The sequence below is a fragment of the Centroberyx gerrardi genome, chromosome 4 (assembly GCF_048128805.1).
Source record: "Centroberyx gerrardi isolate f3 chromosome 4, fCenGer3.hap1.cur.20231027, whole genome shotgun sequence".
NCBI classification, from domain to species: Eukaryota; Metazoa; Chordata; class Actinopteri; order Beryciformes; family Berycidae; genus Centroberyx; species Centroberyx gerrardi.
The window spans coordinates 15,724,117-15,861,353 of NC_136000.1; the positions used below are offsets into that span (position 1 = coordinate 15,724,117).

Here is a 137,237-nt window from a genome sequence, read left to right on the forward strand (position 1 = left end):
TAAAGTGCTTTAAATGTAGAACAGACAGTAGCGTGCTATTCTTAGACGCGCCACAATCACAAAAAGTGCTTCCTGACATTTTTAGTAACTCCCGTTGAAGCTGCAAATGCCATTTGACTGTCCTTCGAAAAATCATGCAGCATTTATGTGCCCCGGAGAACTCTGGGAGAAGAAAATTGAGTTTGAGACGTAGCTTCACTTTTGGTCACTCCATGTAATTGCAAGCAAATGGAGTGTGGCATTAGATATTGGTAGGCAAATCTGTGCTGTGTGAGTCTGACCCTTCATTACCCTTCCTCTTGTCAGTATTGTAACAAATGATGAATGAAAACTCTGACCCCTTATTGAGAGAAGCAAAAAACACAATCACAGCCAGTTATGTTATAAAGCATTAGCGCTAATGAAGCCATCTAACAATGCAGCTCACTAAATCAAACCAAACCCACTTAACACAGATGACTCTTAATTAGATGGCCAACAAAAGTAGTATCTTAAAATATGTCTGAATTAGTCTCTTAATTGTTTTACTTGGCACATGAACTGACAGAGTATTTCTTAAGTTGTAACTGTATATACTAAAGCCATTGCTTATCTTACATGCAGGGTTATGAATGCATTTTAATTATCCGACGGAGACATTGCGGGAAGTTGGATAGGTGGAATATTTCCTGGGGGTTTTCCACTGAAAGCTTTCTCTAATGTCAGAGAGTTTGGCTGCTCTGTGTGAGCGCTGTTATTCTGAGAGGCCGCTCCCTCCAGGTGAAATTCCAGCTCAGCAATGGAGCGCCTGGTGATGTAGCGCCCCGGGCCAGATTGGCCAAGGCATCGGTCTGAAGGAGACAGCTCCGAGCCAAGAAGCCAAGAATGAAGGAGGAAGCTGTCACTGCCTGAACTTGCGATGGAATTCACGGAGAACTGGTTTCGATCTGAGGCCACGTCCCTTAAGACAAATCATACACGGCTCTCCTGTGTTTTTGTTTATGGCAAAACGAAAGTAAGAGTCAGTCATTTCAGTCATTTGATCTTAGAATTATAGGGTCTCAAAAGTTAAGTTGAGGTAAAAGTTGAGTTAAAAAACAGTTGAAGGTCTGGACTCATGGAATATTTTTGCAAGTTTTAATGAATCATTCAGGGGAAGTGACTAGACAAACTTCATCTGTGTCAGTGGTTATAGGGCCAAAATGGTTGTCTAGTCTCTTTCCCTGAATGACTCATTAAAACGTGTAAAAATATTCCATGAGTGCAGACCTTCAACTGTTTTGTTCTTTTTTATTTTCAGTTTTTTGGTCAACGCACCACTTCTGAGCACAGGTGGCTCAGTTATCTAAATTGAGTTCTCCACATATTCATGATCTTTGATTGTTACTTCATGCTTGTGCGGTGCTATTACCTAAAAAAGAACCTTTTGGGGTAAAATATTTTAAAAGATAGAAGTACATAACAGTTTTGTCAAATCTTTAATGCTCAGTATCTCAGAACTGCACTCCACTCAGACAGAAAGTTATAATTCCAAGCTCACAATTTATTTTAAGATTACTGAATACTGACAATATTGATCAAGTGTTAGGGTTAGGGTGTTGCCCTGTTGTATTTCCATTCTGAGAACATGATATAATGAGTGTTTCTTTACTCCATACATTATTAGAAATTCTGACAACTTCATACTTACTTTCATACTTTTATACATTCTTATTGTAAGGTTGGGGAACGCTCACTAGGTAATATTATGTAAATTCTGACAACTTCATATCTATTTTCTGTGTGTTGAGGAGCGATAATATTATCGAGGGCTTGGAGCCCTCGAGTGCGTTATAGTAGATTTTACAGGAGAGCCTAAACTAATTTTGATCAAACTTGGATCAGCTGCCGTTACCACATACTGAGCACAATATTTTAACTTTTTGTGTTATCAGATTGAGCATTACTATAAAAACAATACTGCTACAGTTTAAGTTGAATTATATTTGTTAACTTTTTTAAAAATGGCAAAAGAGTGAAATACGCCTTTTTGGCACAAACATTGTCCCAATACAGCCATGCAGAATATGGGCGTGTGTAAGTAAACAATTGTAAAACACATTCATTTTAATACAAATCTAGCAATTACACTTCAATCAACACTGAAATATAAAACAAGATCAGAATGAATATCTTTATCTTGAAGTAATGCTCAGCAACTTTCACCAAGGCCTTTAAAATTGTAGGTTACATGGAACATATCAAATTGATGGATACATTTTTTCTGTTAAAAACTTTTAATAAACCTTTTTAATAAACCTCTATAGATGTAAGAAACTACTTTTGATTCTAAACTACTACTTTTTTTTTCTTTTGCTAGTATAATACATTTTTGTATGTGTCCCAGGACTCATCACTGATGTGTCCTGGGACATTCAAAGACCTGTAAAACTCCTCATAACACTGAGGGAGAACTTCAGCTACCAGCAGTCTTACTATCAGAGCTCATCTTGACCAGTTCACACTCCTAACATTATAAAATAACATTTTGAATCTATAGGCCTAAGTATTTCATGGGAATATTAACATATTTACATTCATCTAATATTGACCTAGAATATTAATTAGGATATGAATAGGACACTAAAAATGATGTGATCATGCTGCCATGCTAGCATTATTTACGTCAGCATGCATTTTGAGTTGACCTAAGTGCTGTTAGAACCCTCTACCCACAATGCTTGTTCAGTGTCAAAAGTGGGGTTTTGCTTGGTGTCAAAAGGGCATTAGTGCAGTTACGCCCTTTTGGCAGCAAACAAAACCCTACTTTTACTGTTACGGCTTTCAGTTTTTGTTTAATTAACACTTATGGGTCATGATTTCAGTTGTGTCCTTTTGGCACTGAAAAGATCTCACTGAGACCTTTCAATTGATATATAATACTCATATTCGCCCAAAATCGCACTTACGCCCCTTTGGCCCCAAGCCCTCGTTACATCACCATAAACTAACAGTGTTGTGATTGTGGAAGTTGTTCAACAGTCGCTGACATTGTCCACACCTATACACAACTGTCCTAGTCAAATTAATCCACACAGTAAAACTTATTTCTGATTTATTTTCTTTACCAACAGTATGTTTGTTTTCTTACATACTTGCAGAATGGAAAGAACCTTAAAACCTCAAAACCACGGCCACAGCAAACCGACAGTGTCTCAGGTTCTGCACGGTTCACTGCACTTGTGGTCCCACAGGGGGTTTCAGCCCAAGCAGTCTCTCCTTGTCTTGTCTGTCTCTACCTGCAGCTGTCAAACACATGCTTGTCTCCGTGCCACCATGGTAACCTCAAACACAAATTCAAATCTGACCTGCACATGGCGAACATCTGCGGCGCTCTGTCTCCGGCTGATTATTCTGCTCAATGCTAATTTAGTCTGCAAAGCCACTCGAGGTCTTCCAGCCATATAGAGCTGCGTATGCATTTTGACAGTAAGGTTTTTACAGTCAAATGGATGTTTAATCCTCATCTCATCTGTCATAAGATCTCAGCATCCACCCGAAAATCTTCAGCCCTGCTCTTACGCCATAGCAGTTGCCATGGAAACAGTTCTGGGAGGGTATGGGCAGTAGCACAGTACAGAGGGACTTTCTGCTTTTCTTGTGGACTTGCTGACAGACTAAATTGGAAATGAGATTTTGTGGTAAATGAGATTCTGTGGGAACCCTAAAAACATGATGGTTAACTGATGATGCTATAAAGAGGCCACCAGGTGTTTGATAACCAGGCCAACTGCCCACTGAGAAAGTTCTCTTTTGGTTGTTGCAATGATAACTTTCATTTTCATATTTATTTTGGGACCCCCATGAGCAAGTCCCACACCAAAAATCATAGTCTTGCACCTCTGGGTGAAGCACTGTTGCCCACTCCTGGCTTTGTTTATACATTGAATCATTGGACTGAGGGCAATAGACTTAGAATAGACTTGTAGTTTGCATTATGATGGGTTATAAAAGTTGAGGGAAAAAAACATCTTCCATATAAGTCAGACTCAATATGCCTAAAATTAATAAGTTCTGTATTGGTGCTTTAATGCTCAATGCCATATTTTACAGAAATGTACTGTATACTGTATACGTTCGCTTGAGGCTACTTGCACCTCTGTCTGATGAACGGTGAGATTATCCAGGCTGTCAGAAGTTACCCCCATCCTTGCCTCATTTTGTCTATTTTTGCCCAAACTATATGTTCTTGCTTGCTATGAGCTCTAGAAATATGTGGAAAAATATGGAACAGATCCAGGACCTTAATACTTGGAAAGCAGTTAAAAGAAGACCATGCACTGACATGTCAGTGAGGGAAATCTACGAAGACAATCTCTCTGATATTTGGTTTTACATTTTTAAAATAACCGCAATGGAGAGGTTTGATTCCAAAATGCAATATCCATTTTCTTAGTATTGACAAAACTATTTATGTTCATTGCTCAGGGTTTTACATATACATTGTCATTTATTCTATATTATATATAGGGTTACATCCTCTAAATTGTTACTGTTTAATACGCTTAGGTCTTCAGACTTAAGAAAGAGAAATTTATTTCAAAAATGTACATAGTGAGCTTTACTTTTGATTTCAACAATCATTTTGTAAGAGTGGGTGTCAAATATTTAAAATTGATGTCTCATGTTAGAACGTAATACTTCATTTATACATCACCAGGCACATATTAGTATTCATAATCAGCATTTAGAGGTTATTTTGCCCATTTAAAATGGAAAGTTTGAACATTTTGGACATCAAAATGAAGCAAAATCAGTCTGTAACTTCACTGCCTACTGAATGCTCAATATCTGCACTGTTACTGCTCTCACATCGTGGTGTACAAGCTCAAGCACACTTCTTGAACATTTCATTTTTTATTTTTTTTTCTAGAAATGCTACTCAACAAAAGGCAACGGGTACATTCAGTCTTCTCTGTCATGAAGGGAAGTCTGTGTGACAGATGCACTCTAGGACACTCAATGTTGTTGTGAAACTCCAAGATATTACAAATGTTTTGGTACCAGATTTAAGCATATTAATTAACTAGATACAGGTTGAATCACAATAAAGTTGAAGTATGATATGATTCCCAGATTTTCTTTGATCAAGAGCCATAAGAGCATAACTGTCAGCATAACTGCTCCCTGATGGGCTACCTACCTACATTACATAATAAAAGTTAAAATGTAAGAACGTTTCTTTATTAGTAGTAGTAGTAGATGTTAATGTAGTTGTAGTTCTAGAAAAGGTATACTGAAATGATTAAAGTAAACATTTTTTTTGGGGGGGGGAATGCGTTTTGGACATTTGTTTGCTTTTAAGATTTTTCCGTCTTCATCACAGAGTTGCTATTTTGCCCATGACTCATCAAGAGGTTTTCCATTTTTTGGATTGGTGAACACTGTGAAATAACAGGTAGTAGAGGCATTTTTAACTCAAAAGTGTCACAGTTAGTTTAATATTACTGTAGGTCTACAGCATTGTTTGTATTCCCACTTATTCCTCCACCTTTTCCCATTTCCAAATGTCTGCCAGCAGAAGGGCAGGGCTTCTCTTCCGCAGTCCACCCTTTTCCAAATCCTATAAATAACAGCTATTTCAGAGGGCAGAACAATACTCTGCAGCTTTTTCCATTCATACATTCCTGGCACCGGTCCGACCCATCTCCGCCCACTGTCTTTTACAACCTGACTCATGTCCCGGCAAGTCTACAGTATGTAAACAGTAGTACACACACATTGACGCAGACACACACACTTTTGTGATCAAACATACAGATCACAGACACACAACCGGACAGACATGTACACATACATACTCACACACACACACACACACACACACACACCTCTTCATCATGTTTTCAGTCATGTTATTCTTGTTAACTAACTAACTCATTCATTCAATCTTTCACAGCAAAAGAGATTATCTGAATCTGATAAAGTATAAGATTATTGGTAAGATTCTGACTTCATTATAATAATGAAAGGATTATATAGATGTTTTTCTATTGATTATTGACAGATGTAGTCCGTATACACAGTTGGCAAACACTGACCTTCAAACTTGTTTTAAATAAGCCATTGATATACAGAGAATACACAATCTGTCAATTTTGAGACTGAATCTATTGCATTAGACTGGGTTAATCATCTTCATCTTTGTTTTGCTATGAAACACTCTGTTTGCAGACTCTGTGTCTTCAACACATTCAAAACAGATTTGAATTAACTGACGGTAAATTGCCCTGTCTGTACGTACAGCTACAGTCATTAGCCATGGGCAGGAACAAATTACTTATTTCTTTTCCCCTCAATTATGCTATTAACAATGTAGATGGAGGGAGAGAGAGAGAGAGAGAGAGAGAGAGAGAGAGAGAGAGAGAGATGAATAAATACAATTTATAACCTTTGTTGACTGCTGTCCAAAGGTTAGAGAATTATTATTCAGGAATGGAATTCAGTGAAGCATTGGAGTTACTGCTACAGAATAATAACCACTATGTCCAGTAAATGCACTGCACACACACACACACACACACAGGCTGCAACTGCAACTGTATAGGTTATTGCTGCTTTGAACCATTTATCTTTGCTTGGTTTCAAACAACCCTTTTGAAACTAACATTTGTGTATCACACTCTATCTTAGATTTACATTTCTCATAACATCATCCTTTTTAGGTTTAAATATTTACATAGTTTTTTCAGTTTTGGCACATAGATGCTTGCTGTCTTGGGATGTTAAAAGTGTAATAGAGCTTGTAGACAAACCAAACTGTTTGTAACAGTTTGTCTGATTCAAGCGTCTATAATGAGAATCTACATCTTTCTTTTCCAAGCAGGCTGAATCTAGGAAGTGAACATGCATAAGAGTAGGAAGTATTTTCGTGTGGGGGCGCTGGCTGTGAGGGAGTGGGTGTCTACATTTAATGATCATTTTGCTTTGGGCACCTGCCAATACGCAGTTTGAAAATAAGGAGGGAGCCCTGAATCATAGCCTAGTGTTAAATCATGCAGTGATAATTTATAGTTTTCACTTTGGTTTGATTTAATCTTTTGAACGCTGATATCTTCCATTCTGAGGAAGTGATACAGAGATGGTTTCAGGCTTTCTGCATTTACGCTACAAGCTATAGTCTTATTAACTCTGTGTGTGCTATTTTACAAATGAACCTTGTTGTATTCCCACTCAGTGTCTCCGTTAAGTCAAAACATGAGAGAAAACCAAGAAACGGTTAATTATCAGGCAATAATAGTCTAGGCTCTACGAATAAATCCATTAATAAACCTAAAAAAAAGATGTTTACACCAGTTTTTAAATGTTGTTTCAAAGCATGGCATAGTTCATCAATTACCAGCTCATCTCCTTGACCTTTACTTGGCCTACTGCTGCTGGCTGTATCCAACCCAAAGTGCAAACCGCTGTGAACCCAAACCCAGCGCAGAATGTGGAAGGAACTACAAGAAATGAGGTAAAACAAGGGAGGAAAACCTAACTCATATAAAAATTGTTTGTTTAAGCATGTTTGTTTGTCATCCTGGTTAGCACAACCCCATCATCATCACATTATGTGGTTACATTACATTATAGCCTCTCCATTAGCTCATCTTAGGCCACTGGCAGCCCTTACAAAACATCACCATGGTAATCCCATGATACATTTTAGAGGAATACTGTAAAAATATCACAGTCCCTATAGGAATATTACCAAAGGAAATAAAAAAAAAAAATACAATAAAGTGCAATGAAGTCACTATAAAATCCCCATTGTGTACCACAGAGGCACAATAACCCCCAATAGGAATATCACAGGGACATTATAGTGACAACAAAGGAGATTAAAAAAATACCACAAAGCACAATAAAGTCGCTTTAAACTCACTGTTCAGTACCGCACACGCATACAATAAGCCCCCCCCCCCCCCCCCCCCCCCCCCCATAGGACTACTGTAGTGATTTTTCCAGTAAGTGGAAGTCAAAGGCAAGTTGAGCAGACTTGTGATGCATGCTGCACAGCGCCACTAGGGCTGAGCATGTGCGTACAGAGGAGGATCTGAGTCAGAAGTAGTAGAGAGAGAGGTGGGAGCGCAGACAGCCGCCAGTGTGCGTCTACCAAGGACCATGACAGTTCGGAGCGGCAGTCGCTCCGTGGCAAGGAGCCTCTCCTCGGACTAACCCAGACCCTTTCTACCTGCGGCAAACCCCCCCCCAAAAAAAATCTACGGAGGGAAGGGGCCGGGCGGTGAAAACATGCGATTTGACAGAAAACTGCGCGCTCGCGGTTCACTTGTGCCTTTGCAAACATCGTCAGGGAGTTCACATGTCCCTGCGCGTCGACGGGGAGGCAATGTTTAGGTGCTGCCGCAGACAACGAACAGCCCCGTGGAGTTTGGATGTGTGTTTTACGGCCATAGTTTGTCAGATGTAAGAGGACGGAAAGAGGAGGGGGGAAAAAAGAGACAGTGCGACAGGGGCGCCGAATGTAGTCTTCAGGGGGGGAAAGGAAAACACTGTACCTAGCAGTGTCTTCTATGTTTATCTCCGGGCCAGCCGGTCATCCTCTGTCTTTGGTTTCTCGCACTGCTGTAGTAAAGTAGAAAGGATGCAGGTGAAAAAACACCGGGACTCGGACAGGAGCGGCGGGGACATTCTTCAGCGAGACGGCCTCCGTAAAAACTCATCATGCTTCTCAAATATCAAGATATTCTTGATATCGGAATGCGCCCTTATGTTGGCACAAGGCACTGTCGGAGCATACCTGGTGAGTGCAACAACTAGAGCCGCATGTAGGACAACTGCCCCGAGACATCTGTGTTTACACCGTGCAACCTTGTACTCCCCGGGTCTGGGCTTTGAATGTTTTGGGGGTTTTCTGCTACAGTAAACTAAAGCTCTGCACGCCACTAAACCAAGCAGGCTACCATGAAACGTGCAGTAGAGCTGTGACTTAACGAGATAAGTAACCGTCTTAGGTGAGCTTGCCTTGCCTTTGCCTCCCTCGATGGTGTTTCTCTCTCTGCCAGGTAAAATGTAGCCTGCAGGAGAGGTTTCATGCTGTCGGGTAGTTCATTGTATCGTGCATTATTGTGGGAAGCGAGAGTAGCCTGTGTACCATTTGTGTCTAATGTATTTTTAATGCAGCACAACTCCAACTCAGCCAATTTGTAATCAACCAGTGATCTAAGTGCGACCTGCACGCTCTGGTTGCAATAGTGGTTGGATTAACAATAATTGGCCTATTAGGTTTTGGAAGGCAGCAATTGGCTGATTTTCCTCGTAAGGTTCCTCAAGGTCAAGGACTCACTTCCAACATTTCATTACATCTTTTTCACTTTTGCTATTACTCATGGCAATTACTGATAATGAAACAGATTTAGTTATAAACATGACTTCCCTTCTTATTGACCCTTAATACAATTATGTTTTTATACTAACAGGTGCCCAAATACAGTCATACAGTCATCACAATTATGCAATTGCAGTAAAAATATCAAAACGCTGAAAAATGCATACTTTGAAAGCATGCAGAGACTTCAGTGCACATTTTATGGGACAATCCACCAGGATAAGTTCCCCAAAGTACTCCAAAATATTCTCCAAAGCTGCCCAAAGGAGCTTCCCAGAACCCCGCCAGCCAGGGAGAAACCCAAAGTACCTTTTAATTTGTACATTCACTGTGTTTATTCTCCAAGAACCACATTTAGCATTTCCTCAGCTCTGTTGCAAGCAAATAGACTAAACTGAAATGCCTTGGCCATATTTGGAGTGGAACATCTTATCTGCTCTGTAGTGGACCTACTACAGAGAGAGCATCTACAGTCCTGCAGCGCACAGCAGCGATGGGGCATAGTGGTTTCATTTCATCAGAAATGAGGCAGGGGCGTCCTGGTGGATCGGTGGTCTAAGACGCAAAACATGCAACCACAACGTCCTGGGTTCAGATCCGGCCTGGGACCTTTGTCGCATGTCACCCCCTCCTCTCTCAACCCCAGTCTTTCCTGTCTCTCTTGGCTACAGACTATCTAATAAAACCAAAAATGCCAAAGAAAATAATCTAAAAGAAAAATTGAAATGAGTCAGAATATTTTCCTAATGAAAATTATTTTCTATCATTTAGGCTACTTCTCAGTCATGAAGTCATAGGGTGTGACTGTAGCTCTGTTTCTCACAGTTCATTATTTTGGACACCTGGTTCAGACGTGTCAATTTGAAAAATAAACCCAGAGCCCCAGGTGAGGTTTGCAAATGATGGCCCTGCGTCTGAGAGGAGTGATTTACTTAGACAAACACATGCGGCTCTTTAGCCTGCTTTATGTCCGTCAACACAACAGCACTAACTTAGTTACATGGAGCTTTATTCGCGTGGACAGGACATTAGGCACCTGGTTCAGTGACAAGCTGCCGACCTAGTGGTGACCTACATGAGCTATTGTTGTATCTGTGATTGGATGATGGGACTTAGAGTGTGGGCTGGCAGTAAAGGGCCCAAACCCAAGTATCATGGGCCCCATTCTTTCTGCGAACTGCTTACAGTACAAGGCACTTATCTGAGCAGCACTCTTGGTCTCCTTATTTAGAAGTGTCTGTCAACGCATACCTGCTTATACAGATACCACAGATCTACAGTTTTTGAGTATGAGATTGTTGTGTCCTGCTTTATTTTCTGATATTCTTTTTTTAGTTTTTAGTTTCTGCCAGGTGTCAGAAATTCACTTCTCTCTTGTTACTCTTTCTCAAACGTTGTGTAAGTGGCAGGAGTGAACTAATTTCCTCTTGCGTTTTCCATCGCAAATTCACTTTTGAAATAAATAGCTTCATGAACTACAGTATTCTTTACAGCAGTTGTTGAATTTGTCTCATAAATGGAGATTGTACCTTGTAATAATGAAAAATATAAGATGAGAATGTGAAAAATCAATGAAGACAGATTTTTTTTTTCTTACTTTGGTCACCCTTGTCACTCGAAGTAAATTTGTGGTCAGTTTTTTGGTCCAAGTTTTGTAGTTGTGTGACTTACTATCAGCCTGTTGTCCATTTTAAAAAGTGTTGATCCAAGTATTACACAATTTACAGTCATTCATGCTGCCTATTATTACCCTATTAAAAAACAACCACAGGAGTAAGTACAGTTGGCACCTGTACGCATTTTGTGTAGCAGTTCTGCATTTTGACATCAAAGTACACTGGTATGAGTTGTTATAATTTGCCCAAAGAGGCCAGTTTATAGCCAAGGCATGAAGCTGGGATGACTGACAATCATTTTCCCAGCCAACTAGCGCTCTTCACTTTATGATCTCTCCCCCCTCTGTCCCTCCTCACATTCAAACCCTCTCTCTCTTTCTGTCTCTAGTGGTGCATGACTTCCAACTTTCTGCAGTCAGTTCCGACTCTGACTCTAATTGTGTGAGTCACTGGAATTGACTCCTCAGCTCCTATAGATGAAGCTGATTTTGAGACTGTGTATGCTGCACCCAAAACAAGCCTGCGCCGTGGTAACTCTTTAGTGAGAAAATAGCCTAAAGCTAATCACGCAAATTAAGAAATCTGAATAATGCTGCAAGAGCAATAATAATTTTGCACTAATTCACCTTAAATGCTTGATTTGATCTTTTCACACTCCATTTCTTCCATACAATTCTAACCCATGCTCAGCTCAATATCATCTTAAAATGTACAAAAAGTATAGAAAATCACCACTCTGTGGAGGTAATTATAGTATACACTGTGAGCACTAGACTACACACGCAATGCCCGCTCCCTTAAGAAAGGGAAGCTAAAGGGAGACATCCCGCCTTCATGTTAAAGCAGCTGAACGATTGGTCAAGTGGTATGGCGATCTTGACCAGTTACCTGTCAATCATCAATTATTTGCATAACATTAGCGCATGTTATGAAGCTATTCTTATTCTGAAAAGATGATGTTATCTTGAGGCTGCACAATGTCAATGAAAACAGCAGGACAAGTTTGTTTTGTAGCCATGAAACAAATTAAGTATTTCCATTGTTTAGTTCTGGGTTTGAGTTGATATCTGTACTGAACTTGACTGTAACCACTGACCAATGTGGAATGTACATTCTCCTTATATAACATATTTTACTCTGTTATTGAGCATTGTGGAATGCTGCCATTTAAAGTCGTCGTGGAAGTGTACAGACATGTTGAACCTGGGGACGGGGGCTTAGCTCACCCACAGTCTTTCCACTGCTGAGCCAAGAGCAGAAGCTGTCAGTCACACTGCTAGCTGAGACCTGCGATAATGGGATGGGATTGGATTGGATTGGATTGGATGATAGCTCCGATCCCTCTGCTGTACTTTGGTGCACCTTGCACCACTCAGTGTTAGTGTCTGCTTAGAGCTCAAGCTATAGCGTCAATGGGCTTGGCGTGGGTTCTAAGGACAGGAGGATACAACATTGTGATCGGATCTCAGCCGGAGTCAGCCAGGTGTAAAAGTAATCTGCGCAGTGTGTTCGCATTTGGGAGAAAGTACGGGCCCAGGGGGTAGAAACGTCATGACTCATTCTGAAGTTTGCCATCCACTCAGCTTCACCGAAGGAGTCCAGGCACAATCCGCTCCCACCAGTCATCGCTCCTTTCCCTGATCCATAGTGAAGGAGTCACTTCAGCGACAAAAACAACTTCTTGTTGTGTCTGCCTCCTATGTAAGAGTCGTAAAAGACGACCTTCTCTGCCTCAAATGAAAAGTAAATGCAGGCTGTACAGTATCCCGTCTAATGACCCTACAGCTGCTTTGAATAGTTCGTGCAAAAAATTAGATCTGATTACAATGCGGATAGAATGCAGACAACGAGAATGCATATAAATACCAGGTGTAAATGCAAAGGGCGTGATCGGGTTGATCGTTATCTGGATAACATATGGATACAGATCGCATTTTAATACCAGCTGGAAATGCGGCCTGAGGGTTACTTTTCTAGTTCACAACAGATGGTACTGTAGAATACAAAAACTAAAAACGTGCTGTGTTGCTCCGCAGCATCGTTCTTCTGTTCATTTTCGACTGAGCAACTCCAGACTTTATGTCTTGATGACAATTTATTTCTAGAGACTGGCTGAAAAGTGAGGGTGTAAACTGTATGGTGTATGCCCCAACCCACTGACCCACCCAGAGACACCATGCTCATACCCTTGTTTCAACAAGTCCTCCTCCAATTCAAAACAATTATGTGGCTTTAAATTGGCTCAATTCAGCATTTATTGTAACGGGGAAAATTTCCAACCACAGCACCACAAGTTGATCCATCCTATAATAAAGTCACTTTGAGAAGCGTTTCAGAAAAGGTTGTTTTTGTTGGCAGGAATCTTTTCTCAGGGCAGTAATCAAAATGTTTTTAAGCCAGTTGGGCATCACCAGGGAAATGGAAAATTATTATGCCCTTTCAAGGACAGTTTGGGACAGATCTGAAAATAGTATGATAATTGTTCAGATGTGACATTGAGGTTCACATGGCGCAGATCGTTCCCAGATAACACGTGAGCAACCACATCTTAACTGTAGATTCATTATGCCAGATTTATTAAAGTCGAGATGAAACGGCATTTCGAGAGTATCTAACTTCCGTATCGTGACGTATTTCCGAGTGAAACAGGAAAGACAGGCGGGACATAACGTTGGGAGGAATTTGATTTGAACGTTGAAAAGTGGGTGTGTCATAACACCCGAAGACACACCGAAGTACCATGCTGTTGCTAGCTAGCTAACTAATGAATCTTAGCCTCTTAGCTCTGTGCGCTAAAAGTTGAAGATTGATTGATGGGTGGATGTCATGATATTATTGGTTGAAATTAGTTACGGGCATGCTTACGTAAGCACACGGCATATTTTGTTTTACAGGAAGAAAACATGATTGAATTTTGATATAAGAATACAATGAAATTGATTTTTGGTATTTTTTTTGGCATATATTGTTAAATAGGTGCACAGTATGACCGGGGATGTGATCTAAAAGGGTTAAAAAGGCATTTTTCATTTCATCTCGTCTTTAAGGTCTTCGTGTTGAAACATCATGAGATAAATGATGAAATACAAGTGTCTAAACAAAGCTGGATATATATACTCATTGTCTGTTTTTTAAGATTTTTAAGTCTATACTGCCACTTTTTATTGATAATAAATATTGTCTTACAGGTTTTGATTACTGCTTATCATGTCTGACAAACTGGATTACATCTAATAGTGCTTTACTCCACTTTACAGAATAAACTGGGCTGAGACAATCATTTGCTGTCTTTGCTGCAGTTGGAGCTTAATGTTACATCTGAGCTCTTATGTATAAAAAAAGAGCAGGGAAAAGAGGGAGGCTTGTGGTAAGCTATTCTCACCAAAGCCATTGAAGTAAATGTTGCTGTATCCAGCTAATCAGAAACAGAGGCATGGCTCTTGAAGGGGAATGCCTCTTGGCAGGGAGATTTTACCTCAGCTTCAATATGGAACATCTGAACGGGCTGTTAGTCAGTATATTCCACAGGAAAGGCGTAGTTTAAAAGGGCGTGACTGTCACTGATGAAAAAACTCACAATTCCCTAACTTGCATGTCTAAAAAAAGAAATCAAATATAGAATTGAAATACTTATGATTATAGCAGATTTTCTCTTTTAGTTGTTAATATTAGATTATCACATCATAGGTTTTGTATTTATTTTGCATGTTTGCTGTTTTCAGCATCCCATGATCCTTGTTTTGAATTTGTGTGGTGTTGTTGTTTGCAGGTGAGTGTCCTGACCACCCTGGAGCGGCGGTTCAACCTCCAAAGTGCTGACGTGGGGGTGATAGCCAGCAGCTTCGAGATTGGCAACCTGGCTCTGATCCTGTTTGTCAGCTACTTCGGGGCCAAAGCCCATCGGCCCCGGCTGATTGGCTGTGGGGGCATCGTCATGGCGCTTGGCGCCCTTCTCTCAGCTCTGCCTGAGTTTCTAACAAATCAGTATGAGATAGGGGAAACGTGGAGGACTGACGTTGGTCGGGATGCCTGCTCCAACAGCAGCAGGGCGCAGCAGGGCGAGGATGAAGTGTGTGCCAACAAGGCCAACACCAACATGATGTACCTGCTGCTGATTGGAGCCCAGGTCCTGCTGGGTATAGGAGCCACCCCAGTGCAGCCCTTGGGTGTGTCCTATATTGATGATCACGTGAAGAAGAAAGACTCCTCACTCTATATAGGTGAGCCATATATTAATGTGTCACATGAACAGTTAATTAGAAAATGCAGATTTCACATAATTCTGATGGGACAAAAACAGAAAATGAAGGTAAAAGTCAAAGACAAACTGTCAAAGGCCACTGCAAAAGGAAGGTTTGAGAAGCTTTGGCTAAATGAAATTACTGTATCACAATAAAGCATAGGCAATATTCAAAGGAAATAGATGATTATCACACTGGCATTTGAAAATCTATTTGCTCCAGCAGCACATTGATTTCCCAAGGCAACTAAAACTGGTACAGCTGAAAGAAAACCTTGGATGTGTTTGTTCCCCGCCGTCAGCTGCAGTGTGTGCATAGCCTTTGAGTCAATACAGTATGTATTTGTGCGCTCTGTTGTACTCCATCTCCTTTTGTTCCCCACCACAAGTCTGTCCACGTGACTGCCAGGTGAGCAGATCCAGGAGCTTTTTAATCTCCATTACACTGGTTATGAACTTGCCAAGTGGCAAACAGGCCAGAAAGGGGTTAAACGTCTCTGCTCCTCCCAATCCTCTCTCAAAGGCAAGATGCTGCTGATGTGGCTGTTCGAGGTTTAAAGGTGCATTCAGAGTGCTTTCTGTGCAATTTCTAAATGCACAATGGCTGTTTAGGGATATGTCTTAGCTTTGGCTGAGTACCTGGTGTTATGATGCCATTTTGATGTAGCTAGCTTCACCGGTTCACTCGCTGAGCTTCTGTGGCTTTTCCCTAGCTTTGCCCATGAATGCAGTTTCTGATTATTCAGGTATTTTACTCCAACGCCCACCCAGTGAGATAATTTACTGTGATGTTAAACATACAGTATATTGTGCATATAGAAGTTTGCTTTGAAGATCAACAGTTGTCAAGGTGACAGAGGCGCATTTTAACTGGTTCCTGCATGTGAAATCTTTCTTCTTTAATTTTGCTGGTAATAAGCGCATTATTATCTGGGAAGCCGCAGCCATAAATCCATATAACAGCCAGTGTGTTTCCTTGTTTTGACGGGGACCTGCCTGTAATGTGTTGTCCAAGCTAGCACATCGGCCTTTGATGGAGTAGATGAGATGTGTCTGCATAGTGTGCTGTTTGTTATCTGTGGAGCACAGAGACAATGAGAGGCTGAATAGAGGATGGGTTCAGACTGGCACACACCCTTTTTGATAAATTCACACAGCAGCATGCTATGTGGCTGCCTTTTGTCAGTCAAATACAGATGTGACCTGTGAACAAAGGCAGCAGTGTGCTCTCTTATCTCAGGCCCAAAGCTGATTTTCTTAATTGCCAATCCTTGTGTTTATTTCTCCTGAAAACGAGCTGTTTCACAAAGCACTTTAAGCTTTGTCTGAAACAAACAGGACACAGAAAAATGCCACAAAGGGCTTTGATATTTGGCACCACCATGGTGGCTTGTTAACAGCGTACAGTGGGAAGTGGACTCCTATTGATTGAAGTTTGGCAGGCGTAGGGGGGAGATTTGGTTCTGTCCTCCTCTGATAAGCTGCAAGGAGAGTTGGAGGAAAAACAAGCAGTGAGCAGCGAAGAACAATGTGGTATTGAGTTGTGCTCAGCTGATCGTCCTAATCCTCATGCTGCAGGCATGTCATGTGCTCATAGCAGCATGAATGGAGGAGATTGTCTGAATTTCTGTAAGATTTCCTTTCACATACTGATAATGCATTCGGATTATTCGTCCATTTACACCAACAAGTTCACATTGTTACAGCAGTGCGGAAAAGTTGGATTTTAAGATACTTTGTCATCGCCAAATATTTGTTTATTTCCTACAAGTTTTGCACAAGGCCTCGTTTTCTCTTCAGTCTGCCTCAGATTTCCTTTTCTTATTCACTATAAACACACTTGGGAATAAGTGCCATAATATTGTTATGTCAACACCACAGTATAATCTAACTTAAGATAAGATAAATGCAGCATTGTTATGTGATTTTCAAAAGGCCCAAAATAGGAAAGTAAATATCATCCATCCGTCTTCTTTCTTTTCATGCTCTGTACGGCTCCTGTTATTCCCCCTCTGAGCATCAGTCAGAGGTTTATAGGAGGCTTGACAGGGAAAAGCAGAGAGAGAGAGAGACAGTCGGAGAGAAATTAGAGAGGAAAAGTCCTGTGGAAACTGAGAGCAGAAATTTTAACATAACACATGGCTCTCGTAAAAGCCGAGGACAGATGTGCTCGGGGAACACGTTAAAGAAAGCTTCCTCTGCTCTCGCTACGCTCTCTCACTTCGACACTGCCAGATTACAACTGCGTATCGACGCGCCGTGTGGCATGTATACTCTTTCACAGCTTAGAGTGACACCTTTGCAGCACGCGGCGTCTGCGAGACCTGGCTTTGCGGCGAGGTAGCACTTGATTTATTTTAATTATGATACCGATCCCGGGCGTAATTGATATCGCCTTTTACCCCGCGCCGTATCTGCCGCCCGCTGCCGATGTCGAGGCACATTCCCCCCGGGGGGGTGTTATTGTTAAAATTAGAGTGTGAGCTAAACGGCCAGGTAATAAGAGTATGACCTCAGCAGCGGCAGGTCCCACCCTGTTAGAGTATGGAGCGGGGAGAGCAGAGAGCCCTGGAGAAGAGCCATAATTACAGAGCGAGGCAGGAATGCCAACCAGCCAGCCATGAGGTGGGTCGGAGCGGCCCGAGCGCACATGCATACCACACGGCCCTGTGAAAAACAACTCCTCCAGAGGCGCAGGGCCGTGCAGTGGGGCTGTGGCTGGCTGCGTTACTCTGCAGACTCCACCAGACGCGGCCTACTGCTGTTTAAACAACAGTAAAACACATTCAAGCAACGTCTGCTCTGTTATGACTCTGCCTTTTAGAAGTATCTATTTTTCCTACTGTATCGTGTCCTACTGTTTAAGAGACATTTCTGGTTAGCGTGTGTTTATTGCTGCACACATTGTTTTGACTTATAAGGAGTTTGTATTGTTTAGCGGTGGATATTCCTCCTAGCCAAACCGAGTGCTTGCGCTCCAGAAATCGGTCTGAATGTCGCCGTCAGCGCCGCACATTAAAAGCAGGGCCAAAGATAAACACAGTATTTCATGAGATTATCTTGTTTTAGTTTTGTTTTCCCATGTCTAGACGTAGGTGCTCATTTCAGGCCAAAGGAAACAAATATGATTGGACAGATTGCGTCAACAGGATCTCCATTCCCACTGCTCTCTGACCTTTCACTATCCACTGCTAATTCTGGCTCTTCCCACAGGGCCCCGGGCTGCAAAAATATACTATACAGGACATGCATGTACAGAGAGGGGCTTAGCACTGACGCTGTATGTTATACGGCAGAAACCCCACCCAGCTGCCTCTCCGAGTTTCAGTAGCTTTTATGGAGCCTGGGAACTCTGCTTTAAACTTCACTGTGGAGCCTGCAGCAGATATGGAGGAGACAGAGAGGATCACATGAATGAATTCATCATCAATACAGTAGTCATGCTTCTAACGGGCCTTTTTGTGTCAGATATGAAGCTGTTGACATGTGGGCTGCTATATTGCTTGTTGGATAAGAAAAAGATAAGTATGGTATGAGATTAAGTGTCAGATTCAAAACCACGGGTGGAGAGGAAGCTTGAAGTATAATGTGTTTTTTTTTTTTCCAAAGCATTTCTATTTATTTGAGGGTCATGCAGTGTATTGGCACAAGTGACACAGTCTTGTTGAAGTTGTTTTGAGGAAGTTTAGGCCTTAATGCGCCAATGACAGCAGTCTCGGCGCAGCAGCCAGGCTGAAGAATACAGTGTCTGTTTGTGTAGAGTATGAAATGCCTCAGAGTTTTACTGGCCAACACAAGCCTGTCAGAGCAGTGGCTGTGGCAGACACTCTCTCTCTCTCTCTCTCTCTCTCTCTCTCTCTCTCTCTCTCTCTCTCTCTCTCTCTCTCTCTCTCTCTCTCTCTCTCTCTCACACACTCACACACACACACACACACACACACACACACACACACACACACTATTAGAAAGTGTAGAGCCAAACTAGGAATGACAGACTAGCTGTGGGGAAACACAAAGGTCCTTTTTTTTCCCATTGTGGACTGAGACAAGATAAGTGCCCATACCTGGAGAGTGAAAGTCTCAAATATGCCTTTCATACCTCTGGATTTTACTGCCAACAATTGGCTGGCAACAGAGCGGAATATTATGTCACAGTAAAATAAATAATTCAGACATACCACAAGATATAGCTTCTGCAGGACAATTTTGCTCTTTTCCAGGCCTTAGCATTGAATTATACCCCAGCTACTGTCTAAAGGTTTGAGCAATTTTTTTTGATGACATATTCTGTCACACTGTGTTCACTTCAGCTCTTGCTGGAATGAATTTCAGGTTTGTTAGGAAAACTGATGGCAGTAGCTGCAGTGGCAAAGGTCTCAGAGGGATCCTCGAGAGACTTGTCAACATTCCTGCTAAAATGCTCTGACTCCAAACAGTCGCTGCAGTAGGGCGTGTTTATATAAGCTACTTAAACTCAGCGCATGTTAATGTCATCTTGAAGGATTAGATTCTAAATGGGTTTTTCCGTCCCTGCCATAAGCTGCATGCCGAGTTTGCCTAGCAACACCAGTTTGTTTTATCTCAAGATGATAAACGGCATCGCAATAAACGCTCATCAACCAGCCGCTGCTCCTCCAGTACATCACTGTAATGAACTGTGTGGGCTTGTCTTTCCACCATGTGGGACGGGGCGCCTGTGCTCAACAGTCTGCTATGCTGCTAGCTGAATGACCCAGAGGCACTTTACATTACGGGCTGCGACTCAGCGGCTGCACCCAGATACACAGCCTCCAGCGTGTCGTAAAGCTGTAGCTGGTCCTAGAGGGTAGAGAGGGCGGTGAACACCAGATTATCTTGTTTCTAACTGGTCAACAACATACTGCTGCTGTCTCAAAGCTAATCACTAATTATCCCTGAATGCTCTGAGTATCAAATCAGGCAGAGGAATCAGAAAGAAACTGATCCGACGTAATGCTGAGCTGAGGGAGGCTGCACACTTGCAGAGCACCCACTTTGCATTTCACAGTGCGCCCACTTTGGTAAATGGTAAGTCATAGTGATTGATTAGTGACAGCCCCAAGTGAAGGTTTCATTAAATTTGGGCGGAGAGAGTTATTAGATTTGGGTCTGCTGTCCTTCCTTGAATCTAATAAGGTCATCTATCAGTCCTGTCTGCCGATGAGGCAAAACATCCACGGCAAATTTTCCATTGTTAATAAGATAAGTTGATTTTTCAGTGACGACTATTTGGAGTTGACAAGTGTTGACTGGGGTGTTGTTTGTCCACTCATAGAGCTGATGTGGCTCTGAGGCGGCTGTTCAGATCTATCTAAAAGTGTTAAATTAATTTTCTGATGGGTGTGGACTTGTACAAACGCTGGCACAGAGTTGATTTTTACACTAAATAATGATTTTGCTGTGTGCCATGCCATGTAGTAGCCTCATAAGGAGTCATCATCTGGCCACTAGTCTTCACATTGGCTAAGTGAATCACCTCCCCCAGTCAATCTGCTGTTTTTGTGGGAATTGTATAGTATGGCAGTGACACCATGATTATGTCAGTGCTTGTTTTGCTGCGGAGTGATTACAGTTGTCCAGGTCGGTCTGCAGGACGTCTGGCTGGCCAGATCAGAGGTAAACATCACAGAGTTTCACTAAATCCCCACTGTGTTTTGTTGTTGACAGCCTGAACACAACACTGGAGGCAGAGTGGAACGGAAGAAAGCACCTGAACTTGTTTGAACCTTAGTTAAGCCCTTGTTGCTACGGTGTGGAGAGGGCTAGGGTTAGGGTTGGTGCAGTGTGGGTGATGATGATGACATTTGGGATGACATGGCATTTATGTAGGACATTTTACATTCCATTATATTTTACTTTTGTGTAGGACTTTTATATAATTTTCGTCTGTGTCTCTGAAAAACATGTCATTATAGGAATTTAGTGATTGTAGTAGGGCTGGGCAATAATTCAATATTATATTATATTATATATATAATATTACATATTATATTATAGTCTTTCAAAGGAATCATATCGTGAAGAAATAATTATATTGAGTTATCATGATACACACTTGTGTTGTCTAAACTGATAAAAAGCAAATACTAATTAAAGTCTATCAAAAACTGAGATCTGAGACAATTTTCAAAATTTTAGTTGTATCATTTACATTACCATGCAATTCAATGCAATGAACTTCACTTTGATTATTTAACATGTAATTTTGCATATGTTGGCAGATAATTTCTTAGGATTATCGTGACATAAATTTTGTTCATATCAGCCAACCCTAGATTGTACTACAGATATAGAAAATAAATTCCTGGTGTATGACTGTGAAACATTGATGAAACTACTACTACCACTTGTACTCTTTACATTAGTGAATGAAGTCATACAGTTAGGTGTGCTATGGTTAACTGAGCAGAGTGGAGCTGGTGGTAACGTGGCAGGCAGAGGGCCTGTGGCCAGTAGCCCTGTGCATTGATCCATATGAGCTGAGAGTGCTCGGTAGTTACAGCAGGTCAAAGAGCAGCGTAGCTTTAATCATGCTGCTCCCTGTGTGCCCAGCTCCGTACCTCTGGAGGGTTTGACCCTTAAAAGATCATTTTAAAGCTCCAGTGATGCTGGTGGCCGCCGGTCCGGCCTGATGACCCTTTCGTCCCGTAGCTGGACCCATCAGTGAACTGTGAAAGTTGAGTTTGGAAGCCAGTAAATGGGTCAGACCTGTATGAAATGGGTCAGTGTTGGATAACAGACGTGGCTACGAGCCCCACAGGCCCTCTCACCAGCGCATGCAGAGCCGTATGTTGAAGCTTCTGGCTATTGCCATCAGCATGTTTTCCCAGCTCACCATCTGCAGCGGCCTGAACCTTACTCCGCACTGTGACCTGCTGCATCCTCTGGCCTTCCAGGCTGCCCCTCCCACATCACTCTGAGTCATGCCATCGTGACAGTTTGGCCCGTATTTCATCTGAGCCCTGAGCTGACGCGTGGAAGGTGGGACGGATGTATAGTGGAATGAGCGTGGTGGTTATAGCCCCATTATCTCCCTCTCCATCACCAGTCCTCAGTAAACCCCAGCCACCACGCGGCCTTCTCAAGGCAATCTGGGTCAGGCCCTGTCGCTGCTGATTAAAAAGGGGATTTTTTTTTTGCTGTCCAGTGGGGGAGGGGGAGGAGCATGGAGATAAGAGGGGGGAGGAGGCAGATCATAAACACAGCAACACCAACAAGCCGTTGCCACAGAAATGCCCGGTTGTTAGGCTGTTTTTTTACTATTGGATTGAGATGCTCAGTCCCTCCACTGGCCCTGCGCCTGCCGTGGAGGATGCAGCTGTCACTGTGCTGGGCTCCATCGCAGAACCACACAGAGCCGGGGGCACAGCACAGCGGGACGGGGAAGACACTTTCAAAATCACTGGCAAAAGCCCTTTAGAAGGGCCGGAGACGCAGGCTTCTGGTCAACTCAGGTCTTAGATATGCCATATTTAACTGCTCATTTTTCTGATTTAAGCTGACCTTGTGCAAGGACTTTGCTCTACAGATTCACGCTGCCCTCATGGCTTTACCGCAAATCCCAAGCCTCATTGATTGAGTGGTGTGTAAGTGGTTGCTCTGTGGGCTCCTAGGATTACTCAGAAGCATGTTCAGCACTTTATCCCCATATCAATGATGGCGTAGAGTGGAGGATCACATTGCCTAATTAAATGGACTCAGATCAATAGGTGGCCAGTAATTATTATAAACAATGTTTGATTCAATCAACTTTTATTTACTCAGTGGGCAAACATAAGTGGCCTCAATCCTATCACATTGTATTTGAAGGATTTTCTCCTGCTACAATGCAGTTTGTTCTATATTGATATAGACGCATCACCTAACTTGATTTTTCTATATAAATCAAACTGTATTCATTCGATATGAATGCTCAGTTTTTGATTGAATGCTCTGAACATCCCAGTCAACTTTTCCTTCCCCCCAAAACCTTCCACATTTGGCCCGCCCCATCAGTTCTCCTCTTCCTCAGGATGCAGCACAATTAGGGCTCCATTGTAATTGGTGGCAGACATAGTGTTGTACAACTGGCTTTATTAGCTGCGCCTGCCTCTCTCATGTTCATGGAGGAAAGGGGAAACGGGCTGTTGGCATCTCTATCCTGGTAATTAGGCCAAGCCACCTGCTGAAGAAGCTGTTACCAGCTGCAGTCAATGAGTCCCAAACCTCTCTGTGCTCCTCTTCTTCAATGGGGCAGCTGGCTCTCCAGCAGAGTGCTGTGTATGTCCTGGTCTTGTGCCCTCTCTCCTCCATGCCTTCATCCTACCACCCAAATGCCCAACAATGAATACTGTGTGTAACTCTGTCTAGGCCCCAGGAAAACATCTGAAGCAGGATTACAAACAGATCACTGTACCAGGGCACAATGACAGGGCTTTACTCTGTTGCATTAACTCCTACCCCCCATCTCTCCGTCTTTCTTTCCCTCTCTTCCTCCCTGTGTCTCTCTCTCCCTTGCTGACCTGGTGGCGACAGAGTTGGCAGTCTGGTGAGGATCCAGTGGCACATCAATGCCCTGTTTGAACACATGCCCAGTCTGTTTATGTAATCTTATGGCACAGAAAGACTATCATTGTTATTGTTACTGGAGTTGAAGCTAGCATTACTGTAATATTTGAAAATCACTAGCTTTGCAGAGGAAAAGGTCTTAATTTGCCAGCAGGGACGAGCTCTGGCAGCATTGTTTCACAAACACCATGAATTAAAAAGTCTATAATTGTAATGAGATGCATGCAGTTCACTGCCTGGTTACTTAAAATGAAGATCATTTCACTATTTAGGAGAGTAAATTTAAAGAAGGAGGACATAAAGGATCTGATCATATAGTGACCGAAATGAAAACACAGGAACCTCAGTCAGACCAAACTAATGCAGATGCCATTTAGGTTAATGAGGGCTTTCACTCCTTCCTGGAATAGTATGAGTGTGATTATGAAGGATAATTGGACTCAAAGATTATGTTACTATACATCAGGGTTAAGTAGCCTAATGCCATTGACCTGCTGGGCGGAAATAGAAGTTGAGTACAGCTAGGCAAAACACCACACAAATGGAGACAAAAAACTTGGCACAACATGCACAATTGCTGCGATATGTAGCCAGGCAACTTAGTCCCATCATGGTCAGAAATGTGCAGTAAGCTGCTCTTATCTATACTAAATCTATTTGATGAACAACGTACGACTGGCTTTATGGTTACCAGGTGTGGGACTGTCAAAATTTTAGGCAGATGGCATTTATTGGGCCATAAAAGGTGGCTGTTTGAGGATTAACACACCGTATGACATATGACACCTTAAAAACTGATCGCTGTGTGTGTGTGTGTGTGTGTGTGTGTGTGTGTGTTATTTGTCTGGGTAGTAATTAGACTGCCAAATAGTCTCTCTTTGCTGTGGAAAGGTTGTAAACCAAACGGCCAGGTGAGCCGTACTATTGAGCAACAGAAACATCAAGAGTCACTTCTACACCAAACGGCATCAGGCTCTGCCACTTGAAAAAAGAAATGCTGTGAAGCGGTTCCCTGCAAGCTTTTATTCAGAATCATGCTCTCATCTAAACAAATGGTTAAAGTGGCATCAAGTAATCTATGACTTTTATTGACCTGTATCGGTGACCAAGTCTTTGGCACAGTTTACGGATGCCTATAATTGGTAGAAATAAAAAAAAAAAGCCACATTTTCAGTAATCTAGCTAATTAGAGCAGAGATCCAACAGAAAAGTCTAGTGAAGAGGTAATATATCACTATGCAAAATACTACTGACATACTACATACTGAGATGAGCAAAAAATCTCATCTCAGGTAATCGTAGAGTCACTGATATTGATCAAAAACTGTATCAAACCCCAGCAGATATAATACGGTCATTTTGTGCTAATGGAGAGTAAAAATTGTACTTATTGCACCTTTAAAGCTGTTAAACTTTTAAAGCTTTTAAAAAGTGTTGAGCTTTCCATGATGTACAGCAGAGGTGTAGGTATGGGGTTAGATGGGGGAGACTAATCCCCCTCAGGTACATGAACCTCTTTTTCCATGTCACATTGACGGCCTTGGTAGAGACCTAAATGCAATGGAAACTGAGTACACATTTATTTCCATGTTTAGTTTTTACTTGTGCTGTTGAGTTGGTGTCTTGGCCTTGTCACTGCACATATTATCATGTTCTGTTATCTTCTAATATTCATCCCGAATATTTCCAATTTTCATCTAAGGAGGGCATCATACTGAGTGTGTCAGTATCACAATGTGATGGCTTCACCTTGTCTTATATAATGTCGGAGGGCAGGAACTTTTTTTAGATTGAAAGAGCATTTATTTTCCATGACAACAGTTCTCTGCTCCAGCTCAGCCATGTGTCCCGCTCGATAAAACCTTTTTCTTTTCCCCATCCTGCTGTAGAGTGTCTTACTTAAGTGATTTTCCTCCTTATTGTCATCCAAAGAGTCATGGGACGTGGCAGCTCGGCTGTCGCAGCCCCTGAATTATGAAATAGGACAGAGATCTTTTCTGCGGCTGGTTTGACGGCTCACAGCAGATCTCCAGCCGTGAGTTACTGTTCTTGACCTCTAAATATCAAAAACTAGGTATGAATATGAACACATTTTTTAAGCATTTGTGGATATATTTGTAAATATTACATATTTCATATACATTGGCTCTCACCTCTGCTTTTACATAAACGTTCAGTAAATATACACAAGATTTCAAATAAGTTGACATTTTCACACCAACTCTTGTCATCTAAAAACATGTTTTTGTGACATTTACTTTGTTTGAAAGTAAAATATTTGACTATATCAACTGTCTGAAAAGACAGATATAAGTGAGTATAATTTGTAAATCCAAATATTTTTGACCCAGCTCTGCATTAAATGTGAAATCAAGTGGTATTTGCCAAATGATATTTATGGTAATGACAAACCTCATGTAGCCGACATTAGGAAGTGAAAACAGTGGAGACGCAGGTGTCTAAACCATTGGTTTGTTTTGTGTTGAATTACACAAGATGATGTAGTATAATACACACTGTGTCGTGATTGTGCATAGGCCCAGTGAAAGTTGCCTGGTTGCTCTGCAAATCGCTGTGCTGCTGCATAAAATATGAGATTACAATAGCTGGTGATTTGGACTGTTGATATGAGGCACTGAAGCCTTCAGCAAGGCCTGACATTGACCTCCCATTTAGGGTTGTGACCTCTTGGAGGCTTAGATTCAGCCAGCACCCAGCTTAACATGACAGGGTGTCGAGGGGAAGCGAGTCTGCAGCCGCGGCCCGGCGAAAGCTCAGCAGTAACTCCCACTGCTCATCCTTGGGGTCAAAATGCTAATAGTTTTAAACATGTCGTTAAGCTGTACTTTTTATATAGCAACCATATGGCATCAATGAAACCATTTTAACACTCATTTCTTCCACTGCAAGTTAAAAGTCAGCCTCAACTAGATGAGAATAAGTGGTTTTGATAACAGAACGCGGCTCGGTGTGTGCAGTAGGCCGGTTTGAAATTTTAGATGATTTGACGTAAGCGGAAGTTAAAGTAGGATGATCCTGATGTAATGGCATTTGAATGTGAGTTGAGAGCCTACTTTAAGCTTTGGCTTGTTATTTAGGTCATGGTTGTGAAGAGCCAACAGGGTTACTATAGGGTAGAGCTATCCAACAAACCATCTCAGTGTGCAAAAGTGTATTTCCTTCCACTCAAAGGTTAAACTCAACCACTTATGTTACCTGAAAGCGATATAGGACCTTTGCACACTCTAAACCTGCAACTGAAATTTAACGTCTTAATCCCTGAATTTTACAAAATGGTACTTTTGCTTTGTAACAGTCTTCAGGTATTTTTGAAATGTTAATATCCAGATATTAGTAAGAGTTAATAGTGTGAATAGTGTATTTATTGACAGCTGATGTTGATACTGAGAGCCGTTCTGGTGGGTTAAGGCTTCAACTCCTGGGGTGAAGGCCTCTGTCTAATGCTGTTAGGAGTCTCTTGTGGATCACTGAAGATTTGGCAGGCCCTAATCCCCTCTGTACCTCATCAAAATAGACTTCACCTTAAAGACCGCTTTGTATGACTTTACCTGTTTGTTATTTATCCTGTCAGCACGATGGGAGCCGTCTGAGTTTACACAACAGCTCTGACACCTTACTCCGATCATGCCTACTATTTGAATTTTGTGTCGCACAATCCAAATATTTACAGAATTTAAAGTCAATCTAATGTAATCTCAGTAAGGGCATTAAACCCTTAGAAGTAGCTTGTTTCTTGTGTGTATCGTTTTTTTTTTTTTTTCTTTTCACAGGCTCACATTGTGGGTGTGAACTCACTCAGTGTCAAGAAGTCACTGAGCAAAGAAAATGAAAGACTACAGAATTAGACTTCTAGTACTGTGGTTCAGACATAGAAAAAGGAAGTTGTATTTCTGATGTTGAATGAGAAATATAAGATGAGCATCTTGTCAGTTCCCCTTACGGCGCCTAGAAGAAAAAATGAATGTCAGAAGGAAAGAAACAAAACTACATCAACTGGACAAGCAGATAAGAGACTATGTGGCCTTTGCAAACGGTTTCCTCCAATGGAAGAATTTCTAGTTTCACTTTTTGTCCTGTGAAATCATCTTTCATCAACATTTACACAAATGTTAATGATAAATGATAACCGATAACTAATGATAACTATCATAATTCCTAAAAGACGTGTAGGTAATTCCTTTAAATATGTAGGCATGCTGGTTCAGCAGACTCTGGATGTTAGTAGCACATTATGTAGCCATAACCTCTAGTTATCACTCGGTAAGCAGAGGTTATGTCATGGCATGCTCAAGTACCTTCTTATTTATGAATGACCATCTCAGGAATTATTGAATGTAGTGCTATTAAGACCTGACATCTAAAATAGAAAATGTATTTTCTAATAAAAGCTTGGTGCAAATCAGCATAGTGTGAATTACGTAATATGGGTGCTGAGATGCTTTTTGACACCTTATCTTTTGATGGTCAGGAGTCCTTTAGCAGGAAACTGGAAGGAATTATTGGCCCATTAAAATAGGAATCAGAAAACTAAACGGCATTAACGGTTCAAGAATGAAAGAGAAATTTCTTGTGAAAAGCAGAAATCTGCGAGCAGTTTGGCAGTTTGAGAAGGATGTGAAGGTCACGTAACATTTTTTCGCTTCAGTCTGTGGCTTTAATCAGGAAACTGAACTTTCTCTGAACATTTAAAAAAAATAAAAAATACTGCTTATGTGTCATTTCAGGACACGGCTATAAAGACTCTATGAGCCTGACTGCTGCATCACTTTGAGTTTATCTCAGTTGGTAAAGCACAGGTTCGCCACATCAGGGATCCTGGGTTGGCCAGTGTTCACTGGACACGTTTTTGTAGACGTGTGTGTGTGTGTGTGTGTGTGTGTGCGTGTGTGTGTGTGTCGGAGCCGGACGGGGGCTGCACAGCATTTTCTGCTGTTCTTTTTTGTCTGTGTTTTTTACACAATTTTGACTTGTAGATATATCTATACACAATAAAGATACCCATTCATTATAAACTCAATATAAAGTACCATAGACATTGCCTTATAAGTCCTTATAATCCTTATAATAGTCCTTCTAATAATACTATAGGAGTGTTTTGTGAATTTTCGCTCTGTGTTTCGCTCTTTTTAGTCTGTATTTTAGCCTACCTTTTTTTCTCTGGGTTCGACTCATTGATAACATTGTTATCTGTCTTGTCAGCTCTGTGCCTATAAATGAATATATAGCCTAAAGTAACCTTTTAATTGTGCCAGTTTCCTGATTGAAACCACGGACTGAATTGACAAAATGTGTCATCACCACCACACCTTCTCAAAGCGCCAAACTCGCAGCTTTTCACAAATGACGTGCTTGATTTGATTTTTGCATACACGTCAGGTGATAGGTCCACTTTTTCAACCTATTAGACCCAGCATATCACATTGCAACAATATATTTAATAAATGTACGATACTGACGTTCTTTGACAAACCAGAAAGGAGACGCTGTCTGATTTTTTTTGTGTAACTGTCAATGTGAGTGATGCTGCATGTCGGTTTGCTCCGCTGGACATGCAGGGAATGGCCTGTGCTGACATCTCTCGCCTGTTTGGACGTTTTCTCTTGAGTCTCTTCAGTCTCAACAATGTGAGAATCTCCGAGATCCACCGGAGAGAGGATGTTATGACCTGACGCACGGCAGAAGGGAAAGGGAAGGCTTTTGTTTGAAAGCTGTTTCAATTCATAGTTTACGGCTTTTTATAGTCAGTTTTAATGTAACCTTGAAACCCTGTGCATGCACATGTCTGTCCCAAGACTCTACTTCCCTGTTTTTTTTCCTGCTCGGGGCTCGGGGCTTTTCACATAAACTCATGTCTGAGCCGCAGAGGTGGAGATCTGAAACGCTGGCTCTTGGCCTCGGCTTTAGTAGTGATCTCGCTCATTCTCAGTCTCGATCTTGACCTTGTGAAAGTGGCACGAGCCGTCGCTGCACTGTCCCTACGCTCTTATTTAGCTCAGGGGATTACTGGGCAAACTTGAGCGGGATTAATGAAGGAGAAGAAGGGATTCCCTTTGTGCAGCGAGACCGGGAAATGCACCGAGGATGGTGCAGGCGTGGTGCGTCTGACGTTCAATTACCTTGAGCTTTTTACCTCATACTACTCTATGTTGGCTTGTAATCTCAACCCCTTGGCTATAGGATGGTCTGAAGAAACGTAAACATCCATTAGCTCTGTGTAGCAGCTTGTATCTGCGTTGGACAGAGTATCTCCACATCGGTCTCTCATGAAGTTTCACCTGGCTCCACACAGTAATCTCCAGAGTGATCTTATGAAGAGTACGGACCAGCCGGCCATGACACTTTGTCATGGTGTGTGTTGTGGTTTCATCTTTGCGTTGCGTGTTGGTGGGACCATTATGAGAGTCTCTATAAAATGGAGTTGCCTGTGAGCGGTCCCAGGCTTATACCTGAATGAAATGCAATGCCTGTGTGAAGATTAATGGTGAGCAGTCCCCCTTTATTATTGCTAAACCAATACTGCTGCACTTTATAAGAAATCAAGAGTTGCCCCCTTTGCACAAGATGAAAATAGTAGGCATTTATGTTCTTTGAAGGGTTATGTGTTGGCATTTCTGTATTTAGCATTTATTTAATTCCGTTGAACAGACAAAAAAAATGTTAAGTCCCACTGACAAATGTGTTGCAGAGGTTATGGGATGCGTCTGTGGGTTAATTAATATCCGGAAAGGACACGCCTTTTGGACAGTAGCTTGCCCGGCCTATTCTATTGGTCTCTAAACAGATTAGAGGGAGACAAAAACACTAGAGTTATTGAATTACATCTGACATGCTCCCCTGAGAGTATAATTCACAGGATACTAAAAGGCTTGGGCAAACTACAGCATGAACAAATTAGTTTGTTTTGTACTTATCTCGTAACGGGACCGCTGGAAGGGAAAGGGGATTTTAGAGGCAGTTAGGAAAAGAAGTGTATTACAAATGATTACCCATGGCTCTGGTCATGTTTTGTCCTTCATGGAGATTTAATGTGCTTAAGCAAGGTTTTCTTTTTTATTTTTGGCTTAATCCTGTCATGAAAACACATGAAATATGTCCCTTACAGCCAGTGCAGACTCAGTGGTCTTTTTATCTTCGACCAAAGAGTGAAGGTCTACTATCACAGGCAGAGTCAGGTGTATTTCAAATGAGATTAATAATAAAAACTTTGAATAATGCTGCACCATTGAGGTGGATGGGGAATAGAAATTTGTAATAAAGGTAACCGTGCTTGTCAGTGGCGCCCGAGGGAATGTTCCACATGAAGCGGACCAAATCACCTCTTATTTACGGCCGCATGCCATTCATCACCTCAGAGAAACAACGCTGTGCTGCACTTCTACCTGTGCATTGAAAGAAACAAATGGAGTCAAACTTGGACTATATTTAAACAGACACTTTTTGTTATCTGACACTGAAGGAGAATTGGGCATGGGAAGCCATTCGCCTGTCTGGAAAGCACCACTGAGCTATATAAAGAACCTTTCTTTCCCAGATTGGTGTAGCAGCTCCCAAAAAAGAAAAGATTTTAGTCTTGGAGCATCTCACATTAAGTAGATTAGACTCCATTTGGTGGACAGAGGAGACAGCTGAACGAAAAACCTCGGAGGGAAGAAAGGAGGGAAACTGGATTGAAGCATTATTGGATTTATGATACTCTGCTTATGTTTTGACTACGATGGGAGTGCCAGTTAACTTTTATGCCAGCTTAATGTCGTTGTGAGAGAGTTGACTTTGCTGCCGTGGAAAGGCTAAATCCCCGCGTGTTCTTCCTCTACTGGGAGAACATTTTCTGTCTGTTATTTCTGTCTTAAGGTCAGAACCTTGAGACAGAAATAAAAAATGCCGAAATATTTAAATTCATTCCTTCATGAGAACGTTTATCGCCAGCTCCGAAATCAAATGCCCCTCCTCTCTTGCACAGAAGCAGCAGATTGATGAAGAGGCATGGTCCCTCACAGATTAGAGATCTTTTCCACATGCAAGGCTCGCAGTATAGTACAATGTTATCACCAAGGAGACAGTGTTTCTTAAAGCAGCCGGGGGTAGAGGCAGAGCTTGGTGGAAACATTTATCCTCTCAGTGGTTGTGGACTCGGGCTAGCCGTCATCTCTTAGAAGGTGATTTCACTAACTGAATTTCCTCTTTGAGGTTTCCTGTGGTGAAAGCAATTGTGATGTTGTTGCTACGAGGAGACAACACCCACAGTTTCTAAGGAAACACTTGAAACAGAGACTGCACAGTCCTAATTTGCAACACCACAGGCGAATTAGCTAGTCAGATGGAAACTGCAGCAACTGCTCACGAAAGTGCTGTTAAACTGTACAAGTTTACTGGTATCCTGTAAGAAACCCAACCATACTTTTGTTTTTGTGTGTGTGTGTGTAGGTCTGGGTCCGTCTGTCTATGTATGTAGGTTTGGACATGGTGGAGTGCTGTTATTTTGTGCTTACTTTTGTCATTTGTTCCCATGTTTTCTCAAGTCTCGTACTCGGCAGGTTACAGTGTTGCCGAGTTGCTCTGTTTTCATAGATGTGCCACATTCTTGAAATGACTGTCAACAGAGCAAAATGACAGACAGTGCTGTAAATTAGCGGTGGCCTAGTCAGTGCCTTCTTGTTATTATTACAAAACCTCCACAGCGAGCAGAAGGAAGAGGTAAAAACCTGTTACAGACTGATGCTTCAAGGACACGTCTGTCTCCGTGCTGCTCTGACTGTCAATCACTAAAACGCTTGTACGGCCAAGAAAAAAAAAAAGCAATATGTTCCCATCCCAACATCTTTTATTTCAGTGTTCATGTTGTCTAAATCACTTGGTTTACCCCACATTATAAGTAGTAAGCAAGCAGCACCTGGCGAACTAGTGGGCCATTTCCTTTATTCGAGGAATTAACTATAATGTGAATGAGGCAACAACTACGTGGATGTGTTGACTCCCTTCCCCCCCCCCCCCCCCCCCCCCCCCCCCCCCCCCGTACCTTACCATGTGGGTGGTCAGGTCAGGAAGCAGACTGTGCATACTTCTCAGCGCTAACAGAAATGTGTAGAATAGCTTTGTACTGAGCCAGTGTGGTTCAGCGCATAGTGAAACTTAGTCACAGTTTCCATGCATGCTCATTAAGTGGCTGCTCCCGGCGTTTGAATAACACCTTTGACGTTTACTGGAGACCCCTTGTTGTTAGATGGGGAGTTCGGGCCGACCTGCAGGCAGTAAGGGGACGCTGTTGGGGAGGCTGTCGGCCGCTGTCGGCTCCTGCTGTCTCCACTGCACTCCATCCTGACCGCTAATGCTGCACAACTACAAGAGGAGGTGGAATAGCACAGAGATCGTGCTGCCGTCCATGATTTCACAGTTATGTTTGAGTGGTGATTGGGGGATGGGACAATATGCTTATCTCACGATACGATTTGATACGCGATATGGTTCACGATTCAATACAACCACGAAAATAAAAGTTCAGTGACAAAAAAGTCTGACTGTGCGGAATGGTGTTATATATTTCTGAGCCACAAATCTTTCTAGCAATGGCATTGGCTTGCTAGAATGTAAACAACAATTTAAAGATGTCGTTACAAAGTGCCAATAATATAATTTGGATGGAGAGCTTGTGAAATTGTGATTGTCTCATTTGTGATTACTACAGCACAAAAAATGGAGCTAATATCACGATTCACTTTTCTGCCCCACAATACGTATTGTCACATTTTTTGTATTCCGATATATAAAATTTCGATATATCGTCCCATCCCAAGTGGTGATTTGAAGCCAGTATTTACCAATTTGCCATTCTTGTGAACAGTGCTGGTCAAACCTCGAACAAGATCTGGTTTGTCGCTATTTGCCAGAAACGGTCCTACACTGCACTTCATACTTAGTCCGTAATACCAGAAATCACAGGATATTCAGTCGTCAGGGAGAGATTTGTTTCCCAAATAGAGCTTTGAGTCTTCATTATCTGTGTGTGTGCCTGCGGTCTGAGTCACTGTGCCAGGCTCTCACCCCCTGACAGCACTTTAATGAGGATTTGGGATCAAGCTACACATTTTAACTCCAGCTGCCCACTGGAGCAGATTGGGACAAAACAACCGGTCCTGTTGTCTCATTCACGTTGTGTGTGTGTGTGTTTGTGTGTGCGTGTGTATCTGTTTACACAATTAGTTACCATGCCAATGAACTTAACCCACTGAAGATAGGTGAGCCACAGTACGCACTAGTACAATCCTTGTGTGGGAGTTTCCACCACTGCTGTGTTTGCCTTGTGGTTTAAATGGCATGCTTTGATCTTCCATGTTGGCCAAGATGGAAATGTTCCTCTGTTTGCCTTGCTGCTTCTTTCTGAATTCTCACAGCACCTTCTGGAAAAAGCCACATGAAGCGAGCAAGACTTGCCTCCCAGTGGTGGAGTTAGGAATGTGCATCACAACCAAAACTTCACAGCTGCTTCCTTGCTGCCTAAAATTTTTGCCAGTCTGACCTGTTGCTTCGTGTTCGTTATGCAATTGATCAGTGTTTTTGATCAGTCATGCATAAGTTCAGTGACGCTGTTTTAGACTAAAGGGCTACACTGGACTTTAATTTGACATCCTGGATCATTATAAAAGCTCTTGAGTATGGTGTTTTAGAAATTGCCAAATAAACTAAAGTAAACTGTTTGTTTTTTCTGTGCAGGAATCCTTTTTTCTACTCTGGTGTTTGGGCCTGCCTGTGGCTTCATCCTGGGATCCCTCTGCACCAAGTTCTATGTGGATGCTATCTTCATTGACACCAGTGAGTTATTATATCTAAGGTGTGGCATTATTTTACACTGCTGTCTGTGTGTTTGCGGTTTAGTGACCTTTGTGTCTGCCCCTCCGCAGGTAAGCTGGGCATCACGCCGGACGACCCCCGATGGATCGGGGCCTGGTGGGCGGGCTTCCTTCTGTGTGGTGCCTTACTCTTTTTCTCGGCCCTCCTAATGTTCGGCTTCCCTCAGTCCCTGGCGCCCCGGGAGGGGGAGGGTGGGGCGGACAGCGAGCAGGCCATGCTTCCTCCCACTCTAAACGCAGACTATGAGACTCCCAAGCCCAGCAATGGGGTGGTGCGCAACCACGAGCCTGCCAACAGCCCCACCTGCTGTCAGCAGCTCAGAGGTGAGAGAGCAGCTGTGACGTCGCTGTGTTTCAGTGCAGATTTACATCGTTTGACAATAAAAACATCACAAGCTCATTAGCGTGAAAAAAATACATGACAGGCACTCAAAAATATTGATATTGTTTTGTTGTATTCTACCAATCTATCAATAGTGAATGACACTGTGAGGATGATAATGATAGTAGTGAGAAAGGTGCTGCTGTAATTAGTTTGGAATAGTTCTAAGTTATTTTAAGTCCTACTGGCAGTGGATTATAAAATTATTTAAGTATTTAACATAATACAAATTTGCATTGTGCATTTGTGTAGTATCAGGCACTGTATACCACTCCATGAATGATAACAGTAGTTTTCAGCTGGTGTGCTATGGAACTGTTTTGCATAAATTTGCACAAATGTTTGTGAACAACTGATAATGTGTGTTGGTGCTTTTGGACCTCCATGCTTTGCATAAATAAAATGTAATTAATAATTCATCAGTGGAGTTACTGATTGATGGAACAAATTTATGAACATTAATTAGTGTGTCTTGCTTATTTTTGAGGTGCCAAAAACATAAAAGCAACAAGAAAGTCTTATGTTCTCTATCTATCCAGCTTGAGATTAAATATTGAACAAGCTGCCCAGCATGCCAGCCTGATGATTAAGTTAACTCCTTAAATAACTCCATTCTCCCTGATTCTCCCGTCTACCAGTGATCCCCAAGGTGACCAAGCACCTCCTCTCCAACCCGGTTTTCACCTGCATCATCCTGGCTGCCTGTATGGAGATCGGTGTTGTGGCTGGCTTTGCCGCCTTTCTGGGGAAATACCTAGAGCAGCAGTTCAACCTGACCACCACCTCGGCAAATCAGCTCTTAGGTTTGTATTTAGCTCACACACACACACACACACATTCCCCTCTCTTCCCCCCTTCCCCTCACACATCCTATACACATTTGTATTCCAGTATGATAAACAGGCCTTGGCCCACTCTCTGAAGGTATGACGGCCATTCCCTGTGCGTGCCTGGGGATCTTCATGGGCGGCCTGCTGGTGAAGAAGCTGAACCTGTCGGCGCTGGGAGCCATCCGCATGGCCATGCTGGTCAACTTGATTTCCACCGCCTGCTACGTCTCCTTCCTGTTCCTGGGTTGTGACACGGGCCCCGTCGCTGGAGTGACCGTCACATATGGCAACGAGTAAGAGCGCGCTGAACTTATCGCAGTCATTTGCATTCACTGCTGACCAGGAAGACTATTGCCCTGGTTATGGGCCTGATGTAAATAGTTGTGGTGACTTTATGACACCTTTCAAACTCTGTCCCTGACACTTACAGGGACTGAAACTTACTTTATCTACAGTAAATATGCATAGCAGTGTTTGACCGTTGGTGTCCTATAACAGTGTCGAAGGTAAAGGCTTGTATTTCTTTAGGAGAGTACTTTACCTAGCTTCTCCCACTCTGTTTGTTCCTTATTCACACACAGTTGGTATTTTTAGTGAGAATGGATGTTCAAATTCCCCCGTCTCTGTCTGTTCAGGACACTGCGGGTGGGCCAGAAACCAGACGCTCAGTGCATCAGTCACTGCAACTGCTTCACCTCCTCCATCAGTCCCGTGTGCGGCTCCAACGGCGTCACCTACCTGTCCGCCTGCTTCGCCGGCTGCAGCAGATCCGCCAGAACAGGGGCCTCGTCAACCGTCTCTCAGGTCTTCACCCTGCCACATTACCCTTCAAAGGTCTTTTTCATAGTTGGAGACAGTTCCCTCACATCAGCAAAAATGAAAATAGAATCTCTGGGGTGGATACAGTCATCCACCTGATGAGCAGCGATTGGTCAAACGCCACATAATGCCTCAGACAGGGTTTTTCTATTGCCTGATTAAAATGTTCCATATACTGCGGCTTTTTAAGCCAGCCTAGTTCAAAGTTAAGACTTCAAAGTTAACCCTGACTCTCAGTATTTCACAGTTCTGTCGTCAGTTATCACATGCTGGGTAATCAAGTGGTGCCGTGGCTCTTTGAGACCTGATGCTGACTGCGGATTAATGTCTTCTTTATTCAAATCACATGCAGAGAGAATTGCTCTCAGCTCGGTAGCGTAAAATATCACTATTACTGCTGTCTAACTGCTGCAGTCAGAGCAGTGTTTTTTTATTTGAAGTTCAGATATATTCATCACTTAGTTACACTGTGTTGTTACCAAGTTTTTCCTCCAGTATCTGTCGAAATATGAAAAAAGTATGGAATAAATGGGCAATAGCATGTTTTCCCTGTAATTCGTACGGCTTATTTTTGCATTGTGTAAATCTTTCTTCCATGTGTTGCTGTTCACAGAACCTGACGGGATGCACGTGTATATCCAGTGACAGTGCATTGGCCACAGCGGTTCCAGGGAAATGCCCGACCCCCGGCTGCCAGGAGGCTTTCCTGATCTTCCTGTGCGTGATCTGTGCCTGCAGCCTGATCGGAGCCATGGCCCAGACGCCCTCCGTTATCATCCTAATCAGGTGCGATTGTGTGTGAGCGTCTGTGTGTGGTATGTACATTCATGTGGGTGCATTCCTTTTGTGTACAGTATGTGATTAGGTGTGCACATGCATGAAATACATTTGGAAAATAAAGTAAAAAGCAGAGGTATTAATTTTCTCTCTCATACCTGCCTCTCTTGAAGGACTGTGAGCCCCGAGCTAAAATCCTACGCCCTCGGAGTGCTGTTTCTCCTGCTCCGACTCCTGGGTAAGAAGCACTGTATCTGAACTTTATATGAGGCTATATATGATTATAAAATATTCAATTGCTATAGCTGTGCCAAAAACAGTGCTGCGTATCTGCAGCTGTTGTTCCATGCTCCATGTACGTTCCAGTTCCCATTAGAAGATGTTTTTATATGTAATTGTATAGGAGTAACTGTTATGGAGCAATCACCGTAGCCATACCATACTGTTCACAATTACAGCTCAATTTAAGCTCAATGCTACCTGAAGAGAGGAAATGTAGAAAATAACTTCCTATTTTTAGACAAAATGCCATCTCAGGTTTAAATATATCACACAATAGAATCAGCAAATAAAGGGGATAAGCATGGCATTGACCCAGAATAAAGAAAGAAGTTATTTTTCTTATCTTTCTTATGTTTTTCTTATCTATGTTTTTCTTATCTATCTGAAGCTTTTTGTGGCGAAATAGAGATTAACCAGACGGTGAAGAGTTCTTGGGTCCAATTAATCGTTTCTCTGTTTTACAGGATTTATCCCCCCTCCTCTGATCTTTGGTGCTGGGATCGACTCTACATGCCTTTTCTGGAGTTCAGAGTGTGGTGATAAGGGAGCTTGCTTGCTGTATGACAATGTAGCTTACAGGCACCTGTATGTGAGCCTTGCCATTATTCTCAAGGGCATCGCCTTCCTTCTGTACACCACCACCTGGTATTGCTTGCGCAGGAACTACAAGAAGTACATCAAGAGTCACGAGGGCCACATGACGGCAACCGAGTTTTACCCCTCTCTCACGGACATGGATGGTCCCAAACTAGCCGACAGGACGAAGTTTATATATAACCTAGAGGACCACGAGTTTTGTGAGAATATGGAGTCAGTTTTATAGTGTGTAAAGCAAGAGAAGGACAATGTAGAATATTGAAATTCTCTCAAAAGGAATATCTTATGATTTTATTCCTCTTTTCTTGAAAGGATTAAAAAAAAAAAGTTTTGATAAAGGTGATCTATTTAACGGCCCCGTTCAGGTCACAGGAGACCGCCACTGCTCTCTGCTCCACATCCTTGGTCACTGTTGAAAGGGTCCATTTTAGTCGTTATCTTATCAGCGAGGTGTTGTCCAGTGCCAGTGAATTCCTGTGTTGATTTGGTGGTAGAAGACAACTACAGTACTGTCTGGCTCAGTCCTAAAGTCCTAGTTGAGTATTAGTGGGTTGGACACGATGCTACAACTATAGTTGCCATATTCTTTTAGGTCTGTCATGATTCCAGTGATCTGTGTTGAAAATGACAGTTTCCTTTCAGTCAGTGCACTGTGTGTCCTGTCTGTCATTCTTCTCTCAGAAATGAGATTGTTATTAAAAAAAACAACAAAAAAAACACGTTTGGGTGGTTCTTCATTTATTCATATTTAAAAGTTGCCAAGTGTTTACAAACATAGTTCATTCTTTAATGCATTTTATTTCCGTGACGCAGAAAGGTTTCTTATGAACTGTAAAAGAGAACAGAATCACTCTCAATGGGTTATTACAATGGCCTGTTAGACGCTTTTAATTGTCAGAAAATCAAGTCTAGTAATAGTAGATCAGGTGGTGTTTTATGTCATCATACACTGTTCAAATTCTTGTTCTCTTGCTGGATCATAGACACTGTTTTTGATACTGCTTAGACTAGACTGTGAAGTCTGTCTTTTATAGGTGCAAACGTTGTGCAATTCATATCTAATACTTACATCTTTATCATTAGTCTTGTGTCAGACTGCAGGTTTGTTTTTCATTATAGCAGTTTGTTGCATTTCCATGTTTGTTTGTTTTTTTCATCTGCAGAGTTTATTCAGCCTAATATGTCTTAATGAGGGATTATCCAAATAAGAATGTTATTTATATTTTCTTTTGACTTTTACACCTAGTGGAAGAGCAAAGAAAACAATCAAGAAGAATATTTTTATGTTTTGACATTCAAGTAAAACAGATTAGGAGTAATATATTTGTTTCATTAGGCTCAGAATGTGTTATTAGATTGTATTTGAAAGGACAGTATCAAAATATATAATCTAATTGTATGAATATGTGTGTGACTGATATCACAGAAGATTTGGGACAATTCATAGCAGTTGAAGTAGTATGTTGCATTATCGGGGCGAGGAAAAACAAACTAGGCCTGTAATATCTGGAATGGAAGTTACAAAATGCTACAGGAGGATGTGTGTACGATGTCAGACAAGATAAACGATATGAAGAACACACTGAATTTATTCCTGTGTATGTATTTGACGAACTCTTTAACGCTACTCGGCACATATGACTTATTATGTTACTGATCTCTCTACAGTTACAGTTTTGGCATTGTCCCTTTTCTTACACTTTTTGTATGGCAACATATCATTTATTTTACTCTGGAAATAAATTATTTTTCAGAAAATAAACTATTTGAAGTGTTACAGTTTTCATTTTGGAGACGATGTCATTTCAGAAACCACTATATACAGTATATAGTATGTGAGTATAATATGTAAACGATGCATCATTAAATTTTGTATTCTTGAATTCCCTTACCCTGCGATGTGAAAATCTCATGACACAGCAGCTCCGCATAGGCTTTGAAACACAATATATTTCATATAATTACATTATTTATTTTCCTTAAAATACCCCACTAAAGCTTTGATCATGCTTCCTCAAAAGTTCTCAAACTGTTGGGGGATCAGAAAGCTAAAAGCTTGCAGATTCCAACTGTCGTTTTCTATTTATAGCTCATCAAAATATCCACAAAACTGACACAGCCCCGCCAACTGCTAACACAATATGATGTGCAAAATTGGCCAGAGAAATTAATGAGCTACATAAGTACTGCAGATCTCATATTTTGATTTGCACAGCAGACTAAGAGCTTCACATCTGATTATGGTATTCACTATTGGCAAGTATAAGGGAGCCATCGAGAATTTGAGAAGCCAAACCCAAATGAGATGCTGGATATCATTTTAAATCCAAATACCTTTCAAGTAAATGTTAATGCAGATGGTTTTCAACAAGCAAAGTCGAACATGGATTCCCATCATTCGCCATTCCACTGTTTTGGGGTTTTGATGCTTCCCTAGAGTACCACTGTGTGTGTGTGCCGCTTCGTACTCGATGTTTAGTGTCTTTTGAAAAGCTTGAGCCAACAACCGCACAGAACTTTCATCTTGCCTGCTTGCAAAGTAGATTAGGATGGTTATTGATGTGGCTTAGATTCTCTGCTCAGCCACGACAAATGAACAGACCCAACACTGCTGAGGGAGAGAGGGAGGACACAAGGTTTCAGGAGACCTATAGAGTTCATCTTCACTTACATCAGCAGTGTGTTTGGACCATATTCTAGGCAGAATCTTTCATATTTCACAGACTTTGAGGTGGCTCAAAATAAAGATATGGAAAGATGTATGTATGTACAGTATGGATTTACATGGATTTACAAAGCTGCCAAGATGCAGCCAAATATTGTCTCATGTTTGACGGTAATGGGTAACAACAAGAACCTCTAAAATGTTAGGTGGATCCAAAGGGAAAAAATGGCTAGTTCTGAGAAAAGGATTCTGATTTAATTTTAACCTTTACCTTGATAAATGCTTAAAGTTCAAGTTTTGACTGTGAAATGTCGGCCATATGTGAGCGAATACTTGCATTCGTTAAGTGAATAGCGAGAAATAAGTAATGATGTTTCTCTCTAGTCACCAATCACATTTCCTCTGATAGAATATTTTAAAAGGGCATCCTCCCGGTTTCAGTTAGGACACGTTCATCCTAGACTTGCGCACAGCAGGTGGGCTTGGTTTGTCCCGCCAGGCTGCCACTGTAATGCATGAACCAAATTAAAGGGCCACAGAAGCCCGTGTAGAATTACCGGAAAACCTTGACGGCTTAGTTTTAGAACTAGCCCAGTGAAAATAATGTGGAAAATTGTATGTCATTTTACACTACTTCATTTCAGCTATTTTGCTCAGCTTCTACTCATAACAATACTTACAATACACCTTTTGATGATCCATCAGCTGCCAAGTTGTTGTATCACACTGCACATAATTAATATGAAGACTGATTAAAGAAGCTAATTTCTCCAGAGGCCTCCACTTGTGTACACAACATTTTAAAGGAATCAAAATAGTGCCTTTGTACTGTAACACAAGTCCCTCCTCAGATCTAATCTACTGAGCCAAGGCCAAGCGTTTTTAGTGCTGCTTACCAACTACCAACAAAGCTGCTTTTCATCTTCAAACATTGTCAAATACAACACAAGTACAATCTGCTTTATTGGAATGAATTACACATTTTCATTAAATTATGCATCTCACTTTGCTAAAGACAATAAATAATGCATAATTATATTCAAAATTGTAAAGTTTTGTTCATATACTGTAGCAGCCACAGAAATATCCTCTGTTTGTACTCCTGTGAAAACAATATGGCATAATTACTACCATTTCTAAGTGCTCAAACAAATGAAATAATGGAGTGTGTGTGTGTGTGTGTGTGTGTGTGTGTGTGTGTGTGTGTGTGAGTGTGTGTGTGTGTGTGGGGGGGGGGGGGGGGGGGGGGGCGTCTGAGGGTTGTCTGATGGATGGAAGTCTATTAATAGCACAATGAGGCTCTTCAACAAAAGAAATAAGCTCATGCATGACAATAGCTAGTCTCAGTAGTATTGGCCTCAATTAACAACACTTTGACATGCACCTCACTCACGATGCTTGTCACACCAAAACCCCACAAATGCAATTATCACTCATTGGACAAGTGTCCTTGTAGAAAGTCAAACATGAGAAAAGCCACCAACCTTGAAATAGAACACACTGCAGGCAGGAGTTTGTTCCTTTTATCAAGGGATGCCAATTAGCTTAATGGGTGCATTACCAAGAACTAAACACCAACTATTACATGACAACTCTAGCAGAAAAATATTAAACCAATAAATCCTTGGTGGAGAGCTTCGCCTTATTCTCTCATACACTCGAGGGCAGAAATTTCAATGAATACTAATCTACTGGACTGACTGGGTTCAGCTTGCTGACATTTAGATATTTACAGCTGGATCCCTTTTCCCAACAATAAGGTCACACACTGGATAAGACGGATGCGGATGCAAATGTGAGATGTGAGTCGCAAATAAAACCGTTTTACATTTACATGTTTAATGTCATCTCTTTGCATTACTTTGCTTCTTTTTTTTAAATCACTGTGGTGCATATAAAGTGCAGAGTGTCTTAATAATGTATGGTATAATATTAGACATTTTTGTATACATAGGAATCACAATAGTGACTTGGCAGTGCAGTATTCTTGGTAACACTTCACATTAGGGTTGACTAATTAATGCTTAATTAACCAGCGATTAAGCATTAACTAACTGCAAACATGTTTGTTAGTAAGTATGCCTCATGGTCAGCTATGAACATTAACTAATACATTATGATTAATGATAAGTGAAGTGAGGATGTTCTCCAAATTACTTACAGGGACACAAAGAGTGGTAAATAATGGTATGTTTTCAATAATTTCCGCTTAATTACAGTATGTAGATTATAAAGACAAGTGTAAATTCTTATGAAAAACACTGGACATCTGCTCTTGAGGGAGGAAGACTGAAGATGATCAGGTAGACAAAGGAAATGTCCTGCCAGAGAGGCGTCATACAGTTATAATAAACATCTATAAACAAACATAAGAATAATTTATTACTAAAGACATTATTTACTGGTTTGTTCATTACGTGCTTGCCAATTTTAGTTATTCTTGATACAGCAAGTACTGACACTTGCCACTGATATGTTCCCTTATTAGTTAGTATTTTATTTTTTGACTTGTGCCTACATATTACAATAATCATTAGCAGTATACTTTATACATTATACATTATACTTATTTGTGGCTGCTGCAGAGTTAATGAAAAACTAATATTACCAAATAATGAATTAAACTGGTTGTTACCACTGTAGTTATCAATTAATTATTAAGTACGTATACATTAATCAGCATATAAGTTGACTGTGACTGAAGCACACTTGTTAACATGTGGTTTGTTTAATCACGTGTTAATTAAGCATTAATTAGTGAACCATGATGTAATTTGTTACTGTCCAGGTTGTATTTTAATGGAAGTAAACGAGGGTTTTGCTGTGAATACACATTTAAAACTTTCACATTTTAGCTTACAGATGATAACTGTATTTGCCGAAAACAAACAAAAAAACACTATTACATTCCTCAGGGGGAGAGACACTGAGTATGTTTACATGCAACACCAATCAGCTTAAGGCAATATTTTGACTGTTGAGTTGTTTGTGTGAACTGAACTGGTTAAGTGAAACCTGCACAGTGGGAGAGGATGGTTGTACTGGGCAGCTCCCAGTGTGTGTAGCAGGTGCAGCAGGTGTTTCAGCAGGGAGTTGCTGGAAAAGAGTAAATATGCTCAGTTGGCTTTCCCTGGATAAATATAGGCTTAAAAAATATTCACTGAAAAATACAGACACAGCAGAGCCAGTGACAGTTACAGTGTAATGCAAAACTATTTGGTCTAAGGACCTGTTCCATTTCCTTTTCCAAGATCAGCAGTCAGCATCCTGCCATTTTCTACATCTGACAAACTAAATTTTCACTGACAGTGCAAGAGAAATGAGAAATGTAACCCTCACAGACCGCTGAAAGGTTTCGATATAGTTTCTGGCAGTGCCCAAGACTGATGGAATAGGACAGGTGTTCCCAAAATGCTTCACGTTAAAGGAATACGTCACCCAAAAATGAAATGTCATCGAAACTCTATTCAGCTTCATAGGACCACCAAACACACAATGAGTTATATCCCCCATAGTTCAATCTCAGCCTTCTCCCAAGCTGCTGAAGTTAACAGAGGCTTCTTTCTACAGCTCCAAAAAAGCACAAAATGTCCATCCAATTTCTCCAAACAGCCCGTGCAGCATAATGCAAGTGTGTTGTAGCCAAACAATTACACTGTGTGTCCAAAAGTGTAATATGTGCATCATTATCTTGTATATTTTCAGTGCTTCAGTGGTCGCCCTACAGCACTCTGATGGGATATTCTGCTTGCTTTTTAGCTGTGGGCTAAAAAGAAGGGCTTGAGGGTGTGAGAAGGGGGGGAGAGGGAAAAGGAACTCCATCTGAGAAGAGTTTTGTCATTAGATGATATTACTAGGTACAAATATCTGTCTCATATAGCTGTCCATACTGTAGGTGGGTGAAACCTCTAAGCAAAAAAGTCATCCATATGCATTCTCTCACCATGCAAAACATCTAGAGCAGTGATTCTCAACCTTTTTCATATCAAGGGCCCCTAATTTAGTGTACATTACAGCCACAGAGATTTTGCCTCTCTGACCCAAATCTGAGAATATTTTTATTGTTAGATAAGATTTTGTCCAGAATTCCACGACTATCTGTATTGTAGGTAGAGAGATAACAGTGAAACTATGACCAAAATAGTCATTTTTCTACATTCTCTAATTGCATTAACTTCTTGTAAATGAAGTAATGGGAAAGTTTTAAAAAAAAATTCTGGAACCCTGGAACCCCCTCAAGGACCCCTGGTGGTCCCCGGACCCCACGTTGAGAACCGCTGATCTAGAGAGTAAGAATGCATAATAGACCCACAATATCACAATATCACAATATCATATTCTTCTTGACATACTGTATAAAGTGCAAAAGTGCAAACGTCTCGGCCTAATCTTCAGCGCAACACCCACTCACACCAAAACAACTGACGCACTGAACATCTAGGGAGTGAAACAGCGGTGGAAATCAAACTTGCTCGTTTTGGCTGGAGCCCTACCGGGAGGACGGGGAACATGATGGACGCTGAGCTCGCTCCTGTACCTTTAAGACTGTGGTCTTCAATACCGCTGCTCTCATGGCAATCTCTAGGTACACGCTTTCAAAGTTTGACTGGGGAATAGAGGTAATGCTGAGACCAGCAGCGTCGCCCCATTACGGGAACCAGAAACAAGGCAATCTTCTGGGGAGGAGAAAAAAAAAAAAGGGCGACAGCTTGCCGGTGTCCGACTCGTCCGCGTTATGAACAATGGTGATGACTGAGCGGATTTTCGGTTTATAACTGGAAAAAGAAGAAGGTTAATGTAACACAGTGTGTTGAAAGGAGGCACTCTGGCTGCAGCCTCCTCCTGTAACCATGCCGCTGGTTTTTCGCACAGTGTTGTTCGGCATTGTCACACTCCTGGTTGTGTTTTTGATTATTGCTGATATTGCTGAAGTGGAAGAAGAAACTGCGTAAGTAGGCTATTGTACAATCCGTTTAATCCTACCATTGTGTGTGTGTGTGTGTGTGTAGTATTTTTATTCTCCATCACCAGCAATATTTCCTACATTGATGACTTACAGCCTCATGCCATCTCAGATGATTTTATCTATAAAGTACAATTATTGAGTAATGAATGGAATAATTTAGTTCATGAGTTTAAGTTTGCTGGTGAATATGGAATATGTGTAGTTTGTTTCCACGTTTGTAACACATGGGAGCAGCAGGAGCAGCTGTTCCGACAGCAGCCTGCCTGGGTCTCTTGGGATTATTTGTCTTGCAGTGCAGCCTGCATGCAGGACAGGATACATTTACACTATAATAGGACGTGTGTGTACGCGTGTGTGTGTGTGGGTGTGTGTGTGTGTGAGAGAGAGAGAGAGAGAGAGAGAGAGAGAGAGAGAGAACACAACAGATTGTAGACAAAAAGGGGTTTGCTCTTGTTTTTGCCTTTTTAGACTTTCAGTTGCAGCAGAAGTCACACACATGCCCCACTTGCATCTGGCATGCAAGAAAATGCATTGTTTAGCTAATTTCGAAGCTAAATGAACTGTGGTCAATTTGGCATAAAAAGACTCCTCACTGACACATTTTCACCCAGCCAGACGTTCACTGTACAATATCCAGAAACAGTTTTTCAATCAAATAATCATCATTGCCATGAAGATGCTTTGCTGCATAAATAGCAATTTGACTTTTGCTGAAGCTTTTTGGAATTTCCCTCTCAGCAAGAACATTTTGTTTTGAATGCAATTACCCGGCTGTGGCTCATTTTGTAATGAGGTCATATTGGTTTGTGATTTGCCGTGGGAGAAGAACCAGTACCAATTCCACTTCTGCATGAAAAAGCCTGCAGCATAACAAAATTTGTAACAAAATATTTGAAGCTGCCAAAGTCTGTAAAAGGGTCACGAGAATCCACTGCACACAACAATGGCAGCACCTGCCTCTCAGAGGAATACTCTTCTTCTTCAGCTCTGTTACTTTGTCATTTGAAGTTCAAGTTAATTTAAGTTTGTTTATTTCTATAGACCCTCATCACAAGCATGTCTTAAAAGATGTTACAGAGAATGAGCCTGTAATTAGATCTAACTCATCAACAATTTGGGCATTTAGACTGTTGTTGTGCAGCTGGTCACGACATCAGATATGACTAAGGTTCTGGTTGCAGAAAAAACTATGCTCAAAATTTAAATCCAGTGCTTACTGAAGTTGCCTCCTAACTGACATAATCAACACTACTGTGAAAAGATACTCTTCTTTCTGAATAGTACAGCTAGCCTCAAGGCCACATTTCCCATCATTACATCACCGAATGGTCCCACAGTGTAATGCGCTAAAAATACCTTGATACATGCCTTCGTCCTTCATGTTATCTTGATAGAAGGACATATGCCATGTATCCTATACAGTAGGTACACTATTGCTTAAGTTATGTATGGTTATGGGAAGTATATCAAGCATCTGTCCGTGAAGTCGTCTATAATTTGATCTGCCTAAAAACACAGACTGCAGTACATGATTTTTGATTCCTTTGTCTAGGAATACTGGACATTCAAGAAAAATGAACTTGCACAGGTTCATCCCTAAGCCCCACAGGTCTGACAATCCAATTACTTTGCATGTCTTTTATACACACACACACACACACACACATATATATACATATATATATATATATATATATATATATATATATCCTAACCTCTAGACCACCAGTAGGGAGTTAATTGGCACTTCTAGGTCCTTTTCAGTAGCCCTAATTGGTTTGTTTTTTAAATTATTTCAGTCTTTCGCAACATTAATGATGATGTGACTTTTATTCATGAGTGTCTCATCACTCTGTGTTTGAGTTATACAGTAAAGAAGGTTGTTATAAATCCCCATAAAGGTGCTGGGTTCCACGAAACAGTGAAAACAACATTATTAATAACAATAATAATAATGCAATAACAACAATAACAAAATGATTCCATTGTATTTCAAATTGTTTTATTATATTTCATTGAAATTGTTCATAGGCTAATTCACACAATTAGAAAAACAAGGCTCTATTGTTTCACATATAAGTGATCATAGTATGTTAATTAGATGAATCTCAAGGTGTGCATATTCTCATTCAGAAAGGCTGCAGTGAAGTTGGATCCTACTCCTTTGGCGAGCTCAGGTAAAGATGTCAGCCATCATCTTCCACACTTCAACAGCACCGCCAAACTCTCTTCAGATAACTGGACCTTCAACAAGACCCTGTCCAATCTCATCAGGTAGAGTCCTAATTCTCCACAAAGATCTCATCATGATTTTATACTTGACTGAGCATGAGCATCTTTCCTAACAAATGTATTTTTCCCGTTATGTAGGAAGAACATTTTGAGATTCCTTGATCCGGAGCGGGACATCTCTATCCTGAAAGGCACTTTGAAAGCAGGAGATGTGGTCCACTATGTGTTTGACCGCCAGAGCACCACAAACATCTCAGAAAACCTGTACCGTCTTCTGCCAACTGCGTCCCCCATGAAGAACCAGCATCACAGGCGTTGCGCCATCGTGGGCAACTCTGGGATCCTGCTGAACAGCAGCTGCGGACCGGAGATTGACTCTCACGACTTTGTCATTAGGTATTTTTCCACAGCAGCTGACAAACAGCAGAGCAGCATGAGTGATTTTAATGTTGCACGTCTTCAACTTGAAACACAACACAAACAAACAAACATTTAAAGTGGATTATAATTGAAATGGATTAGCAAATTTGTTTTGGTTTTAATTGTATGTCTTAGTACAATTCACATGGCAACGATAATCATTTTTCAAGTCGTCAGTTTAATTCAGGTTGAGTCTGTGCTCACACAGCTGAAAACATATTAATTACACTTTTGAAAAAGCTGTCAAAGCTTTTTAATGATTAAAAGTTGGGAATGAACAGCCAGACTTAGCAATTAAATGCATGATTATACATCAAATTGACATTTTGAAAAGCTTTAGCTATCCACCAGGAATACAATGAGCTTTTTAGAGCAGTGCTGGCGCTCAGGGGTCAAACTCTCATTTACTGGAGAATTCTGTCTCTGAAACCATCAGTCAGTTCTATTTTGTGCTCGAGTGTCAGTAAAGGGGTTGCTGAGTGGTTTATTTACCACTTTTCACACCTCTGCCTCTCACTGGAAGAAAGTGCATTGATATTGCAATGGGAGACGCAAAGAATATTTTGGTGGGCAATCCATGTGCAGTGTACTACCTAGGTAGGACCAGCAAAGCACGTAGAAGCAGAGGTATCTATAATGAAAAGTATCTTCTCTTATAAATCAAAGAGCTTAAAATTTGTGGTATAAATTAAACAGAAAGTAGTTTTAATCTCTAAGGCAGTCCCTCACTGCGCTGATTATGCCTGAAATCCCAGCATGTCTCAGTTATTCTAAAAACTCTATTTTATTGATATCTTGTCTTTTGGATGTGCTGAGATGTTCTGCTGTTGAGGAGTGGTCAAAATTTCCGGACTCCTACAACATGAGAATAAGGGCCGGGCCGGGCTGCAAGGGTTGGCAGGGAATGTGGCATTTTAAGGAGCTGAGGAATTTGCTTTGGCATTCAGATTTCAGATAGGGAGATAATGTCTCAGCTAAATATAGTGCTGTGCCCACACACTTGGGTCCCACAAAGTATGTTTATAACACAAAGAGCATGGGCCTTACACACCAGCTGTGTGGGGCACTTGGCTGGTTTTAGATTATTTTAGCCCAGTTTTATGAGACCTTTATGGGGTATGTTGGTGTAGTGCAGTGACTTACTGGAAGTTGACAAACAAGATATGGCAGTTGATGGTACACACTTGTCAGGTTTTTAGTTACCATGCAACCTTTGAGCCAACTGTTCTTAGTATGAGTGTTATTACCTGGCATGGTACATGGACAGCAACTGTGACCAAGCATAAAGCTGCAAAATGGAATACAATTTGATTAGTACAGACAATCGCCAAAATAAAGGAAACACCTGAGTAAATTAGAATACAACAAAGTATACTGAAAGAAGTCATGGTGTATTTTCCTGACATGCTTTAGAGAATAGAATATGTAGAGAATAGAAATGCTTCACCATGAAGGTGATCACTGGCCTTGTATTTTCTGGCATTTACTTAGAGGATAAGGTTAACAGCAATAAATATAAAGCCTTTTTGAGTAGTAAAAGTATTTCAATCCTGATGGAAATGTCTGCAGGTCACTAAATGGTTTGAATAGCATGAAATCAAAGCTATATGCCGTGGCTTTATAGGGTCCCAGCTCAAATGGACTTGTTTTCCACCACAGCCAACACAACACCATATGAATGAACTTGCCATGGAAAAAGGGTGTTGCCGCCTTCCAATAAACTTTCTTATACTTGTAAAATTTAAGCCAAGATGCATTGAAGCTGTTCTGGCTGCTCTTCATTGCCTTACAATACCTTATTAAGACACTTTTTGTTGCCATTTCTATTAGTTACCTGTCGTTAATTTAACTTGCTCTCAGTTGTGTATGGTCAGAGAGCTTTAGTGTTAGGTGAAAAGACAGATAAGCCAGACAATAAAGGGATATTTAGGGCAGCTGAAATGTAAATTGAGTGAGCTGTGCCTGCCTGTCCTCAGGTGTAACCTGGCACCAGTGGAGGAATACTCAGGGGACGTGGGCTGGCGGACCAACTTGGTGACCATGAACCCTTCAGTGGTGCAGCGGGCGTTCCAGGACCTGGCCAACGACGAGTGGAGGGAGCGCTTCCTGCGGCGGCTCCAAAGCCTCAGCGGCAGTGTGCTGTGGATCCCGGCCTTCATGGCCAAGGGTGGGGAGGAACGCGTGGAGTGGGCCGTCCGGCTCATTCTACAGCATACTGTGGACGTGCGCACCGCCTTCCCCTCACTGCGCCTTCTCCACGCTGTCAGAGGGTAAGATGCGGCTCAGGCGCGCGGGGGATCACATTTGGCGAGTTGCGTCTTACAATACCTGTGAGCAGCATAATCTAGGGGTTGGAAAACTCTAATCTGCAGCGCTGATGGCTATTTTTAAACAGAGAATTAAAGCTGATCACCAGAGGCAGTCGGTGGAAGAAAGCTACTCTGTCCCTCTTCACTCGTCCCGTACCTCAAGTCCATCTCACCAAATTTCTGCCTTGATTAACTGTGAAATGTGTGTCTCCGTGTCTTACATTCTGAAGTGGATGTTCAAGGATAGTTCAAGTATTCATGTCAGTTCAGTTTGAGTTATTTGTGGTTAAGGATCAATACACAGTGTTAACACTGATGACACAACACAGTGTTAACATTGATGGAAATCCTTCTCCAAGGAAAATATGGACTTAATGTAAGTAAGTAAGTAAGTAAAAGTTTATTTAGTATAGCACTTTTCACAGAGCAAGGTCACAAAGTGCTTCACAAGAGTAAAATTGTTAAAAATAAAAATAAGACCATAAATACAGTAAAAAGAAACGAACAATAAAACATAACACACAAAATACAAACACTAGACAGCACGAGACGAGACAAAGGCCAGTTTGAATAAATGAGCCTTCAGCTGCTTTTTAAAGGCATCAACAGAGACCTCAGATCGTATGTCTATAGGAAGAGCGTTCCACAGTGTCGGAGCCGCCACTTCAAAGGCACGATCACCTTTTGTTTTCAGTCGGGTGTGAGGGACAGCCAGTAAGCCCTGGTCAGAGGACCTAAGTGACCTACTGGTGATATAAGGATGGAGCAGGTCAGAAATGTACACAGGTGCCTGACCATGCAGGGCTCTATATGTGAAAACAAGAACCTTAAAATGAATCCTGAACTTGATGGGAAGCCAATGTAATGAAACTAAGATGGGTGTGATGTGAGTCATCCTGCTGGACCTGGTCAACAGCCTTGCAGCAGCATTCTGGACCATTTGTAGACGGTCCAGAGACGACTTGCTGAGGCAGGTGAAAAGGGAATTGCAGTAGTCTAGCCGGGATGATATAAAAGCGTTAATGATCATCTCTAGCTCAGGTTGTGATACAACTGACCTGAGTTTGGCAATGTTTCTTAAATGGAAGAAGCATGTACGGGTCAATGATTTGATATGCTGATCAAAGTACACAGACTGATCAAATATAACACCGAGATTTCTAAGATTGGACTGTACAGCTGAAGAAAGGGACCCAATACACTGAGCAACCTTGGAAGCTATGCTATCTGAAGCAATGATAAGGACCTCAGTCTTATCTGCGTTCAGCTGTAAAAAGTTGTTCGCCATCCAGTCCTTAATTGCAGTCAGACAATCGTGCAAAACAGTCAGTTTGTCAGTCTCATCAGGCTTAAAAGAGACATACAGCTGGATATCATCAGCGTAACAGCGATATGAGATACCTTTAAATTTGCTGATAATATGACCTAAGGGAAGCATATACAAAGCAAATAATATAGGACCCAAGACAGAACCCTGAGGCACACCACAGGAAAGAGCAGCAGTTTCAGACGTGTAGGGACCAAGAAAAACTCCTATCAGAGAGATAGGAGGAGAACCAGTCCAGGGCGCTGCCAGAGACACCCACCCACTGCCTAAGCCTTTCAGTCAGGATGCTGTGATCTAAAGTGTCAAAAGCTGCGCTAAGATCCAGCAGCATCAAAACATTCACCCACATCAGAGGACATCATTATATCATTGGAGACTCTGAGAAGAGCTGTTTCAGTGGAATGCTTCTGACGGAAACCAGATTGGAATTTATCTGGAATGTTGTGTGCATTCAACACAGCAGTGAGTTGTTGGGCAACAACTTTCTCTAAAATTTTTGAGATAAAAGGCAATTTCGATATAGGCCTATAGTTTTTGGGAAGGGATGGATCAAGATTAGATTTCTTCAGGAGAGGCTGAACAACTGCATGTTTAAAATAAGCTGGGACACAACCAGATTGCAGGGAGCCATCTATACTAGCGACCAGACATGGACCAATAGACCCAATGTAGAGATTGATTACTGTAGCTTTTTTAAATGTTGTAAAGAATTGATTTAGTTGCTACTTTCCAGGCTGCCTGGTTATTTGGTTTCTATTCCTTTTGTGAGCAATGCTGTTTATCTGTGGTGACAGGACTTGTATAATCTTTATATTTTGTTAATCCTTCTCATTTGTGCTGATTCATTTATTTTAGGTCTGGTCAGGGATCTTTTTTTGAGGGATGGTTCTTGTGCAGGCTGTCTTGTAAATAAAGTCTGCACTGCCTTCAGGCTTTTATAAAAAATCCCTCCCTGGAACTTTTTGCTGCCCTCGCCTCTTTCTCACCACAGGCAGGCAGACGGCTCTGAACCTTCCCTGACTAGTTCAAAGCCTCCCAAACACCATTAGTCAGTGACCAAAGTAGTTCATGTTGCATGCCCACACTAATACTAGATATTGCAAAAGGAGGGGCATTAGTTGTATAGTGTTTAACAGACAGTAAGCTCAGTGTTTTACAAGAGGAAATAATTCACCTGGAATGTCAGTGGAGATGCAATCCACGCCTTTGACCTTTTTGTAGTGTTGTCTGATAAAAGCTCCGCATACCAGTCTGACTCACCCTGGCCCTGTCCTTCCCTGAGTACAGGCTGCTCTTTAAATCAGAGAGTCTCTGTATAGAGGTCAGAGTGTCTGCAGGTTTTCGTTCCGAACCAAAGACGACACCAGCTGATTTCGCTGATTAGTTCCTCCTCTCTGGTTGAAGGTGTGCTAATCAGTGAAATCGGCTGCTGTGGGTCTTCGGTTGGAATGAACACCTGCAGCCCCTCGGCCCTCCGTGGCACGCGGTTTGAGCACGCTGCTTTAAATAGCACAACCTCGGCCTCCCAACACGACCTTACCGCTAACCACAGAGAGAGCACAGTGAGATCAGAGACAGCGACAGCCTAAAGGTTAAAGAAGTGGGCTATTGACCGGAAAGTCATGGGTTTGGATGCCTGGTGGTTAGGAAAATTGATTCAGGGGCAGTGAATGTGTAATGCTCTTCCCCGTCTGAACAACCACCTCTGAAGTCGCCCCCCCGAGGACGGCTCTCTACATCCCGCTGCTACGAGCTCCCGGGTCGCCTACGGTAGAAGAATGTGGTAGTACTGAGCAGCTGCAGGGTGTGACTGTGTAACTGTGCAAGTAGTGTTGCTGAAAGAGAGCATATGTGCTCAGCAAACATTCCCTGAGTAAACAAAAGGTTAAGAAAAGATCACTTATTGAGCATCTCTGGGCAGACAGAGTGCCAGTTTGGAGGCCTGCAACTGGGAAACAGATTAGGCTGACACTAAATCCTGACTTACAGCTATTCAGGATTCATCTCTCCTCTCTATGCTCCCAGCAGATATCTTGCATAATAACAAAAATCAAGAAGATAAATTACTTAAGGATGAGTAGATTGCCATCGCTTTCTAATGAATATTCAGTTGTCAAAGTCAAAGTCAAAGTCAACTTTATTGTCAATTCTGCCATATGTACAGGACATACAGAGGATCAAAATGCCGTTCCTCTCAGACCACGGTGCAGGCAAATACAAGTACAAAACAAAGCAACAAGGGTATAAAAATACTAGGATAAAAAAATACTAAAAAAGTACTAAGAATTTAAATAATTATAAGTTAAACTGGGGTCAGGGGGGACAATAACAAGGCACAGGTATTGGCTTTAGTGTGTTTTCCTTGGGCGAACTGGAGAGGAACACTGGAGACTTTGGACAGGATATGTATAGGATACTATGTGATGCAGGATTTTACATTATCACAATTATATTTTACAATATGTAAAATGAGTTATTGGTTGTCTTTGATTTATTTCTCCTTTTGTTTTGTGGTGGTTCGGGTTGTAATCTAGGCAGTTGTTTTTGAGGGAATGCAGCTAACATACAATCACTTATTTCTTTGTCAATAGATACTGGCTGACCAACAATGTCCACATCAAGCGGCCGACCACCGGGCTCCTGATGTACACTATGGCCACTCGCTTCTGTGAAGAGATCCATCTATACGGCTTCTGGCCCTTTCCACTCGACCCGCAAGGCAAACCGGTCAGTTACCACTACTACGACAATCTAAAATATGAGTACACCTCCAGTTCCAGCCCACACACCATGCCTCTGGAGTTTAGGACCCTGAGCAGACTGCACAGACAGGGGGCGCTGCGGCTCCACACTGGGACTTGTGATGCAGAGAAGCCGCCGCAGAAGGAGCTCCGAGGCAAATAGCAGCAAGGGAACTATCTCCATGGAAACGCCCGCTGCACTCTGGGAAATACCACTTTCTTGACTGAGCATACACTGTAGCAGTTTGCAGAGAAAATACTAATTGTGTGAAACATTGTACTTTTGTGAAACTTTAATGAATTTAACTTATTTTAAATTATTGGGATGAACTTTTTCTATTGTGAGCTCTCTTTGTTAGATATATTTCCACTGATGAGTTGTGATTTGCCCGTATTGAGATCTCTATGGTAACCTTCAAAATGGTAAGACACTGTTTGCTTAGCTTATTGCTGCTGGTGCAACCCCAGTGTCAGGTTGCCTCTTTTTGTCATTAAACAGCCAAGCTAAAACTGTAGTCACAGTCTATCAAGGATCCCAATATTCCAATATTTGTATTTTGAAAATGCCATAAATTTAAATTCCCAACTTATGATACAGCCACATTAAGCATGTGTTGAAATCTTAGCCAGGATATCAAAGGCATAAAGAGCTGCCGAATTTACATCTTGTGCGTCTCTTGTGGGCCACAAGATGGAAGCACTTAATTATCAGGGAAATGAGGATGAAAATAGAAAATCTTAGTGTACCGTTTACTATTGGTTAAAGGGAGTTTCAATCTGATGATCCCCTTCGATCTGGGATTTCAAAGAAAGGATTGATGTAATATTCATCTTGTGATAAAAACAGATTCTAATGTGATGTTTTATGCTGTTTTAAAGGTTTCTGATAAATTATGATTGGCTTTAAATGTTGTGTTGACATTAAAGTAGGAAATTCATGAGACTTTGAAAAGTTACAAACAGGTTTCAGAATTATTGATACTTTTCATTGATGAATAAAACCAGCATACACATCTCATGCAACATGGACAGGCTGGAGGTCAAATCGAAATGCTGTAAACCAGTTGGAAATTCTACACCCATCAATCTCCAGTCAAGAAGAGCAGATATTTGATATTGCTGGTTTACTTACTGAGAGCCGAAGGAGGCGGTGGAACTGTGTTGAATTGTGTCCGACTTCCCTAAGAAGATTAAGGATAAGGAGGATACCAGCTGTTCACACAAGACCGTTTACACAGACCCAGCCAACAGCAAACTCACTTTGCAAACTTTTCTCCAGGAACATCAGCCTGGGTCTGCACTGGACGTTTTAGTGGTGAGGTCAGCCTGGAATTGTTTAGTGGTAATCAGAAGACCTTGCATTTTTTTTTTTTTTTAATGAATGTATTGATATTCTTCCTAATGCTAAAATGTACAGAACAATTCCATGATCAACTAGTCATCATTAACTATTTCAGCACAATAATGCTGAAAGTTGGAATACCTGATTAATTGTATACCTTTTGTCAATTGAGATGATTTATGAATAATACTTTTGTACATTGTTTGGATTAGGGTTCGACCGATATGGGTTTTTGAAGGCTTACACTGATATGATATTTGCTGCCAATAGCCAATATTTTGTGCCTATATTCAATATATTTAAATTTGACCATTTCCATGCCCAGAAATACAAATGTTCAGTGTTTATAGCAGAATATTATTCTAGATTAGGTGGAAAAGCCTCTGAAACAGAATGTAGACTATCATGTAACTCCAACTCTCTGCTGAAACCCTGAGATGAATAAACACTGAAATTACTACATAAAATGTGCAAAGAAAATACAATTTGATTGCAGGTTTTTCAGACCATTTTTCCATCACTGTGGTCAGGGAGGAACCTCCATCTTATCGGAGGTGGACAACACTGATTGACAGATATCTGATTTTTAATAAAAAGCCAAAATCGGTGTTTCCCTAGTTTGGACTTCCCTCTGTTTGTACTTCAAGCTCCTCCCCAAAGCTTGTCTGAAAGCTCCCTTCACTTGTCTTGAAACTGGGTCTTTTTTTGTCAGAGATGTTTGGGGTTTTTCAGGAAGAAAATGCCTCTGTTAATACAAGTTACCAGAACTATTTGAAATATTCCAAGTGTACTCCAGCTAAACAAGCGGCCTCTCATGTGCTTTCAGCCATGTGATTTATCCATAAAACTGTTGTTTTGACAGGATGCGCCTGTTGACTTACATGTTGGCCTTATTATGCTGCCTATTAAGTTAAGAATAGACATGAAAGTTTTACTAGAGACGTCAGCAGTCTGAAGCAATGAAAGGTTTATTTGTAAAAAGCCCGTCTGAGTTTGGCAAAAATAGAAACGTTCTGTGACCAATACTACTAAGTTAATTAGCCCTGAATCTGGTATGGCCCACAGTTTGAGAACATTCCCCAGAGATGCAGAGTTCCTGTTGTCAAACTGTGGTGATGCTACTGGCTACTGTTTAGTGTGATCCTACTTTTGCTTAAGTGCATGTTTGTCTTGTCTTGATGCATACAGCTGAAGTACCTTAAAGTTTTGTTTTTAAAAGATTCAACGCTCAAATGGTTGAAGGAAACTGTTAAATCATGGTATTATAACAAAATGAATGTCCTCTTTTGCTGTGGCTGAAAATACTAAAAAAAAAAAACTATACAAGCAGATCAGAATGGAAACAAAAATTACCTCAAGTCACTCTTTTTAAGATATACACACTTCAAAGGAAGCAGTTTTATTTCAACACCGTTTCAAAGAAATGGAAACTGTGGAACCAGCCATGGGTACATATAGTGGCTCTACAATATTAGCACTCTGTGTCAGAAACCAAGCAGGGATGTGTCTTCAATATACTTCAAAAACAGTTGGAACATTTAACGTTTTTTGTCTTAAATGTGGGATTAGAGAAATTAGCTACAGTCTACAAATAGCTACCACAAAGACTTTGATTCCTTTTATAAGAGGGACTTTCTGTAGCAGATGATTCATTTCAAATGAAAGTCCCAAATGAACATCATTACACCAAAAGCTTTTTTTCACATTCAAACACATAAATAAAGATAAAGATTGTATCATTTCTGGATAGGGTATTGAAGCCAAATATGAGCCAGGATGGAGGAGGATGAATGTACAAAGATAACTATTCTGATCTAGTAGAGGCACAAGAATGAATCTGCAGAAATCTGTTTTCTGCAAATACAATTCAAAACTAACTTTAAACATGAAATGCCAGCCTTTCACACAATATACTGAAATTAACAACAGCCACCTAATGGAAAAAAAAAAAAACAATATACGAGCAAACAGTCAACCATGAGGATGCCATTGTTTATATCTCATTAGAAAAGTATACTGATAGCCAAATTGAAATATACATAAGAAATAATGTCAAATTTAGTGTTGACAGGTTGAAAGTTTGATATGATTCAGTGTATGATTCAAAAATACCTTCTCAGGAGTCCTCATTCACACACACTCCTGCACGCTGCTTGCATATTAAACAGTGACAATGTACACAGTCTTCTGTCAGTTACAACAATAATTATGTTTTGAACAAAGGAGAAATACCACACAGTTGATTCTCCTGTAAAGAAAATGCTGCATACATAGACAGCATGTTGTTCGTGTGGATGGAGATTATGATTGGCCAACACAAACATGTTACTACCAGCATGGAGGTCATTCAGGAAGCTTGGGAACAGCTTGCACCTGTAGGCCTGGTGCACTATCAAATAACAGTTTTGATTAAAACACAAGGTCACCAACAATACTTAGTATACTCTGCAGTGCGGTTACAGCAAGCACTAGCTATACTCTGCATTGCTGTTAAAATAATGACATTTAAGGTACAGTGACAAGGAAAAGTTTGTGAACTCTTCTACTGATCCATTCTTTTATTTTAAATCAGACTGATAGTCGATCATCATATAACTTTGTATTTAAATAAAGGATTACAAGACAAATACTACAAACCAGTTACACATTTTTCATTAGTTATGCTATAAAAGTCATTTAACATTTAAATACATCTGATGGACAAAAGAAGTGAAGCACATGTTCAGGATCAGGCAAAAACCTGTTTAACAGCTGAATGACAAAATGTTTCCTTTAAAGGGCAACGCCAGTGGGGTTTTTTTTTGCCTTTACAGAAGCTAATTCCTTGGGCTGTTTGACATCACTATCCATTATAGAGATATTTGGTTGGCAGTTTGGTTGTGTTGATTTGTCACTGCCAGCCTCCACTGCATCTGCAATTGCATCTTTAATACCTTGAAAGCCCAGGAAAATCACATTAGATAAAAAATGCCATGCGCTGCATAATTTTCTCATGAAATATTACCCAATTTTGCCATAATATTACATCTGAAAGGAGAGGAGGAGAGCCACTTTATCAGCGGCTGCACTGTGGCGCAAGTGAAGCGCCTTTTCAGAAAATAAGTGCACTTCACAAGTTAGACATTACAACAGGCAGTTAGCCATTAATGGAAACAGTTTGCTTTAGTTATTGCCGGAGATTTTACCCATTACTGGACTAGGAGTTCACTTACTGTTTCCACAAGAGATACTAAACGTTTGATCGTTTTTGTTGAGAAGATAATGAAAACGTTCTCTTTTTTCACATTATTCGTCACATCTTTTATGTATGTGCTAGAAGTTATATGCTGATTCAGTATCATTTGGACTCATAAACGGAGAAATTGGCAGCGGGTGCACATACATTCCCCTTGCCACTGTAATGTCAAGTGACTAGAGTCGTCAAACCTGTTGTTTGCAGGCCTACTGCTCTGTGTATTTACTTCATCAAACAAACATTTTAAAAACACACTTGATCAAAATCTACTACAACATTCAAATTAATAGCAACTGAATATATTCCATAAATACTGTAAAAACATACACTTTTTATGGGAAATATAGTGGTTTATAAATTCAACAGCAGGGTCGGCCCGGTGGTTAGAGAGAGCCTCCCTCGACTGGAAAGTTACAGGTTTGACCCCTGCAACAGCCACTGAGTCTATCAAGTCACTTTGGATAAGAGAATCAGCTAAATGTCGCAAATGTAAAGGTAAAAAGAAATAAAAACTGCCTGTGATTCTTGCTGTGTGCCTACTGTTAAGATATAGAGCCATTAGATAAAATTGAATTTCTACATTCAGTCGGCTCTCAGATTAAATGATTGTTTGACATGACAACAACAGGCATGAGAGAGGACTGAATCCTGACAATATTCTTTGAGCGTCTAATCAAATATGTGCACTTGAACCCTTACAACCTAACAAAACTACAGCTGAGATAGCAGCAAAATACGAATGTCTCCAACAACACACAGTAAAAAAATATACGCTTACTCCGTTCATAAGGACAGAAAGCCTCAAACAGTATATATGCACAATAAAGTGGTTAGTGGATGGCTAATATTTGGTATAACAGAAAGGTTTACAGTTAAAAAAATATCAATCATATCACCAGGTAAGTATTCTTCATAGTGTGCAAACTATACATTTGAATGAACAATTCTCTTCAGAGCGTATGTTACATGTGAACATTTTATCCGCCAAATGATGGTCTTTTAGTGACCATCAAGTTTTCTCTCCACATGTTTAGTATTCATTTAAGAATATGAATCAACTCAAATCACACAGTGCGTGACATCATTAACCCTGTATTCTACTATGGGCAGATATTGAAGCAGGCATTGATTCTTACTATAAACTCTTCAGCCCAATGTTTACGTACAGTGTTACAATCCGATATAAATGATAATAATTGTAAGACAAAGTTAAAAAAAAAAGGTTATTTCCAGATGATAAACTGTTAAGGAGATGACTGAACTCCAAGACACCAATCGCCCGATTACGTGAATGACTTTTGAGGACAAGTCACAACATGAAGGAGCCAAATCGTTGATATTAGAAGGAGGCGGGAAGGTTATTTGAGCTACTTGATAAAAGTGTCAGTAAAGCAGCGAACAATGACATCCATACGGCTCATGTCCTTTAAACAAGGATAAAAGCCATGCACAAGCTTCGTATGACTTGGCTGATCTGGTAAGACTTGGCAACAGGAAAAACATTGGGATACATTTACAAAAATCGTTTTGAGTTGTCCTGGGCAAAAGAGCTGTCATCAAACACTGATGTCCATGCTGGCATTCACCTGAAAAGACAAGTGAAAACCCACAGTTACTTCACTAAGATTTACCATGATATAGCCTGGCGTTGCTACTATCCTCGCAGTGAGTCAGGAAATACGCCCACAGAGTCCTGTCTGACTTGGAAGTCAAGAACGCAAGGTAAACAGGAGGTCATATCTTCCTTTGAGGAAGTGGCTCTGTGTTAAAGAACAATTGAAAGGACGGAAGGGAGAAACCTAAAGTCAACATCTGATTCCGACTAAAACGGTGTTCCTTTACAATAGCGTGTTTGTCGAAGAAGAACACATCTTGTAATAGTTCAGTACAATTAAGCTGATAATGTTGTCTTGTATTACACATTACTATTTCATCTTTGTGTGATTGTGATTAGGTGATATACATGCTGGTAAGCAGAGAAAACCTCCACAGGCCAAAACACTGCTGCCGCCCTGCAAAAGTTCCTAAAGAGTCAATGTGACGCAAAGCTTCAACTTTGTCCTTGAAGTTTCCGAGGAGCGGGGCCTCAGTGAGCATACTTTTCAAATGAAGAACAGGCTGCCAGAAAAGAAAGGCGCTACTGCTTATGGGTTCACTTGTTTGTCTTCTAGCTTATCATTGATTTGTTTGGTTTGTTCGATTGAATCAAACCCTAATGAATTCTACTGGGACTCACTAGTGTGTCTGTGGTCCTAAGTGGTGAGTTTACAAAGCTCTTATCATACCTTATAATGTTGAACTCCTTTAGTATTCAGTGCTGCAATAGGGACTCATAGTTTTGCTGTGTTTTTGTAGAGCATTCCTCTAAAATGTATCAGGGGAATAAGGCCTACTATAGTTCTTTTTCATACAATGGAAGCAAAGAAGAAAAAGAGGACAGCTATGTCTCTGAGATACCTCAAGAAGAACATAAATATCTGGTGTGTGAACTTCTTATTGCTGAATTCAAAAGGACCAACCTGTATTTGACATCAAAGAGGGTCGAGTCATCCTCGTCCTCGTTCTCCTCGTTGAGAGGGGCCATCTCCACACGCTCTGCAGGTGTAGTTATAATATCATATTTTCGTGTTTTTCTAATTCGTCTCCCAGATCTGTGGGGGGGGGAAAACACACAGTTGCAGATGTCAGACAGAGACCAGAAATAAACACAGTATCATACTAGCCAGGTTTTGCCAGATGGAGAGGATTTAAACTACTGAACTCTGACTTTGTTCAGAACCACATTAGGCCTGTGTGTTACTGAGCTTAGGCAGTATTAACACTCAAACTTGCTGTTGGTGAGAGTATTAACAACCTCTCACATTTCCATTAGGAAAGAGACCTATAGTGCTCCTAAAATGTAGTGTACAGTGATAAAATATCACAGCAAAGCTATAAGTCCTTCAGCAATATGACAGTAATATATATCAGAGGTGGAAAAAATACAAAAAAGTCCAATAAGATCTCCACTATTATCCACTAAAATCCACTATTGAGTATCACAGACACTCCAAGTCCCTACAGGAATATTACAGGAGTATCACAGTGATCCCACAGAAGATTAAAAATACAAGAGGACCATATGGTGACTATAGGCTGCCCACTGCTGACTCACTACAAGTCCCTTCAGGAATATTATGTGACTATTATAATGGTTTCCCCTCTGGGTTTCCAACGTCACGCGGGCCCGACCACAAGCTCCTAATCGATTATTTTAGACGTTCACAAGGAAAATGTTGAGATCACAAGATATGACTGCATCACTGTAGTCGTCACGGATAGATAGCCTACAGTATAGCCGAGGTCTATACAGGCCTTATAGAGCCGTATGTTTGAGAAACATTTGCATCAACCTGCAAAGCCTACCTGAACACTTTGATGACCAGGCATGTGATGAGAGCAGCTGTTAGCACGCAGATGAAAATAACAATGTTTTTCAGAGTTGGGAGATGCGTTATGATAGAAGAAATCCGGGATTCCGTAGTTGCATCTGTGCCATTATTTGTCAGTTCATCTTGGAGGATGATGGATGATGTTGAATTTAACTGCGTCGCGGGCGAAGAAAGAGTTTGTGGTTCACAGCTGACTTGCCAGGCCGCCGCGATAATAAAAGTTAAGGCGAGATTAAATGTCGCCATTACGCTGAAAAATAAAATGCAAGTTGGCGATAGTAATAGCTAGGCTGTGTTGTTTCAGTAGTTTCTAGAGCTGGAGAAAATGCGACAGCAGTCTGTCACATTATAGAGGACAGTTTATCAGCGGCAGATACTGTTATTCAAAAAGAAATGGAGAGACGTAAATATCCATCTCTCTCTACATGTCCAGGCTTTTCCCCATTACAGACTTCTTGCTCGTCGCTTCTTGTCGTTGCTTCCAAAACGTGTTTCCCTTTAGGTGGGTAGTAGCAATTCCTTCCTGATTGCATTAGGAATGCGCGTATAGATGAGGATTATCCGCCTCCGGAAGGCAGTGTAGGCTGGCCCACTGTTCCTGATGCTGAAGAGAAGAGAAGAGGAGCATTATGTGGGCTTCTGCTGCCTTCAGGTGCTGCTCGTAATCTCCTACTTCCGAGGCCTGAAGTCGTAGATAAAAATGGCTGCGTATTCAAGTGGAAATAATTACAAAAATGATCTGTATCAAATGCATTTGGCATTTTTGGTGACTGTTATTTTATTTTTAGAAATCAAGTGATACCCTAACAAAAAATCATTATATTGTTCCTATAATAGGCCCTATTGCTATTGCTCATATATGGTGTGTCTGTGTTATTCAGTAGAACGTTTACAGTGATCATTATTGTGGTATTTTTTATCTCCTATATGGTATTTCTATTATTCCTATGATATTGTTGTAGGGATTTGTAGTTTCGCTGTGATATTTAGGCTACATAGTAGGCCTATCCTCCAAAGAAATTATCATAGAGCAGTTCTTTTTCAAAAGAGCTAGGCCTACTTTGTGCTGCAACGGCAGAATGAAGTGGAAAAAACATGCATCAGGTAATTAGTGTTTCAATTTAAAAAAAAAAGAAAGAAAAAAAAGATGTTTGACAACAAAATATTAATCAGTGAAAATAGAAACATACAGCAGTATTAACTATTTATGTTGACTTCCAAACAATAAAACAACAATAAAATAAATCATTGCATCACTTATACCATCAGTCCATCAGTTGTTGACCAGCTTCCATGCACTCTGGCCCCTAAACGTCACATCTTAAAAGCTATCTTCTTAAAAGGTGTCACAGAAAATCCCGACTTCCAGTCATATTCACCTCTTGGCTGGGTCGCTCAGGCAAATCGTAATTACCACATTTCCGACAGCATTTTAAGGCAACATTTATCTGTTTATCCATTAGAGACACAATTTTACAAGGGCAGCAGACTGCCGGGTCACGACCGGGGTTTCCAGAGAAAATCTTGACCAGACAGCATAATGATAAGCAGCCAATCGATCAATGACGCTGCTTTGAATAATCATTCAGAAAATCTGTAAACAAACACAAATCTCTCTCTCCTCTCTCTCTCTCTCTCTCTCTCTCTCTCTCTCTCTCTCTCTCTCTCTCTCTCTCTCTCTCTCTCTCTCTCTCTCTCTCTTACACACACACACACACACACACAAAGTATCCTTTAATTTAATTTGTCACCATTTTCTTCCATCAAACACTATTAGTAGTGGGTATGGAAACAGTTAGAGCTAATTTTGAGGGGGGGAAACAGACTTTATTCTGTTTTCACTTCAAGCAGCTTGGAGGCTCCATTCTCCTGCAAGCTTGTACTATCATAAGTTAGAAGGAAGAACGTTTAGTTTTTTTCTGTTTGTTTATCTGGTATTGTTTTTGTACATCTGTGAGCACTCTGGTATGTGTGAACATAGTTGATTTCATTATAGCCCACCAGATGGCAGCACAAAATAAGAAGGAAATCTCCAGATTCTGGAGCCTGGCTGCATTTTTCCCCAAACACGTAGCTTGAAATTCAGCAGAAAGTGGTTTGAATAGAAGATATAAAGCCTGAAGTGTTTCAATCAGCTGATAAAACATACAGAAATTGACACTGCATGTTTTACATTAGCCTATAACAGATCCGTTATAACATTATACATTTAGATCAATTCATTTCTGTCTATTGAGGCCAGTGGGCAGATTCTCTGTGAATAAAATCATCATCATAAGATCACAGCACAGAGAATGCAACACAATACAAGACATTAACATTAACATGCAACCATAAAATAACAGATCTACATTAAAGTGCCTCAGGGCCTGTACATTATATTCTGATTGTTCAGCAGATTTATGGCTGATGGGACAGACAAGTGTTTATAAATTATGATTTTGATTATTGACAGACATGGTTCAAATATGCTTCAATTTAAGGTTAGTAAACTATTAATTAAAACAATAATAATACGTTTAGACTTAATAAAAGAGTTGTAAAACATAGTCATCTGAGTCTTATTGGTAGAAATGCTACTGCTGTCCCTTCTTATAAAGTACAGGAACATTGAGGCATGGTTTACTAAATAACTTTACTAAAACTTTACTATAAACTTTACTATAAAATATAAAAGTTCTGAAATACTTCCAATTCACTTTGACCAACTGGCTCTTAATGGTGGTTTGTTGAAGAAGATAAAAACCCAGTGTATGAAATCATTAACAACCGTGCCATGGCATGTGTCTTTATTCTCCACAGGCTGATTACAACTCAGCAAACGCAAGTGCCTGTTCTTATGTTAACTCTGCCAGTCATTTGCAACATCACATTTTATCCAAAGTGTTTTACAGTACCCATTGAGTGCATTCACGTCTGTCATTTGTACAGGATACACACCAGATAGCCTATGTAAGACACACCCTTCTGGCAACACTGTAGTGTTTTTTACATAAGAACTGACCTCATTCCCACTCTCTCTGTCTGTCTGCCATTTTGAAACTGGTGAGTACAAAGAAATGTGAGCAGCCTACAACGGACGCTAGTGTGCTCTCTCTCTGCTGACTGACACCTGTAGAGTGCATTGACAAGTTCCATATAAAATTACTACATGTAGGATAACTTGATATTTGTGCTTTAAAGTGGCTAGTTTGCATTGTTTTAATAACCTTTCAGAAATAGCCGATAAAGGACATTTACATTGTAGGATGGCGCACAATGAAAGAACTCTTTTGACTATCTGGATGTGTGCATCACTTCAGCAAGCATTTACTACTTGCTGTTTTATTTTTCTCTTTTATTCATCTAGCACAAATAGCAACAGTTTTCTCAATGTAATAACCGTCTGCCTTTCCTGAATTTAAAATTAAACCACGAGCCACCTACATGCTTAAGTGAGAGAGGTATGAAAAATAAGAAGTGAACCACACAAGACTAGACACGTTTAAGAGTAAAGGTTAAATTGACACCTTGCTTCAGCTAGCACATGGCCGTAACAAATGTGCAGACTCAGGGTTGACCAAAACATAGACCTGCATGAGTAGGACACACAAGATTAGACAGAAAACTAGAACTGCATCATAGGTGCTGTCAGACTTTTAAATTTGAATCCTCCTATCCACCATCTCTGGTGCAGTTCATAGGGGACATACAGTAATTTTTGCATACCAACAATATTTGTGGACTAATACATTCCAGTTTTCAATCCATGAAAATGTAGGCCTAGCTAGAATTTGGATTGCAACACTCAGCAGCTCAGATTAATAACTACTAAATGATCTGGTTCTAAGGCACCACTTTCATTTCTAGGGAAGTATCTTTCCTTTTGGCAGATTTAGTAAGCTTCCTATTCATTGCTCTCACCCATCCAGTCAGTCAATAAGACTATATTCACTTCACTTTCAATGTCTGGATCGCTCCAGTGTTTGCAAGGCACTTGTGTATCTTGTTGCTAGGCTGAGGATCTTTTTAAAGAAATCTTCCACTGCAAAACAGCAGGCGCTGTCGTGCCTCACATCCCATTGGTCGGTGATGGGGGTGGAGTAGGCTACTATGATGGAGCTCCACAAAGACTGAACCATACAGCCAAAATAATGATGGAAAGTCTGATTCTCTCGTGGGGAACCCGCTTTTCAGATTTGTTCAGTTTAGAGAAAAAAATAGAATATATATTGATTTGTTTCATTCATTTTGTTAATTTGCCACAGGCAGGGCAAGCTTTATGGTGACTGATTTATATGAACCATTAGGCTATCAGTGATTCAACATTTTCTTATGTGTTGAAAGTGGCTTGGTGTCCACATTCAAGCAATAACTGCTGGTGTTGTTGACTGCCACATCCTTCGAAACACTCCTATGACTCATTCAGTGACTCTGTCACAAGAATATGGTGTAAATATTAACTTCCGGTTCACTACAACAAAACATTCACAACGAAAGATTCGTTCAATGAATCGCACATCAATGCCCCAAAATGGAGTCGTGCAATGTGCTATCTTCAGACTTCATGGCTACAATCGTACCTTTATCACTGACAAATGGTGGCAAGCAAAGCCATGTGCATGCATGAACTACGTGTGTATTGTACATGTACAAATTGCATGTAAACACGTTATTGATCATTTATCAACAGGCCTGCGAGTGCCATATGCAAAGAACACTAACAAGGCCTACTTAAAGGAAAACATTTAAGGCCCATGTTGGTTGGCAAAAGCCTACTTAGTCACTGTTTATAACTGTGTAATAGGATATGTTTAATTATTTCATTTCACAATGAATTTAACCACCAGGAAACCTTTTCTACAGAATGTGGCCCCACTGGTTTGACAAGTTATTCAAGAGTCAGAGCCAAGCTCAGTGTTTTAAGCTAAATGTGCCTGTATGATGGTCTGCTAATGAAAAGGAATATCATCTGAAAGCAACAAAAACATTGCACAAACCTATAGTGCAATAGGCATATAGCCTATGCCTATTCCACTAAGTAGGCAATAGGCCTATATAGGCCTATTTTCAGAAAAGTTTTTGTTTCCTTACCCATAGAAAACCTTATCTTTATATTGCCTAATTTACATAAGTTTTATGCAACTTACTTTGATGTAGGCTATGAATTGAAATAATAAAACGTTATGTCTGCTTAAAAACTCGGGTACACTGTATTAGCCTACGCAAATAAAAAAAATGAATAGTATGCATGGAATAGCCTAGTAGGTCAAAACAAACTGCATTGCATTCGGGTTTTTTATTATCATTATCATTATTATTTTTTTACCATAATCGTTTGAATGCATTGCTGTACTTTAGGGCAGACCAGAGGGGGAAAGAGTCCACTGCTCCGGTGCTAGACGAGGCTGGAGAGGAAGTGGAGGGCGCTTACGTTGAGAGAAAGTGGGCAGAGCCAGTGAAGGATAACAGCACAGGCAGAGCCGGGGAAGAAGACACATGCAACAGAAGAAGCAAACGGCGAGGACGGAGAGCAGGAGGGGCGGAACGATGCGGCCGAAAGACCCTCCAAAACGTCGAAAATCGTCCGAAAAGACGACACTAGCCCTCGCAGATGAAGTGGGATAGTGACGGCCCGGGGAATTGGGTAAGGATTTACGAGTAATCATACATTAATGGTAGTTAAAACCGAGTCGGGGGGGTGTATGGCAATATGGTGGAAAGAACGACAGTTAGACGCAGTGTTGTAAAAATGGCCATGGTGTGTTGTCAGCGAAGAATAAAGAAAACGGTTTGCAGAGTGAAACTGCTATTTGGTTGTGCTCTAGTTCGTGAGAAGAGCATGTTTGATAGTTGTGTTTCGAGTTAACTTCGTTCATATTTGGAGAGGCACATTTGTTCTGGACCTGTTTGGAGTGTTTTCAACCTACGCATTTAAAATTTGCTTTGTCCTTGAAAGGGCAAATGCCCTTGTCTGAATTTGCTGGACTAAAAAGATCTAAAACTAGCTTTTGTTTCGTTTTTAAAATGATAGATTGAGACTGATTGGTCTGAACACAAGAATCTTAAATATCATTTTCTTTATTTTCGCTTTATTCACTGTTTTGGGGTTTTTCATCGAATATTAAATAAAATAAAATAAGAATTCGATTAGTTTTCATATCAACCTACCCCTAAGTTTGCAAATGTAGCCTACAACAAGATTCCAATAAGTGGTAGATATGTAGACTAATTACTATAAAAAATAATTGTAATAAATTGAGACAAATTCTCAAAAAGCTCAAAACATGATTACTGACCATAAATCCCCTTTTGTAAACACTATACACACACTGTAGGCAATTTGTTTGTCAAATAGAGGTTCTATATGTCAAAAAAGCTCAAGTATTGTTCGAAATCTAAAATAGGGTGTTGGCTTTTAACCCTTTGAGGTACTGTATGGAGAAGTCATTTAAATATTTGCAGTAATTTTGTTTTTCCATGTTACACTAGACCTACAAGATATGTAAAGGTGAATTTTATGTCAGAAAACATAACTATATGTGAAGTATGTTAAATTGAGGAAATAAAGCAAATACTGTATCAAAATTAAATAAAGATTAAAAGCCTCTTAATATCATGGTCTCTCAGACAAGATTGTTGATTTATCCACATAAGAAGATAACTGCTACATACAATGAAACATAATAACCTTTTATTAAAGATAATACTAACTCTAGCTATAATGTTGAATCCAAAGGATTAGTACTGTATGACTTGGCACAAAACAAAATGCCTTCTCTAGGCTATTCACAAAAGGATATTTTTATTCTAATCTATTATTGTACAATCAAACACAACTGTAGTTGTATTTTAAAACCATGAAACATGCAAATGTAAAGCATTTTCCCCACATAATACGTATACCTACTTCTTCCATGGTTTTCCTGATATGTTAATGAGACATAAGAAACATATTTTCCCAAACTCATCAATACAAAATCTTAAAATCATTACTTTTGTCTGGTTCTTATGCCAACTGGAGTGGCGATTTTGTGAACTTTCAATATAAAAATGATCATAACCACGTATTTTATATGTTGTAGGCATCCCCTCGAAGAATCGCAAATTGGGCGAAAGAAGAAAGGGAATCTTCTGACCCGAGCGAAATGGTATGTTTATCAACCAGCCAAGGCTGCATTTTCATTGTTTCCGCAGTCTTTGCAGCTTACATGTCTTTACTGCTACATGCATACAGCCAGTAGGGTGTGCTGTTCTCACTTTCTTTTCTGAACCTTGTATTTTCCTATTTTAAAGGTTTGACATTTAGCTACCATGGAGTTCGTGAATTGAAGGATTGGAGTGATTCACACTTCAATGAGGACGTGTAAGTATTTTTATTAAATAGAGCTAACATACTTGGAAGATTACTTGCATATCATTAAGTTCTTGAAATGTGCATCAAATTAACTACTGTTACTAATTATTGTCTGAGTGCACTAATAGGATTGATTAGCAACAACAACAGCAGATTGAACTTTTTTTTTTTTACTTTTGTTTGGTTGTCTCTTAGTTTTGCATTGTTTCAAACTAGGCATTTTTACCTTGCTTAACTGATTAGTAATGTTAAAAAAATTGGGTACCACCTATTAACTGTCAAAGCTATTAGCCAACACTGAACATATTATTCAGAGTGTCATTACAATTAGGAGTTTAAAATTTCTTGTCTAGTATTTTTCTTCAGACACTGATCAATAAATCCAAGCAATAGCAACAACCCGTTTTCCGGCTGCCACTTCTATGTTAAAAAAAAAAAAAAAAGTAAATACTAGTTTCTGTGTATCATAGCAGTGCAGTTTATTTTCATAATTCAGTCAGAAATTAGGGAGCGATGCTCTCCTCCGTAAAGAATGACTACTTTGAGAGTGACTTGTTCGTATTCACCAATTTTGACTTCATCGTATTCTGGCTTAAAAAAAATAGCCTATGGGAATTCATAAATTGAGTATTGTAACCTTTTAGCATTGTGCTGAAACATCTGCAATAAAATCAAATGATGTTCATAATGCATCCAGAAGATGTCTCTTCAGCATCTGCCAGGCTTCTCACTGAGCCATCGTACTCAAATAGTTGCTTGAAAGTATTGCTAATGATATCTAGATTTAAAATATTCAATTAGACAGTTCATTAAAGACATTCTTCATAGATGCAACAATTGTGATAAATAGCAAGTTAACAAGTCAGAGATTGTATAGCCTATTTGTTACTTGGCCACGATGGTCTTCTGACTAGCTAGCTAACATGTGAGAAGGGCATTCAGTCCTAATGAATGTTCTTTTGCATTTCAACTATGCCATTTGTACTAATAACATTAGCTGACAAAGGGCAAACAATTATCACATTGTACTCATTGGCTCATATTCAAAGAATAGATGATTTACAACACTAATTGGGACCACTGGTGTATGTGGCACCTGGGTCAATGTACTTGTTGGCTCAATCAATAATCTGTCAGAGACAGACCTCTTAAATCAAGTCTAACTTTGCAACGCCAAGTACAATTTGAAACATTATACTGTTGATTTGAGGTTTTGTCTTGGTAGAGGCCAGACTTTCTTCAGTCTGGGTTTTGTTTGCAAGTGTTGCAGCAACACTTCAGATTAGTTTAAGTAAAACAATCAAAGTGAGTGGAATTCATTTAACAGTTGCAGTCTAAAAATGCAGTTTTTACTGAGTTCATGGCATTATCTTAATACCACTGTCAAATTAATTTTAATGACCATTGGTTCAACATTGAATAGCAGCCATGTGCTGCTATCTGCATATTTAATTATTTCCTCTTGTCACTGCTTTTGATTTGTAACAGAACCCCAAAATTTCAGCCACATTCAAGTGAGAAGCAGCTCATTGGAGCTACTGCTTTTGTTGGCAGCTGCGACTTTCATTTGCTGCTAATAGAATGTAATTGCAAATAATTTGACACCAAAATATGAATGATAAAATCCTTCACACACTATTTTAAAATGTGGTAAATGCTGTAACTTGTGATGTAACACTAAGTAGTTTGATAACACGTGAAATATTATTTACCACACAATGTTGCTTTAACCAGCACAACAGTTGGCTGTCATGAAGTGCATTTATTAACAGTGACATATAGGGAAGTTTGCATCATTGAGGTTTCTTCAAAAAAGTAACATATTTCATGATGCATTACCCTGCAATCACAGTTATATGGTTGGTAAAATCACACTTTTGAGATTCTTTCCAAAACATGCTCGAATCTCTAGCACAAAAAACAAGAAAGTTTACTCTGACGTATGAATTAATAAGTAGCCATCAACACCAGTTGCTAGTGGAGAACGTCGGCTTTCAATCCATAATTGTCATTACTGTGGAGGTTAGAAAGACTTGTGCACTTACAATGTAGGATAAACACATTCCTTACATTCAAATAATTGTCTACTGGGAAATATAGGTTTTCCAGTCATGTTAGTCAGCTGCAACTAACATTGAAAAGCAGAGAGCCAAAGGCCTCAGACAAGTCGGCAGCGAATTTGAAAGGGACACCTGCCACAGTGGTAGTTGTAGTTCATTTTACTAGTGTTTTCTTTTGACAATTAATAGTCCCTCTGTGTAAATATACATTTCAATAGCCAAAGGTATCTCTTACTTTATGCACAGGCCAGATGTGCCTTAATGTGGATTTCATTCATTTCTCTTAATCTCTTGCAGAGGTGACATGGACCGATTTGAAGGGTTTCAGCCTGGAAAAGAGAAGACAGCTCTGTAAGTTTTCTATTATTTTTAAGGCCTGAGTGCTTATTCAGATGCTTATCAAACACAGATGTGAACATGATCTATTGGAAATTGGAAATTTTATTTTTATGTGAAATTCAATATGCCATTTAGATTTCTATAGTAGTTGAGAATAACTCATTGGTATTTGAGGTAAACATGATCCCACATGCATGGGTATCAGTCATTGCTGCGATAGCAAGTGACAAATTGGTGCTAAAGACCAATCAAAGACCTTGATGTTGGCAGGCAGAGTGCATAACCTAATGCACTGTTCAAAGAGTAAATTGGAGAACTTCACTTTATGGTAATACTTCCAAAAATAATTTCACTTGACCACTTTTATTCTTGATAAAATTATAAAAAATTGCACTGTGGCTTTCGCACTCATTTAGATTTTGGGTGTTGCCACTTATTGTATGTGGTACTTACTAAGAGTAAGCCACATATCTCCAAGTTATTGCTCCAGTCTCAACTTTTTGCTAAAATTGTGCATACCTTCGATTTTTGGCCTTAAAACTGAAAACACGATTGAACATGACGGATTACATTTCACATTTATTTTACTCCGTTTTTTCTCTCTGTTTCTGTCTTTTTTGTTGTGTTTTTTTGTTGTTTTTTTACCCTCCACCTTTTATGGGGTATGAGGGACATTTTTTTTTGGGATTCTGAACAGTGGATGCATGAAAGTTACCTGCTTGTGAAGAGTTGCTTAAATAGTTATTGGGGCCTATTTTGGTCTCCATCTGTTGGTCATTCTTATCTCTGCTTTGGTGAATCTGGTCATCACTTTGTCGATTCAAAGAATATGCAGATAATGGATCTTACTTTGCATACCACATACAGTTTTCTCACATGCTAATTTATTGTTGTTTTGATCGTGTTTTAATTGAACGTCATGGTTTCATATTTGTGTTACGTAGTCATCATTGCATATTTGTTCAATTTTAAGCACAACCCATGACAAGATACAGGCTAGGCTACACTAGCTCTAGATAAAGCTAATGTCACACCCCTTGTGGTCAGTTGGTGAATTTTTGTGAAGCTTGTTGGAAATGTTGACTCAACTCTGATTTTTTCATTTTGCTGATTACTTAGAATTTACTGAACATTTTATCAATTCAGGATCCGATGAAATGCAGCAGAACTTATCAGTATAGCTTTTTGTACTTCTCACTGTATTCCTTTACACTAAAATTCAATGTTACTCATGTCGGAACATTTGCCGTATTTATAAACGTTTTGTGTAAATAGTTGTAGGCTACCGCGTGCCTGATTGGATTTGAATTCATTTTATATTAAAATGTGGCTGTACGATATTCAATCAGCTTTCAACTTAAAATTATATTCAACATAATTATCCAACAGAGGTTGTTTGGATGATTAATCTTTTGTTTTAGCTAATTAATATACAACAATTTTGAAGTTGGATTATAGCGAACAATTTTTTTTCCCCTCCATCAGTATTTTGCGTTTCATACACCATGTTGATACACTTTGGCTACTGGCTACAATAGATGTAATTGGCAGCTTAACTCAGGCTTTATATAATTTTTTACTATAGTCTATACTTTCTAATGTTTGTATCTGTTTAAGTACGACACTAAGCACTTGCGCAATGCTAGCTGACTTAACTGAAAGCTAGTATGTTACAGTATGTTAACTGTTGTTTGATTTTTAGTCTAATTTAGCATGCCTTTTTTAATTAATGGACAGTGCATCGGTATTCATTTTCAGTTGCATTGTGGGCTTACAACTTTTCCTTCTTTTTATCCTATCAAGACCCCATTCAACTGGATATTGCTGAAGTGGAGACAGCGTTGTTTAACGTGAAGATGGCAAGTAATTTGGCGAGTAGCCAGATTTTGACAAGATGAAACCTTTTTCGGACTGGATGATTTTCAACAATTGGATTTTTCTTTTTTGAAAACATGGACATTGGAGCACTTTTGCTGGCTGTATAGTGGACTCGTTGAAAAATTACACTGTTATTTTTTTGGGGGGGAAAAATCAGCCTCTGTACATTTGATATTCAAATGTTGTTTTTAAATAAAGTGTATGTCCTCATATTTTTTTCCTGACTGTTTCATTAGCCAATAGGTATGCTAGCTAAGAACTTTAAAAATGAAAGGTACTTTTTATTAACTTGCAAATAACAACATGTTATTTGGCGAAATATGTTAACATACAGTGAAAATCTTTTAGCTCAACAGTTTGTCTTTACATTACACTTAATCCATACAACAAATTAAGATGGTTTGCACTGACTTTGCGTCAGTAAGCATCTAGGCTTTGCCCATACAAATTATAAGTTAACGTGAGTGCGTTATTTTTGTACTGGGTTTTTAGGAGAGCCTTCATAATGTTTTATAATTCTGAAGTTGCTCAACAAATGAAGATAGCGCCCCTGCTGATAGACAAGATTAGGGGAGAATGGTTGAAGAATCTACACTATTGTGGTTTAATCAATCCCACTGTTGAATCTTTACCTAATCAATTGAAACCAGATGAAGATTACACTCATTTTGGTAGGCTACACCACAAACAGTTAAAAAGCTTTTGGTCTGCACTGAAATGGTCTCCAAAGGCTCTATAAAATGGCTCCTGGTGTCCTATTTCCTGTCTAAACAGGAAGTGATGCAAAAGATGCAAAAAATTATATTTAATATACTTTCCAACCTCTCAGTATTCTAACCTACATAAAGAGGGGAGAAAGGTTTCATTTTCAGGCTTGGCCCTGGTGCTGAAAATATATGTAGATCTATATAATAGCAGTTTTAAACAAAATAAAAGGGGTGGGACTTTAACATCACCTGAGTGTGGGGTAAATGGAAATAACGTCAATCAAAGGCAAAGCTTTCAGAGCTAGGAAGGAGCTCTAGATGGCGGATGAGCCTTGGGAAGGGTGCTATGGGCTTTCGTCAGACTCTTTTCTCTTGCCTCTTTTCAACCGAGAGTCGTTCGTTCTGACCAAAAGTTTGCCGTTGCGATCGAACGATTAGTATTTTAACGGGAATTACGACGTTTTGTGCCGTTTTTTGTTGTTTTTTCGAGCCGTTGGAGTCGTCTCTGCTGGTCGAATGCTCGTCGTTGTTTTCCATACTGGGCTCTGGCAGCCATGGCGCGCCTCCATTTTTAGAGTGCTGCTCGCTTATGTCGCCCTAAGTCTTGCAGTGGATGAAGATTGAAAAGGCCTAGTACATTTTTGTACAAAGTTTTTGTTTTCGTAATTTAATATTAAGTTATTCTTTTTACTGGTGATTACTTTTATTCTAATAGGATAAATATTTAAACCCTCTGATATAGCGAACGTGAATCTAATACTTCATTATACCACCTTTCTTCACATGGAATTGGTATGTTTACATTGTATTGTGCATAAATAACTTATTTTCTCACCCTTTAACCATATTTTTCTAATCCTTTATCTGATGACGCAGTTAGAATTAATGCATGCGGCTTGATCCGTGGATAATATTGAAACACATAGGCTCGATATTCAACTCAATGTAACAGCACCTGTCATTTGTTTAGCCATATTTTTAATTAGCGATGTAAATAATGATTGTTAAATCGTTCGGTTTAATATATTTCTCTGTCCTCGTGTCGCAACGTCTGGGTTTAAACTGCCACCTGAGCAAAAACAATCTTATGAGACTTCTATGATAGTTCATGTTTCCTCTAACTTTTTGACAGTAAATACCAGGACAAAACATCATCCTATCAAAGATTTTCAGGATACAACGATGATGAAGAATAAAAATAAAAAGCAAGAGGATGAAGTTTCGACTCAAAGCAATGCATCAAGGTATGATCCCTATACTTTTTACCTTTTTGACATCTGGTTCGATTGTTTACCTTGTCAAGCATGGTTGGTCACCTGTGCATACATTTGCGTTATGGTTTTCATTATGTGTACGAGTGTCATATGAATGACCTTGCTATTGTTTAATAGCCACACCCTGATTTTCCTACCATTTCTTATACTCAATACTGAGGTTACAGGCCTATGTAAGAGATCACTGACCATAGGTTGTATGTATAAGACCACAGTAAAGCTCTTTTGCCCTGTATTATGTTACAAATGATTGCTCACACATGTTTGATGTCCTATGGCTTTAATGTAAAATGACCTTGTCTTACTAGTTGGTACTGCATTGCACCATTTTATTAACGTTGATTTTTTTTTCTCTCTCAGAAACCATGTATTAGTTTAGAGTTGTTTAGGGTCAGAAATACATCTGTCCCTTGTGTTGGGTTATATAACAAATATGGTTTGAGTAGTTTGTTGTTTGCCTTGAAATCAATCTCCATATGGCTACAATTTTCTGTTTTTGTCTGAATCTTAACTGAAAGTTTTTTTCCAAGTAATGCAGTTTTAGGAAACCTAAATTGTTTTATGCTTAATATCTAGATTGTCTCTGCTCGTTAAATGCCTTAATTCCTCACATAGTAATGACTTTTAAATCATTTTGTTTTTCAATCATTTTTGTTTTAGATGGCTGGAAAAATGTGTGGATGTTGTCTTCAGCAAAACCTACTGTTTACAGTGCAATACCACATTTTGACAATTTTCAAATGTTTGTGCCACACAACATATTTTAATCTCCAGCTTTTTCATTTTTTTTTATGGAAAGTTGTGTTTGAGTTTTACTGTATCAGGAGGCCTTGAATAACCAGTTTCAAATGGAATAATATCTCCTCTGAAGATAATGGGTGAAATGATTGCTTTTACTAATCAAGCAAGATATTTTGTCCATTGCTGACCCCCATTATTATGCAGTAAGATTACTGTCCTGTTGACATATCATCCTAGGTGTAAAAAAAGAACTTATGGCATTTTTCATGTGCAATTATTCATCTTAGCCATATGGAGATTGACAGGTGTGTGTGTGTGTGTTTTAAGCATGTCTGAAGTTTGTTTATGTTTTTGACAAATGTGATGTCCCTTTTTATTTAAATCTGGCTGTTTGTATTACTTATCATTATGTAGAATATATTGACAGGACCCTGGCATAGAGGCTTGATTGGTTAATATGAGTTACATTTTTACAAAATGTAGCTTTTTTTTCTTTTTTTTTCCCTCTAAGTATGAAGATAGTAAATATTTGCAAGTGTGTGTCCCTTGTCCTCAGGTGTGGGAATCCGGCCTTGTGTATATAATTCACTGATTGATTCATATATCAAAAGCAGATGAAAACATTGTCTTTTCATTTTCATCAATAAAGCTGTTTTAAAAAATTATAATATCAGATCATTTGCATGTTATAAGGGAAGTCAGACAGGTTTGTGGCCTGCAAAATGCACAAACCACACAAGCAGCTATGCAGTGTCATAAGAATAGATGATGGTGTGTGTTTTCTACATTCAAGGCTATGGCCTAGTCTAAGGAGTTAGTACTGGAACTGCTGCCTTACTGTGCTAGTCCCACTTTGACACAACTTGAGCACAATATAATACAGTCTGACCTCAATAGACTGTTGTTGTGTTCCTAGATAAAGACACATAGGTTGTGTGCAAATATCAGCTAATGCCCACACTGACTTTTAGTGACAGTACACTGTAAATGGTCACACTTTCCACAGCTGTAGTTTTTTGGGTTTATCTCCTGGCAGCCATTTTAGTATTTTACTTATGAGTGAAATATGCCTTCTTCCACTGATGATAACTTTTCATACCGATGGATGGCTAGAGTTGTCATGCATTAAGCAGGTAAACAGTAGAAAGTCTGTTGAATTCGTGGTAATATTCTCCTTTCACTAAAGTACATTACACTTGTCTTCTCAAGTCACAAAATGGCCCTTGCTTTGTGCCCAGCTTGCTGACTTTTCTGTATTAAAACTCAGCTCAGAACTACATGGAGGAGGAACAGGAAGTGTTTTGACGTTTGGAGGCTCGCACACTCAGCTGCGATAGGCTAGACTTCTACCTAGCAACGCGTCAGCCTATAGTAATTTGAGATGAGTCTGATGTCCCGCCCACGTTTGACCTCTCTTAAAGCGGAAGGAGGCATCTATTTCCGGGTTTGCTCTGTCTAGGAACGGGTTTTGTGTTGTGGTTTATTGAACGAGTCATCAAATACGGTTTTAGAAAAATAATATAGTTTAGGAAACAGTTGACAAATTGATTAATGTTATCTTTCAGTATGATTCCTTTAGTAGAATCAATCGCGGAATACGGACATGTTTATTTGTTACTCCTCTTTATTTAGCGAGGTTAAAACAAATCCTTTCACATTTTAAAACGTGAGTCTCGTTAGATATACAAAATGAAGAAAGAAAACAACACAACCAAGCCCATATGCCCGTTTTAGCTCGTTTTATGGATTGTGTATCTTCCAACACAGTCCATGTAAGGCAGTGTTTTTGCAGATGTGTTTCTGCAGATCTATTTTGAGGTTGTGCAGCACCCCCATGTGTCCGCTCTAGGTACTGAAAGCCAGACGAGACGGGTCACCAGATTTGAAGCCCCTTGTGTAATTTGACGCTGCGTTATGTAAGATCTGTTTTGAATAAATAACTCCTTGTGCGCTAGACCCTTTTTTTTCATGTCTTGATTCGCCCCTTCGTGCTCCACAAAAAGAAAAAGGAGAAAGTATCAAGTATGATAAGTAATATTAATAATATTATTGTAATAATAGTAGTAGTAATAGTCATAGTAGTGATGATGTTTTCCCTGGATTTATTCATCCAGGGAACAAATTCATAGCATTAAGCTTATGGCAATATTTTGCTATTTTGTCTTTATCAGTAATTCTTTCTCGTAATAATTTCTCTTCTGTCTCAAGTCACTTGGGGATTATTAAAAAGGAAGGACAAAACTTTTGCACAAGATTTTGACATTGATGATGCATTTATTTAACTCGATGCCTGGAAGCGATGCCCAAGCTTTATACCTTGTTTTAAAAGTAACGTGCCCGGCTTTTACCTAGTCGTAGCTGTATTGAAAGCAGGTCTGTGAACTCATCATGGATTTTTTGAAACGAGTGTAAGAGGATTGGTTTCCCTTGCAGAGAATGAGCTCATTATAAGACTGTTAAGCTGCTGCATGATGTAATGAGGTTTCTCTTTCCTGTCAGCTGAGGACAAGCTACTCATTTGTGTCTTCTTGGTCTTGCAGTTTCCTGTATACACATTTAATTTGAATAAGAAAACCCCCCCCCATCACCTGAACTCATTTTCTTGCCATGTGGTCGGGTGTTACGAATTTTAGTGTTACGACCAAGCAGAAACCCAACGCTGCAAAACCAAAAGAATGAGCATGTCCTTGTTCCTTTTAGCAATTCGGCTTCAGAGGAATCCAACCGCTCTGGGTCGGAGTCCGGAAGTCAGTCGGAGAGCGAGCATGGCAGCGAGAGGAGGAGATCCCACAACTCGGAGTCCAACAGCTCCTCCGAGTCAGAGAGCCACTCGGAGTCCGGCAGCGAATCCACAGAATCCAAATCACAACAAGCTTCGGCAGAAGTCAAAGACAAGCCAGCAAGAAAGAAGGAGAGTCTGGCAGATGTGAAGAAGGTAAAAGTCACCGAGCTTTAGAGAGGCGTCCAGCTTGTCCGTGGTGGCTTAATATTTATAATGCAGACTCAAGTTCCCTGTCCTCTAATAATGAAGGTTCAGCTTACTACTTTCTTTTTGTTACCGGACTCTTAATCTGATTTTGAAGGTTAGACTCACAAGGACACTGTAGTCACATCCTCAGTTATGCACAGTGACAGTTGATCCATACTGCCTTGTCAGCTATGCCATATTATTTAGATAGTGATGTAATGCAGGCAGAAAGTGGATGATGAATCAATGCTTTGTGATTACAGATGTGGGAAGAACATCCAGATGTGTACGGGGTCAGGAGGTCGAATCGCAGCAGACAAGAGCCGGCCCGCTTAAACATTGGAGCTGGGGTAAGGAGATGTAAATGAAACTCAAAAGAAATGCAGTAAACCAACACAGACAAACGGTTGTATTGCACCGCAATACTTTTCTACCTGATGCACCCGCTCTAACCCATTAGCTTGCTTAAAAGAATCACTTGCACCATCTAGTGGCTATTATGTGGAAGTGCTGGTATTGCTTTAGTTTGATTCGGCAGTGGTTCTCAACGTGGGGTCCGGGGACCACCAGGGGTCCTTGAGGGGGTTCCAGGGGGTCCCCAGCAAATTTAATGAATTGTTAAACTTCACCATTATTTAATTTACAAGAAGTTACACAATTAGAGAATGTAGAAGAATGAGTATTTTGATCATAGTTTCACCATTATCTCTCTACCTACAATACAAATAGTCATGGAATTTTGTACAAAATCATATCTAACAATAAAAATATTCTCAGATTTTGGTCTGAGAGACAAAATCTCATCAAATGGGGGGCAATGAATATCTTCCTAAAATCTGTTTTATGCTGTAATCTTCATATCTGCAGGGCAGCAGTGACTCTGAGGGTGAAAGTCCTAAGAGGAAAGGAACGCGGGCGAAGAAAAAAGAGTAAGTATAGATGTTGTGAACATCTTGGTGATCGATGTATTTTTTGTTGTTGTCAGTATTGCACACCACGTTGATTTAAGTCTTTTTTGAATTATGTTGTGACACAGTGGACTCTTTTGTTAGCAAGAAAATTCATTTTTGTAGTGGAACGCTCTTGAACCATATAGCCGTTTTGCATGATTCATGTCTTGTTTGTATGTCATTCTGTTGCCTGAATTGTTCGGTGTAAATGTGTTCATATTGTGATTCCCATCATTTTATGCTTATTTGTAAATGGGTATCTGTTTGCTCCAAATGGGCTAAAAAAAATGGGCTTATTTCTGAGCTGTAGCCAGACAGTCAGGTGACATCCTACTTCTACAGCGAATTTGATTGGTCCGATTATCTCTGATCAGCGGCTTATCTCTGATCACATCGGGTTGACCGACCCTGTGGCCAATATTACATAAATTAAAACCGGTTCTAGCAGTGATGGGCCTTGAGGGTGAACTTGTGGTATTTCTTTGTTGTAAGAAATACCTGGAAAGATGATGACTCAAATGATGAAGAGGAGGAGGAGGAGGAGGATGAGGAGGATTCCAGCAGTGCAGACAGTGAGCAGGAAGAGAAAAAAGTTAGATCCAGACGACTTCCCGCTAGAAGGTAAGAGTGTAGCGAAGCCTGGCCATCAGACAGCTACCCACTGGTCGACCCAGATCCATCCCATAATGTGTGATCAGCTGCTTGATGCCATTTGTGCCTTCCTTTTGGGTTGAAATGTTTAATCACTGTTGTAATGCTGAGAATTCAATCTGGCATCTGAAATTTTAGATGTTCTGTCCAATTACCTTGTACAAATATGTTTCAAATTGTAAAATCGGCTTCACTTCTGCTCTGCGCTGTCTCAAGGCCATCAGCTGCAGTCAGGCAATTAGGTTTGATGATCAGCCTCTGCACAGCCGGAAAGCAAAACTAGTGTGATAATGAACCAGCTGAGCCGTTTGGTTCATTATCTCTAAGCGGTTCGCGTGTCTCTGTGCTTAACTTGATGTTTTACAGACCTCAGACCAAATCGGCGGCTGTCAAAAAGCAGCAGTCTCAGAAGGGAAGGAAATCTAGGAAGCAGGAGTCATCTGCCGACGAGGACGACGAAGACGATGACGACGATGATGACGACGACGACGACGATGAGGAAGACACTCCGAAGAGACAGACACGCAGGAGGGGTGCAACAAAAGTCAAAAGGTACGTTTCTGGTACCTAAAGATGTTTATCCGCAATAAGTTTTGATTCATGGCTTCCAGAGACTTTGACTTTCCTTTTGCAGTGATTAGAGAAATGTGACTATTCAACCCCTGTACTCATCATGTAGAGACAGAGGGATACTTGTTAATTGTTCAGGTGCTGTGATTTTGAACTTGGCACTCCTTACTACAGGCTGCTTGTAATGTTGAACAGTGAATTTAAGCTTACTGTACTGTTGCACTTATTTTAAGTTGCTTTGGATAAGAAAATAGGAAAATGGTAAAATGTAAACAAAACTGTGTGTACATATCATTTGATATTTATACAACCCTTGTCTTTCTGTTGTGTTACAGTTACAAAGAGGACCAACATGACTTTGAGACAGACTCTGATGACCTGATTGAAATGGCGGGCGATGTAGGCGAGGAGCAGCAGGATGATGACAGCGAGACCATAGAGAAGGTCATGGACGCCAGGATAGCCAAGAAAGGAGGTGATGCATTGTCACTTGACATCTTCCGAGTATTTAACCCACACTGCGTCTCATCAAAGACACATTTACGCTGTTATTTTGAAATGTATACAGTCTAGAAGGTAACAACTTTTTTTTTTTTTATTCTAGTTACTGGGGCTTCTACTACTCTGTATGCCGTGGAGGAAAATGGAGACCCGTGTGAAGGGTTCGACGTGGAGAACGATGAAGGGGAGGCTCAGTATCTGATCAAGTGGAAGGGCTGGTCCTACATCCACAATACATGGGAGAGCATGGACTCCCTGACACTGCAGAAGGTCAAGGGACTCAAGAAACTGGACAACTTCAAAAAGAAGAACGACGAGCTCAATTCATGGTGAAAATCTTTGCCTCACATGAGCATATATTTATGAATGTGTAAGCCTTTCCAGAATTGACACTTGTTTACCTTCTGTGTTCCCAGGTTGAGAAAGGCTTCCCCCGAGGACATCGAATATCATAACTGCCAGCAGGAGCTCACTTCTGACTTGAACAAGCAGTTCCAGATTGTAGAGAGAATCATCGGTAAGAACCGATCAACCGCTTTTATTTGTTTTCAACTCGTAGCACTGCAGAAAAACAAAGTTTGGCGTTATTACTGCATGTTTCATTTAAGTTATCCTAAATTGAGTTTTCTTATTTACAGCAACAAAAACAGGAAAGACGCAAGGGCCCTCCGACTTTCCCTGTAAGTCCCTTTTCTAAATAATTTCCAGCATCATCACAATGCTGCTGTAACTGTTGGCTGATTTCACTGCAACTGTGTTGTGTCAAGCGCTTTCACGTTTCGTCACAATTTGTTTCTAATACATTTTTCTTTTTAATATATTTACAGCTCATAGTCACAAGACAGCATCTTCCAATGAGCCGGAGTACTTATGCAAGTGGATGGGCTTGCCCTATGCAGAGTGCAGCTGGGAGGACGGAGCCTTGGTCAGGAAGAAGTTTCAGCACTGTATAGACAGCTTCACCAACCGAAACTCCAACAAAACGAACCCCTCTAAAGACTGCAAGGTAAGGCTTAAGTCAGTCTTCAAATGGTCAAATCTTCAGTTCTTATCTTTGTCCTTGGCTTTTGAAATGTAATTACTGAAAACCAAAGCTGTAATGGTTAGTTTTGTTGTGCTCATAATAAAGCATGGGTTTCCATCTGTGATCTCAGGTGTTGAAGCAAAGGCCAAGATTTGTTGCTCTAAAGAAACAGCCGACTTATATCGGAGATGATAACCTGCAGCTGAGAGATTACCAGTTGGATGGACTGAATTGGCTGGCCCACTCCTGGTGCAGGTACAAATAAATAGAAAGAAGTAATTGATTTTCCCACCAGTGGTATCCGCTTGGTTTTGAGCGCCACATTTGTAAAAGAATATTTGGAAAGTATAAGAAAGGTCAAACCGTGTTTTTGCTCTTTCATCCTCAGGTGCAATAGTGTCATTCTTGCTGATGAGATGGGTCTGGGCAAGACCATCCAGACCATCTCCTTCCTGTCCTACCTGTTCCACCAGCACCAGCTGTACGGGCCGTTCCTGCTGGTGGTGCCGCTGTCCACCCTCACCTCCTGGCAGAGGGAGTTCGACACCTGGGCCCCCGACATGAATGTGGTGGTCTATCTCGGTGACGTCATGAGCAGGAAAACGGTACAGCGGATTACATTAGAGGTGTTTTTGTCTTACAGTCCATTGGTGTTTCCAGAGTCTGTCAGATAAGCTAATGCTCTGCTTATGTTTTGAACAGATCCGCGACTACGAGTGGGTGAACCATCAAACGAAACGAATCCGTTTCAACGCACTATTAACCACTTATGAAATTCTACTGAAAGACAAGGTAGGTGTAATAATTAATCATTGTTTTCTTGATAATTTTGTGTTTTTATTCTGGTTACATACAGTATGTGGTTACACCAATGAATAAACGATTTACCATGATTAAACTGTCACAATTTAACTCCAGGGGGTCCTTGGGAACATCAACTGGGCGTTCCTGGGTGTGGACGAAGCTCACAGACTGAAGAATGACGACTCCCTGCTGTACAAGACATTAATTGACTTTAGGTCCAACCACAGGCTCCTCATCACCGGCACCCCGCTGCAGAACTCCCTCAAAGAGCTTTGGTCACTCTTGCACTTCCTAATGCCCGACAAGTACGTCCTTGTTTATGAAAATGAAATGGGGAGGGGGGAGGGGGATTTAAATGGCTAATGAACGTGGCATTTTTTGTCACTGACTATTAATGTTGCCTCTCTTGCACATTGCAGGTTTGACCGTTGGGAGGATTTTGAGGATGAGCATGGCAAAGGCAGAGAAAATGGATATCAGAGCCTTCACAAAGTCCTTGAGCCCTTCCTCCTCCGACGCGTTAAGAAAGATGTGGAAAAATCTCTCCCCGCCAAGGTGGAACAGATCCTCCGTGTCGACATGTCCGCCCAGCAGAAACAATTCTACAAGTATGCATTTATTGTCTCTCGGAGCCTCTTTATCACATCTGTCCTTCACATAAACCATTTTGAGCGACAGTGTGCCTGTTTCCTAAAGCTGCATCTCCCCTCTCCATTCACTTAATTTGTTCCTGAATACTGCCAGGTGGATTTTAACAAGGAACTACAAAGCTCTCTCCAAAGGCACCCGAGGCAGCTCCTCCGGCTTCCTGAACATCGTTATGGAGCTGAAGAAGTGCTGCAACCACGGTTTCCTCATTAAACAGCCAGAGGACGGAGACACTGAAACACAACAGGAGCACCTGCAGGTACGTCTCCGTGTGAACCCTTTCTTTAGCTCAAAGCGTCACCTTAGGGTAAAACTCTGCACTGCGGCAGAAACTAGTTGCGACTTCACAAAGAACAAAACGTAGTCCCAGTAGAGAGCTCAGCGCTGTTTATTTTGTCCTGAATTTCGGTGTTGACATCCTGACTTTGCGTCCCACAGAGTCTCGTGCGGGGCAGTGGGAAGCTGGTGCTGCTGGACAAGCTGCTGACCAGACTCAGAGAGAGGGGCAACAGAGTCCTTATCTTCTCCCAGATGGTCAGGATGTTGGACATTCTGGCTGAATACCTAGCCAAGAAGCGCTACCCATTCCAGGTGAGATTTTCTTTCATTTTCTAAGCTGCATTTGGAAACCGCTGCTCTGTAGGCTGTCAGCTCACAGACAGCATAATAGAAGCAAACAGTTGTTAAGACTGTGTTGTTTACAATGAAGGGGCTTTTGGAGTGGTGGAGAATTGTGCTGGAAGGGGAGTTGACTCAGATGATGGCAGGATCGGGTGTCAGTGTTGCAGCACAAATACTCCACCAGACTGATAGTTCATCCGGTTATTTATATCGGCAAGTTATTTTCTGATGAGGACTAACAGGGTTCCTGCAAGTCACTGCACTCGGTGTGTGTTTGCTGACTGAGTCTTTGCTTGCTGTAGACTGTAATGCCGTCTCTGAGAATATAGACGTTCAGACAGGATGGCATGATGGCATGTATAGCTGAGCGATGCCAAGGTTAGAGATGGAAGCCCGGGAAACGTTCAAAGGTTTAATATCTCTTTCTGCCTCTCTCCTCTTCAGCGTTTGGACGGTTCCATAAAGGGAGAAATTCGAAAGCAAGCACTTGACCACTTTAATGCAGAGGGCTCAGAGGTATGTATACTGAAGGCTTAATATAATCAAGCAGACTGTATTTCTGAACTCAATTCAAAATTAAGATTTTTGAGGGTTTGGCACTGAATTTTTATCCGAGCTGCAGTAAATATAATGATATACTGATTTGTTTGAATTATAGTTTTGTTTTATATGCTATTAGTTATATGTGCTTTCATGATAGTAATCCTTTAATGGCATGAGAATTTACTAGATTACTGTCTTAAGTGAATATTAATATGATTTATGATTAATATTGCCTATTGTTTTCTTATTTTCTATATACCAAGCATATTTCCTACTGTTCACATGAGTTGGATGAGGTCTGTGTTACGCTAACGGATTCATCTGTTTTCTAGGACTTCTGCTTCCTGTTATCCACCAGAGCAGGAGGGTTGGGGATAAACTTGGCCTCAGCAGACACTGTGGTCATCTTTGACTCAGACTGGAACCCTCAAAACGACCTGCAGGCACAAGCCAGGGCTCACAGGATTGGCCAGAAGAAACAGGTAACCCATGGTTCAGATCAATAACTTTGACTGTATATATGGTGCAGAATAGGAACAATTTCAGTCTGTAACTATAAATCATAGTACAGTAAATAAGTAAAACAAATCTCCACGCTTTACTTTGCAGGTGAATATCTATCGACTGGTCACAAAAGGAACGGTGGAGGAGGACATCATTGAGAGGGCCAAGAAGAAGATGGTTTTGGACCATCTTGTCATTCAGAGAATGGATACCACTGGTCGAACTGTACTGGACAGCAACTCAGGAAACTCAAAGTGAGAATTTGAAAATTAGTCATTGATTTTTTGCTGGAACACTGAGATTCTGAAGCTCTCCACGCATTTAACATTGCTGCTTATGTTCACAGTTCAAATCCTTTCAACAAAGAAGAACTGACTGCCATCCTCAAGTTTGGTGCAGAGGAGCTTTTCAAAGAGGCAGAGGGAGAGGAGTCTGAACCACAGGTACCACAACACTGAGCAGACAATCTTGTGTGCATTCAAAATTCTTGCCTCACGTAGTTTGCAGAAGTAAACTAGAATTTATTGCCTTTTGCAGGAGATGGATATTGAGGAGATCCTCAGGTTGGCCGAAACAAGAGAAAGTGACCAGGGATCGAGTGCTACAGATGAGCTTCTCTCTCAGTTTAAGGTACCTGCAAGTTATCAGTGCTTTGCATTGTTGCATAATGCTTCAGTATCTTAACACCTGCTTTCAGCCCCTGATCCTGACTCCCACTATCCGACATCTTTCTCTTTAAACCACCTCTCTTTTAACCTCACTTTATCTTGTGTGTGTGTGTGTGTGTGTGTGTGTTGCTACAGGTGGCCAATTTCTCCAGCATGGAAGAGAGTGTTCCAGAGCTTGACGACAAGCATGTGAGGGATTGGGACAATATCATCCCTGAGGACCAGCGGCGCAAACTGGAGGAGGAGGAGAAGCAGAGGGAGATGGAGGACATCTTCATGCTGCCCAGAAGCAGGAGCTCTAACAAGAGGGTGAGGGAAAAACCTGACGGGCTTATTTGGAGCAGGAGAGAGATTCTCTTTGCCCGTTTTCCAGCGCTGTTAGCTGTATGAAGAGAGAATGTTTCTCTCAAGCCCCTCATTCACTGATGTGTACACATTTCAGTAAATAAGTTACAATGGACTGTTAAATCTCCTGTGATGCAGTAACAATTATTTTGCCGCGTTAACTAATCTAAATTCATGCATACAAAGGTATAGCCTCAAAAGGGAATGTCTGTAATACTGTAACAAAACATTGTTCTGTTGAGTTGTAGAAAAAACACACTTTAAGCAATCAAAATATCCTGATTCAGAAGCTGAGTAGTGGAAGAACGTATGCATTTTAAAGTGCAGCTCTGCTTCCTGTGTCTGAGGGTTTGCTTTGCTTTCAGGCTCAGGCCAATGACAGTGATAGTGATGTGGGCTCCAAGCTGAAGCACCGCTCCTCGGGCTCTGAGAGCGAGACGGACGATAGCGACGACGACAAGAAGCCAAAGAGGAGAGGCAGACCCAGAGCCCGCAAAAACAATGTGGAGGGTTTCACTGACGCAGAGATCCGCCGGTAAAGATTTTGTCACATTTATGATGCTTAATGTCACAATGAAACTCAAATGCATTTCTTTAAACCAGAATAGTTTTCCTTTATAAACTTGATTTAATAATTTGATCATAATTATCTCATTAACAGGTTCATTAAGGCATATAAGAAATTTGGATTGCCACTTGAAAGGTAAGTGTAATGTAAAATGACATCAGATAGATGAATCGATTGCAAAGCTAATAAGCTTTGTTTCTACTATTTATTTATTTTTTAATAATTTTGACAAACCATGCAGATAAAATGCTCTCTTCTGTTGCCAGGCTAGAGGCCATTGCCAGAGACTCGGAGTTGGTGGACAAATCTATAGCAGACCTCAAGAGACTGGGTGAATTGATTCACTCTAGTTGTGTGACTGCAGTGCAGGAGCATGAGGAGCACCTTAAGGAGAACCCCGCTGAAGGTATGCTGGTTTTACTTGTTGGCGCACTGCAGAAATACAGTATTTTTCTAGGCCCCAAATGATGCATGTTGTTATTTCAGCCAAAGGTCCTGGGAAACGCCGAGGGATTAATATCAAGATCTCAGGAGTGCAGGTCAACGCCAAGTCCATCATCCAGCACGAGGAAGAGTTTGAGCCTTTACACAAAGTCGTGCCCTCCAATCCTGCTGAGAGAAACAAGTAAGCCACCACTGCAAATATGAGACAGAGTATGGGCTTTATAATATAAAGACGTCCCTGTTACAGATGAAATTTGACAATGCCTTGTTATCCATAGGTTCCAGCTGACATGCAGGGTCAAGATAGCCCACTTTGATGTGGACTGGGATCTGCAGGACGACATTCAGCTCTTGCTTGGCATCTACGAGCACGGCTACGGCAACTGGGATCTGATCAAGACTGATCCCGACCTGAAGCTGGCAGATAAGGCAAATATCCAACGTCTCTGAAACTTGTCTTGCAAATGATGTCATTAGAACTACAAAAGTGTGTAAGCTGAACCGTACCGCAGGGTATCATTTCATAAAGACAATGCAATTGTCCCACTTTTACCAAAGTGGGATGGCATAATTCTTTTGAAAATTGTGAGGAATATGCCAATCAAGGCAATAGCTTCTCTAAATACTGTTCAACAGAAGATTACAAAGGTTTTAGCAAATTCATATTTCTCATGTGTACAGATAATCATTATTTCTGTAATTGTATAGCTATATAAATCATTGCAATCCTCTTGCTTGGGTTGGAACTAGTGCTGCAATGAAGCAAACTTACTAACATTCAAATCTGTATGTGCAGATTCTCCCAGACGACCCAAGCAAGAAGCCTCAGGCCAAGCAGCTGCAGGCCAGAGCGGACTATCTTCTCAAGCTGCTGAAGAAGGAACAAGAAAGCAAGGACGTGTCCAAAACGGGGGAGGAGGTAAGCTATTATTGATAACTCAGCAACTGATTCATGCTGTTATCATCACATGACTATGGAATATTGTGTGCATGCAATCTGCGCAAAGCAAAACCCCCCACATAGCTCAACCTGTCTCTCTCCCTCCGCAGGTCAAAGTGAAGAAGAGGAAGCCTCGGGTGAAAAAGGAGAACAAGATTCTCAAGGACGAGCAGGGCAACGACATCTCCTCCCCTCGCCTGTCAGACAACCCGTCAGAGGAGGGCGAGGTCAAGGTCAGTCGACCTGCTGTGTCTCCCACCAGTCTTTACAGTAGGGTCGGTCTAGATAAGCACGGAAATAGTACACTTAAATAGGGCGGGCTACAACAACAACAATCTGTTCTTCTGCCACTGTTACTGTATGACCTACTGTTTTCTATTGTAACTTACATTGTCTGTTGTCATGGCTGAACAGGATGATGGAACGGAGAAGTCCCCGGCCAAGAAGAGACAAAAGAAAAAGGATAATAAAGAGAACAAAGAAAAACAGGGAACTCCTAAAAAGGAGAAGGAAGGGGACAAAGAGAAAAAGGGCGCCAAGCCCAAAAAAGAAAAGGTATTTCAGCACATCATGAACTTAACTTATTGTGCTTTGCTCAAGCAGTTTCAGATTTACACGGGTAGGCGGTGGATGGATGGAAAACTAGGTTATCAGAGGCGGATGGGAAACTGGGTTACCAAAACCTTTTAGTGAAGCCCAGAGCCGCCTCTTCCACATAGCACACTGCAAAAAAAAAAGTCTTTTATTTCTAATTCGGAATTTATATATAGTATATAATTTATATGCTATTGAATGAGTCAGATCTCCATAGTGCTTAATATTTCCTTTTTCATTTGGTATGCAGCCTGTCATTGTATCATGAATATGCAAGAGGCTAAAAAATGGTCAGTGGCTGAAAAGCTGTGGCCTTTTGTCTTTCTATCTCCTGCCTGTTAATGGTGTGAATAGCATTAATGGGTGTTTGTTGTGTTGATGTCTTGTTTTTTCCGCTCTCAGGCTAAAGGAGCCAAAGGGAAGAAGACCCAGGGCCCGGTCCACATTACTGCTGGGTCCGACCCTATTCCCATTGGAGAGGAGGATGATGAACTAGACCAGGAGACCTTCAGCATTGTGAGTTCTCCACTGTGACCCTGCAGATCTCTCACGAACAGTCACTATATGATCAAAATTAAGTTTGCTCGTCGAGTTTATCTATGATGAAGCTTCGGGCGATTTGTGTGTGACATTTGTGTGTGTGTCCAGTGTAAGGAGCGCATGCGGCCGGTGAAGAAGGCCCTAAAGCAGCTGGATAAGCCAGACGAGGGCCTGTCTGTCCAGGAACAGCTCCAGCACACACGCACATGCCTACTGAAGATAGGAGACCGAATCACAGAGTGCCTTAAAGCCTACAATGACCCCGAGCATGTCAAAACATGGCGACGGTAAGCTAAATTGATATAATGTTCTTGGAAATAACCACGATGCCACCCTGTTCTGCTCTGCTAATAATTATTTTGCTCCTTTTTGGCAGAAACCTCTGGATTTTCGTGTCCAAGTTTACAGAGTTCGGTGCAAGGAAGCTTCACAAGCTTTACAAGATGGCGCAGAAGAAGCGATCACATGAGGAAGAGGCGAGTTGCTCCTATTACAAATTGGAAACCCTCTGGCTTTGGAGAATAATTAGCAGTTGAACACGATCCATTGTACTTACCAACACTTGAATTATCCTGTGACATTTTCAGAAGGAACAGAAGAAGAAGGAGGACCCTGCAGGGAGGGCGAAGCCTTTCAGACCGGAGCCCTCTGGTTCCAGTCGAGACTCCACTGGCACACAGCCATCCTCCAAGTCCATGTCTCACCCCTCTCAGCCAGGCTCCCACGGACACCACCGAGAGTCATACAACCCGGGGAACAAGCGGCACTTTGGGAGCGATGGTAAGCCCATAGACATTTTTGAGTATTTAAGGCACATGGATCATGTAAAGAGATTGTTTCATCACAGATAAGCAAAAAGATCTTAAATACAATTGCCCAGATAAAGGCAACCAGCAATAAGCTCAAAGTAGGGCTACAATACAATATTGACACATAATCTAATTGCAATTATTTGACAGAATATTGCAATTGTGATTTATTTTAGAACTTTAAAATTGTTTAAAGAAAAGTGATTAGATAGATGTCAGTGTGCAGGATTTACTGAGTTTGAGTATGATGAAAGGTTTTCACCAATATTGTACATCATGGACCAAATATTACCCGTAGCTCAAAAAAAAAAATGTTTTCATTAATTGTTCAGCCATAAGCTCAAAGTTGGAAAGGGCATCAATATAAACCTTTTCTACCAGAACAAACAACCGGTGAATGCTGTGTGCCCTAGATGAAGAAAAGGGTTTCCTCTAAACCTCTTCATGATGATGGATGGATTGAGAAAAAAACCTGCATCTCTATGTAATTGAAATGACTTATTAAAGGAGGTAGAGTTGTGATAAGATATGTTTCACTCCTGATATTGGCACATGGGTCATTTAATATGAGGTCGTTCATTTTTCATCACAGATAGAGGAGACTGGCAGAGGGACCGTAAATACAATTACCCCGGTAACAGCAACCAGCCGTGGCAAGGAGATCGACATCATCCATATGACGCCCATCGCTATAAGGATCACTACGGTGATCGACGTCCCCATGGAGACTCCTATCGCAGCTCAGGCAGTTACCGCAACAACAGCTCCCCTCGAAAAAGGCCATATGAGCAGTACGGCAATGACCGGGACCACAGGGGCCATCGACCTTATTACGAAAGGTGAGCGTCAATCAAACCAGATGCTATCTTTTGGAATAACGTAACGGTTCATGAAATATGAGGAAATCATATTGTCATATCTCTGGGTACAAAAAAAACCTTGGCGAACAACATGGTCTCTGTACATTTCAGGCATCCAGACCCCAAAAGAAGACGTTCTGATGAATTCCGTCCCACTAACTACCACCAGGGAAGAGAAGGCCCTCTCCAGGACTTCCGGAGAATGCCGGAGCACAGGCCGCCGGGGCCAGCCGGCCCAGAGCACTACAGGCCCTTCCACCCTGACAAGCCTCCTCCCCTGATGGACCCTCGCTCCCCGCAGGCTCAGAAGTCTCCCCAGGACTCGCGCTCGCCACCGGAGCGACCTGTAGAGCAGAAAGCCGGGGCAGACCCAAACTGGAACAGCAGGAAAACATAAGGCCTGCTAGCGCTGGCTAAGAAACTGAACTGGGTGTTTTGTCCAGGGTCAAAGCCACATGCTGCTGATGGACACGTCTGGACTAGCCAATCATAAGCTTACAGTTGGAAAGGGAATCAACTTATACCCTCTTTACCAGCAAAACCAAACTATTACGCTCCTTCCCCCAAGTGACTGTGGCTGTGAATGATATGTGCCCTACATGGAGAAGTGGGTTTCCTCCAATCATCTTCATGATGATGAAAAAACTAAATAAAACATGCATCTTTATTTAAATGAAATGACTTGATCAGTCCATGTTTAGACTGTGTGGAACGCGTAAGGATGCTTAGTCCCATGGACTATTATCGAAGGAAAATGTAGGATACATGAACTGATGGCTGATCTCAATCCTAAAAGTGCCTGAAGGGTTTGGCCTTTTGAATGGTAAATGTATGGGATTATTCCCAAAGGATCATGGACATTCTTTTTTGTGTTTAGCTTTAAGTCTTGCAAATGATGTCATTAGAAGAGTTTCAATACAAGTATGTAATGTGTGATCATCTGCACCTTCAAATGTTTATCTTCACCATGTAGCTGAACCGTACATCGGGGTATCATTTCATAAAGAGAATGCATTTGTCCCACTTTTACCAAAAATGGGATGGCATAATTCTTTTGAAATTTGTGAGGAATGATATGTCAATCATGCCAGTAAGTTTTCCTCTAAATGCTATTCAACAGACGGTTGAAAAGGTTTTAGCAAATTCATATTTCTCATGTGTACAGATAATCATTATTTCTGTAATTGTATAGCTATATAAATCATGGCAATCCTCTTGCTTTGTTCACCATAACCACTTTCCTGTTAGTAGGCCTAATGAAAGCTTTCTAAACAGTATTTATTACAACTTGTGCAAAAGGTTCAAAACACTATGACTTAGAACAATTCTTTATTTTTGTCCTTCAATATTTTGATGGTATGGTAAGGTCGGTACTTCATGGTAGTTTCATTACTTCACTGTTGCCGATTGTCTTTTTCCACCTGTATAAGTATTCAATTGTGTCTGAAAATAATTGTTAAAAATACTTTTCTTTCTGTAACTATGGTTTGGCAATATTTTTTATTTACAGACACTTGTGCTAATTCTGGTAGATTGGTTAAGGGTTATATGGGAGTTGGCTGGTAACGTCTGATTGTTTATTACTGTTGGTCACTTTTGGTCACTGGTGCCAAATCCGAGACTGGTTATGCTCCGGCCCTCATGTTTTATTTTTGGGTATTGATTGTTATGCTTCTCCATTTGTGCCTTATTTCTGTGTGTATTATCATACTGTATATGGGTTCACTGACAGTGCTGTGGTCTGACACAGGCAGGATGCAGTATTAAACAGTCACATTTTAAGGAGATTGCTCTGAAAAGCTAAATCACAGTATTCAATGAAAACCGAAGGGACCACTTGCTCTATTAATTGTCATGTGGTTCTGTGATTTCCGAAAGATAAGAGGGGAAATCTAAACATTAACATGAGACAGTTTGTGTGTTTTGTCCAGCCAACCTGTTACAATGAACAGCCAACACATCCATCTTCCACAGTGAGCAACTACAGTTCCTGTATCATATGTTCTTTAAGCAAGCCTGAATAATTTATATTTGTGACAAAAACCACTCTCCATGGGAAATGTGCTGTACATATGTTTGGACATATGTAATAAACTTTGTTACATAATGACAGTTTGAATCTTTTTCTTTATGGTTGACTTGACTAAAATACATCTGACCTGTAGATTTATTGAAACATAATTACTATCATTTTCTTTTTCTGCAAGGTGAAAGTATCATCACTCTAAAAGCTGCAAATAGATGTTTTTCATCCAAACATCTGTGTGTATTCGTCATGATGAGGTCTTTACAGCAGGGGGCAGTCACACTTTACAAATTGTATTCGACAACACCAGAAATGCAGATTTTCAAAAAATGCTCTTGCATCACCAGGTATGAGACAGGAGGCAACTCAGTAACAAGACATTTTCTTTTATTCAATAAATAATTTACATTATTAACATTGGCGTGTGGCACCACATTTGCTCTACATACAAACACAGTTTGATCTTTCTGGCATCTGTCATTCAGCTATTTTTTATTCTTTTCTACCATTACAAGTCTGACAGCCTCTATTCACAAGATCAAACGAAACAAGAGCTAAATGAAAAGAAAACATAAAGTGCTTTTAACTCAAAAACACGAACACCCCAGAACATTTTCCTACATTCCCTTTCTAGATAAGGTGTTAGGATTTACTTGGTCTGCAACCAAGTAAGAGTGATGACAACCTAACCAGGATTTTATCACTGCCTCAGACAGAACTGCACAAAGACTAGGTGTGCATGTGTGTGTGTGAGAATGATCATTATATAATTACCAACAATATTCTGTTTTGTGGTGTTCATGTTTTCGCAAAATCCCTTTTCAAATAAAAAAGGTTCACATTCACCAAAACATCTGATATACAAAAACTGTAGTGATAAATTCAAACACAACTGGTAATATACAAATTTAACTCAACAACTCACAAAACATATATACAATCTCACATTACACATGTAGAACCATATACTGTAAAACTCACAATACAAATTACATCTATTAACACAAGATTCAACATTACAATCGTTTGTAAGATTTTTTTTTTTTTTGTCAAACTGCACCAACACATATTCCAATAGCAGTAGTAAGGCCTGCCAAATACTTCAGTGTAAGGATATATGACCGTAAAACCTTGCCCAAGAAGTAATAGTATCTAAGAGGATGACTACTACGTTGCCAGACACTGTAGTTGAGAGCCAAAGTTCAAATGGAAACCTCCCTCAGCAGGGAGCGTTATTATAAAACACAAGAAAAGCAATGGTGAAACTGCAACACAGAGACGAATGCTGCTCTTTACAGTGTATGCACGTCACTGTAGTTTTTGCGAGAGCTTTTTGGCCTTTCTGCTTACCACAAATTCACCCACAAAGATAACTTATATACATACAATTAAGAATCCCCAAATGCAAGTCCGCTAAATAGACTGAAAGATGAAAATTCGGTTGTTTAGGAAATTGTTGGCACAAGGGCTTGTTCTTTGGCAATGACTTAAGCCATGAATTCACATCTACAGACATGTGCGAATCATTTATTCACTAAACCACAGCCAGGTCAGCAGACTGTTGCTCTAAAAAATGGCTCGTCTGACTAGAGGTGACATCTTAACAACTAGTATCTAAATGACTGGCCAGTATCCCCCACCTTTGCTAGAGACAATTGAGAGTCTTAAAATGGAGCGATTAACATTCACAAAATGCATGAGGAGATCCCTTTCTTGGCCGTGATGTCATAAAGTTGATTAACTGATTGATGGTTTGGATTTTGAGAGGGAATTGAACACTCTGTAAACGTCTCTGCATTCTGGGTGCCCTTATAGCTAAAATTTGTTCTTTGCTTTCCTGTTACAGTTACATTCACATTAGTAAACAATCTTTTTACCAAGATACTCAAAATACCAAAACACTGTCTGATCAACATGTCAGCTCAAACAATGCAGTGAAAGGCTTTACGAAACTGTAATCGACATACAGATGAAAGGAGAGAAGTAAGTACGTTTTTGCCAGTTCCCTTGGGATTTGCTACTTGGCAGATGAGAGTCCGTTTTAACTGACCCTGGACCACCATGTCGTTTCTATATTAGAATTTCGGGTGCAATATAAAGACATGGGAAATATTTCTCCCATCGGAGGTTTGTTTTCCCATTTCCGAGGAGAGTACTCACGCACCCTCTAACACACACTTAACCACAGAGGCAGAATTCTGCACACAAATTTGTACAAAGACACACACACACACACACACCTACACACACACACACACACACACACACACAACCTAACAACATGACCCATTAATCTCCACAGCAGACAACTGGAGACGCTGCTCTGACATCCTTTTGGCTGAGTGCTTCCTCCAAAAGGCTCAGGCTTTTCCAGAGCTGGAAACTAATCAAACATGGAGCTGCTTCTGGCCATAGGTTAACAAAAGCCCCTGTCAGGTCGTCCAGCCCAGCCACATGAGCCACAGAGAGCTTCACTGGCTTGGCACCAATGAGGGGATCAGGGGGAGGAGGATCAGCAAACTCCTCTTTCTGCAAAAGATCATCTTGTCCGGCTTCCCATAGGCATGCAGCCCCAGTGAGAATGTGGGATTTAATCCCAGCTGGATATCCTGAGCTCTGGGGGTAGCTGGGCTCTCTCACCGCTGCTCTCTTCAAAGACCAGTCCTACGAACCAGCTAAATACATGCGATGATAGGTGGGAGCACCGAGAGCTCACCTTGTCACTAGACTGAAGTCAAGACATGACAAAACAACAAAAATGAGACTTAGGGTTGGGACGGCCCCTCTGGCTAGCCACCAGTCACATAAGACAGAACCAGAGCCGTAGACGGGAGCTGATGTACAACACAACGAGGGCGATCTTTAACACTCACTGACAGAAAGAAAATGAACACACTGCTGGAAAACAACTATAGATGAACCACGCAACACTCAATCCATAACAGGACAGCGAGACAGTTGAGGAGCAAGAGCGAAAGTAAATCTTTCCCCCTTGGTGCCGCGTTACCCAGAAAAGCGTCCTTTTCAAAAATGTGGTATCTGTTACTGTTTGAGTGGAGCGTTTTTACATCCTCAAAGGCGTAGTAGGCTGCCATGGTGAAGTTTATGTCCCCAGAGGAGAGAAGGTCGAACACGCAGGACTGGAAATACAGGTCCTCCACCGGGAGGCGCTCTTTGCACTTGGCCTTGGCGGACTGGTAGGTAAAGCCGTGCGCCTGCGTGGTGCCGCCTCTGGTCCTGCCGAGAGCGTGAGCCTCCGCTGCGCGCGCCCTGAAGGCCCTGAAGTCGATGCGCTGGTTGGCCGGACAGCCGTGAAGACAGAGGTACAAGTCCTGGTTATCGCCTTCCTCCACCGAGTTCACAACTTCCTCCGGCATCCGCACGGCAAAGGTCAGGTAGCGGCCGACTTGCCGAACCACTATGGTCGTCCCGATGTACCTGGCCTGAATCTCCACATGCTGCCCCGGAACCTTCTCCACCACCCGCAGCGTGTTGGCGCCGTGCCGATCCCCACCGTTCTTGGAGCCATCTGCAAACGCAGCTGGCAGTTCATCTGTCTCCGCATGGTACATCTTTTGGTCTACACACTCCTGGAAATTCTTGAAGATGATTGTCAGCTTCAGGAGGAGAGAAACAAAGAGAAAACTCATTAGCGGCCAGCAACAATGATCAAATCACTGTAAATATGTCTAATATTCTCAGAAATACAAGTAGACAGCCTATAGATGCTGTGTTTTTCTGGCCAAATACTGAAACCTAGTATAAACTGGGGGTAAATGTAAACATCAGATTAAACTATTATTGTTCAACAGGACCCACAGGATAAAACTTATATTTAAAACCAAAAAAACTCATTTTATTAATTGCTATCAACTAAGTAGATGTTCATGTCTGTGGAGGTTTCGCTGCTTTAATGAGTAAGGGAAGTCTTTGTACTTCTGCATTTAGAACAAGTTTGTGCAATATGTGCCATCTACCCCACCACCCCACTTAAGTGTCACATTTCAGCTCTGGCTCAACATGGGGGAGGCCAAGGTAAACGCCCTCAAAAAACATGAGTCTCAGCCATGTTAAATCAGGCCTCAGTTTGCAGACACAAAGACGATCCATTCATAGTGCTGAAAAACCTGCCTGTGAACCCCAGAACTATGCTCCAGGGAGTGGCACTGGGCCAGAACAGAGGGATATACTCTGCGGCTAATTAAGTAAGACTGGTCAGTATTCTGCGAGCTTGGTTTCCTCGGGACACCAATGAGCCATTGTCAGAGCAGTGACACCGGGACAGACTAGAGACTCTTGATGTCTGGACACCGGGGACAAACAGAGCAGCATTTCACAGCCAATTCATCTGTTGCACCAAATCGTTCTCAATCCCCCAAGCCCTGATAGACCACCGTTTTCCACCTATACTCATTTCTGTTTTTTTTTCTGGTTTATTTCTTAAGCTTTAAATGAAAACACACAAATCAAATTGTTTTATCATCCCATCATCTGAGCGAAGGTGGCATTAGCCAGACAGTTTTATTCACTGTAGCGAGAGCAATGTACCAACGCAGAGCTGTGGGAATGCAGATCTTTTACCAGAAGGGCCTTGTTTGCACAGGTGGCATTGGCCGCTGCCTTGTTTTCCCTTTGTCCAGAATCAAGATCTTAAAAAGCTGTCTCATTTCCTTCCAAGAACAGCAATATAAAAATATCATTACTTTAAGTACACTAAAATCCATGAATGCTAAATAGAGCATCATTAAGGAACCTTGATTATAGAAAATTACACTTTCTACAAATGTGATTAAGGACAAAGTGCTCTTATACCTCAGTTAAAATACTGCACTGAGGTGCATAATCATGGCTGCCAAAACTGTACCAAATGTGGACAGACTGTAAGTGAATTTGTTGACCACAAATAGTCCTACTTCTTTGTTTCTGACCTTAAGTTCTACTGAAAGCCATTTCAGGGACAGCCATCCAAGCTGTCCAATGTACCATAAAGCAAAACAATGATAATTTATGAGGTATGTGCTCCGGCTAATGTGGAGAAAATATCTACAGGTTTGTGCATGGCAGGGAACACTTAGCTGAAACAATATTTTTAACCTTACTGTATATACTATGGGCTGCACACAAAGTAGGCCTAACATCAGTCTTGGCTGTCCAGAGTGGAAAGTGAAAAGGTGTGAGGGCTGGGGCCTTGTGTTAACATTTGATGTAACACTGCTGTTATAATACCGACATATCATTTATAAAGCTTATCAAGATCTTAGGAATTGTTCTGGGTTTGACCTCTTCATCTGTTATGGAACCAATCCAAACATTAACCAGAGTGCACAGTGAAACAGTCCCATGGCAGCGCTCACAACTCTGACCACATGAAAGATGATAAGACTCCTGCATACCCAAGTATAACTTAAGGATATTTTGATGCAGCGCTGTGACATATTTCCTTTTAATACATTTATGGACCCAAGACTAAAACTATAACTAAAAAGGTGCAAACAACTCACTTTCTCTTTTTGGATAGAATTACAGTTATGATGGAACATGTAACATCTATACAACAGAGTTGGGGCCATTTATGAACTGAATTGACAATGCATGGTAAATAAATTCCAATTCCATTCCTGGAGTTGGAATTGGAATTACACCCAGCTCTATGGAAACAGAATTGGAATTTAATTGGAATGACATGAAACAGAACTGAAGTCCATTAAATTCCATGAAATTCCACTTCTAAGAGAGGTTGTCAAGACAGTCAAAAATCAAAATCAAATATATTCATTCATAATGTATGTGTTACGATTACATGTTCTGCATCAAATACCACCTGAAAGGTACCTTTAACATTTTATGATATTCAATATTGATAATATATAACACTATGTGTAATCTCAGATATGTGGTAAGAAAGAACAATATGGAATTTCACAGAATTTAATTAAATCAAATTAAACTTCCTGAAATTCCCATTCGATTCCAATTCTGTTTCATGTAGGTTTTTTCAAATTCCAGTTCCTCAGTCGAATTGGAATTGATGAGTTCATTCACAAATCTGCCCCAACCCTGCTGTACAACATACAAAACATGCACATAGGCAGAATGTAAAGATCCCCACCTTGCTGGTGGCGGTAGCTGGAGAGCCTGGTACGACAGGAGTGTTGGTCACCTGGACCGACAGGTATTTGTTGTGGATGAGCGGCCAGGCTCCTTCCACCTTGCAGGTCTGGAAATCATCGCCGAAGGTTCGGAGGTGCGGGTCTCCGAAGAAGCCGCAGTGGGTGTAGTTAGGCGGGGCGGTGTGACGCGGGAGACTGCGCTCATAGTGACACACTTCCGGCCCGTCGGAGCGCTCCTGGCTGTCAGGTGGGAGCTGTGGGGGCGGAGGCAGAGCTGGGGTGCGGGCGCGCGGCTGCGAGGTAGGCCCCTCCTTGGAGCAGTTGTGCTGGCTCATCAGATCCTCTATGCCATGCTGGGCCGAGTGGTACGCCAGGTCACCCCTGCAGGTACGGGCGGTCCGGCGTACACAGCTGTTATACGCCCGCAGCGCTGTACAGAACTCCTCCTCCGGTCCAGCGGTTGAGGTGGAGGCCCAAAATTCGGAGTTACACTTGAGGATCTTGCACTGCAGACTCACTGTCAGGGAGAGAAAGACACCGTTAGGACACAAGAAGCAAACTGGAGACTACAATATCATAATGTCCTGCATTTATCCAGAAACATGAGTAAAGGTATAAATATGCTTTGGCTTGTTATTGCCACTTGTTTATTGCTATGAATTTACACATTACTTACACTAAAGACAATAATCAAGAATGTAATCTTACCAACTAATCGTAATGATACCCAATAACCCCCATGATTTTATGTGCAGTAGTGGCAGTAAGTAACTTTAATTTTCATCCTGCATCTATTCCTGTTATAGTACCAGTATCGTTTCTCTTGCAGGTTATACTGCCAATACTGGGCTTATTTGCAAACAGTATAATGATAAAACACCAATTCTAATCATTTGCCAAATATTGTGTTTTTATCATATTTGGCTACATAAAAACACTACCAATGGTGCAAATCTTCTTAGCAGTGATCCACCACTGCTTAAAAAAAGACACTATTGTATGCTGCTGCCATGTGCTGTCTAAGCACCCCGAAAAAAGGACAAAAATCATCTGTATTGTTTACGTCCTACGTGTTTGAGCACACTTAAAATGAGCAGGATCTCATAAAGAAAATGTCTCCAGGAGCAGAGGGGAAAGCAGAAATCAGGTCTCGCCCTTCCTCAGGTCAACCTGGATATAAGGTAAACCCCTCTGTTTATTGTAGAGGGTCCTATCAAAGAGCTCTGCCATTTTCAATTAGACAGTGCTTCTGGAAGATGTGGCAAAAATGCCATTTGGGGGACCTCATCTATACCTTTTGTGATAATAAATGTCTGACTGACTCTCCAAACAATGCATGACTGTACATTGCCTTCTCCTGTTTTAATGCCATACCCGGCCAACTCTCACACAAATGTTCTTCAAACATTTCTCTGCGCCCTGTTGCGACACCGTGTTTGACTAGGATTACCCGGGACTAATAAAGCATTCATCTGAAAGGGCTGGGAGAAGTTTCACCAGGCATCTCGAGGGGTAGCTAGCGATATCAACACTTTGAAGTCACACTTTGAACAATATCCTCCTGATAGCTTCACTGCAGCTCTTTCCAACCCCCACACCTCTCCGTTTACCAGCCATCTGATAGACGGCAATAAACTAATCTAAATCTCAGCTATCAGCGCATTATCACTTTGTTGTTTGACGGTAAGTGACTTGAGAGGGAAACCGATAAGGGTTTGCCAAACGCGCCAATCGAGCTGAATGAGGTGTTCCCATTGGAAAAAGTAGGTTACTATAATAATCCTATAGTCATTTTAGAAGGATACTATACAAATACCACCAGTTCCTCTAGGGATATTATAGCGATACCACAGGGGGGGAAAAAAACACCAATCTAAACTCACCACCTGTATGTTTCTAATGGAATATTATGATGATTTTTTTTTTTTTGTTAATGTCCTTAAAATGTCTTAAATCGTTTATAAACAGTCAGGAAAGACTGCCACAGACTGTCAACAATGATGTTGGCAGGGGTTTTAAACTTTCCGAGAGCATTTCAGGATCGGGCACATTAATTGGAATGCAAACCACAGTCCTTACAAATATAAGCATACTTGTCTTTTAAATTTGCACCAATGAAAACACCTCGAAATGCAATTTGCCGGCTTGTCTGGAAAACAAATTGAAGGGTCAAAAAAGGAGTAATTTCAACGAGCTGATGTGAAATGTTCAGGCATCCCCCCCATCCCCCAAACAAAACAAGGTTTGAGGAGCTGGAGCGTCTCGTAAAAACACCTCCATTTCATTTGTCATTCTCACTGAAGGAGTTTTCTCGATAATGTTAGGCTCATCTACTGACTAAACCTACAGTAAAATACTCAATTACATACAAAGACAACCCCTTTTTAAACCTTCAAACCTTTTCGTTTTTACATCTTTTCCAAACCTTCAACAGGTCTGCACGGCAACACTTTAAATCTCTAATCTAGTCGATTATTATCTTATCGGTTCCCCCCTTAACTGCTAGATTGAATCTGAAAAGTAAAATAGCGAGATATTTAGCTTTTCTACCACTTTGGGTAACGTGCTTCTGCTGCAGTCACACCGCATTATTTAGCTTATACTCCCAATGCGGTTTGGTCTAGTATCATTAAAATATTTAGTAGTAGCCTACATTGGCTAAACAAAAATAAACCAAACCTGGCAACTTTAACGTTACTTTCCACAGCGAAGGTGGAAATGTACATAGCTTACTTCTAGGTACGTGTTGCCGTGCATGCTTGAGCTTTAAAGGTTTGACAAAGGCTTCAAAAAAAATGTTTCAAGATTTATCAACTTCACCCTGTTGTAAAAAAGTATTCAGTTGCCGCTCTTTTATCGCGGATTTGCCTATCGCACGGTGAGTAGTAACGTGCATCTTACCAGCGGGGAAGACTGAGAGAAACACCGCGATGATTTTGCACACTTCAAGCGCCGAGGGTCTTGCTCTTTTCCCCATAACCATCCATCCAGCTCGGGGTCGCACTTCGCTCCTCTCCCTGGTCAAACCGGATTAAGGAAGGACAGAGGAGAAGAGTTAGGGCCAGCAGCTGTTAATGTGAAACACGGAGTCCTCCTCGGAGGGAAAACGCAACACAGTCCAGTGAGAGGTCTGCGTCCCGGTGAAGCCGCTCCTGTCCTCTCATCCCTACTTGGTATGAAGTTGCGCTGTTGTTTTGCCCTCTCCGGTATGAGACCGACTCAATACAACCGAGCTACAATGCTGAGCAAACAGCAAAAGCAAGGCAATCGATCTTCCTTTTAGGGAGTGTCAAGAAGGTGCAGCCTATAGGCCTGCTAAACAGACTGAACCAATCAGGGACGGCTGTTCTGCCCTTAAACCCCCCTTCTCAGTTTCAAATTACATCTCAATGTGCAGACTTGTTCGACGGCGGAGTCTTTTCGACCCACAAAGTGGTTGTCCACAACGCCGAGGAAGAAAATGTTTGATTTGCTGCTAAGATCATAACTTCACTGCGGGGAAGCTTAGAGAGGAAAACACTGTGCACCTTCCACTGAGCAGTGTGTGTCCATTACACAGACTAACACTAAGGAATATCACCTATAGAGACAAACTGACCAGCTATACACTGCTGCAAATAATAAACTAAGATTCTCTACTGAGGAGGAAAACAACCAGTAGAAGCAAAAAGCATTTTCATTCTCAGAAAAGTATTAATTTATGCTTTCCTACCCTAAAAGATCTTATCTTCATATAACTTACAGTTCTACACTACTTGCTATGATGTATAGGCTACTACAAATATATGCCATAAGGAATAATGTCAGCCTAAAATGGTGGGTAGACTATTCCCCAAATTAAAAGGCAGGTTTACCCTCTACTACATAACCTATCATATCAAAGTGAGCAGCATACACTGTAGCAGAAGAGCAGACTATGATCCTCTCTTCTAAAAGATATAAGCCCACCTAGTTTCACTCCTTTTCTCTTTGAATTGTACAAATGAAACATTGCTGATGTATTTTTTATTGTCATTTAAACCAAAATATTACCAGACTGATGGCCGCATACACTGATTGTGCCTGACTGTATTTTTCCAGAGTGCGGTGAATGTCTTTGTGATTGCTGTCCCTCTTATGGATGATGGATATGTTCAAGTATAATGAGGTCTGAGCCTACACATGTTTTCAACAGGGGTGGCCCTATAGAGACTGGTTTCTAGTTATAATACAGCAGTTCACATCTGAAATGAATGACTTTAGCTGAAAGGATTGATCGCTTGGTAATATAATTTGATGAATTGTGGGAAATTTTGGGGTATTAGCAACTAGAATATTGAATAGAAGTAGACCAAGAAAGAAATTTGTCCTAATACTAGTAGGGCTCTAATGCCAAACACAGATATCATCAAATATGTCTCATTGTATGTTGATTCACACGTTTCAATGGATTGTTGGTTAGAAAAAGCTCAGGATCAGTGTCAGCCATCGTTACTTTAAAATCAAATTGGACAATAAATGGTGCAGAAATACACTGGACATCTTCACCTTCACTGTCACCTGTTGCACCAGTGACTTTTCACAGAAAGGTACAATATGTTTGCATATTGTTTACACTCAAGATGAAAATATGGATCCATCTTTTTATCATTTCACAATATGAACTTGCCCTGTTCTGAATTAGAAATAGCAGGTTATTCTGATCAGAAAGCCTATGATATTATCACTTGGACTAATCTGAATCCTCACCTTTATAGCCAACCAACATTAAATTAATGACCTTTCCTGACCAATAGCCTATTCTAATCAAGTGTTTGCTATTAGCTATGCAAATTTTGGATGATAGCATGAGTGATTGATTGATCAAAAGATTGGTTGATTGTTTTTTGTGACTGGTTTTTGTTTTTGGTGTTTTACAGATACCAATTCTTTAAATCAGCATTAACGGACAAGGCAAACATATATGATCAGGAAATTAAACAAAGAAAAACAATGGTCTTCAACAAAGGAAGAGAAACATCATCAGACCATGTGCTCCACAGGCTATAACAGGTAGAAGAAACAGCATCACACAACACCAAACATCTCCATAAATCCAGTGGGAATAATCCAGGATTTTGTCAATCGCATTTTATGCTATGCTGTTTCAAATCAATGACATCACCTGTCAAGCCTGTTGTTTAAAGTAGGGCTATACATTATAATAAGCACAGTAGGCTATAGACATTAGAATACATTTTGATGTAATGTAAGCTAGTGGCTGGACTATTAGGCCTACTTTTCCTTTATGAAGTGTTAAAATTGTATACAGTACATTGTCTCTGTGTCTGTCTTGACAAGCTGGGAGGATTCATCCTCTTTTCCAACAGATGGCGCTTGTTATGAGCTCTAATATGAAACCTCAAATCATGACACAAACGCACATGGCATTAGTAGGCATTCGGGACAAGTAAACCTGTCATTAAATTTGCGCGTTGCGGACAGGTCTGCTAACCTAATTGCTGCTGTTATGCAATTAGGATGTAAAAGGTGCAAATCAGCAGGCGGCTGTATGCAGGCGCATTTTGCCCTGTCACTGCACTGACAGGATCATCCTTTATTAACACAACACTGTTTCCATTTCAAATCAAAGTAGCCTCAACAATTAGTGAGGCGGTTCTGGTTTGTCTCCATTAGCTCTAATGAATGATGACAATATGAGAAATAAAAAGCCGAATTACATGTCGAGCTAGATGACATGAATCTGTAGCCTTTATATCAATAGGCTGTCCTTCATATAGGTATTTTGAATGCATCTCATGTCATATCCTTTGAAAACCTGATAAGTCATCTGACAATTTAGGTATTCAACTGGAATATATCAGATTCACAGGTTTTCTACCAGCTTATGCAGCCTTGTCTGACACCAACAAATAGATCAAGTTGGATTCTTTATTTCGCAGAGAACATGACCTATAGTCGCCTATAGAAACCACCCGGACCATACTGATGGGTGAAAAGGAGACATATGGGGCGCAGACACAGTTTGAAAGCCCAGGAAGCAACGCGAAAACTGACAGTCACGTGCGAAAAAAAAATAACGCCTCGGAACTAAACTAATGTTAGTTTTTTTCAAATAAAACAAAAGAGTCGAGCAAACTAACCTTTGCGACTGCATGGGCTCTTCGCGTCTGGAGTCCTGCAGGAACCAGAGGACAGCGAACAGGAGCGAGAGGAAGCGGACTCCTAAATCTCCCCAAAACACAGTAATCCAAAACAAAACGCACTCATTGTTTTCCTGAGTGTAAAACGTGTCAATCTATACATGGTGTCCGCCGAGTGTCTCAAAGTTGCCTGGTTATAGTCTGCAGTGAAATGAATGTGATTTCTTTTTTTAGTTCATATCCATTTACAGCCTGTCTACCCCTCTCTACCCGGTGGAGTCAGATCTTTCCAGCCATTGCTCAACTCATTTGACTATTCAGTCGATCGCAAAGAGGAAAACATAGATTAAGTCCAGTAATTGCTCTCATCCAGGCGTTTATTCCGGCTCTCCAAGTTGTTGGTTGTGGTCGACGTCGGCAGAAAAAGCCCGCAGGGCAAAGCTGAGGCTGCTGCTGCTGCTGCTGCTGCTGCTGCTGCGTACGGCCCGATCCCTTGTCTGGATGTTGTGAAATGGCTAGTTAGAAAGTGTGAGAGAGACAATGATCGGCTCTGCATGACGCCTCCGGGACCCCAAATCTTTCCTGGAACCCCATTTTCAACCCATTTTGAAACTGCTCCACGCGCTTTGGGGGGGAGAAGGCTCCTCAAATTAGGTTTACCACTGCCTCTACTGCACTGCAAAACATAACCCATTTCAACAAGTTATTTAAGCCACTATTGACTCCTGCAATCTTATTTTTCTTAACACCAGTGAAAAGAAATCTGTTTTCTTTTTTCTTGAATCAAGTGTAATTTTCTTAATTGGCCTTAATTCTGCATTGTTTCAAGATACTGACACTTGTTTCTTCAGGATTTCAATCAAATGAAACAGCATTGGATACCAGTGGAATTATCTCACCCCACTGTTCCAAGAGAAATAAGATTGAATTGAATAAGAACTAAATTTGAGACTAAATGACTTGTTATTGACTTGACATGCTAGTCCTATAAAAGATTCAACTCAATACTCCTCCATGTTCACACTGCTGTACAATTTTGTGACGCTGATTGCCAGCAAACCGGGCTCGTGTTAGACCCATTACGCACTTGAAATAACCTTTATCCATCATCTCAGCAAATCATTGGTTGGAAAAAAGACAAATCCATAATAATTACGATTAAATGGAGGATCAGATGGGCAAACATTTTGCCGAGGGAGGAGGGGGAATACTCAAAGGCAGAGAGGGCTGCATGGAGGCTGCACCTGTGTTTTAGGATCAGGCTGCAGGAAAACACCACCCCCTCCAGCTTAAGCTACATGGACAGCCTCCACTCCTTACAGCAGAATTGGCTCTCACTGCTCCAGTTTCCCTCTGATCAGGAAAATCCATCACACAGGAGAATGCAGAGACAAATCTCACTGAGGCAGCGTAGGACGGCCGATTAAATTGCTGCATTTTCTTACCGCTGCGCTTCTAATTGACACCGAGATCCAGCAGAGATGCAGGGAAAAGAGGCAGTTAACACACTCTGTAATGAGCCTGTGTGTTCACTTGCTATTAAAAGCTGGTGCACTGATGGGTTTAGACAGTTTAAAACATGGAGACGTGTCAGAATGGAGTAGCTGTTATTTTACATAGCTACTGTCACATTTCACCGTCCTTTTGTCTATCCAGCAAGAACCTGACCCTTGTAATACACTCATTTACTGTCTCAGCCCGGACCTGCCCTCCACAGATGGCCATTGAGAAGCAGCATATTTTACATTGATGTAACAGAAAACACATGAAAGGCCGACACCCCAGTGTGAGAAGAATGGTTTTAGAGGTGCCGGATGCTGGCCCCATCTCAAACACAGCTGGTGATCATGTTGCCTAGCTGAAGTAATATGGTAAGTTAACACATCGGGTGTAGCAGCATTTAGCCGGCTCCACTTTACATATCAGTGGACTGCTAACACACTTTGATTTTCGATGATGGGGCAGAGACGCGGTTCAGTTTCTATTTCATTTTACAGAACAAATCAGCAACAATCGGCCGTGTAACTATTATTGCCCCAACTGAAAGGAGCAATCAGTAATAATGCTCGCCCTTGGGCTGCTGTGATTTCTTCTAAATTACCTTCACCACTGAATTCTGACACCAGGGATTTCATTAAGTATGATTCGGTCCATTATATCAAATCTGTTAAGCACAGGCTGCCATAAAGCCTCAGCAAATGAAACAGAAACTGGAGATGGAAGTGGGATGCTGAGAAGAAATCTGGCAGAGAGCAGAATATTCCTATGATAGCCGTGTAAAATAGATCACAAGCCCTTGATACTGGCAGGAACATTTATTTTTCAATTTCTCGATACAGAAAGAATGGCGTCCAAAACAAAAGACTTACTGATTTACTGTAGGAGCTCATGATAGCACAATGAATTCCACTTAAGACGAACTTTCCCAACACACAGCATTATAGGAAATTGCTGCAAGGTTTCTGCAATGATTCATTATACCAAAGAAGTTTGTTGCAGATCGCAATTGCAGAACAATCCTCCAGGTCTTGCCACATTATCTGGTAAGTCGGATTGCCTCAGATCATCACATGCTATACTTCCCCACTGTAAGATCAGAAGTTCAATGGCGATGATTAGACACATTTTTGTTAAGAGGCAATAGTGGTTTCAACTGCTGATCATCATCTTATCAGCTTCTGTTCCAATACCTGTTTGTTTACATTCTCAGCCATTGCTTTGCTTTTGCTTTGAGGGCATTCAAGGTTTGTGTACAAGGAAAAGAAAATTATGTTATTGGAAAACTTGAGGTGAAATCTTCCATCTCGAACGACATCAATGAGGAGGTCAACAACTTGCCACATATTGTGAATGCATGATACTATGAAGGACTGCGTGCCTATTGTGTGAGAACCTGGTCAGAGACTGCAGTACAGCTGAGTAACAGTCAGACATGGATTAGTAAACATCATATGTTGCTGCTGACCTTCCCACCGCTGCCTCCTGAACTCCCCCAGCATAACAATTAGCTTGTCACAGTGAGTTGTGCCTGTTTTTCAGAAGGTGTCACGCAGCATTTTGCCGACACACTTCAGAAAGATTTGACAGGGCCGCTCGAGATACACACACCTCCTCCTGTGATCATTGTGTCGGCTGAAATAAATATGTTAATTTATCTCCTAATCGCACACCGTTTAAAAAGATTATCCCTCCTTGTGTGGACTTGATGAAAAATTCATAAACTTAATCTACAACAACAGGTGATTACAATTGCAGTTACAAAAGCTAAATTTATTCTCCTCGCAAATACAGAGAGAACAATACCATTTATTCATCTCTTTAAAGGGACAATTCAAGTTTTTAAGACGCCTGTCTGATTCATCATGAAGTGTTTGTGCTTACAGTTATTTTTGGCTTTTCAGATTTTTGCAGAAGTGAATTGCTTTTATTAGCTATGCAAGTGCAAGTCAAGAAGGCAAAACAACATTTCTCTGAAAAGCAGATATATAATGTTCCTAACACTTTCATAACTGTTTCACAACAGAGTTTACTACATACTGTGGAAGGGTTCAAATGTGATTTTTCAAAGAGAGGGTTCTGCTCTATTGACTTGAAACACGACTGCTAATAACTGTTAACAAATGCTAATAACTCCTAACTGCTTCTAATAACAATGGTGCTAATGCTTTTGGGGGCAGTTCATGACTCGGATAAATCAGACAGGCTTCTTACACACCTGAGATATTCCTTCAACCTCCATACACCATAAACCCTGACCTCAGTAAGGAGAAATCTCTAATGATCTCTATGCAAAATGATTCTGTTGTGGTCACTGGTTTCTGTTCCCCCAAAATCACATGTGAGGTTCTTGTGAGCCAAAAAAAAAGAAAAAGAAATTTGAGAGTGTTAGCTTTAGATTCATAGGTAAGATCAGACATTATAATGACCACAAAAAAAGATTCAAGGAGATTCAAGGAGTCACCGTCATCACCACCTTAGTGGACATTAGAATTGTTGGTGGTGTCCCTCTGTTTGGAGTGTTGTATTGGTATTGCTGCACACTAAGACAGGGTATTTCGAATTAAAATTTTCTGGATTTGGTGCATCAGATATGCTTTAAGTACAACAGTGTTAAAATGGAAGTTTTATTACTGCTTAAGGTTTCTCTTTTCCAAGACAAGGACAGTAGTTGACCAACACAAATCCCTCGATATTCAGTGAACACACAGACAGACTAAGATGTATGTTCTGTGCGCATGATTGCCATTTAAAAAGAGGGGAGGGTGCAGCCGACATCACTGTCATTGGCATTAAGGTGTGTGTGTGAATTCAAAAAAATCTATTAACTGCGTGGGCCGGGCAGTGTGTGGAATTACTGCCATAGCCAGTAACAATGTGAATGCAGGAAGCTTGCAAATTGGCCTCTGCTTGCGCACAGGGGAATGGGCTTGAATGTGTAAACCCTCATTACTGAATCTACTTTCTCATTTTAGGCAGGGAAGGTGAGTGTTTTTTTTCCAAAAGCCAGACTGCAATCCAGTGAGAATTATGCGCACTGTTTAATTCTAGACATGGACCATACTAGACAGCGTGTGTATAGGCTGCAAGAATAATTAGCTCCGCCGCTAAACAGGAACGATCTGAATGAATGACACAACATATCAAGCCAAATTACCGAAAAGAACATTAGCGAATGAATGAACTGTTTTAGACCATGAATGATCATCAGCATTTTGCACCTGACAGGATTTTTTTTTAAAACACTGTAATTCTATGAGACGTGTTGGTGAGCAGCCATGCTTCCATTAGCATGCAAGATTCTATAAATGTGCGCTAGAAAACTGAAGCTTATCTCAATAACACAGCTGCCTTTTTAATTTCCTGCTGCTAAAGTTTCTCACAAAAAGACAATCTAAATATTCAGTGTATGAATATAAAATTAGATGAGGTTTTACTTTGCACTATGTGAAATGCCTGTGCTGCAATTTAATAATTTCTAGTAATTCACTACAGAACAGTCTCAGAAATAATGAACAATATTGGCATTATGCTCATCTTTGTCTCTATTGTCGTGGAAACGGTCATTAATAATAGAAAGGAGTCCGCGCACCGCTTGGCTCCCTTCAGCGCCATTTATTGCACTGATGAAGTGACGTTTCAAACTAGAAGCTCTTCATCTGACTTGAACGAGACCGTAGGAACAGTCATCGGCATTTTTTGTTTTGCATTTTACACAAACGAGAAACAGGTGTAAGAGACAACATCATTTTGAACAACGTTAATAATTCTCAGTAAATTAGTTGTGAAATTAGCAATTATCAACAGACTCCTTGAATTAGGCCTATTATTATCATATCGAAGCTAACAGCGATCCAGTTCTTTATTGGGAAACCCATCAGATGTTGCAGTGAGACAGAGAGTGCTTACTAACTGTATTACCAACAGTCTTTTCAGTATGTGTGCAGCTCAAACCATTGTATTTCTCAATATGCTAAAACTGTCTACAACACAAGAAAACTCCCTTTGTCTTTGAATGGCTTCCTATCAGAACCATTATTTCCGCTGGTGTCTAAACTCTGGTCATCCATCCTTGACTAATGTAAATGCAGAATCTCAGCTCAACAATTTGTATTATTTGCATTTAAAGGTGAATGCTACCAGTGTCTGGAGCTTTGGCATTGATAAAATAAGCAACCGAGTCTGAATTCTTTCGAGCCCTTTTATGTCTTTGCTTCTTCTGCCTGGCTGTTGAACTTTACTAGTGTCCTGTAGTGTCGTCCTGTATGCACAGCTGCAGGGGCTGCGTCCTGCCCTTCCTTTTGTCCCATCTTGTCACAATAGCTGCAGCAAAAAGCTCAAGTTATTGCAGCTGCAAGCGAATTATCAGCAGCCCAAAATCACTTTGCAGCTTTCGTGCTCCGGCGATAGCGGGAAACAGGGTTTAAGGCTGTTTGTGTAATCAGGCTGAATCCTCAAGCAGCGCGGCCATCTTTTATCGCATTAACAAGGTAAAAGTACACCGTTTTTCTAACATTTTTTTGCTGTTGCCTATAAGAAACTTACTTGACTTTTATCATATGAAGCAACCCACACAGCGCTTGGAAAAAACATCACAAGACTGAGACACCAAATAGACCAGCCAGTAGACTTTTAGCATTTTAGCACTATTGCTATTTTCATGGATCATCTGATTAATCCCCAATTTTGCCCCAATTGCTGTTACCTCTCCCAGAGAAATCTTTAGACTACACACATTAGCTTTCAAATTCCTCAGTTTACCATATCCTTATGATATAGAAGGAATAGTTTACTAAAATAATCAAGATAGCTGTAAACAAATCCCACAACTCTCTCATCGTTTCATATTTTAATACAGTTATTCCTTTCAAATTGTCATTATTTTGAGCAGATATGATCATTACTGGATGTACAAATATGGACCCATTCCTACCGATTTATCTCTGCATGCTAGATTTCATATGCAATATAGATTTGAACTCATTTCTGAGCCTTTAAACCAATATCATGGGTCAATTGCTTGATAAAAGTTTAGAGCATTCTATCCAGCAGTATAATTTTATCCTCAGCCAATGGAGGGAAATTAATTTGCAATTCTAAGGCCTTGAAATAAGATAATTTCCATGCTGAAATATTTATAGTCTCCTTAAAACTGTTGAAGTGTGGAATGCTGCGGTGGCTGAAAGAACAGATTAATTTGAAACTCATTAAGATGTATGGTATCTCCTCAACGGGCCAAAGAGGAGCTGTTTCCCATTAGATGCTCCCAAACATTTGGAAATACTTCTAGTATTGTTATCTACGACAGCGGTGCCACGGCACTATATGTGATACATGCTCATATCCCTCTGCAGCCGTGTAGTCCACTCCATCTCTATAAAGTGTGCTGTGGTTCATTAATGAGCCGTGGAAATGTCAACGCTCGGGGTTCAGATTAATTAAACAGCCCACAGACGTCTAATTACAGGAAAATGACTTACAGATATCCCCAACCCTCTGAGACAATAGACCTCTCCTCTGGGCTAAATGATGCTGTTATTGATCGTTATAAGTAAAATGATACTGTAATTTCTCTATCTCGGCTATATTGCAATGGAACCCAATTAATTGAATCAGACCCTGAAAAGGAAAAAAAAAGAAAAACAGTGGTGCTGAACAAGCTATAAAGGTTTGATTTGTTATGTAGATGTCTTTGCTCGGGGATTATAGTTAATATGCAATGAGGTTAATTAAAAGTGAATTGAGTGGGTGGGGAGCCTGCTGTCACAGTTCTGCAGTCAGGACCTGCCCTAGCAGAGGGAGAGGAGATGAGGTCTGGTGTTTGGTCAGGTGCTGAGCAGTGGATTGATGATGGAGGCTGTTGATGTTTAACTGACGGCTCTTTGTGGCGCAGAGGCAGCACCTCACACAGTGTGGCTCTCTGAAAAGTTGTGAAACAGGAGGAGACTCAAGCCCCAAAAAATCCCAATGCCAGAGCCAAAATAACATCAGTGAGTCATAGTTGCCTTTAGGCTACGTTGACTTTATCTCCTCTGTCTCAACATGCAGGCTGGTCCTCTCACCAGGAACTTTAATTAAAGCTAGTGTAGGAGTCGCCACATATTTAGCCTCATCATACTGTGTCTCACTGTACAACAAAAAATAGAAAAGAAATGCTGTCTTCCATTCCCCTCACTCCCCTAAATTATGCAGAGATATATATAAACAATATATATCTCCAGTTATGTGTCGAGATTTATACTTGACTGGTAAAAAGCATTTATTCAGATAAGGTGCCACCGCTGGGTAATGCAGCTGGAATTACATTTGCAAAAGTTTTCCTGCATCGCCCTGCAGTGTGACAGTTAAGTTACATTTTATCTGGGTAAAATGTGAAAGTGAATGGTGAGATGAAAAAAAGTTTTCAAGAGTAATATAGGGAAAGTCTGGTTCAGTCTGTATGTCTCTACTTGCCCATGTATTATCTACATTTCCTCATTTGCCAATCAAAGCAAACTGAAAAACAGAGATACCTTTGGTCGATAAAAAATCTTTAATATGACAAACCACACAGACAAAATAGGTTACTTCTTTTGAAAGAAACATTGTGCATAGCTATGATGCGTCCTGCTTTCAACATGCTGTCTTCTCTGTACAGAATAGCAGTCTATAAACACCAACACTCTCAGTGAATGTAACACTATTCTTGTCAATGTAACTGTCAGGGCATGTACTGTAAATCACCTACACTTTTGGCTGCATAAAGAACCAAACATAGAGCAATCTCAGTGGATAGCATTTCAGTGCTCAGTGAATTCATTGGTTAAAAGGAGTGCACCCAGCACCAAGGACAGATACTACAGATAAGTTAATGTGCTGCTCTTAAACAGCATGCACCTTTCTTGACCTGTGCAACCAGTGGTTCGCTCCCGGAGACTTCCCATCCGCTACACGGCAAGCTGAGATAGCTAAGATAGCTGCCAAATTAGATTTGAGGGTAGAAAAAAAGAAGGCTTAGGCCAAAAAGGCATGTAGATACAGTACCTGAGAATATCCATGACAGAAACCTATGATATCCCTGGACCCACACCACTGACGCAATCTGAATGAGTAGAGGCCTCTCGTTGAAGAAGTACAACCACTTCAAATGGTGTTAATGTCACTAGTAGGGAAAACTTTTGCAATTATATTGTTTCAAGAGCCAAGTGCACAGATTCCAAAGTTCCAACCAAGGAAACAAAATTTCCCCTCAAACCTTAGTTGATAGATCTTTGCCAGTGGGAGAGCCCAAGGCTCCCTGTGTATGAGCTATGTCGCTGCCTCTTGTGAGCCTGCTAGAGGAACCAAGCCATCCACTTAGCACATGATTATTATGCCCAGTCCTCTGATAGGAGCTAGAGCTGCCTCTTCACCTTTAGTGGAGGTTTGAGGAGCCAGAGAGAGGCTGAACAGTGGCACTTTGCACTTGTAAGCTGCACATTTGGAGGCAAACCTGAGGTATTTTCTGTGTTACAGCTGAATAGGAATGTGAAAACAAGGTCTTCTAAATTTATGAATGTAACCAAATAAAATGTCGCTGGGACGCAGAGGCAAGACTGGGGAGGTAAGACTGCATTTATAGTCTCTATGTAGAACAGGTCCCAGACAAAAGATTTGTGGGAGATAACGTTGTAGTCCTTTGCTGAGGAGACTGATGGTTCCCAGTGGGCCTCAGGTGTCCATTGTGCGTGTCCGGCCCTTACTAGAAGGAGCCCAGGAGCCGACCAGTGGTCCTCGTTGTCCCTTGGGCAAAGCAGCACTTGGTCCAAATACAGGCGTACTCTCTTGGGCTGTAATCCCAGGACAGGTTGAGGCAGATGAGCTACTACCATGACAGAACTGAGCCTCTTGACAGCAGGGAGGTGAGACCGAGAATGGCTCCTGGATTGGTTGACAGAGACAGACTGCACTCTTGTGAGGGAGGAAGATACAAATGGCCTTCCTGTTTCCTCTGGATGTCAAACCACACCTGGACGGACTCATGGGCCAGTCCAAATAACTTGGTTCCTCAGCCTTATAGAGGAAGTCATTGTGCTGGTGTCTTGGAGCTCACACAGGGTCAGCCAAAGGTAGTGTTGTCTCCACACATCCTCACATCTCCAAATAAATGGCTGCCACTGTTGAGAAGCTCAGGATGATGTCAGCAGTCCACACACCTCATCCAAGGACTGACTGTCCAATATCTACCAATATCTCTGAAGCATGGTGGTTTTGCTCAGGGCCAGGCAATCAATCCAGGGGAGAGGTTGAAACCATAACACACACATTGACTTGTCTAGTCTTGGTCTTGTGAGGCAACATGATTTGCTTCTGAAAATATCACTTAAGCACCAAGACTCAACAGCAACAGAAGCAGGACTTACTTTGGAGCTGTGGAGCAATCGAAGTGCAATGGGGTCTGTAGGCGAGGTGAAGTGCACAAGAACTTAAGGAAATAAGCTCATGTACATCACATCCGGGGAAAGGGCAGGTCATACATCTGATGTACGTGTGATGTCAAGACTTCAGGGTGTGCCAGCGCAAATTCATTGCATTGAACTGCGTTGCAACGGGTGAACAGAATGAAAGGGAACTATAGTTCTCACATTCATCTGCAGCGGAAAATCTAGCAAAAGGGAACAAGCCTTTTCATAAAGTAAAATGACTCCTTTGTCTCAGCACAGAGGATGCACAGTGTTTTGGGTGACTTTTCCAGATGGCTGACACATGTTCATTTGCTTTCCTGCTGCTATCAGTCTCTTTTTCACAGTAAGGTGATCTGCACTAGTGATCCCAGCTGTATCTTTGCAGCAAATTCCACAGTATCAGCAGTCAAGCACTCAACATCTCTCGTCCAAGACCCAACTTTACCCCATTTGGCAAAACGCTACCTGTTCCCATTCCACACCCCACACACAGAAGAAAGGAACAGAGCCCAGACCAGATGAATATGTGGGCGAATGAGGACAAAAAACAATCAAGAAGATAATGAGAGAGAATATGCAAAGCCACATTCTGACATTTTTTCAGAATTTCATATTTGCATATTTTCCTATAGTATCTTTGAATATACTTTAGTGTGACTTTAGCATGTGTGTGTGTCTGTGTCTGTGAGTGTACGTGCACATTGCATTTGCACATGTGTTTGCAGCTGTATTTGTGACATACTGGTATTATTGTGAATTTGAGTGTGTGCAGCACTGAAAATAAATCAGTCAGTACAGCTTACGTAGAGGAAATTTGAAATCACACTGCCATTTTAGATAAGAAACTCAATTTCTGTTAGATCCCAGAGCCAAGAATTCTACCGCTCGGAACCCAGAGAATCTGCCCATACTTGTCTTCTGCTGCATTTTTATCAGTATTGATTGAAGGTGTCGGCTGTTTTTCCAACTTGATTTAAAGCCGTAGTAGAAAGTCTGTGAGAGAGCTGTTCAAGAATGGAGCCTCCAATTTTTCAGCAGCATTGTCTGTCTCTCCTGTGCATGAAACACCCTCATGCAGTTGTCAAAATCTTCACCACTGACCAATATATCAGCTATATACCAACATACATCTAACAAAATCATATTAAGCACCCATCGCCCTCGCTTGTATTGTTCAAATCTATCTTCCTCTGTGAGGAATATAGTAGCTTGCTTGGCACTCTCTTCCTCTTGTTAGATCTCGCTCTGTCTCTCAGAATCTGTCTGTCTCTCTCGAGCATGTGCACACATACAAAGACGCATACCTTTCCCACAATATTTTTCTATTCATTTACCCAAGTCCTTCTCTTTGCACCTGCAAATCTTCTGACACAATGCAGCGGGCTGACAAAGAACTGAAGCCCTGGTTTCGCCGAGGCAACTGTCAGCCAGTGCAGTTTTTACACAATGGAGGGAAGAAAACATTCTTTTAAGGCATCCAATTGGAACCACAGAGGCAAGCAGCTCAAATAAAGCCAGGCAGGGAAGAGTGAGATGGATAGAGAAAGCATGGAGGGTGTATAAAAAGGGAGCTGGGGGATCCAGAGATGGGCATAGACAGGCCCCACTAAAATCTACAGCGCTACTGACGTCCATGCAGCTGTATTCGCGCTTTTATCAACAAAACTGAAAGCAAAGCAAATACTTGGGAGAGAAAGGTTTATTTGGCTTAGACATTAAAAATCATCCATTATATTGACAGCCATGCATGCACTAACAACAGTCTTATTCTTGCTTAATCAGTGGTTTCATGCCATGATTCAACTATTTTTTTCCACTCAAGTTCTTTCACTCAAGCTTCCCTTGCTAGTACACATCAGAGGTTGGATATGAGATCAAGAAAGAGCATATTCATCTTCCATAACACTGTGAAAACAATTGAAAACAGCTTATTTAATAAATAATGATAAAACACATTTGACAAATGAAGCAATGAAAGCAAAAAACACTACAATAACTTCTCTCAAATATGGAGATATGGCAAAGATGGAGACTCAAATTACAAAAATCAAAAGAATATTGAATCTTGGATAAAGGGGCTTACACTTTAACCCTTTTCTATATTGCTAACTACCCCAACATGCTCCCTGAAACCGGAGGGAAGGCCATTAATCCTTTCCAGCTGCTTCTAGTCCAGCTCTCTGAACCTCTGGGTTGTGACAAAAGTGTTTAGCGCTGATTAGACTTGATGGCTCGCGCTGTTCTTCGGTCGGAAAACAGCGAGAAACACCTGGAAGTCCTCCGTCCTGCGCTGTGAGCTCAGTGATAAAATCCTTAACTTGTTAAGCTACTTCATGACAAAGGCAATTATTTTCAGATAGGCTTATTTGTTTTGCTAATGACGCCGAGGATTATCAGTTTAACCATTTTGGTTCATGGCGACCTGCTAATTGCGTTACCGCATGGTAGTTTGGTTTCACTTTTTAGTTGACTGTTGCTGACAGTTTAAGATCTCACTTTCATAGCTCCAGGTGGGACAATCTAGGTTTCTGTGTCCTAATCTCAGGAATTTACAAACCATTTAATCGATGCGTGGAAATGTGAGAGTATGTGAGAAAACGGAAGTAGCAATTTGAGTGTGTGTCTCTTTGTGGCTGCAGCGTATCTGCTCCCTTAATCCTTGACACAAAACCTGGATGAGCAGCACCTTTGTGTGTGTCAGAACGGCAGATTTAAGGAGCAGGCCGGGGCACGCACAGCTCTCTGCACAGGAGCAACACTGTGGCAGGCATGGAAACTTAGCTTACACTGAGAATGTCTACGACAATATGGAGGAATAATGCTGGTAGGGATGAGCATGCACACACACACACTAACACCACAGTATAGCAAACATAGTGGAGTGAGTAATCCACTAAGTGACTTTGAATTGACATGAAACACTTCTATCTTATGCTTATCCCTCGCCAAATGCATGCAATCTATTCCGTATTATGATTCCCTTTGTTCATGTGCTGTTCAGGTTTCTCCCAAAACAGAATAACATGTTACCGAAGCGGTTATCTCGCAGGTGTCTGCTGACTTAGTTTGACCTCTGATCCCAAATGTATCTCAGATTTGCAGTTCATTACACACACTGAACTTGGAGGGAATGTATGGGCCGGGCGAGAGAAGAGAGAAAAAGAGAGGATTTGTTGTAAGTTGTTACAGCTGGTTGATATCCCCATTCATGTGTGAAATGGCAGGTGAAGGGAGGGTGAAAATTGCTATGAGTTTGGGAAAATATCATAAATTTGGTCTGGCCTCCTGGCAAGTTATGGATAGAGAGCCGCTCCGAAGTGTCAGGGAGTGTTTGGTTAGATACAGTATATTTTTGTTGAGTGTCAGCATGTGTGTATGTGTGTATGAAGGGTGTGTGTGATACAATATGTTGAGTGGCAAGCGGTTAACCGTTAAAAAAACGTTAAAAAGCTTTTTTCTTTGTGTTTGTGTGTGTGTGCGTGTGTGTATGCGTGTCAGTCTTGCATTGTTGCACCCGGGGGTGTCTGCTTGCACTTCCTGGAAACTATGAAGAATCTAGAGCAGTTCCTACAGTGACCCAAAAGCATTAATACAGTGGATGTCAGGCCATAGAAAAACGTTTAGGGCTCAACTACTCATCTACAGGAGCGGCGTATTGTCTAGTATTTCAAGCGACATGACAGCGCTTTTCCAATGAAAAACAGACTCGGTTCACCCACACACAGGAAAACCACTCTAATACATACATCATCTCATATTTAGAGGCAAGGAGGGTGAGGCAGATAAGATGCTGAGAAATGTATAAATCTTAAGGCAAGAAAAACTGGATGCAAACATATAAAGGTGCAGTCACTCACTCATAAATTTTGGTGTAAAGACAAGGAAAACAAGGCAGATGTTGGTGCCATTCATAAAAAAAAATGTGTATTGAGAATTCAATGTGCTTAGAGTTCACAGGCACGTTTGTTTCACACAGATATTTATATAGATCAGACTGTACGCAGATGACCAGTTTAATTTTTTCAGTACATACGTATTTTTCCATTATTTGACACTGTACTTAGAAATAGATCTCAGACAATACAAAGTCTTCAGAACTTTAGAGACGCTGTCAAGAGTTGGAGACTTCGACTAAACGGCGCACGAGGATGAAGACAAACTGTGTAAATACAACGCTGTACTAACCTGTAATGTGTTGGCTAGAAGAGAACATTTCCTGGATTGCATTTGCTGGGAGGGTAACTTTAAAATGAAAATGGGTCAACTGGGGGAAAACCACCTACCATTCATGAAATTCTATTTCAGGTAATGTAAGACTGTTAATTATTCCTATTTTTGCGTTATGCTGCTGTCGAGCATTATACATTTAGCCAGTGCCATTTTCATTAATACTGTCATGTTTCTCTGGAGCTCCCCAAGGCAAAGTCATTTTGGCAGCCTCACGTTTGGATCAGGCCAACCACCTGTCAGCTTATTTCTGCACATGGCCTCTTCTGTCAAACACTCCCTCAAATTCCTCTCTCTGCCCCACACAACACCTGTGACTGGCTATTCTATTGCCATCACAGCTGCCATGCTCACACTCAGCATTAATTAAAGTGATAGCCCAAAATACATTGTTTGTGTCTTCAGCTTTGTGTTTTTCCAGCCTTGCTTATTTCAGCAGGAATGCATGTTTGTGAGGAAACCAAAGCTGATCAGCATATCATCCGATGCTCGTATCCTTAGGTGCACATTGGGCTCCAGTAAATGACTTTACAGCATACACTATATTCTCCATGCACAGGATTATTTGGAAGTTTACTCATAAAATATGTATGTATATGTAGATCTATGTCATTTTTGGATGGTAAAAAGAATGAATAATTTCACATACTTTCCTTTTGGAGCTTACATTGCAAAATGTTGAAGCTCCAGTGGTATAGACACAAATCAACCACAGCTGATTTAAATGAGACACAAATGTACGGCAACCCCGCGCAATTGGATTTGTGTCAACTTCATCTCCGGAGACGTTTGTTCCCAGAAAGCCATGATATTCAGCGCTATGAGACAACATCAGTTACAACACATTGATCCAATCCATCCAGGCACTAGAGGCTCCTTTGGAGGTAAACACAGCCCATTATTTTGTTGGTCGATATTGATATCGTTTGCTACTTGAGATAATCTCACATTTCTGGTAAATGCCAAGACAAAACCAGGCAGGCAGAGAAATAAAGGTTAAAGTATATTTGTCAAAACATTAATTAACAGTGACTGAGGATTGATGATAATTAAAAAAAACTCTTAATTAAAGAGTATTAAACAATTTTACAGTGAATAAAAACGTAACTCCTTTTCAACATCAGTAATATTAAATGTACCTATGTGATTGATTATGCAACAGTCTCTTTGAAAGCTTATCTGCCATCACTGAATAAAGGATGAAGCGTAAAGGGTATCATTGGAAGGATCTGTTTAAATCTGGGTGCAGAACAAAGATGAGCAGACGCCAGCGAGAGGGAAAAGACAGAGGAATCTGGAGGCAAGTGAGCCAAGTGTGTATTCAAAGCCAGCCTTCATGTGCTGTCCATATCTTCTCGTCAGTCCACATTCTGAATGGTCTTTAAAACAATGATATTGGCTTTACCTCATTATGCCGCTGCAGCAGCAGCAGTGCCTCCGCAACTATCATCCTTTGATTTCATTTTATCGTGCTAATTGCTTTTTTGGAAACACAACTAGGGACCAGGAAGGAGATAACTCTTTCTGTCTTTCATATGAAGTTTTGTGGTTTTGAAGCTTAATCATCTGGTTTTTTTTAGGGAGGAAAATCTGGACTCCACCAGCAGTAAACAGAGGGATATTTATGAAAATGTGTGCATGGAATACATAGACAGAAAGGATGCATGTAAATAACAAGGTTGCAGTAGCAGAGGCCATGAAAAGAAATGGCATTCTTTTTTGCCCCTTTAAATCTACCAAGTGAATGAAAGAAAAATCCCATAAATGATTAAGATTGAAAATTAGAGTAACAAATTAACCCAATCACCCCAGTATGCGATGCATTATTCATGTCCATGACAGTTCAACTGGTGCTCGTAAAAGGCAATTTGATGTTGAAGTTTTAAAGGGACTTAACCATTTTTTCTATCTGTCCCCTTATATTCTGTGATTCAACTCTGACAGGGGCCGACTTTGATGTTTTAAGAATGTGCAAATGGGAGCGGAGCTGAATGAAGCGGCTGGGTATCACTGTGTGACTGCCTTTTCTTTTCATTTCTGAAAACCAGTAGCTAAGCAGAGCCTCCGCTATGGATAAAGCATCTGATCTGTGCCCTCTAACACTGTCGAGCCTTCCAAGATTCTTGCTAGATAGGACCGTTACAATTATTATATTCATATGAAAAAACAAGAACAGTGAAAGGGGGGAAAGAAATTTAATGAGGCAAATCTTAAATCACAATGACACTCAATCAAATTAGCCAGTAATGAAGCCTTAGAGTTTTTTCTCCAATGGCAGCAGTGTTTTGTTCAGCTGACAGAGAACTAAGTCTGTTGCTGAAGGAGTTCCTGAAAAACGTCCGGTTTTGAAATGCCCCCATTCAGGTCATAGGAAAGGATTTTTTCCCAAGCCCAGTGTTCTCACACTTGTGCTTGCATCTCAAATAAACCTCCTATGGATTCCTAACTCCACAGAATGGCAACGGGGGAAGGGGGCTCGGGGTGGATGGAGTGGGGGGAGGGAATTGTCCGCAAAAAAGCGTTTTATAGAGATGCTGATTTCTTATTCACTGCCCCTCTGTAAGAACAGAAACCCAGTGGAATGCACATTGAAAGCTACAATTCTCATTGAGAGGCCATAATGCATCCATCGTATATGAGCTGAAAAAGAGTTCCCCGGTGGGAAAATAGTGACCCTCCGAACCCACTGAAAAGATAGCTGCTGTGCAGGGGCTCTCACTGCAGAGGTGCATTGTAAAGCGAGGGCTGCTTCTCACCTGCATAGAAAGAGAGTGAGAGCCCTCTCTGGGTGTTTACAACAAGCCCTCCTCTGCCTTTCCACTGGAGCGAAGGAATAACAACATAAGTCCTGCCCGAAACTGCGGAAATGCGCTGTTGCGAGATCGTAATCGTATCTTTCAGAGCCATTCATGAGATGAATGGATGACATATCATTCTGTATTCCCACTCATTTTGCAGATATTCTTTTTTCCTTTCATCCTTTTTGGTCTGTGGTAGATTATGCTGAAGACATTATGAAGCATGAAGATCAGCATGACAAAGAGTTGTCACACCTGATAAGCATCGTAAAAACACCAACCAAACCCAAGAAGTTAGATGGAGTATACAGGCGAGGCAACACACACAGATAAGACTTTTCAAATGGGGCGATGTGTTGAGTGTCATCATAAAACAGTGGGCAGTCTAGTGATTTAAAAATGCTACACACTGTCAAATCTAAAAATACATTTCTTTCTGCCTATTAATTAAATGGGTGCTACATATTTTTTTTCTACATCCTGGAGACACACTGCAGCTCATCAGTAATGTAAAATGAATATCTCAAAGACGTAAATAAGGGTCCGTTGTAATGAAACTACATCTTGGCAGCGCTCCTTGGATGTGCATTTTCTCATATTCCCTGATTTGAGGCCAGCTTTAGGCGAGGATGGTGCCACATTTGGGGGAATTAGAGATTATTCACTCTTCCAGCTGACATGACTGTTAAACAGATGTTGAAATGAAGACAGATATCCTCAGTGGAGTGAAGCCAAGAATACCAATTGGATTTACAAGCTGCTCTGATGGACGCATGACATTTGGGTTGTGTGTGTGTGCGTGTGTGTGAGAGAGAGAGAGAGAGAGAGAGAGAGAAAGAGAGAGAGAGAGAGAGAGAGCTTGTTTTTATTTACTTGTCCATGCTTTACATTATGAACAAAGCACCTAAACAACAGCAGACTCATCCCAGTCTAGTCTGAAGGTGCAGCCAGCGACGGCTATCACTGGCAGTTGAGCGGCGAATTCGTTTCCTGGGTGATACTGCTGTTGGTGTGAGTTGTGCATGTGGCGGTCGCATTAGAGATGCTCTTTATTGAAAACCTCTGAAGAACCTCTGTTCAATGGCTCCATAGTCTAGGGAACGCTTTGTAGACAGCCAAAGGTCAGGGCTTTTCTTCCGCCCCCCTCTTCTCAGACTGTGTGGTTTTGTTGCTGGGGCCATATGGTACTCTGGCACCCCGAAGACCTCCACATCGTTACTGGATAAACACATTTAATACACAAATACATTTACTTCATTATTACACATCAATTTAGTAAATGTACACATAATATTTAGAAAAACAATGTAACTACAGATAAAGCTAAAGTCATCTGGCTCTATCATTATCATGTTGTCATACGGCCTGGGTGAATACTCAAGTTCAAGCTTCAACTTTATTCGTCGCAGTAGGCAATTGGACTCACAGCAAGTATAAAAACCATTACATAAAAACATGACAGGCGCAACAACAGTCAGTTGCCAATGCACCGATGAGTATCGGGAAAGCAGCGTGAGACAAATCATCATCTTCATCATTATAACCACCGCTGTCATCACTACCGATCTTTGACATCATGATCAGCTTCCTCCTCTACCAACATTTAGGATGCACAAGGCAGTAGGAAGAATGGAGTCATTATACTTGTTTTATTTTTGTTGTTATTGTTGTTGTTTTTTGGCAGGAGCAAGACTAAACCAATGACCGCAGCGGGTAGGACTTTAAACACACAACGTAAGGGATGCAAAATCAGTGACTGAGGATTGATGATAAAACTCAGCGGTGAATACAAAATGGCTGGAGGGGTGCTGATTAATTTCAGATAACTGCACAGCTTTAATGCAATATGCTTATCACCACTCTAAATGAATGCACAAGTTGATTCGTAACATATAATATCCTGTTCAGTGAATATCTTAGTTAAGACAAGATAGAGCTAGAAAAATAGTTTGGTGTTTTGCAGTGGAATAATATTCAGTTTGGGATACCCATCAAGTATTTAAGCTAGCAGACATGTGGCCATCAGTTAGCATGTAGCCAAGTGACCATATGTGGCTGCCAAGCTTGTGCAACTTACTGAATGTCAGCAGTGAGTGATTTTCTTTAGAAAAGAAAATCAACAGCATTGTGGGTTTTTTTTCTTCTTCCATGGTTGACAAGTCATATTAGCAGGATAATAAATTCCAAGGTGTGTGGTTAGCAGAAGATAATGCCAAACGCAGTGGCGAAAAATCCCCTGACGGTTATGCTTTACCCCCATGTTTTGCATTATTTTTCATATTTATTGAGTACACAATGAGCTGCTGGTAAGCATCATTAGCTTTGTGTGTGCGTGCGTGTGTGTGTGTGTGTGTGTGAACTATTCTAATTATATGAGATGACTCAAAGTGAGTTACAAAAGATAACAATTTCCATTTATTCTGATGCCCTCTGATCAATTTGCTGCAAGTTTCAGTCACAAAAACATTATTTTCTTTTGTAGACTGGACATAAGAAAATTCTTTATGGGGCAAAGAGACGGTGAAGTCAGAGGAATGAAGTCTGGGATAAACAGAAAGGTAAGGTTAACCGACTAGCTGTCAGTTAGCTAGCAGCTAGCTAACACTAATAAAAGACAGTAATGCTGTCTTAGTACAGTATGTCAGCCAGTTTGTTAGCTAACTCACATTAAATTCAAATATTTAACCAGAGTTGCTATGCAGGTCTGGAAAAGAGTGTAAGAAAAGTAGGAGAAAATACTGTTGTTCAATCCTGGTACACAAACACGTTTTATGTCGGCTAGTTATAGAACCAGTGCCATTTGAAATATTGTGATATTGCTGTTGTGAGGAATCATCTTGAGCTATAGCATATAGTGACCTATAGTTGATAGTCTTGCACTGCCACTATCTGCATGCATCACCGCTACTGACCACAAACAAAATTCCAATCAAAGAAATTCAGGTTTGGAAATGGTATGGAACTGTGAAATGGACAGGGACTCTGCTGCCGTATTGCACAGCACAGGCTACAGGTGACATTATGCAGTATGTTATGCTGTAGCAATAAAAATGCAGGATTTCTTCATGCTGGGCTGCCCGTGTGAGTCGGCTCGCTCTAAGACACTTGCTGCAGGAGATAGGATGGTTTTGGTCCCTTTTAAATGGCCAGGCCTGTTTCCGCTTTCTGTTAGTCACTGATGTAAGAGGTTGCAACGTTCAGGTGACTGCAGTCACTTGAGTTTTTATTTTTGGTAGATTTTGCTTTTGCTTTTGATGTGGCCTGATTTGTGTATAGCATCTGTGATAGTAAGCTTACTGTGTCAGTGTTCATTGTGCCTGGAGAAATATGTACAGTATATTTCATTTTTGCAAACATTTTCAACAAACAAAGTTGAACGGTATCTCCCATCATTTTGTCTGTGATATACAGTTCCCTCCTTCAATTACTTGCACCCTTGATAAAGATGCTGATGCTGCTGAACTTGGCATAGATTTAAACTTATTTCTAATTTTCAGGGATGTGAGTGCTGGGGTCCTGTGCTCCAGTAGTCCTTTAAATCTAACAACGCCCCTGGAAGAATATTTTAGACAGTACAGACACTTTGGTTATATCAAATAGATCATTACTGTGATTATGATTGGGTACTCACTGATGCCAATAATACTTGTTACAAACAGCGAATACCCAACCATTTTAATGTTATAAACATATTCACAGTAAAGAACACTGTCTCTGGTGGAATTTCTATATTCAATCCATGCATATGTAGGTAGAGAGCAAAGGTTGTTCAAAGACAGATGCAGAGGCAGCTTATAAATGGACTAATAAAAAAATGTTATTGCCAATTTGGCCTGTGCAGTTACGGCAACATAAGAGCCTTCTACCCCAACAGAGGGCTCGATATGAGCACACTGGATGCTTGTTCAGATAAACAAGCCCATATTATTTGTGGATGACCTACTAATCAATCCAGAGACAACCATAAAGAATTGAAGTGTTTAGGAGCAGAGAGTGACACGCCAGAGAGCTGCTAATGATTTCAATGCACATGCAGTGCTTGGCAACGGGTTTCCCCAAAACACAGAGAGGAAAATAAGCCCTCGGGGCGATCTCAGCCGGAATGGACCTCTAATTGGGTTCTCACTAGTGACAATCTTGGCTAATACTGAACACCGGTCAGGCACAAATAGAGTGTGAAAGTTTATTATTCCGAGAGATTGAGTAGAATAAAGGGTAACCTCCTTTTGGAGGTACCGCAACAGGATTCAGGCTAAACCGGAAAGATACATCCGTTCCCAGCAGAGATGCAGGCTGACATTCAAATTGAGACATTCCACTGCTGTTGGTGTTATTGTTTTGTCAGGCTCATTGTTTTATTCACTAATAAACTTAGCCCAACACAATAATGGAGCCAATATTTTGTTCTGGAAATGTGGTGAATTGAAGGAAAAATCCACTCCAAAAGAGTTTAATACTGTTAGAAAAACATCTACTGGCGATGTACCTTGCATTCCTGGGTTGTTTTGTGGCATATTTTTCTTATTCCTGTGGATAAGTGGCCAAATGTAGACAACGTGACTTCATGTCAAGATATTTCCACTGCAGCTACAATGGAGTTTAATAGGAGAAAAATTCAGATATCTAAAACATCAGCAGTAAATGTCAGGATTTGGAGTCAGTCCCTTAGAATCCAAGAGTAAGGGCTTCTTTCTAAACTCACTATGAATTTACTGTAGCCTCAATAATCCAAAATGCACAGCCACAAGACATGTTACGACTCTCACTTTCTCTCGACTGGCAGCGACAGCTAATGCTATCACTACGCTGTCTCCACCTACACATAAAAACAGTTAGTGAACAAGTGAAACCACACTGATGAATATCTTTGTGATTACTGGAAGAGGAAAAACAATTTACAACCACTTGGTTCAATATTTGAGAAAATATATCCACCGAATATCCAATATCCAATATCCAATATCAAGCTAATTTTACTCCGGTCACATACAACACAGCTAAATGGAACAAGTTCACACCTATTCTCTCTTAACCACTAACTGATGTAGAAGAAGATGAGGGAGGTTGAGGGAAAGTGGGTACAATAAAAAATGAAACAAGTTACTGTTTGCTCTTTGCTGTTTGTGTATGCTGGTGGTCAACCTTCACAGATGCACAGACTCCCCTGTTAAATCCATTCAATTTGTAGAGTTTGAACACCGGTGAGGGAGAGCAACAGATGGCACGGTACGATACCTGTCAACAGGCGAGAGGGAGAGCAGGGAGTGCAGGGAGCCCCAGTGTGGGGGGCAGGGGAGATGGAACCGAGCGCGGCCAGACCTCCCAGATCTGTTTGGAGCAGTCAAGTCATTAGCAAATAGTGCTTGTGCTGTTTTTGCGAAGTGACACAATCACCCATATGGGACACTAACAGGTGGTCAAAGGCATTTCAAAGGCTGAATAAAAACCAAGAACAAAACCCTCCGTATTTTACCGTCATGATCAAAGCAAGCAACATTGTGTTTTTGTTTTTTACAGATAAAAAGCAAGCTTTTTGTAATACTGGCACGTTTGTAGGAATGCTGGCAAAAAGTGCACCACCAAGCATAAAATGATCTTATAAAACTCATTTGAAAGATGCCTCAGTGTTATTGCTGTGAAGTAATTCACAAAAAATCCAGTAAGAATTTGCATCTGTGCAGCCAAAGACAACTGCAATTCTGTCAATCCAGTGGGCCTCCATGGATATATACTCTCTAAAACTGCCTGGTATGTGGAATAATTATTGCACATCCGGTCGTGTATTTAAGAGTTAGGAACAGTATGGGAGCGAAGGGAGCAACTTTACTCCAAGGCCAGTGATGATGGCTTGTACAGACAGGAAAGAACATACTGGAAATAGTAAATTCTCAAATTTGGTTCAACATTTATTATACAAAAAACCAGCACAGCACCCAGCATTTTGGCTGCAGGTCGGTGCGACTTGTTCTCTTATCTTCGCTGCAAGGCCTTTAAAGTAACCAACAGCACACAGACATAAATACGGATCAGTAATGTGCTGAAGAACACACAGCTGCAGTAGATCACACAACACCTGTTGCTTTCACTGTGCGAGATATTGACAAAACCGTGCTCTCTCTTCTATCCCGAGCTGCTCTCTAAGTAAAAAAAAAAAAAGAATCAATCATAGCCCTGGAATTCATCATGCTAACATGTTATGTTAGGTGCTGGCTTAACTGGCTGGGCGAGATTACACTGAGGTGTTAAAAATGGTACAAATGCCTAATCAAACTGAACATCGACAGGTACATATAACGTCTGGTTCATGGAGCAGTGACTGTTACATACCTCACATTACTCTGATGAGGCATGGATAGCACTCACACTCTGCTGGACACAAATTCACCGCACTCTCTATGACAAAAGCATAGTAGCTTTTTTTCTTTCTTTTTCTTCACAGCCTGCTCACTCAGTTTACGTCAATCTTGTGAGTTGATGGATGAAACAAAGGCAGGAGAGGTGGTGGCGGTCCAGAGGCGCAGGCCTCAGGTGTGAACAGGTGTGGGTTCACTGCCATGCTGGAATGGGAGCAGTTCCAGGTGCACAGCTGCGGGGAGTGGCTCACAGACATTTATACCCAGCCTCCCGGCCCGTGTTGAAATACTGAGTCCCTGGAAAGGAGGGTGAGGCTGGCTGGGTGGGGTTTCTGCATGTATTTAATCTCCCATCGCCATAACTTTAAGTCTCACAAGGCACTCCATAGAAGAAAACTATGAACAGTAGTGTGTAGGTGGGTGATAGAGAAAAAAAGAGAGACAATCTGATAAAGTGGGTTTGAAATGATTTTATTTTGTGTGTGGGTATATGTGTGTGTGCGGGTGCATGTGTGCGGGTGCATGTGTGTGTGTGTGTCGTGTATGTGTAGGCGTGAGCATTCTGTGTATATTTCACAGAAACAGTTGGGCCGTAAGCAAACAGAAACGACAAAGAATGACGATCGGGAGGTTGCATGTCTGGGAACTAAATGCGTGGTTGTCTGGTTTCCCCGGGCAACTATTGTTCTTATCAATCCGTGATTAAACAACTTTGGTAATTTGCAATCCTGCCGTAACACATCCTGGTGAAAATCAGTTGAAAGAGCATGCCTGCGCTGAACCTCTCTAAGCCGTGGGCAGCATCAATCACAGCCTCAGGACAGATTAGGTTCAAGACAAGCTCCCTCTCTGCAGGGTACATGATCACTAAGTCTTCTCTATCAAAGGTCAGCGCAGCCGAGTGAAGGGGATCATTGAGGCGTTGCGTGGCTGGCAATTTTGAAGGGCGGCCATGGAGAAATGGGTCAGCGGCCGGTGCGGACGGCTCGGCTTGTGCCACAGACAGAAGCCCACACATTCTGTATGGGGACAGATATATGTAGACAATGATGCAGTGAAAGAACACAGCCATCAGAGATTGCGTGTGTGGATTTGGCGCTTGCCATTCTGCAGCTTTTAATCCCCGATTTTTCTTGTACAATGTGCTCCCACCAGTCCCATTGACTGCTAGACAGCGTGCCAGACAAGCAGTCTGACCTTTGGTGTCCTTGGAACAGTTGATGCTGTGTAATGTATTCCGCAGTTGATTCCTTTTTTCGCCCTATGAATTTTAACAACTTTTTTTTTTCTCTCTCTCTCCACTGAAGCGCTGAGTCTCTTCCTGTGCGTCTCGGCACTGCTGGATATTATTCCTCTTATTATCTTTCAGAACTCCAATCACCGTATGTCCTGTGGAGAAACAAAGCTGCGAGACACAGTCGAAGATGGGAACAGTGGGGAGAATGCCAATTTCCTCCGATTGGCTCAGAGAAGATCATTTTTCCTGCAGGGGAAGATTAGGTTGCTGTCAGATCTTGGATCTACAGTGCTAAAACTTGATTGGTGATGAAGACAACCTATACTGAGTGACATTGGCGTATAGGAGTAACCATTACCTGTTCAAGGGCTGTCTTCACCACAACAGAGCTGTTATAAAATCGATGACAACAGTTATTACCTGTTTCTATTCTTTTATAATCCCATGAATTGGAAAAAATGTGTCAATCGCTAATGCTATTGATAGCGTATTCCTGTTACTATCAAATCGCCAGACGGTAAAGCAGGGAATGCCAACAATGTCCATCAGAATCCATTAGTAGTCTGCCACTAATTACCAGTGACTCTGGGGTTGATTAAAAGAAATCACCAAGCAGCAGCACACACCATTATGCTAATGAAAGCTCATTTGGAAAGGCAGGGCTTGGGTGCCTGGAAGGATTTGGACAGCCTCACCGTGCAGCCAGGCTGGCTGGGGTAAATGGCTTCTTGGACAGCATATTATTACAGGACCGGAGGAGAAGGAAGCCTTGTGATGATGATGGCAGAATTTTAATCATGTTTATCTTGTCCAAAGAGTATACTGATGGATTTCTTCCTACATAGAGTTCTTTTTCTCATTTGCATATATATTTTTTTTCCCTGCACTTGCCCTATGGCACAAACTACCATACAACTCCCTGGCAAGCGAAGATAAGAGATGTTTGGTATGTTTAGTCATAATTGATTTTCTGATCTAATTAGAAGCCCTTGAGGGAAATGAACAAGGTACCAAAATAAATTCCTAATCACCAAACACAAATTGCTTTGATGCCAGTATCATTGCATACAAAGATGTCAAGCCGTGTTATACTGACAGCGTGTTCCAGATAAGTGTTCACTAACGGACATTGATCATTCATTACACAAGCAATGTGAAGGTCAATAATCCATCAATGAGCTCCATAGGACCGGCATTACATTCGTCAATTCTCTGTGAGCCAGACAGACTACAGAGGAAAATCATCATTTAGGTATGTGGTATCTGGAGCACACACTATATGGTGTTTGCATCCATTTTGTTGGATTTGGATTTGGTCTGTTTAGAGTAATAATAGGATAAGAAATGGGTTAGTCTTTCTAAATAAACAGTATCCAGACCCTAAACCATAACTCCAACATACAAACAAATATAGACACGCAGGTTCTCACAAAATTGGATCAGAATTTGCTTCCACAAAAATCAAAATAACTCTCTTTGAGTCATGATGGTTATGCCTTGATGCCTACATGTGACAGGAGACCAGGACACTTGGTCTTGGTTGACTTTTCAACTCACAGACTGAAAGCAACACCCTCCTTCTTGTGAATGTCAGAATGAGGAAGTCAAATATTTTGTGAAGAGAGGCTTTGTTCATATCGATTTTGTATTTTATATTTTTTTTGTATTGACTCATCTGGTGTGAGATTTTTAGCTGGAGAACTCAGTAAATTGTATTTAGTCATGTGGCTAAGTGGATACACCTGACATATTCTTTCATGAATTCATCCAAAAGCATAATACTGTATGTTATATTTGACATTCTGCACGAAATCCAGTGGATTTCATAGTAACTGCCCTAATCCCCTGCTTCCTTTGTTTGATGAAAAATAGCCTGGGGCTTTTTGGGGGGTTCATCCTCTTGCAGTCGGGCCCCAGATCTACCATCCAGCCCCTGAGCACCTGTTAGAGGCAGCTTCTCCTCGGCATCTAATAAACAGGTCCAAGTTGGAGCCTCTTGCATTGCGTAGGCCATTTTTTAGCCCTCACATCTGTGATTCCCCCAGCATTTCCAAAAATCCCCTTGGCAGTTCAGAGATCTTTCTCAGCTGTTAGCATGCCCTCGGGCCGGGGCAGGCTCGCTATGTGCTCCAGCTGCAGGCTTTGCTATGGTCATGGGGCCCCACTGAAGGGCACTATTGTCCATTCATAGGGTTCACTGTGTGAGAGGTCAGATGAGGGAGAGCCCAAGTTGAGGCCGGCAGGAAATGAAGGTGGTGTGGCAGTTTGGTCTATAGTGTGGGGCTAGAGCCTGAATAAATAAAATAGTCAGAATAAGCACAGAACAAGTTAAATCGCTATACTTTTTATACATATACATATAAATTTGTGCATTAGAATACAGAAAGCTATGATGAATTATGGATGGAATTCTTTATATCCATTTACTTGCTTTAAGTAAAACTGAAAATGCGTATGTAATTTCTCTTTATTGGGCATGCTACCCGCCACTGTGCGCAGTGAGAAGTTAAGATGCATGGTATGGCTGAGAACCAAAAGCGCCTCGCAGATGTGCAGATAAATCTTCATTTCTCACCCAGTTAAGCAATTCAACAGGCTGGAGAGGCAGCGCTGCTCCAAGCCAAAGGCACCTTTCAAGATCCAGAGAAACTGCAGAACAAATTGGAGAACAAACAGTCACACAGGGTCATTCACATTATCCTTTATCTAAAAGGCCAAGGAACTCGGGAGGTGGGGTGGCCATGCCCAACAATGAACAATAACACACATGTTGTGATACTCCACTGACACTGTTTAGAGTGGTATTTCTCATATAAATCTTTTATTAGCCCGGTTCAGAGCCCTGCAGCCACAGACAGCTAGCTAGCATGAATTTTCAGGGGACAAAGTAATCATCAAAGAACGGTCAAAGGGTTGTGTTATGAGACTGCAAATATTAGTCCAACCATAGTGGCAATAGGGGACACTTTCCAAATGTCTTTTTTGGCTGCACTACAAAAAGGAGAAAGAGAACAAACTGTATTCACGGCTAGATTAAACAACGTAATCATTTTCAAGTACTTACTGGGTTAACCTGTACTGCAACCTGATTTTGCCCATGTCTATGGAGTGTTAATATATGAAAACATTGTTCATATAATGGCAGAGGCAGACAGGTAGACAGAGAGACAGATAGGCACACAGATAGACAGACATGCACATGGCAGTGGATATTTGGTTATTACAACAATGTCGACATTTTACACACTGCAGAAAAAAAGTCCATCTTAACAAGTCATTTAGTCTCATATTCAGCCTTCAAATCTAATTTTTCTTAAACCAAGAGACAAATTCTGCCAATGAGGTGAGATAACTCCACTTGTTTCCAGTGCAGCTTCACTTGTTTCAGGCATTTTCTAGAAATGAGTGTCAATATTGTGAAATAAGTCAGAATAAGTCAGATCACTGCACTGCTATCAAGAAAATGACACTTGATTTTACAAAATCCCTGAAACAAGTTGATTTGCATTGGGAACAAGTGAAATTATCTAACCCCACTGGCAGATTCTTTCACTTATTTTAAGAAAATTACGCTGTTAGGACTCAATAATAGACTAAATGACTTGTTAAGATGGAGATTTTTTGCAGTGCCAGCAGCCAGTTTAGTAGGAACATTTACTCCAAAGTATGTATGGCACCTTGACAAAACTTCCAAAATCTTCAGCTACATTTGATCACATCCACAAATCTTTTTCTAACAGCTCCAATGAAATAATATTGTATTATCACAGCTTGCCACAAACCCGCTCTGAATTGGCCGACTGTGTTCACTCTACTATGCTGACAAGCTTACATGACCAGAGATGCATTGGAGCTTCACCAAGTTAGATGAATAGGAGAGGGATTTTCACCTCAGAAGGGAGATGCCTATATCGGTAGACATAATACAGCTAATTATTTCTGTACAAGCAGCTCCTTTTCAGAGGCAAACAAAAGCTGGGGAAAAAAAAGGGGAGGAATTCCTACGTTAGGGGGGAAAACACTGAGGAGGCTTGAGGGAATTTTTCAAAGCACTTACAAAGCTTAACGAGAGGCAGAAATGAGGAAGAGGAGGGAAGCAATTGCTTTCAGACAATGCACCATTGCTATGTATATTTTCTTGCGGTACCAAACAAGGTCACATACTTTCAGCTAAAGATAATGAGGGACCCATGGCTCTGTTTTTCACCATTACGAAAAGACAAAAGCTGGACCACCATGCATGGGCGGTAATGTCATGACATCTGATTTTTCTTTTTTTTTTCTACATTCTATTCATTAAAAGGGGGGGAGTAGGGGAGAAAATAACAATAATGTTTCAGACAATAACAGACAATAATGATTCAGATCACTCTCTATGGTCAGTGGTGTGGTGGGGGAGGGGCCGCCGCAGACACGGGGTGTTGAGGGATTACGGGCCAAAAGGGTGTCTGAACGGCAGACCGACTGACCTTTCCCTACACTGCACTGGCAACTGGTAATCAGGGGCAATTATAGAGGCCTCTTGGCCACAATTCAGCTAATCCTGTTGTGGGAGTGGGAGCCAGATGTAATTACGGCGCTCTGGTACCTTGACCCGGGGCCTAGCGGAACTAAGCCCAGAAGCCAACCACAGCGGTCCAAACCGCCAACTTCAGCTTAGTCCAGGGCAGACGACCAAAGTATTTTCATTCACTCAGGAAGAGAGAACCACCTGTTTCCTGCAGCTATTGCTTCTTAATTCCCCCGACATCGAGCTAATCAGTATTCTGCATAATGTGAGTAAATGCGAAGCTTTTCCCAAGGATGGGAATTCTCACAACATACATGGACCGAGCACATGATGATGACAGCATCTTTCTACTGTAATTATTTTTTTCATACAGTGCGAACCAGCCAAAAGTAAACAAGTGCTCTGCAGGATAGACTGCATCAACCCTGAGGATGTTTATGCACTTTCAGCTTGTTATTCCAAAAACAAATTATAAACTGCCTCGAACATCATTTAAGACATTTTCTGTGTTACATTCTTCACCTTCAGGCTATAAAATGCTGTAAAGCGCGCTGTATTCTGAAAGTTTCAGTGAGAATGGAGGATAAAGGAAAGGTCTGTGTTGCTGTAGCAGATCAATAGAGAATAATGTGATGGTAAGGGAGAGGCGAGCCGACAGCCGTCCCTGCCTCCCGCCCAGGGGAAGAGAATGCTGTTTGACTGCAGAGTCTGACACCGGCCTGTTAGTCGGGCTGCAGCCAGTCACTTAGAGCGAGATGGGCAACTCCATTACCAGCCTCCCACCGATGCGACTTCGACAACGCAGAGCGATCGCTCGGCACAATGAGCTCTGACAATTAATAATGACTGCATTTCTACCTCCTCACTGACTGCCTCCCACGGACTGCCTGTCTGAGTTCCACATCAGCAGCTCCACACACAGGAGAGTGGCAACCAAACCGCAGCTTCACAGCTTAGGACGAGCCGCGTCTGATTAAATTAAGCCCTTCTTTTTTTTTTACTACTCCATCAAGATTTAGTGGATTGGCACTTCATGTTCAGTGAAAAAAATGACGTG

The 137,237-nt window shown here is 41.0% G+C and overlaps 5 protein-coding genes and 1 long non-coding RNA gene across 9 annotated transcripts; 4 read left to right on the top strand and 2 right to left on the bottom strand.

Moving 5' to 3' along the window:
• The first annotated feature begins 8,118 nt into the window (after nucleotides 1-8,118).
• Nucleotides 8,119-40,078, top strand: slco3a1a (solute carrier organic anion transporter family member 3A1a). Of its 2 annotated transcripts, none has more exons than XM_071921269.2 (10): nucleotides 8,119-8,764; nucleotides 14,735-15,185; nucleotides 34,499-34,597; nucleotides 34,687-34,959; nucleotides 35,656-35,820; nucleotides 35,942-36,140; nucleotides 36,483-36,681; nucleotides 37,280-37,452; nucleotides 37,617-37,681; nucleotides 38,190-40,078. In XM_071921269.2, the coding sequence occupies exons 1-10, from the start codon at nucleotides 8,606-8,608 to the stop codon at nucleotides 38,546-38,548; spliced, it is 2,142 nt and encodes a 713-aa protein (XP_071777370.1). In that variant the 5' UTR covers nucleotides 8,119-8,605; the 3' UTR covers nucleotides 38,549-40,078. The 2 variants fall into 2 exon arrangements, with proteins under 2 accessions (XP_071777370.1, XP_071777371.1); XM_071921270.2 differs by having other exon boundaries at nucleotides 36,483-36,651.
• A 5,497-nt stretch (nucleotides 40,079-45,575) lies between these two features.
• Nucleotides 45,576-56,941, top strand: st8sia2 (ST8 alpha-N-acetyl-neuraminide alpha-2,8-sialyltransferase 2). Of its 2 annotated transcripts, XM_071921276.2 has the most exons (6): nucleotides 45,576-45,935; nucleotides 47,506-47,562; nucleotides 48,087-48,227; nucleotides 48,324-48,581; nucleotides 50,582-50,875; nucleotides 54,833-56,941. In XM_071921276.2, exons 1-6 carry the CDS (start codon nucleotides 45,838-45,840, stop codon nucleotides 55,143-55,145), a joined length of 1,161 nt encoding a protein of 386 aa, XP_071777377.1. In that variant the 5' UTR covers nucleotides 45,576-45,837; the 3' UTR covers nucleotides 55,146-56,941. The 2 variants fall into 2 exon arrangements, with proteins under 2 accessions (XP_071777377.1, XP_071777378.1); XM_071921277.2 differs by lacking the exon at nucleotides 47,506-47,562.
• A 756-nt stretch (nucleotides 56,942-57,697) lies between these two features.
• Nucleotides 57,698-63,510, bottom strand: fam174b (family with sequence similarity 174 member B). Its single transcript, XM_071921275.2, has 3 exons — nucleotides 62,965-63,510; nucleotides 62,079-62,210; nucleotides 57,698-61,145 (listed from the first exon to the last, which is right to left on the bottom strand). Exons 1-3 carry the CDS (start codon nucleotides 63,234-63,236, stop codon nucleotides 61,142-61,144), a joined length of 408 nt encoding a protein of 135 aa, XP_071777376.1. The 5' UTR covers nucleotides 63,237-63,510; the 3' UTR covers nucleotides 57,698-61,141.
• Nucleotides 63,511-68,457: 4,947 nt separating this feature from the next.
• LOC144538573 (uncharacterized) lies at nucleotides 68,458-74,813 on the top strand. The gene is made up of 5 exons (XR_013504362.1): nucleotides 68,458-68,616; nucleotides 70,055-70,120; nucleotides 70,266-70,335; nucleotides 72,684-72,737; nucleotides 74,529-74,813. It is a non-coding gene; the product is annotated as an uncharacterized LOC144538573 (long non-coding RNA).
• Nucleotides 74,814-75,486: 673 nt separating this feature from the next.
• Nucleotides 75,487-94,989, top strand: chd2 (chromodomain helicase DNA binding protein 2). Of its 2 annotated transcripts, XM_078282916.1 has the most exons (39): nucleotides 75,487-76,102; nucleotides 76,443-76,554; nucleotides 80,026-80,260; nucleotides 80,557-80,643; nucleotides 81,161-81,222; nucleotides 81,736-81,864; nucleotides 82,261-82,446; nucleotides 82,800-82,939; nucleotides 83,069-83,294; nucleotides 83,382-83,482; nucleotides 83,604-83,645; nucleotides 83,793-83,971; nucleotides 84,120-84,244; nucleotides 84,378-84,594; nucleotides 84,692-84,781; nucleotides 84,908-85,098; nucleotides 85,213-85,401; nucleotides 85,538-85,700; nucleotides 85,880-86,032; nucleotides 86,507-86,578; nucleotides 86,938-87,087; nucleotides 87,215-87,363; nucleotides 87,456-87,552; nucleotides 87,647-87,739; nucleotides 87,913-88,086; nucleotides 88,488-88,657; nucleotides 88,784-88,825; nucleotides 88,957-89,096; nucleotides 89,177-89,315; nucleotides 89,413-89,563; nucleotides 89,931-90,053; nucleotides 90,185-90,307; nucleotides 90,489-90,629; nucleotides 91,071-91,184; nucleotides 91,317-91,495; nucleotides 91,585-91,684; nucleotides 91,796-91,988; nucleotides 92,610-92,856; nucleotides 92,989-94,989. In XM_078282916.1, the coding sequence occupies exons 2-39, from the start codon at nucleotides 76,493-76,495 to the stop codon at nucleotides 93,272-93,274; spliced, it is 5,460 nt and encodes a 1,819-aa protein (XP_078139042.1). In that variant the 5' UTR covers nucleotides 75,487-76,102; nucleotides 76,443-76,492; the 3' UTR covers nucleotides 93,275-94,989. The 2 variants fall into 2 exon arrangements, with proteins under 2 accessions (XP_078139042.1, XP_078139041.1); XM_078282915.1 differs by having other exon boundaries at nucleotides 75,487-76,554.
• Nucleotides 94,990-95,273: 284 nt separating this feature from the next.
• Nucleotides 95,274-107,538, bottom strand: rgma (repulsive guidance molecule BMP co-receptor a). The gene is made up of 4 exons (XM_071921268.2): nucleotides 107,136-107,538; nucleotides 103,915-104,030; nucleotides 101,013-101,530; nucleotides 95,274-98,520 (listed from the first exon to the last, which is right to left on the bottom strand). The coding sequence occupies exons 1-4, from the start codon at nucleotides 107,147-107,149 to the stop codon at nucleotides 97,813-97,815; spliced, it is 1,356 nt and encodes a 451-aa protein (XP_071777369.1). The 5' UTR covers nucleotides 107,150-107,538; the 3' UTR covers nucleotides 95,274-97,812.
• Nucleotides 107,539-137,237: the final 29,699 nt, after the last annotated feature.

Excerpts from the sequence above, each read along its gene's own strand:
- st8sia2 (XM_071921276.2), top strand. The coding sequence starts at position 45,838 with ATGCCGCTGGTTTTTCGCACAGTGTTGTTCGGCATTGTCACACTCCTG. Across the intron at positions 45,936-47,505 it reads GAAGTGGAAGAAGAAACTGC|GAATACTGGACATTCAAGAA; the intron begins GTAAGTAGGCTA and ends TCCTTTGTCTAG. Across the intron at positions 50,876-54,832 it reads CTTCTCCACGCTGTCAGAGG|ATACTGGCTGACCAACAATG; the intron begins GTAAGATGCGGC and ends CTTTGTCAATAG.
- chd2 (XM_078282915.1), top strand. The coding sequence starts at position 76,409 with ATGATAGTTCATGTTTCCTCTAACTTTTTGACAGTAAATACCAGGACA. Across the intron at positions 85,402-85,537 it reads CAGCAGAAACAATTCTACAA|GTGGATTTTAACAAGGAACT; the intron begins GTATGCATTTAT and ends GAATACTGCCAG. Across the intron at positions 89,316-89,412 it reads AATCCTGCTGAGAGAAACAA|GTTCCAGCTGACATGCAGGG; the intron begins GTAAGCCACCAC and ends TGTTATCCATAG.
- slco3a1a (XM_071921269.2), top strand. The coding sequence starts at position 8,606 with ATGCAGGTGAAAAAACACCGGGACTCGGACAGGAGCGGCGGGGACATT. Across the intron at positions 34,598-34,686 it reads TGCTATCTTCATTGACACCA|GTAAGCTGGGCATCACGCCG; the intron begins GTGAGTTATTAT and ends GCCCCTCCGCAG. Across the intron at positions 37,453-37,616 it reads TCCGTTATCATCCTAATCAG|GACTGTGAGCCCCGAGCTAA; the intron begins GTGCGATTGTGT and ends CCTCTCTTGAAG.
- fam174b (XM_071921275.2), bottom strand. The coding sequence starts at position 63,236 with ATGGCGACATTTAATCTCGCCTTAACTTTTATTATCGCGGCGGCCTGG. Across the intron at positions 62,211-62,964 it reads CTGGTCATCAAAGTGTTCAG|ATCTGGGAGACGAATTAGAA; the intron begins GTAGGCTTTGCA and ends CCCCCCCCACAG.
- rgma (XM_071921268.2), bottom strand. Across the intron at positions 101,531-103,914 it reads TCTCTCAGTCTTCCCCGCTG|TGAGTCTGCAGTGCAAGATC; the intron begins GTAAGATGCACG and ends TCTCCCTGACAG. Across the intron at positions 98,521-101,012 it reads CAGCTACCGCCACCAGCAAG|CTGACAATCATCTTCAAGAA; the intron begins GTGGGGATCTTT and ends CTCCTCCTGAAG.